The sequence below is a fragment of the Phyllostomus hastatus genome, unplaced genomic scaffold (assembly GCF_019186645.2).
Source record: "Phyllostomus hastatus isolate PE091 unplaced genomic scaffold, TTU_PhHast_1.1 phas_contig_80, whole genome shotgun sequence".
NCBI classification, from domain to species: Eukaryota; Metazoa; Chordata; class Mammalia; order Chiroptera; family Phyllostomidae; genus Phyllostomus; species Phyllostomus hastatus.
In genome coordinates this window covers 38,325,334-38,442,824 of record NW_025333960.1, presented here as the reverse complement: position 1 = coordinate 38,442,824, position 117,491 = coordinate 38,325,334, and the positions used below count along the sequence as shown (strand labels likewise).

Here is a 117,491-nt window from a genome sequence, read left to right as displayed (position 1 = left end):
GATGATTTTACCTAACTCACTAAGGGAGCCAGTGAGATGGCAAAGCTGGTTTAAAGAACATTTTTGAGGAACTGGGTATTTATAGGCATTTTAAGGAAGCAATGTTAAAATAAAATTGCTGGGTTAGATACAAAACTGGTTAAAATTCTACGGGGCAATCAGACCATACTTTTGAAATTTTCTTTTGTGATGGACATAGATACGTTTCTCTACTTTTGGCCATTTACATTTAATTTTAATGAATTAAATTAAATAAAGTTTAAAACTCAGGTCCTCAGTCAGACTAGCCGTATTTCAAGTATTGAAATGTCTCCTGTAGCTAGTGGCTGATACACTGGACAACACAACTACAAAATATCTCTATCATCACAGAGAGTCCTACTGGATAGCTCTAGTCCCCTTATAACCGTTGCTCACGCATAACACTGAAAGGACATGTTGTGTACTCTGTTTTGCCTTATTTGCAAATTTAATATAATTTTTTCTGAAGACTCTCCTTCACATAACCGCTGACGTTCAAACTTTTCTAACCAAGACTCACATTAAGGAATAATTTTTGGTCAACTAATATTTAACAGGGGAGCCAAGAATACTGTCTTTAATGTGTTGTTGGAAAACTGGATATTCACATGCAGAAGAATGAAATTGGACCCCTCTCTTGCATCACTCACAAAAATTAACTTGAAATGGATCAAGGACTTAAATGTAAGACCTGAAACTGAAAAATTCCTAGAAGAAAAACATAGGGAAAAAGCTCAACAGTCTTGACAATGATTTTTTTTAAAATATAGCACCAAAAACAGAAGCAACAAAAGCTAAAAACCAGTAAGTGGAACTACGTCCAATGAAAAAGCTTCTGCACAAAAAAAGAAATGATCAACAAAATGAAAAGACAACTTACAGAATGGAAGAAAATATTTGCAAACCATCTTTCTGATAAAGGGCTAGTATCCAAAATATTTAAGGAATTCCTATGTTTTAAATCCAATTTTAAAATGGGCAGAGGACTTGAATAGACATTTTTCCAGGGAAGACATACGAATGGCCAAGAAGTACATGAAAAACTACTCAGCATCACTAATCATAAAGGAAATGCGAATCAAAACCACGAGATGTCACCTCACACCTGTTGGGATGGCTATTACTGAGAAGACAAGAGAAAACAAGTGTAGATGAGGGAACCCTTGTGTAACTATTGCTAAGCATGAAGATTAGTGCAGCCACCGTGGAATTTTCTTGAAATAAGGTAAAAATAGAACTACCATATCATTCTGCAATTCCACTTCTGGAAATATATCAGAAAGAAGAAAAATCATTGTTTCAAAGAGGAATCTGCACCCGCATTTTCAAAGCTGCTTTATTTGTAATAGCCAAGGCATGGAAACAGCCTGAGAGTACAAATGATTATGGAACTACGTTTTTAAAGTGCTAAAAGAAAAAAATATCGTCAACTTAGAATTCTATATCCAGTGAAAATACTCTTCAGAAATTAAGATGACTTTGAGAGGGTGATGGCTAGGAGTTGGGAGGTCAGAAGGAGGCTATGGAAGTCACCTGAATGAGAAATAATAGGATGGGGACAATGAGGACTGAGACAGGAGACTCTCAGATGAGATCTTTAGGGATCACCTAACCACTGAGTTATTCCTAGAGTTAGTTTTCTAGAAGAGAGATCTTATCACACTACTACCTGCAGAACTCTGTCGTGGCCCAGAGCATCTAAATTCCTTGTCTTCACATGTATGTCCCTCCCAATTTCATCTCACCTGGTCTTAAAATTAGTCTTAATTAAAGCCAACACTTTAAAAAGAAAAACAACAAAAGCAAAAGCATGAGCTTTTCATTTAAGAAAGGAACTCTATTTTTCTCACTGAAATTCTCTGCCAGCAGAATGGGCTAGGGCAGAGTTCCTCAAACCTGGCACTATTGACATTTTAGGCTAGATAATTCTCTGTTGTAGGGAAACTGCATTCTAGGATATTTAGTGGCATCCCTGCCCTCTCCACAAGCTACCAGAACATACCCCAAATTGTGACAACCAAAAATGACTCCAGACATTGCCAAATGCTAAATGTGCCACAAGGAGTAAAACTGTCCCTAGATTAAAAACACTTTTTAATTAAAAAAAAAAAGCCCACCATGCTTATTTAGTTTAACATGCCCTTTGATCTTAAGAGAAACATGTCAAGCCCTGGCTGGTGTTGCTCAGAGGACTGAGTTCAGGCCTGTGAATGGAAAGGTCACTGGGTCAATTTGCAGTCAGAGCACATGCCTGGGTTGCCAGCCAGGTCCCCAGCTGGGGATGTGTGAGAGGCCACGGGTCAATGTATCTCTCATGCATTGATGTTTCTCTCCCTCTCTTTCCCCCTCCCTTCCCCTCTCTGTAAAAGTAAGTAAAATCTTTTTTAAAAAGAGTCCTGGCAGCCCTGGCTGGCGTAGCTCAGTGGATTGAGCATGGGCTGCGAACCAAAGTGTCGCAGGTTCGATTCCCAGCCAGGGCACATGCCTGGGTTGCGGGCCATGACCCCCAGCAACCGCACATTGATGTTTCTCTCTCTCTCTCTTTCTCCCTCCACTCCCTCTCTAAAAATAAATAAATAAATAATCTTAAAAAAAAAAGAGTCCTGGCTGGTGTGGCTCAGTGGTTGTGTGCCAGCCTATGAACCAAGAGGTCGCTGGTTCAATTCCCAGGCAGGTCCCCTGTTGCAGTCCACATCCCCAGCTGGGGGCATGCGAGAGGCAACCGATCAATGTATCTCTCCCACATCAATGTTTGTTTCCCTCTCTTTCTCCCTCCCTCCCCCGGCTAAAGAGAAAGATGTCAAAAGAAAACTAGGACATATACATAAGCATACATGCCCACCCCCAAACCAGATAACATCATCATCATCATCATCATCATCATCATGGAGGCAAAATTCCACTAAACAGGTAAATTTATCTCTACTTCTGGAAGGTATCTCCACCTCCTCTTCCTCTCAAGGCCACTTCAGTTTTGAGATTAGCAGCTCTTCCCAACCAGCCCCTGAGCCTTGGTTTTTCTTTTTCATGCTCTTTAACATGGGTGTGTTTTTCAGCATGTCAGACAAGATTGCAAAGTGGATCTTGCTACCATGGATGTACAGCTGTTCCAGCTGTGCCGCTCCAAGTCTCTGTGGTGGACTGCGACATTTGACATCTGGCAGTTCCTGTTGTCCATTTCAAGAGCTTCCCACCATACACCTGGCTGGTGTTCATCCCACATTCACAAAGTGGCCCCTTTGCCGGTGCTGTGGGGACTCCAGGGACTGAAGGCATGAGGTGAGCAAAGGCAGGCTCGGGGCTTCCAGAATGGATTTTTAAACTGTATCAACTTATTGTTTGCCAAACCATTAATTAAAAAAAAACTCTATTAATTCCTACAGAGAAAGCAAAATGTCCCCTCTAAGAATTTTTATTCACCCTCCTTTCGTAAAACACATTATAATTTCTTATGCTTGAGTTTTAGATCATTGTTTAAATCATTACCAAAGTACTGAAACTGTGTCTGTCGTGGACACTAATGATGCTTCCAAGCTTACCGCTGTTTCTCAAAGCACATTGTTTTCCAAGGTATTGAAAAACAGAGCCCAAACTTGGAGAGAACAAGCTATTCCACTTTTTTTTTCTCTTACAACAAGGATGTTTTAGACAGTGAATTCTAAGTGTTTTTTAGTCATAAACTTTTTGTTTATTGATTACTCTCTTCAAATTATACATTAATCCGTTAGTCCTTATCCCTTTCTCTCTGATAGCTCCTCCCCAAGTAAACTTTCTGGAATGCTGTATTCACAACCTTACGTAAATGTCAACCACCTTCACCCTGACCAGTGTGGTTTAGTGTATTGAGTGCTGGCCTGCCAGTGAAAAGGTCACCGTTTCCATTCCCAGTCAGGGCACATGCCTGGCTTGTGGGCCAGGTCCCCAGCTGGGGGCATTCAAGAGGCACCTGATCGGTGTATCTGCCACACGTTGATGCTTCTCTCCCTGTCTTTCCCCCTCCCTGCCCCTCTCTCTAAAAATAAATAAATAAAACCTTTAAAACAAAATTGTCAACCATCTTTAGCAGAGTTGTTTGAGGCATGCAAGAGTGAGGGGGAGTTTTCGAGAATGACAAGGAATATGCCTGCCTCACTGCAAACCCCGGGGCGGTCAACTATAAGTCATCTCTAAATATGTATTGTAAAACCCCCCTTTTTATGTTCCTAAAAAAATGTATCTTGTCATTCGTTAACAACTGCAAACTCCGTCACTGGAAAAAGTTTAAATCTCAATGGGAAGAGAAAAAGTTTTAATCATACAGACATTCTGTCTTGGTATAAATCTCTCTCTGCCAACAATTGTTGATACGTAAGAATAGTCTTCTTTGGAGTTTATCCAAAAACAAGTGAAATCTGGTTTTTGCCCCATCACTGTTTTCAGTGTCATTTTCTAATTCACCAGAAATTGTATCAAAATGTTTGCCCTGCCTTCCTAACTTCATCTCCCCAACAGTCCTCTTACTGCCCTTCCTTACAGCCACACATAGCTGTTCACAGCCCCTTTAACAGTTGGCCAGGCCAGGACTGGAATCTTGACTGCCCTGTGACTTTAGGAAAGGTATCGGACCTGATTAGGCCTTGTCTCCTCATCTGTAAAATGGAAACAGTGATACATCTCACATTGTTGCATGGGAAAGACTATCTTAGGTTTCCTTGATGAGGGAATTGTTTGCTTTTTTCCGATTCTAGGAGAATGAATAATCAACAAAACAGAAATCTACCCATATTAGTTTTAAAAATGAAGGAAGTGGATTTTATATCCTTCAAAGATAGTTGGTAACTTGTGTCATTCAGCCAAGGAAACATTGAACAGCAAGGTTCAGGCAGGACAGTGCCCGTGCAGCAGCTTCAAGGACCTCTGCAGCTGTCCCTTCACTCAAAAACGGCCTGCCTTTAACATGACTCATCTTCAAACTACCTCAGCCTGCCCATCTCGCAGCACAAATTCTCAAAACACAGACTCTAACTGCTTCCCCCTGGCTAACAGATGTGCTTTCCTCAGCCAGCATTCCAACCAAATCCAATCAATTATGTCTAGGGAGGAGGCTCCCATGACACAAATAGGATTGTGGGGACTCTGAGCAGAGCAAGGCAGACACCACCCCCCCCCAAAAGTATATGGTTCCAGTGCTTAGAGATTCCTGGACGTAAAGAGCACTTAAGTGTGTCTTAGCTATTGTTATTGTTGATAGAGTACTGTGAATTTTCAACCTCCGTATATTTTATTACACCATTTTTTAATCACTGGAATGTTATTCCTTCCTTTTTGTTTTTTTGTGGGGTGTTTTGTTTTGTTTTGTTTTGTTTTAGAGAGAGGGGAAGAGAGGGAGGAAAAGAATAAGAGAAGCATTGATGTGTAAGAGAAACATCCACTGGTAACCAGTTGCCTCTCATTCGCCCCCAACCAGGAGCTGGCCAGCACCCAGGCTTGTGCCCTGGCCGGGGAATGGAACTGGCAACCTTTCGTTTCTCAGGCAGGTGCTCAGTCCACTGAGCCACACCAGCCCTTTTGAACCAAAATGAAATTATTCACTTATTCATTCAGAAAATATTTATTTCATATTTAATGTGAGTCAAACAATGTTCTTGGCAGTGGGGATATAGTAGAGAACAGGTCTTGCTTCCTTGGGACTTATATTCTAGTGAGGGCTGGGGACTGCAGGAGTAACTTTTCATATACCATAAAGTAATATAATTTGGGGCAGTGAGAAATTCCAAAGGAAAGCAATCAGTATGAGGAGATAAGTAATGATGGTATGGGGAAGAAAAAGGGCTAAATGTGGGCAATAAAACAAGGGCCTGTGGACTGTGATAAGGAGTTTGATCTTGATTTTGATTTTTTTAAAGATTTTATTTATTTATTTTTAGAGAGAAGGGAAGGGAGGGAGAAAGAGAGGGAGAGAAACATCAATGTGTGGTTGCCTCTCAAGTGCCCCTGCTGGGGACTTGGTCCACAACCCAGGCATGTGCCCTGACTGGGAATTGAACCAGTGACCCTTTGGTTCACAGGCTGGTGCTCACTCCACTGAGCCATACCAGCCAGGGCTGATTTTTATTTTTAGAATGATGTAGACCCATTGAAAGGTTTTGAGTGGGTGGGTGGTAAGGTCAAATTTATATTTATAAGATATCATTCTGACTGTTCCATAGAGAATAGTTGTAGTGAAACAAGATAGAAAGCAAGAAAATAAAACTAGAGACTACAGTCAGCCAGCACAATGATGGCAGTAGCAATGAAGTAGAGAAGAATGATCGTATTTAGGATGTATTTGGTGTTTTATTATGAAATCTTTCAAACACACAAATATAGAGAATAATAAATTGGTAATGCCAATTTCCAATGTTGTCATAACTCAACATCTTGCCATATTTCATCAGATATTTTTTTGAAGAAAGAAAACTTTATAAATATATAAATATAGTCAGGTCCTCCAGAATAGCCCACAGGTCCCACTTCTTTCTCCTCAGAGGTAGCCCTGTTCTGCTTTTCATATTCATCATTCACAGGTGTTTTTGAACTTCTATCACATACATATATACCCATAAAGATACAGCATTATTTTATAGTTTTGAAAAATTTATACAAAAGGTATATACATTTTTTCAACTTGATTTTTTCATTTAACATTGATTTGGGGATTTGTCCATGTTTTTATACATAGCTCTAGCTTATTTGTTTTTTTCTTATTCTATACATAGCATTTTTTTGCAGGCACATACCACAATGCGTATATTCATTCTCTTCTTGATGGGCAACATAAGTTGTGTTTAAATTTTTACTATTACAAACAATGATATAATAAATATCCCCATACATAACTTGTAGTGCATGTGTACATGAATGAGGGTTTCTCTGGGCTAGTGTTTCTTAACCTTTTTCAGGTCATAACACATGAAGAAAATGATAAAATGTTTGTGGCATGTTAATAAACTGGAGGGGATTTACAAAGTTCTGCAGCTTGGTGGAAAAGCTCACCATAAATTATAAGAAAAAATGGGACACTAAAGTACTAAGATAAATAAAAAATATTAAATCTGTATAAAATTTCCAAATACAACATGTCAAAAGTTTTAGTGAAAAGCTTAAGAGCACTTCTACAGATGTTTGAAACATCTATACTTCTTGATTAAGACATTTTAATGACAATGTCTTCAAATTCTTTAGATACATTTAACAAGAAATTTTATGTTTATGATTGTTCAAAAGTTGAATTTTCTTTTTAAAATCTAATATCCATTCCTTTTCTGTCATTAAAAAATATAATTTTGAAATTAAAAAAGATTTTATGCATTTATTTTAAGAGAGGGGGAGGGAGGGAGAGAGGGAAAGAAACATCGATGTGTGGTGGCCTCTCATGCGCCCCCTACTGGGGACCTGGCCCACAACCCAGGCATGTGCCCTGACTGGGAATCGAACAGGCAACCCTTTGGTTTTCAGGCTGGCACTCAATCCATCAAGCCACACAAGCCAGTGCTAGAAGGGCAGTTCTTAATTCTCCAAAATATGGTGATTTTTTAAAAGTTACTTATTATTGATTTTAAGCTTAATTGTGCACAGAATACAGTTGATACAATTTCAGCCCTTTAAAATTTGTTGAAACTCAACAACAAAACAACAAACAACTGATTAGAAATTGGGTAGAAGATTTGAATAGAGATTTTTCTAAAGAATATATACAAATCCAAATAACCACATGAAAAGATGTTCAGCATCACTAGTCATTAAGGAAATTCAAATCAAAACCATGAGATATCACCTAACAACCAAACAGGACGGCTACAATTAAAACCAGAAAATACTGAGTGTTGATGAGGGTGTGAAGTAATTGAAAGCCTTGTGCACTGCTGGTGGGACTGTGAAACAGTGCAGCCACTTTGGAAAACACTATGGCAGTTCCTCAAAAAATTAAAAATAGAATCATCATATGATCCAACAATTCCATTTCTGGATATATATCCCAAAGAATTAAAAGCAGGGTCTTGAAGAGATATTTGTACACCTGTGTCCATGGTAGCATATTCACAGTAGCTAAAAGTGGGAAGCAACCTGCTATGGACTGACTGTCTGTGCCCCTTCCAGACTTGAACGTTGAAGCCCTAAATATCCAGTGTGATGGCATTTGGAGATGAGGTATTTGGGATGTAATTGTGTTTAGCTGAGGTCATGAGGGTAGAAGCCCTATCATGGCATTAATGTCCTTTTAAGAAGATGAGACGAGAGCTCCCTTTCCCCACCATGTTAAGATACAAGAAAGTGGCCATCTGCAAATGAGGAAGCAGGCCCCCAGCAGATACCAGATCTGCTGGCATCTTGATCTTGGACTTCCCAGCCTCCAGAACTGCAAGAAATAAATATCTGTTGTTTAAGCCACTCAGTCTGTTATTGTAGTAGTCCGAACTAATTAATACATCATTTCAATGTTCAATGACAGATAAATGAATAACAAGTATGCTATGTACATACAATGGAATACTATTCAGCCTTAAAAAGGAAGAGAGTTCTGTCACATTCTACAACATGAATGAACTTTGAAGACATTATGCTAATGGAAATGAACCTTTACTAGGGTAATGAACTATATGAGGTACATAGTCAAATGTATGGTTGCCAGGGCCTGGGAAAGGGAAAGAACAGGGAATTCTTGATTAACGACTAAAATTTCAGTTGTGATGGATGTGCAACAATGTGATTATACTTAATGCCACTGAACTATACAGTTAAAAATAAGTAAGGTGGGCCCTGGCCAGTGTGGCTCAGTTGGTTGGAGCGTCGTCCTGTAAACTGAAAGGCGGTGGGTTCAATTTCCATTCCCAGTCAGGGCAGATGCGTAGGTTGTGGATTTGGTCCCCAGCTGGGGCAGGTGCGAGAGGCAATGGACTCTCAATGTTTCTCTCTCGTGTGATTGTTTTTCTTCCTCTCTCTCTCCTCCTTTTCCCTCTCTCTAAAATCAATAAGCATGTCCTTGGGTGAGAATCAAAAAAATGATTAAGATGGCAAAGATGGTAATGATTAAGATGATTTTGTTATGTGTATTTCATCACAATCTTAAAATTTGTTGAGACTTGTGCTGTTGTCAGTGTATGTTCAATTTTTTGTAAATGTTCCACATGTGCCTGAAATAACACATTTTCTGCACATTATTTACATTCATTGGGTCAAGTTTGTTAATTATGTCGTTCCAAAACTCTGTATGGATCTTTATTTTTGTTTGCCTTTTATATTGATTACTGAGATAAGTGTGGTAAAATGCCCCCCCATATTTGTCAATTTCATTTCTCATTATAGTTCTGCATGGTACATTTAGGTCATGTCATTTGGTGTATACATATTTTAAATTGCTTTATTTTACTGGTAAATTTAACTCAGGAAAGTTCCCAAGTATGGCATCCTCATCAGATATTTATATAGTTCATTTTTATTTCTGTTCCAAAGGCAATTTACTAATCAGAGGTCATTTTTATCTATTATGTTTCCAGGTGAAAAGAGCTAAAAAGTTAACTGGAGTTCAAGTTCTCATGCAGAATGGGGAAGGGTTTTGTTACCCCTTTACCAATGGTACTTTTTATTAGTCTGGAAAATCTCAAACTTTATCTTTTCACATATTACTTCTACCTTATTCTGTTTCTTTCCTGTTTTGTGAAGACTCCCATTAAACATTTGTTACACCTTTTCAACATTATCTTCTATCTCTCAAATGTATGTCTCTAATATTTTCTTATATATTTTCCATCTTTTTGTTTTTCCATGTGTCATTCTAAATAGCCTTCTAACATATGTTCTGGTTATTAATTCTTGCTTAAAAAGTGTGCAATGTGCTATTAAACTTATCAGTTGAGTTCTTAAACTTCTCAATTCTAGAGTTCCTATTAGATTATTTTTTCAAAAAATTTTGGAAATTTTTTAATGTAAGCATGTTTTTAAAAAAATTTTAAGTGTATTTTGTTGATTATACTATTACAGGTGTCCCACTTTTTCCTGCTTTGCCCCCCTCCACCTTGTACTCCCCTTCTGTCCAGCAGTCCTCCCACTTAGTTCATGTCCATGGGCTGTATGTGTAGGTTCTTTGGCTTCTCCATTTCCTAAACCATTCTTAACATCTTTCTGTCTGTTTTATCCCTACCAATTATGCTTCTTAATCCCTGCACCATTTCCCCCATTTTCTCCCTTTCCCCTCCCAGCTGGTAAGCCTCCAAATGATCTCCATACCTATGATTCTGTTCCTGTTCTTGTTTGCTTAGTTTGTGTGTTTTTTAAATTATTTATTTATTTTAATTTTTAAAAATATATTCTATTGATTATGCTATTACAGTTGTCCCATTTCCCCTCTTCATTCCCCTCCACCCTGTACACCCCCTCCCACCCACATTTCCCCCCTTTACTTCATGTCCATGGGTCATACGTATAAGTTCTTTGGCTTCTACATTTCCTATACTATTCTTATCCTCCCCTGTGTATTTTCTACCTACCATTCATGCTACTTATTCTCTGTACCTTTTCCCCCTCTCTCCCCTTCCCACTCCCCTGATGATAACCCTCTGTGTGATCTCCATTTCTGTGATTCTGTTCCTGTTCTGTTTAGTTAGTTTGTTTTTGTTTTAGGTGTGGTTGTTAATAACAGTGAGTTTGCTGTCATTTTACTGTTCATATTTTTAATCTTCTTTTTCTTAGATAAATCTCTTTAATATTTTGTATAATAAGGGCTTGGTGATGATAAACTCCTTTAACTTGACCTTATCTGGAAAGCACTTTATCTGCTCTTCCATTCTAAACAAAAGCTTTGCTGGATAGAGTAATTTTGGATGTAGGTCCTTGCCTTTCATGACTTGGAATGCTTCTTTCTAGCCCCTCCTTGCCTGCAAGGTTGCTTTTGAGGAATCAGCTGACAGTGTTATGAGAATTTCTTTGTAGGTAACTGTCTCCTTTCCTCATGCTGCTTCTAAGATTCTCTCCTTATCTTTAATCTTGGGTAATGTAATTATGATGTGCCTTGGTGCCTGGGTCCAACTTCTTTGGGACCCTCTGAGCTTCCTGGACTTCCTGGAAGTCTCTTTCCTTTTCCAGATTGGGGAAGTTCTTCATTATTTGTTTAAATAAGTTTTCTTTCTTTTTTTATCTGCTTTGCATTTTATCTTTTTTATTCTTTCATTTTTATTTAATTGTTGTTCAAGTACAGTTTTCTGTCTTTTATTCCCATCCCAGCCAACCCCCACAGCCCTCCACATCTCCCTCCCATTTCCATCCCCCCTAGTTTTTGTCCATGTGTCCTTTATACTTGTTCCTGTGAACCCTTCCCTTTTTCCCCTGAAATTCCCTCCCCTCTCCCCTCTGGTCAGCCTGTTTTCTATTTCAGTGTCTTTGGTTATATTTTGCTTGTTTGCTTGTTTTGTTTAAATAAGTTTTCAATTTGTTGCTCTTCCTCTTCTCCTTCTGGTATTCCTATGATTCGGATGTTGGAACGTTTAAAGATGTCCTGGAGGTTCCTAAGCCTCTCCTCATTTTTTTGAGTTCTTGTTTCTTCATTCTTTTCTGGTTGAATGTTTCTTTCTTCCTTCTGGTCCACACCATTGATATGAGTCCCAGTTTCCATCCCATCTCTGTTGGTTCCCTGTACATTTTCCTGTATTTCACTTAGCATAGCCTTCATTTTTCATCTAATTTGAGACCATATTCAATCAATTCTGTGAGCATACTGATTACCAGTGTTTTGAACTGTGCATCTGAAAGGTTGGCTATCTCTTCATCACTTAGTTGTATTTTTCCTGGAGCTTTGATCTGTTCTTTCCTTTGGGTCTTTTTGGTTTCAGTGCACCTGTTATGTAGTAAGGGGCGGAGCCTTAGGTGTTCACAGGGCAGAGCAAACCACTTTGTTGTGACGCTGTATGTGGGAGAGGGGGTTTGAGAGGGAACAGGGTCACTTGCTCCACTCTCTGCCCAATTTCAGTCGCTTTCCACACTACCCACAAGCAAATTGGGCCCTTCTGATGCTGATTCCTGGGTGGGTGGGTTTGTGTACATTCTAGGACCCTGTGGGTCTCTCCAATGAACTCTCCTGTGAGGCTAGGAGTTTCTCCTGCTGCCGCCTCAACCCCCACAGGTGTTTTCAATAGGAGGTTTGAGGCTTTATTTCCTCACGCTGGGACCCTGGGTTGCGCTGTCTGTCTCGCTCTTCAGTTGTTCCTCCTGGTTTATCTGCACACGAATGTGGGATCACCCAGTTCACTAGCCACTGCCTCGCCAGGTTGTCCAGCTGCCGTCTTGACGATAGTCCTTTCCATCTGGCTCCCTGTCTCTGCCCCTCCTACCGGTCTGGATGGATATTTCTTCTTTAACTCCTTGGTTGTTGGACTTCCATACAGTTTGATTTCCTGTCAGTTCTGGTTATCTTTTGTTTTTAAGTTGTTGTTGTCCTTTTGCTTGTGCCAGGAAGCAGAGTGTGTCTACCTATGCCTCCATCTTGGCCAGAAGTCTAGTGTAAGCATGTTTTTTTGCAGTATTTTTCTGATTTCTGACTTCATGCTGGTCGTTTTATTTGGAAAATTATCTGCAGGATAATGTGAGGTTGGGGGTGATGATACCTTCCTCTGGAGAGTTTTTGTTTGACTCTGCCCAGTGCCTATGGAGTGCCCCTCTAGGACCTGTTCACTCAGTATTTAAGGCTTAACGTTTCCTGATTGCTATAAAACCTGATTGCATTTTGTGGAAGTGCTGGTTTACTTCTGGTTTGTCTTTACCCTATGGGGTCTTATATTAAATATGGGGAGTATTTATTAGACTTTCCATCTTCTTTGGCACTAGATTTAGATTTACTTCTCTCTTGCTCATCAATTCTTCAGAAATCATAGCTGAGTTTACAGATTTTACTTTTGTATTGTCAGCTGCCTTCAGGACAGATGTTTGGTTTAACTACCTGGAAGACTGTCTTCTAAGATTTGGCTAGATAAGCCTTTATATTAGGTATTTGCTTCTGTTTTTCTAAATCCAGATATTTTTCGGTTATTCTCAGTGAGTTGGATCAAATTGCTGAGTTGCTTAATATATATGCTAGCATTGCTGGGGTGAGATCTGTTTATAAATTAGAGAGAAAAACTAATTTTTGTCTGGGTTTGACATCAAAGTTATAGTAGCATTTTAAAATAATAAGAGAATGTTCCTTCATTTTTTAATTCTCTGTGTAGTATTAAAAATCAGGTCATTGGTTGTTCTGGTGGGAGGTTTGACTCAGAAGGAGCAGGAGTGAACTTTCTGGAGTATTGGAAGTGTTCTGTATTTTGACAAGCATTTTTCAAAACTAATTGAAGAGTTTACTTAAGATATGAGGATTTCACTATATGTAAATTATACCATAATAAAATTTTATTTAAATATTAAAATTATTGAATCTAATTGGAATGTATACAGATGTTCATTGTGTGTTCAACTTTTCTTTTTTTATTTTAAATGATTTTATTTTTTATTTTTAGAGAGAGGGGGAGGGAGGGAGAAAGAAGGGAGAGAAACATCAGTTGGTTGCCTCTTGTACATGCCACAACCACGGACTGAACCCACAACCCAGGCATGTGCCCTGACCAGGACTTGAACTGACTACCCTTCCCTTTGTGGGAGGGGGCCCAAGCACTGAGCCACACTGCCTGAGGCCACTTTGAACTTTTCTTTAAAACATTGAAAATGTCAGAATAAAAATTTGGGGACATAAACTTAAAAGTTAAATTTATCAGTTTCCTTGATATTAGTTTCATTAAAGGTTAAGCCAAACACTCAGCAAAGTGTAAAGGAGTGAAGAAATATGATTAAAATAAATGTATGTTTGGCAAAAGAGGAAAGATGACTTGAAATTATCTAGGAGGATTGAATTTGGTTACAGGCAAAGAGAAAAATCAGTGGAAAGGAAAAGAGAGATGATGAGTTCAGGGAAGATTGATGGGTTCAGAGGTAGGAAGGGAAAGGATTAATGAGACAGGTGCTTGGAACTAGACTCAATATTCCATGTATGGTCAACTAGGTTGAATACTCTTCTGAAGATATTAGGACATATTCCTAGGGTTATATGAGTGCTTCCTAATACCTTTTATGGTGTGTTCATCAGCTATTTAGATAGAATAAAAAATATTATCTATCACTTTATAAGCTTATAAAGTATACTCATAGACCTTATCTCATTTACCCCTCCAACAACCTGAGATAAGGAATAATCAGTCTTGCTTTATAGATTAGAAAAATTAGGTTGCAACTTTGCTAAAGTTATACAGCTAACAAGTAAGAAAGCCACTCCTGAGACTTTTAACTCCATTGTAATCAGAGGATGCTTTAATTATTGTACTTTTTTTTATTGGAGCAGATTAAGGTGGTGACCCAACCAGATAATTGGCTATAACCTCAATCCATAAAATACATTTTATCATTGAAAATGATATAGAAGAGAAAATAGCACTTAATGGAATTCCCCTGGGGAAACAGTTCTCTGTGTGTGGCTGGAATGATACTTTGGTGTGCGGCCCGTACTGGTGGGGAGATAACTGTTATGCCACATTATCGGGAGAGTAGATCCTTATAAGTGCAGATTTCTTTCTGATGAGCAGGATATGCTACAAACTTAGAACAGGGCTGAACTGTTCAAGACAGTAAAAAAAGAGGCATTCTTTCTATCCTTTACCATCACACATTCCTTTAAAGAAAGAGTGAATCAATATTAAGGAGTATAGTTTAGAGAAGATGCCAAATTAATAATTTGGCCTGGGGAGAAAAGATAGCATCCAGAATTATTTTGGTAGCAAGTCATAGAAAACCCATTTCAAACTATCTAAGAGTAAAGGAAAGGAATTGGTTCAAGAAAACAAAAATAAAATGGGTGTTGAAGTTAATTTTGATTTTTTTGTTGTTGTTGTTGTTATCGATTACTGCCCATGAGATGGGTTGGTCCTCAGGCTGGCCCCTTTATTGCATAACAGCTACATCATTCCACATTCTAGAAAGTCTCCTCAACTCTAATCAGTGAATAAATGCCCCACACATTTATTGGCCTACTTGGGGCAAGGGCCTACATTTGATCTAATTGGCAAAGCCTGGCAGTGCCCTGTAGTTGTTGGATTTAAGAAAGAGTTCCTATCTAATCGCCACGGCAAGGAGGACATTAGTTATTACTGGCACCGGCCAATCTGGGGCAGCCTAGAACTCTTTGCAGTCAAACTTATCCAACTGTACAATGAACCCTAAAAACATGTCTGTGCAGCTTTGCTTCTCTTCATTTTGTATTAGTTAGTGCTGGTTCCTTGCAAGATCCTTGGATGAAAGGCTTATTGTATTCTATTCATCTATTTCCCCAAAGCTCCTAGCCCAGAGTGGCCTTCACTTAATGTCTGTTGAACAATGTTAAATTGTACTGAGGTGTAAACCAAGGCCTAAGGAGAATAAGCTCGGATCAAGTATAAGCCAAGGTAGATCACCAAGTTAATGGTGTAAAGCCAGAATTAGAGTCTACTCTAGATACTGTTCATTCATTGCTTTATTCATCAAACAAATATGAGACCAACCATTTGTCAGCATTTATCAATCATTACAGTCTAGTGGGTTAAACACTTTTTTAAGATAAAAACTTAATCCCTGGCTGGTGTGGCTCAGTGGATTGAGTACTGGCCTGCAAACCTAAAGGTCACTGGTTCAGTTCCCAGTTGGGGCACATGCCTGGTTTGTAGGCCAGGTCCCTGGTTGGGGGCATGCGAGAGGCATTTGACCGATGTTTCTTTGCCTTCCTTCCCCCTTCTTTCCCATCTCCCTAAAAATAACTAAATAAATCTTTTTTTAAAAGATAAAAACTTAAAAAACATTAATTATCTATCTAATAATCACACAGATACCTATATAATTACCATGGAGAAATATTATAAAGGAAAAGTTCAGGTTATGATGGGGGATTTAAGAGCTGGAAAATTTTAGCTTAGATAGTAACTAATAAGGTTAGTAATCTAATCAATGCACGTAAAAAGCTGTTGTTCCAGGAACTGAAGGTATGATACACCTCGACTCCAGGAGACCATAAACAGTTCTACCTTTGTGCCTCAAGTAATCAAGAAGGTATCTGAGCCATGGTACTCCAGATGAAGACCACCTGCCCAGGACACAGATGACAGAGTGCTGCGGTTTTTATTTGATTAACTTTCCCCATGAATTCCAAACCCCTTGCCTACACTTTTCTTCTCCTTATAAAAGGGTCAATTTCAAATGGAATTTAAGATGCTCTGTTAGAATACATAAGCCGCCATCCTCTCAGATGGCGGGCCATCTGAATAAAGCGCCAATAAGGATTCAATCCTTCTCTGCTTACTGCTTGTGGTAGTGACAGGCAGCACGAACCAATGAATGAGTGGGGGCTTTTTGGGCTTCAGTCCCTCGAGCAGAGAGAGGGATTTGAATTGAAGCAGGGCATCTGGGTTTACGGAGGTCTTTCTGAAGAAGTGATACTTAAACTGAGACCTGAAAGATGAGCAGGTGTTTGCGAGGGGAAGAGAAAGAGTGGGAAGTTATTCTCGGCCCAGAAATCAACATTCAGAGGTCTGAAAACCTGGTCGTGGTGGTGGTGGTGGGGGGCACTGGAGGAACTGAAAGCAGTGTATTGTCGGTGGAGTGAGAAGGAGTGGGAAGACGCAGCAGGTAGGAACCATATTAATCAGGGACTCGTGAAATATGTTTAGTGTTTTAAAGTCTTTCATGGGAGAATTCCGTCCACCTCTTCAAGGATATCTGAACCTTGTACTTGTTCCAGCGAATTTTCTGACCAGCTGGAGTCAGCATCTTCTCTCAGCCTTTATCCAGTAAGTCAGGGATGCTCTCAAGCTTCCTTCCATCTTCTCTGCCTTTGTCACTTCACGCTTTCCTGGTTATTAGATTTCCTTGATCCCTTGACTTTTAATCAGCACCCTTCTGAGGGCTTTTATTTCACTTCTCCCCCAGCATCCGTCACCCCTAAGCCTTCTCAACTCCACTGTCCATGACACTCAGTCGCCATTCAAAGTCAGAATCAGCCAGGTTAGTATGGAGGATGCAGGTGGAAAAGGGGTCACATACTAACCCTGACAAGCTGGGGGAGGGGGCCTGGCTTGTGAGCCTTACAATCTCAGAGACTTAAAGCAGCCACATAAAATAGTCTGAAATTAAAACTTAACTGAAAGGGAGTTATGGCAGATAGTCCTGTCCTAGGCCGGTATCTTTCTTTGATAAAGGTCAATTTTTACCTTAACTGACCCTATTTAGTCTTTTTGCATCTACAGTAACATATATTTAGAACGTCAGAGTAATTTCCTTTCTCCAGACCCCTTGAGGACACAATCTCCCATCTTAGCAGGAGACTCAGAAACCCTCATTGTTATTGTTATGTGTTGTTAACTGCTCTTGTACCCTCCTATGTAAAAGAAGTGTGTATTCATTTTACTTTTTATCCAATCCCAGAGATTCCCCTGTTTTGCTTTCTCCTGACTTCCTAATCACTCACCAATGGATTTCATGCTACACCCTTCCGCCCTTCCCCTTCCGTCTTATCCTTTGATTCTAAAGTATAAAAACAAGAAACGGGCATCCTCCGGAGCATTTTCTCAGTCCATTGAGATTTTTTTATTTCCACGGTTGCCATGAGGCTGAAATAAACTCTTAAGAATTCTTACAGGTCTGGACATTTCTTAGGTCGACAAGGATATTAGCAATCCAGAGGTCCCACCAATCCTGCGTCATTAGATGGTAAGAGCAGCTAACCCAACACCTATATTTAGATTGTTCCGACACAACTACTCTGGGGGGATGGTTTTATTTGCGGCTGCTTCCTCCGTCACAGCCACCAAGGGGAGAGGTACCCTAAGAATACCCCCGAAATGTTTCGCTGAGGAGTTCCGGCCAGTTCTTCCAGTCTGCCGCTCCCTAGGGCCAAGCCCGCCTTCTGGCCCACAGGTAACCGTGTAGTAGGGTGGGCGGTAGGGGTCAGGCCCGGCCGTGTGGAAGGGTGAGGCGGGAAGGCACCGCGCAGAGCCGAGGAGAGTGGGGCGACAGATCCTGGGGCTGGAAAGCGTCTGGGTGACGGGCAGGCTAAGGGAGACAGGAGAGCGAAGCCGGAAGACGCGGAGGGAAAGTGGCGGGCCGGGTGGGCGGGGGGCACCAGGTGGGCGGGGCCTTGCGCTGGGGGCGGGGCTTCCATGCGGGTCACGTGACGGGCCTGGTGGCGACGGCGGTGGCGGCCGCGGCGTCTTCAGCGGCGCCCAGTGCAGGATGGTGCTGGCGGCGGCGGCGGTGGCCCTGGTGGCGGCGGCGTCGTTGGCGGCAGCGGGAGGGGGTGCTGTGGCGAAAGCGGCGCCCGCGGGCGGTATAAAATGGCGGATTTCGAGGAGTTGAGGGTAAGCTGGGGCGCGGGAATGGAGAGTGGAGGCCGCGGGGGAGGGGAGGGGAAGGGGAGGTGGGGAAACCGCAACGTCGCCGGGCGCCACCTTCTTGGTACGCGGGGACCGTTTGCGGAGCCCCGAGTCCGGCCGGTCTCCGACCAGGCGCCTGGGTCTTCGGAGGGGAGAGAGGCTGTGGAGGGCCTGGGGCCGGGGGTGAGCGGCTGGGAAGTCCTGCCAGGCTCCGCACACCTGACGCGGGGGCCAGGGCCGTCCTCAGGAGGGGGAGGACACGACTTCTCCGTTATTTTAAGGGCCGAGGTGGAAAGCAGAATTTGCTTTTCCATTTTCGCGCGGGGTGTCAGTGTTGATGGCGATTCAGAAGTCCACATGCTACTCACAGGTGGGAGACTTGTTTTCTGAAACGTGAAGTTGGGTTTAGGAATTCTTTTCTTTCCCCCTTTATGGCTGATGCTCCGGTTTAGTCAGATGTGTCACAAGAAGGGGCCCTTCCACCAGTGCTTTCTCAAAATCTTGGAGAGAAACGTGGTTTTGGGGGAGCCCTGCCTTCAACATTCGGCCTTAACCTTGATGTTTCCTTAATGCCATGGTAAGAAATCCGCAAAGTCCGTGTTGTCATGAGGTTTGTTTGTACACTTGGCTTGCTCTTGAGGAAAAACATATTTCCTCCTAGTCTTAGAACAATATCACAACTTTATTGTTGATGCTTGTGTATAGTAGAGGCTCAAATGGGGTGTGCTGGGGGTAGAATGGAACGGATATTTTTCCCCGGGCTGATAACATAAAAAACTGCAATAAACGAGGCGGATACATTTTTTATGGCTCGCTGAATTGCTGGCGACGTTAACTTGAATACTTAAGGACGGAAACTCCAATTTTAAAAACAAAGTACAGATGGATGTGAACTTGAAATTAAGTTAACTGCCAACCTTTTGCTTAACATAGTCGTATGATGTTAGGGTTACTTGAAATAAGAAGGGAAAGAAATCCGGTAAAAGATCCAGTTATGTATATTTATTATTATTTTGGCGAGGGATCAGGCCGGGAAATGCTGTTGGCTGGTTACTTGGCTGTTAACGGTGGACATCAGCAAAAGAATGTATTGGTGATTCTGATCTAAAGAGAGATTGTTATAGTTTGCACAATGCCTGCCATTTTCTCTCCTGCTGTTTCAAAAAGAATTAATTCCCAGTAAAGAGAAAAGTACATTAATGAATTTATGCCCTGTACTAGTTTATACAGAGAATGAAGATAGTAGGTAAAAGGTGTTAATAATGTTAAAGTATTAGGTGTACTTATACTTACAGCCCCAGGTGTAGCACTTTCCACCTGTGGATATTTTGAGGCACCCAGGCCTTGAGCCTCACTTGTGTGCTTTAGGATGGTTTAGGATGCATTAGGTTTAGGATGGGAAGAAAAGGCTGACGTTGAAGTTAAATTTATTTTTACCTGCAGTATTGCCTTTTTGTGTATAACAGGTACATACAACTTCTAACTTTTTGGTGATGAAAACTTTTCTAAGTCTTAAACTTTTATAAATGTTGGTCAAAGCTCAATAAAAAGAATTTATTCACTGGTATAGAGCAGAAGGGATGGTCAGCGCTTAGGTTGAAGTAAAACTAGAAACTGCAAAGTGGCTGGAAACCAAAGAAGCTTTTCTCCTTCTCTCTCTCTCTTCCCCGCCTCTCATTTCTTTTGTGGGTCAGCTTCATCATCTCTTTCTGTAAATCACTTGTCTTTGCTTCTCCCTGCATTTGATCATAGTAGTGGGTTGAGGGAAAGGAAGAGGCGAATTCTGTGTGAAGGGAAATTGTGGGCTGAACAATCTAAGATGATTATTATAATGTGTCACGTATTAGAAGCTTCTATGGTGCTGGAGAAGAAATTATTCAGTTCATCAGTTGCTTATTTACAGCACTTAAATTGGAAAGAGTTTGTGAATTAACTAGTTGTGAATTAACCTGGAACAGGCTCAAGGATAAGAACTGATGGCCTGGACTTCCGTTTACTGTCATCCTGCTTTCTAGTCTGTAGTAGAGCCAAACACAGAGGTTGGGGAGAGGCAGAATAGTTGGGGTTCTGAAGTCCCTCATCTGTTTTTCAGTCAGAGTGCCTTTTTTACCCTTGTCTTTCTCCTTGAGGTTGCATAATTTTGTGCTGGTGTTGCCCTTCAGCTGTCCTTAAAGAAGGCCCCTGCAGCAGTTTGACCTGGTTAATCCACTCTCCCTACTTCTCTCTACTGAAGTGTAGGGGTACTGGGGGAACTAGTGAAATAAGATTTTTTTGTGAAGAATTTCTCTTCTGTATCCTCATGCCCTTTTGTGCATTGAGAGTTTATTATCTCGGTGTGTGTCAAAAGGAGATTGAATGTGCTAATGAGTTTCTGGATGTATTATTTGGGCTAGTTAGTGGAAGAGCCAGTGATTATAACTTTCTTAATAGATACTGGTAAACCAGACACAGAAAATCTTTTATACTGTGAGGGTTAAGAAATTTTATGACGTATTTTCTGTCCAGAAGGCTTGCAGTATTTAGTTCCTTAAACCTGGCAGAACTGGCCACCTGGTAGCTTCAGGTGCTGTTGGGTTGCAGATGGAGAATGGGAAGTTAAGAGGGATTTGTGGTTAGAGGTTCTTATTCCTCTTACTCCCCCCCCCCCCCACCCAGCAACTGTTGACAAGAAATAGTCTAATAGATATTAATAGATGCAATAGAATATACCATATGATTCAAGGCTAATAGTGGTATTAAAAGATAAACTGAGGCATTAACGTTTTAGGGATTTATTTGAGCAAAAAATCAGTTTGAATTGGGTGGCACCAAACCAGAAGTGGTTAGGAGTATTCAGTTGATAGGAGCTGGGGAAAAACTTAGAAGAGGCAGCAGCAAAGTAAGGAAATTATTGACTGGGTGTAGCTTAAACCCTAGTTGGCTTAGATTTTGGTTTGTTTACATAGGCACCACAGCATTAGAGTCACCTTAGTCTAATGCCCTCATTCGTTTAATTAATTTAACAATTTCTCCCCCTTTAGTCATTATGTCATACACGAGAGTTCAACTAGAAACTTGGTATTAACACTGCTTGGGCACCATCAGAATTAAATTGCTCTGGTCTCATTGTGAAACTCAGATTATGATGTCATACATGGAAGAATTGCTTTAGCTGTTTGTTGTTAATCTTGTTTGTTTCTGGGTAGTGATGAGAGTATGAGATGGTCTTTTTTAACCAGGCTAGAAGACAGTCTTTCTGAGGCGTCAGTTCCAGGATACCTACCATCTGAGTTGTGGAGGGTTTGACCATCTGTAGAAGGTTTGCAGAAAGCTTCCTTTACCTGGTGGAAAGATACTTTGGTATAATGCGTTAAAGCTTTATAGTATTTAGTCATATCAGAATTTAGAGTACAAGAACACATGGTTTTTATCATAAAGGCATAGGTCTTGTTACTATTTCATAAAGTGTTAATTTATGCTTTTGTATAGATAGATATTGGTCTAATTGCTGTCTAAACCAATGGTAGAACTTTTGGCCAGAGCAGTCCAGTGGATTCTGTTAATTTAGTTACCATTTGTCCATTGGACTCCTTAGGTGACTAAGGACAGTAAAGACGATGGTAATACCATTGTATCAGCAATGCTGTATTTAATTTCATAATAGATACTGGTAATCATCCAGTGAAATGAGTTCCTCTGTTACTGGAGATTTCTTTGGGGATACTCCATAAAGGAAATATTTTCTAAAAGTTTCTTAGCCACAGTTGTGACGTCAGCCTTCTGTATGGAAAGGCTTTAATCCATCCTGAGAACATACAGACAATTAGTTACAAGAACATACTGGTAACCCATTGTGGGAGGCAGTTGAATGAAATCCATTCGTAAGTGTTCAAATGGCCTGAGTTCCTACTCAGGATGGACTTCCCACCAGTGGGAATGGCCTTCCCAGGGTTATGGTCTTGAAAAACCAAACATTGGTCTTAAACCAAATTTTCAACCTTGGATCAGTCATCCCACCCATACTTTTTCATACTTTGGGTCATTTTATCAGTGCCATGGTGGGTTGCTGAATGTAGTGCTTTTAGTAATGGCATTTTTAAGGCCACAGGAAGAACCAGGTGCCTGTCTGGGTCCTCAGCGAGTACTCGTTTAATATTAAATTTACACCCTTGTTGGTCTCAACATTGTTACTCTAGCTTGGGTGCCTGATTTTGTGTGTGTGTGTTTTTTATTTATTATGGTTTTTAATCCTTACCCAAGGACATGCTTATTGATTTTAGAGCAAGGGCAAGGGAGGGAGAGAAACATAGATGTGAGAAACATCAACTGGTTGCCTGTCGTACCTGCCCTGACTGGGACCCAGTGTACAACTTAAGCATGTGCCCTGATTGGGAATCGAACCCATGACTTTTGGGTTTATGGGACAATGCTCCAACCAACTGAGCCATACTAGCCAGGGCCTGATTTTGTCTTTTATATAAATTATTATAAATAATTTAGTTAGAGTCAGTCCTGCGGAGTTTATTCAAGTCGCGTATTGGAACAATTTAGTTCTAGCTAGTGTAGCATCTGATTCAGGTTCAGAAAATCAGAACTCAGGTTCTGTTTTTCTAGTATGAGCTTCAGTTTTAATAATTGCAGTTCAGCTAGGCAGTACAATGACAGAGCAGTTCATTTACTTGGGGCCCATTTTTTATTGGGTTTTCACTAGAAGTAAGGAACCCTTTCTGTTTCTTAAACATACCAACGTCATATCTGCTGTCAGTATAAATGTGTACTGATTTTCCATTGGATAGCTAACAAGCTAAAGTTAACAAGCTAAAGTGAGGCCTTGTTCTGCTGGTTGAGTGTTGCTACAGCATGTAGTGCTTGATATTTCCCTTCTGCATTAATAACATAGGACCCAGGGATGAAGAGTATTAAATCTGGGCTTTCCAATGATGTGTTTTGCAAATGAGTGCAAGGGCTTAATAACCGTGACACCATGTCTACACAATTATGGTAAGCAGTGCCATTGTCATGCAAGGGACAGGGTTGAGCAAGTTGCAGTGCCTAAGATGGAGTTTAGAAGGTGAAAGGAGAAGGATCTTCTAAGATGTTAGTCTGCTTGATGTTGAGACTGGAGCTTGATAGACTGAACAGCATGGGGTACTTAAGTATAAGTCATATCCTAAAATCCCAAATTCCACCAATTCAACTGCTGTGACTACTGCTTTCAGTTTGGATATGTTCTGATTACTGAATCTAATTGTTAGTATAATTTGGGAGCCCTAGGGTGGGAGTTTGTTGTAGGGCTAATTTTAGTTGGCTAAAGGTCTGCTCATGGTTTTCTTCCCAGGGTAAGGGGTCTGGAATTGAGTTCCTTGTAAGTTCTATGGAGGAATTGTGATCAGAAAAAAATTTGGAATCTGAGATCCACAATATTCTGCAAATCCAAGGAAACTCGTTAACTGTTGTTTACATGTAGGTCTGGGGAAGTTTTGGTTACTAGTGTTTATTCTTTCAGGTGAGAGGGAAATAGGCCTTCTGCAGACAAATCATGTCCGAAGTTGTGAACCTTGTTTGAGAATTGGAGTTTTTCCTTGGAGGCCTTATGCCTTTACAAACTAATTGCTTTAATAGATGAACTGAATCTCTTTCCAAAGGGTCCCTTGTAGAGGAACATAAAAATAAGTCATGTACATATTGAATGAGTGTAGAGTTTTTAGGGAACTGTAAAGTTGCCAGATCACGATGTAAAACCTGAGAAAAATAGGACGTGGCTTCAGTGTGCCCTGTGGCATTACAGTCTAGGCGTACATGCGGTTAGTTTTTCTAAGTGAAGGTAAATGCATACTGATTCTCCTTGTCAACTGGGATACTAAAGAAAGAGCAGAGCAAAGATCTGCCACTGTGACCATTTTGAGTCTGTAGGTACATTAGATAACAAGGTATTTGGAACTACAGGGAACCTTGGTGTCACAGTTTTATTAATCACATGGAGCAGATCCCCAGCTTCATCCATTTGGGTTTTAATGGTAAGATCAGAGTGTTAAAGGAACTAGTGCATGGAATTGTAAGTCCTTGCTTAATTAAGTCTTCTGCAGTTGGTGAGAGCTGTAGGATAGCTTCTGGTTTTAGTGGATATTGAGGGGAGTTAGGCAGGGGTTTAGAATGATCTTTTTGGATTTTTATGGGTTTGGAACTCTTAATTTTACCCTTGTAAGAAGCCCATAGGCATTTAGGTATTTGAGAGAAGGGGGCCTCCAGACTTTGTCAGTTTCATCAGTTCCTGCTTGCAGAGCTGCAGAGTACTCAGGTTTAGGAGAATTAGGAAATTTGAAGATCATTTCTTCTTCTGAGTTAAATTTTATATGACTCCTGGACTTCCAGCAAGATGGAGGAATAGGTGAACGCACCGTACCTCCTCGCACAACCAAGATTAGAACAACAATAAAATACAGTCAGCATAACACCCAGAACTGACAGGGGATTCATCTGAATGGAAGTCGGACAGCCAAGAAGTTGAAGTAGACCCGTACATCCAGACTGGTAGGAGACAACGGCCCGAGCGGGCGCGGGGCTGGCGCGGGTCGGCAGCGCACGGAGGTCGGGGGAAATTTGGCGCGGAATCGGCGCGACAGCCATCGGGGCACAGGAACGCAGCGGTGGACCCTGAGTACGCAAGCTGCGGCTGCCGGACCCAGTGGGGCAGTGATTGTGGACCAGGGCAGAGCTCGCAGCCCAGGAGCCCAGGGAAAGGTCTGGGCCCAGGAGAATTGAACTGCCGCCATTGATTCCCTCTTGCCCCCGCCCCCACATATAACGTCACAATCTAGCGACTGGGGCGCCCAGCCCCGGTGAACACCTAAGGCTCCGCCCCCACCTTAACAAGAGCGATCAGTCGGGGGGAAGGAGAGACAGGGAAAGACATAAGACATGTGTGCAACAGAGCAGATCAGTCCCCCAGGACTCATCCTTTTGAGTGACCAAGAAATAGCCAATCTATCAGTTGCACAGTTCAAAACGCTGGTGATTAGAAAGCTCATGGAATTGGTTGATTTTGGGCACAATTTAGATGAAAGGATGCAGGTTACCATAAAAGAGATGCAGGAAGATACGCGGAGGAGAGCCAATAGAGAAAGGAAGGAATCTGAGTCTCAAAACAATACAGTGGACCAGAAGGAAGATAGAATCAACCAAGCAGGAAAGCATGATGAAATAAGAATTAAAAAAATCGAGGAGAGCCTTGGGAACATCCAGGACACCTTTAAACGTTCCAACATTCGAATTATAGGGGGTACCAGAAGGGGAGGAGCAACAAGTGGAAAAGTTATTTGAACAAATAATAAAGGAGAACTTCCCCAATCTGGCAAAGGAAACAGTCTTCCAAGAAATCCAAGAAGCTCAGAGATCCCCAAAGAAGTTGGACCCAAGAAGAAACACACCAAGGCACATCATAATTACATTAGCCAAGGTAAAAACAAAGGAGAGAATCCTAGAAGCAGCAAGAGATAAGGGGACAGTAACGTACAAAGGAGTTCCCATCAGACTGTCAGCTGATTTCTCCAAAGAGACCTTACAGGCAAGAAGGGGCTGGAAAGAAATATTCCAAGTCATGAACGACAAGGACCTACATCCCAGATTGCTCTATCCAGCAAAGCTGTCATTTAGAATGGAAGGGAAGATAAAGTGCTTTTCAGATAAGGTCAAATTAAAGGAGTTCATCATCACCAAGCCTTTATTTTATGAAATGCTAAAGGGACTTATCTAAGAAAAGAAGATAAAGAAAAAGACATGTATAGTAAAAGGACAGCAAACTCACAATTATTAACAATTACACCTAAAGCAAAACCAAAAGAAACTAAGTAAACAACTAGAACAGGAACAGAACCACAGAAATGGAGGGCACATGGAGGGCTAGCAACAGGGGGGGGGGTGGGAGGAGGGGAGGGGGGGAAAGGTATAGAGAATAAGTAGCATAGAATGTAGGTTGAAAATAGATAGGGGGAGGGCAAGAATAGTACGGGAAAGGTAGAAGCTAAAGAACTCATAAGAATTGCACATGGAAGTGAAGGGGGAACGTGGGTGGGAGAGGGGGGGTACAGGGTGGAGGGGAGGGAAGGGGGGAAAAGGGACAAATGTAATAGCATAATCAATAAATTAAAAAAAAAATTATATGACTCCTCAGTTTACAAAGCAAATCTTGTTCAGTTTTATTGGAGCAGAGTAATATAGAAGGAAAGTATGTTTCCCCAAAATGGCCCTAGTGTGATCTGAACTGGTTTAGACCCAGGTACCCTTTGTTATTTTTTTAATGGATTATTTCATTACAGTTGTCCCAATTTTTCCTCCTTTGTTCCCCTCTACCCAGCACTCCCCACTCCCTCCGGTGATCCCCCTCCTTTGTTCATGACCATGAGTCATGCATATAAGTTCTTTGGCAACTCCATTTCCTGTACTTGCTCTTGACATCCCTCTGCCTATTCTGTAACTACCAATCTGTACTTCTTAATACCTTCACTTTTTCTCCCATTCTCCCAGACATTCCTCCTCATTGACCAGCATCCCAGTGTTCTTCATAACTATGATTCTGTTTCTGCTCTGCTTGTTTGCTCAGTTTGTTTTTTGTTAGATTCAGTTGATGATAGTTATGTACTTACTGCCATTTTAATGATCATAGTTTAAGTCTCTTCAACATTTCACATAATAATGGTTTGGTGATGATGAACTCCTTTAGCTTTACCTTGTCTGGGAAGCACTTTATATGTGCTTCAATTCTAAATGATAGCTTTGCTGGATGGAGTAATCTAGGTTGTAGGTCCTTGCTTTTCACACTTTGAATACTTTTTGCCAATCCCTTCTAACCTTTGAGACATCAGCTGACAGTCGTATGGGAACTCTTTTATAGGTAACTAACTGCTTTTCTCTTGCTGCTTTAAGATTCTCTCTTAATTTAAAGATGGTCTGTTAGGGTATGAACCCGCCATCTTCTCTGGCCATCTGAATAAAGCGCCCATAAAGATTAAAAACAAATTCTCAGTGTCGCGGATTCAATTCCCAGCCAGGGCACATGCTTGGGTTGCAGGCCACAGCCCCCAGCAACCTCACATTGATGTTTCTCTCTCTCTCTCTCTCTCTCTCTCTCTCTCTCTCTCTCTCTCTCTCTCTCTCTCTCTCCCCTCCCCCCCTCCCCTCTCCCCTCTCCCTCTCCCTCTCCCTCTCCCTCTCCCTCTCTCTCCCTCCCTCTCTCCCTCCCTCCCTTCCCTCTCTAAATAAATAAAATCTTCTAAAAAAATTCTCTCTTAATCTGTAACCTTTAGCATTTTAATTGTTATGTGTCATGGAGTGGGTCTCTTTGCATCTGTGGTGTTTGGGACTCTGTGCTTCCTGGACTTGTATGTGTATTTCCTTCACCAAATTAGGGAAGTTTTCTTTCAAATAGTTTTTCAATTTCTTGCTCTTTCTCTCCTTCTGGCAAATGTTGGAACACTTGAAGTTGTCCCAGAGGCTGCTTATACCATCCTCGTTTCTTGGATTTTTTTTCTTCTTGTTGTTCTGATTGGTTGTTTTTTGCTTCCTTATGTTCCCAGTAATTAGTTTGATTCTTGGCTTCGTCCTGTCTACTGTTATTTCCCTGTAAATTGTTCCTTATTTCAATTGGTGAATCCTTTGTTTCTATCTGGCTCTTTTTTATGCTGTTAAATTCCTCAGTAATTTCCTCAGCATCCTTATAACCAGTGTTTCGAACTCTGTATGTGATGGATTGCGTCTCTTCCTTTTGTTTAGTTCTTTTTCTGGAGTTTTGATCCATTCTTTCATTTGTCTCTGTTTCTTTGTCTCTGCATTTTGGCAGCCTCTCGACACAGGAACCCTTTGAATTTGGTTAGAAACTCCCACTACAGAAATATTACCTTTACTCCTAGAGATTGGCTATTTTATGAAAGTAGATAAAGTAGCTCTGGTATCCATCAGCGTGGTACGGAATTCTTCATTAATTTTTATCTTAGTTTTGCCTTGCTCATTTAGAGGTATCATGGGGAGCAACTTTTCCAAAAGATCCCTCAGAGCCCCATCAATGATTATTATTTTTGTAATAAAATTTCTAAAGACCCTGTGACGTAGGAACAGTCTGGCGAAAGGTGGAAGTCCATTAAATGATGGGTTCAGTAGGGGCATTCCCTTTTCCAGTGCTTTGGTTATTTACAGTAAAGGCAGACATTTCAGGCACAGTATTCCCTCTAGTGGAGGGAATACTAGAGTGGAGGCCCTCTAGTATTGGTTGCAGGTTCGATCCCCAGTCAGGGCATGTGCAAGAATCAACCAATGTATGCATAAATAAATGGAACAACAAATTGATGTTTTCTCTCTCTTTCTTTTCTTTCCCCCTTCTTTTCTCTCTCTAAATTCAATACATAATTAAAAAAAAAAAAAACAGGAAAGAAACACACAGGTCCTGGACCCATAATTTTTATACATACAATTAGCCAGGGGTCCCAGATGGAGGAATCCCAGATTGTGTGGACTCAGAGATACCCTTTTTTTCTTCCCAAGGCATTGCACTGAATCTAGTCCATCTTAAGTTGGATCCTGTCCAACCCTAGACCCAGTCTAGTTTCTTCTAATTCTGCCAACCCAAGACCCAGTCATGAGACAGAAATATAAATTTGAAGAACTCATTTAAATACAAAAACTGTGGAGCTCGGATTTGAGAGGTACTTACCTGTGACTTCCTGATATATCAGGTAACCAGTGGATTCACTAGGCTCAGTGGGTACCTTCCCCAGGTTGCTTGTTGCTTTTGGGAGTTGTTGCGGGGGGTCTCTTCTGGGTCCTGCATCTGATGACACCAGAAGCGTTAAAAGATAAACTAAGGCATATAAACATTTTAGGAATTTGAGCAAACCTTGTTGTGAATTGGGTAGCACCAAACTGGAAGTGGTTAGAAGCTGGGGGGAAAAAACTTTTTATAGAGAAAAGGTGAAAACAAAGTGAGGAAATTATTGCCAGGCTATAGCTTAAACCCTAGTTGGCTGTTTGTGATATTTGTCCTTAGGCTTTGCTTTCAAAGCCGGAGGTAATCAGAGGCTTAGATAAGGCTAATAGTAGTATTAAAAGATAAACTGAGGCATTAACATTTTAGGGATTTATTTGAGCAAAAAATCAGTTTGAATTGGGAGGCACCAAACCAGAAGTCGTTAGGAGCATTCAGTTGATAGGAGCTGGGGAAAAACTTAGAAGAGGCAGCAGCAAAGTAAGGAAATTATTGACTGGTTGTAGCTTAAACCCTAGCTGGCTTAGATTTTGGTTTGTTTACATAGGCACCACAGCATTAGAGTCACCTTATCTGAAAATACTGTTTTCGATCTTTGGTTGGTCGAATCCATAGGATGCGAAACCCATGGATATGAAGGTCCAACTGTATTTTTTGAAATAAATCCATATGTAAGTTGACCTGTACAGTTCAAACCTGCATTATTCAAGGATCAATTGTATTTAAATTAAAATGAAGTAGATAATTCCTAATAGTTAACCAGATGTTCTTACCTACCATAGACACTTCTACATTTGTTTGCTCCTTAGGCTGTACCCTACCTTTGATAAACATGACTATCTTTTCTGTTAATACTAACATTTTTCTAAGTATAACATTCTTCAGATGTTTCTCTTTTCTTAGCATTTTTGTCTTTGTTTTTCTGGATTGGATCTTAGTCTTTTTTAAAAAGTTTTTTTAATTGAGATGTAATTTACATACCATAAAATTCAGCCTTTTAAAGTATTTAGTTCAGTGATTTGGTCTCTCCGCAAAGTTGTGCAACCACCACCACCGTCTGATTCCAGAACATTTTCATTATCCCCAAAGAAACCCTGTAACTGTTAGCAGTGACCCCCTGTACCCTCTTTTCCCCAGCCCTCAGTTTTCACTAATCTACTTTGTCTCTTTGGATTTGCCTGTTCTGCACACTTCATAGAAATAGAATCATACACATGGCCTTTTGTGTCTGGCTTCTTTCATTTAACACTGCCTTTCCAAGGTTCATTTGTGTTGTAGCATGTATCAGTGCTTCATTCCTTTTTATGGCTGAGCAATATTCCACAGCAGTTTATTTATCCATTCATGAATTTATGTGCATTTGGGTTGCTCCTACTTTTTAATACACTAATCAGTATGAATATGCATCTACAAAGGTATAAGTTTTGTGTGGGCATAATATCTTTATCTTCTCCTCACCCATGGACGTTTTTTCGTTGCTGTTAGAGAAGAGGTGGGGGAGAGAGAAACATCTATTCGTCGTCTTCTCATATGTGCCCTGACTGGGAATGGAAGACCTTTTGGTCTGCGGGCTGACTCTCCAACCAACTGAGCTATACTGGTCAGGACTTTATATTTTATTTTTTAATTTTTATTTATTGATTTTAGAGAGAGAGGGGGGAGAAGAGAGAAACAGAGACAGAGACATTGATTTGTTGTTTCACTTATTTATGCATTCCTTAACTGATTCCTTCATGTGCCCTGACTGGGGATGGAACACATAACCTTGGTGTATTGGGATGATACTGTAACCAACTGAGCTGCCTGGCCAGGGCTGGACTCATGTTTTTAATTCTCTTAGGTAGTTATCTAGGAGTGGTATTCTGGGTCATGTGGTAGCTTTATGTGTAAGTTTTTGAGGAACTCCAGTACTGTTTTCTAAAACTGCTGCACCATTTTAAATTTCTACCAGCAGTATATAAAGGCTCTAAGTTTTCCACATCTCTTGGATTGCATGGGTGTGGAGTGGTATCTCATTGTGGTTTTGATTTGCACTTCCCTGATGATTAATGATATTGAGCATCTTTTTTTTATATGCTTATTGGCCATTTGTATATCTTTAGAGAAATGTCTGTTCAAGCCTTTTGCCCATTTTTAAAATTGTTTTTTTAATTAATTTTAAGTTCTTTATTCTAGATGCACATTCTTTATCAGATATATGTTTTGCCCGTATTTTCTTTTTTTGGACTGTCTCTTCACTTTCTTGATAGTGTATTTTGAACACTATTTTGTTTTAAAACAAAAGTTTTAAATTTTGATGAAGTTTATCTACTTTTCCTTTTGTTGCTTTTGATGTCAAATCTAAGAAACCATTGCCTAATCCAGTCATAAAGATTTATGCCTGTTTTCATCTAAGGGGTTATATTTATAGTTTTAGCTTTTACATTTAGGTTATTGATCCATTCTGAGTTAATTTTTGTTTACAGTGTAAGGTAGGGATTAGTTTTCCTAGCACTGCTTTTTTTTAAAGACAATTCTTTTCCCATTGAGTTGTCTTGACAATTTGTGTTTATCGAGGTACTTCAACAGAAGGAATTGGAAAGGTGAATTGAAGTAAAAGTGTTATGTGGAATCAGTTGGTATCATAGACCAAAATATTTTCTATGAATGTTCATTTTGAACTCCTAGCAATGTGGCCTTTTTCTAGACTTTTTTGAAAAATGTTTTTTTGTTTGTTTTGTTTACTCTGCAGAGAAAAATATAAACCTAACAGACATTCAGAGCTCTCCATTTGTTTATCCATATAGGTCAGTAATAGCAAATCTTTATTATGTCACAGAATGTATATATTTTTGGTAATTGCATGAATATTGACTTTATGATATTGAACAAGTTTTAATAACACTTTGTATTCTCTTATTTTTACTTCTCATTTTTTAAGAATTTGAGCAATCCTCGTGTAGTCAGTGCAGAAAAATCCCAAAAGTAAAAGTCCTTCCTCCCCACTAAGTCCCACTCCTAATATAAGTACCTTAAACTACTTTTGTTTTTTTAAAAAATTTTAGGTTAATTCCAAAACTCAAAAATACCAACATATCTTTCTGTATTGTGATTTTTTCTTTCACCTCTAAACAACATCTATTGCTTGACTTTCTAGTAGATATAAAATTTAGGTCATTATGTTTTCCACTTTGTTTCTAATTCTGCTCTTACATTTTTTGTTCTATTCTGGTATTGATTATTCTTAACTCTTTTATAATGGTTAAATTTCTCTTTCTTAGCCTATCAGTTTTAGACAATAACTCTTCAGTTCCGAGCACTTAACACCCATATATTTTTCACATTTTTCTTTGTTTCTCCTACCTCCACACTTCCAGCCTTAATTTTCTATTTCATTGTCAAGATTTATATCATTTATATGACTGTGTGTAACTCTTCTATACTTCTCTGTGCTTCTAAAGGAGATTCTAGAAATCGAGTACTAATAACCAGCCTTTGTAATATGAGTATTAGTCACTGTAGAACTAGGTAGTGTGTGTAGAGGAAATTCTGTTACTAAACCTGTGCTCCTTAAAGGAGAAATACAAGCTCCTGCTTGGGCGAGGAGAGCTCATGGATATTACTTTTAAAATTTGCTATTATGATGTGTTTTTATCTTGTAGCTATTTAGTTTTTCTTGAAGATAGACTTTCTGGAGCTCTCAACTTTTCTAATTTGGGCAGCTTGCTTTCTAGATGTGCTAATACACATCTGGTTGAACTTTTCTTTCTTCCTTCTGGTCCACACCATTGATTTGAGTCCCAGTTTCTTTCCCATCACTGTTGGTTCCCTGTACATTTTCCTTTATTTCCCTTAGCGTAGCCTTCATTTTTCATCTAATTTGCGACCATGTTCAACCAATTCTGTGAGCATACTGATTTCCAGTGTTTTGAACTGTACATCTGAAAGGTTGGCTATCTTGTTGCTTAGTTGTATTTTTTCTGGAGCTTTGATCTGTTCTTTAATTTGGGTCATTTTTTTTTTTTTTTTGTCTGGGCGTGCCTGTTCTGTAGTAAGGTGAGGGGCAACCCATGTCCCTGCATTGTGATGCTGTATGTGGGGGAGGGGTCCGAGAGGGAACAATGGCATTTGCTGTGCTCTCACCTTGCTTTCAGTCACTTCCTCAGCTTCCCACAAGCAAACTGGGCCCTTCTCATGCTGATTCCTGTGTGGGTGGGCTTGTGTATGTTATAGGACCCAGTGGGTCTCTCCAGGGAATTCTCCTGTGAGGCTGGAGTCTCTCCTGCTGTCTCAATGCCCACAGGTGTTTTCAGTCAGAGGCTTGAGGCTTTATTTCCCAATGCTGGGACCCCAGGTTGCGTGGTCCGTCTTGCTCTCTAGTTGTTCCTCCCAGTTTATCTGCACACGAATGTGGGACGACCCAGTCCACTAGCTGCCGCCTCACTGGGTCTGCCAGCCAGCCATCACCTTGCCAAGAGTCTTCTCTGCCTGGCTGCCCCTCCTACCGGTCTGGATGAATGTGTTGTCTTTAACTCCTTGGTTGTCGGACTTCCATACAGTTTGATTTTCTGTCAGTTCTGGTTTTTTGGGGGTTTTTTTGTTTGGTTTTTTTTGTTTGTTTGTTTTTTAATTTTACCGTCCTTCCTTTGGTTGTGCCAGGAGACACAGTATGTCTGCCTTCGCCTCCATCTTGGTGGGAAGTCTTCCATGTCATTTTTTTTAATTCCATTTTTATTTTACTGGAATGTAATCATGAGTATTGTTTTAGGAAGGGTATGCTGGTGATAAACTTTGTAATTTTTTAAATGTTTGAAAATGGCTTGCCTTTGTTTCTGATTAAAAGTTTAGATACAGAATTTTAACTTGGTACTACAATTTTTCCCTCTGAACTTTGAAAGCTCTGCTCCTGCAGTTTAAAGCACCCAGTGTTGCTAATAGAGGTCCATTGCAAATCTGGTGGTTTTCCTTTTGTAGTAACCTCTTTTACAGTCTTTATGGTGATCACTCTTTACCTTTTGGTCTGTTAAATGTGTTTAGTTGTAGGCTTTTTCATTCCTACTTGCCGGTTCTTTTTCAGTTCTAAGACTCTCTAGGTCTAGGAAATTATCTTCTATGATAATTTCTTCCCTCCTTTTCTGTTTTCTCTCAAACTCTTGACAGGTAAATGTTGAACTTCTCAAATTGAAGCTTTATTTGTTTATTACACTCTGGAAGAGTTCCTTGACTTTGTCTTTGAACTTTTCTATAGTGCTTATTTCAGTAATTAAGTTTTTAACTTACAAGTTTTATCCTCCCTCTGTTCCCCCACCCCCATTCCCTACTTTCTTTCTGAGTATCATGCATGTTGTAGTTTATTCATTCCCTTCTGCTAGCAAAATAATAGTTGCAGCTACTCCATGTCCTTTCTTGTCTACTCTTTCAATTTTAGACATTTTGGTGAATATTTAGTAGTTTGTTTTCCCATATTCCCCTGATAAACAATGATATTAAGCCCCTTTTAATATACTTATTGGCCATTTGGATAGCTTTTGTGATGTGACTTGCCAAGTTTTTTGCCCATTTTTATATTGGGCCATCTGTCTTTTTCATACTTATTTGTATGAGTTCATAATATGTCCCAGATACCAGTTCTTACAGGTTGTATTTTGTAAGTAACTTCTCATTTCCCCAGCCCTATAAGCCTATTCAGAGTTCTGCTTGACTTCTCAACCTGTCTATTGCCCTTTTCCCATTGGCAAATATCCCCAGGAGAAAAGAGGCATCCAGTGTTCTAGGCTTCCCTTCTTTCTACAGTTCTTGGCCTCTCGGGCCCTTGCTGCCTTTATAGTACTTTGTACCTTCAAAGAGTTATAGTTTTTATTTTTTCACAGGGAGGATTGGTTCGAAACAGTCTAGCCAGTCATTAGGAGATATTGAAGTAGGCCAAGTCCTCCTGTGTTGTAGTTCTTCAAGGAGCTTCTTACCTGTTAGCTTCTCCATATAATTTTAAAGTCATCTTTTGAAGTTATGTAGATACACACACACACAGCCTATTGGGATTTTGAAGGGAAATGCATTGGAGAAAATTAACTTTTTGGTACTTTTTAAAATTTATTTAGGTCTTTTACAATGTCTCTCAATAAAGTTTTATAATTTTCTTCAATAAACTATTGCAGATACTTCATTAGATTTATTTCTAGGTACCTTATGTTTGTATCAAATCATAAATGGTATTTTTAGATAATTATATTTTCTATCTTATTGGTCTGTAGAAGTAAAATTTGACTTTGTATAACAATCTTGCTATACTCCTAATTATGATAAATTTACTATAGAATTCTTTTGGATTTTCTGTGTTGACAGAATAATGACCTCTTTGTTTCCTCCTTTCTGATTCTTATGCTTTTTCTTTCTTTCTTTTTTTCTTGTCTTAATGTGCTGGCTAGGATCTCCAGTACAATGTTGAATAGAAGCGGTGATGGGGCATCCTGATCTTGTTCCTGATTTTAAAGGAAATGCTTTCAAAGTTTCACAGTTAAGTATGATGCTTGCTGTAGGTTTATTGTAGATAATCTTTTCAGGATAAGGACATTCCTTTCCATTACTTGTTTGCTAATTTAAAAAAATGGATTTTGAATTTTATCAGAAGCCTTTTCTGCATCTTTTGAGAGGATCATGTTTTCACTCTGTAACCTATTAATGTTTTTTTTTCTGTAATCTGTTAATATGGTGAAATACATTGATTGATTGATTTTCTAATATTTAAATCAGCCTTATGTTTCAAGTATAAAGTCAACCCTGATCTTCTTTTTTATTAGACTCAGTTTGAAGATAATTCAGGATTTCTGCCTCTAATAATGTGTGATAATTGACTTACAATTAAAATACCTATACTTTTCCTCTTCTGCAGGAGTTGATGTAAGATTAGAATGATCTGTTTTTAAGTGTTTGGTGTAACTCCCTTGTAAAATTGTTTCTTGTGTTTTCTTTGTGGGACACTCCTTAACCATTGTTTCAATTGCTTTGGTTGTAGGATTATTCGTATTTTCAATTTTCAAAGTGGTTTTAATGGTTATATTTTTATAGAAAGTTGTCTGTTTCATCCGTGTTCTTGAATTTATGGCATTAATTTGTTAATCTCCAAATTTGTAGTAACTGTAGTTAATGTCCCTTTTATCTTTTTTAAAAAAGCCTTCTTTTCCTTGATTAGTGTTGAAAGCTAAAAGCTTGCCAATTTTTAAAGACTTCAAAGAATCACTTTTTTTATCTTACATGCTCTTAAATGTATCCTTCCCCATTTTATTAATTTCTGCTCATGTTTTTCCTTATACTTTCTTTGGGTTTATTTCTATTCTTTATCTGATTCCTTAAGTTGGACACCTTGCTTATTCTCCAAATTTTTTTATATAGGCATTTAAGATCGGGAGTTTCAATGTATTGCTTTTCCTGCATCACACAGTTTTGATGTGCATTATTTTCACTTGTGAATACTTTTCTGTGAATTCTTTTATCATTTATTTAAAAGTTTTATGTTCAAACATAGAGGAGTTTCTTTAGTTTTTGATGTGTTGTGATGAGGCAACATGATTTGTGTATCAGTCCTTTGGAACGTATTTAAACTGTGTTGTCAGTTTTATAATTTTTGTTTGTATTTGAAGAGAACGTATACTTTCTAAGTGTTGATGTGAAAATTTATATATATCCAGTGGTTAGGGTTGTTAAATCTTTTGTCAAGTCATATACATCTTTATGTGTATGAGAGCAGTGTATTAATCTTTTTTTTTTTTTTAGATTTTATTTATTTTTAGGGAGAGGAGAAAGTGTGAAAGAGAGGGAGAGAAACATGATGTGTGAGAGAAACAGCAATCAGTTGCCTCTCTCATGCCCCCAACTGAGGACTTGGCTCCAACCCAGGCATATGCTCTGACTGGGAATTGAACCAGCTACCTTTCAGGCCACAGGCCAGTGCTCAGTCCACACCAGCCAGGGCTGAGAGCAGAGTATGTTAATCTTTTACTAGAGTGTTTTTTTCTGTGTAGTTCTGTCAATTTTTATTTTTTTTCCTTCTTATGTTTTAGAAAGTAAAGTTTTTATTCACTCTCCAAGAAAGGAGAGGGGGGCATGCTATGGAGAGATAATCTAGCCCAATTTTTAAAGTATACTTTAAATCGTTACTAGTACATGAACGTTTAGCTTTATTTTATTTTCCTGTTGAATTGAGAAACTTTTACTCTGTATATCTAGGCATACTTTTTGTATTATATACTACTGTTTGATATTACTGTACTTATACTGGTTTTGGGGGGGTCAGCTAATTTTGCTGATTTTTAAAATTCTCCCTTCCCCTATATTTTTGTGTTTTTATTTTAGTTTTATCTCTTGTGAATATCATGTTATTGAATTTAAGAAAATTAATCTGCCTAATAATCTTTGTAATTTTAAATCAAACTTTATATTAAACTGTCAATTTGTTCACAGTTGTAAGAAATAATGCAGAGACATCCTGTGTACTCTTTACTCAGTTTCCTCAATGGTAACATCTTGCAAAACAGTATAGTATCACAACCGGGATTTGACATTGACACAGTCAAGAAACAGAACATTTCATCAACATAAGGACCCCTCATATACCGTATTTTTTGGACTATAAGATGCACCCCCCCCCCCAATTTGGGAGGAAAATGGAGGTATGTCTTATAGTCCAACTGTAGCTTACCTGGTCTGCTGTGGGGTAGGGGGCGGCAGCCTGTGTTATTTGTGTTATTAAATATTTTACCACAGTTTTTTGCTTCATAATTTCTTTTTCCTATTTTCCTCTAAAACCTAGGTGCATCTTATGGTCTGGTGCATCTTACAGTCCCAAAAATATGGTAGTCCTTTTTATAGCCATACCCACTTTCTTCTCTCCCCTCAGTCTCAGGGACCCACTCATCTGTTCTTTATTTCTGTGATTTTGTCTTTTCAAGAATGTTATATAAATGGAATGATGTAGTATGGCACCTTTTCAGTTAGTTTTTTTTTTCCATTCATAATTTTCTGAAAATTTATTCATGTTATTACCTGTATTAGTAGTTCATCTATGCAGTTTATTGCTATGGATACAAATCCATAGTATGGATTTGTTTAACCATTTACCTGTTGAAGACATCTAGGTTGTTTAGTTTTTGGTGATTACAAATACAAGTGCTATAAAGATTTGTGCATAGGTTTTTTTGTGAACATAAATTTTAATTTCTCTGGGATAAATGCCCGGGAGTGCAGTTACTGGATTGTGTGGTTATTGTATATATAGTTTTCTAAGAACGTGCCCAACTTTCCCAGAGTGGCTGTACCATTTTAAATTCCTACCAGCAATGTATGGAGTGATCCAGTTTCTCTGCATTCTTGTCAGCATTTGGTGTTATCACTGTTTTTTATTTTAGCCATTCTGGCATGTATATCTAGTGAGGTTTTATTTTGCACTTCCCTAATGGCTAATGATACTGAAGATATTTTGATCTTATTTTTCATCTCTAATATCCCACTGATGAACTGTCCCTTCATGTCTTTTGTCCTTTTTCTAATTGGATTTTTTTGTTGTTGTTGAGTTTTGAGAGTTCTAGGTATATTGTCTCTACTAGTCCTTTATTGGATATGTGATTTGTAAGTATTTCCTCCAACCCTGTTACTTGTTCTTTAATCTTTTTAATAGGGTATTGCAGAGCAGAAGTTTTTAATTTTGGTGAAGTCCAATGTAACATTTTTCCATTTTTGGATTTTGTATTGGAGCATCAAGCCTGAGAACTCTTTGCCTGAAGATTTTATTCTATGTGTTTTTTTCCTAAAAGTTTTTTTATAACTTTCTTCTAATATTTAAGTCTGATCCACTTAGAATTCATTTTTGTATGAAATGTGAGGCTGATGTACAGGTTCGTTTTTTTTTTTCCTTGTCTGTGAATGTGCAGTTATTCCAGCACCATTTGTTGAAAGTTTATTTTTCTTCCATTGAGTTACATTGGTACATGTGTCAGACTATTTGGGCCTGTTGATGTAGGTCTATTTCTGGCTTTTTTATTCTGTTCCATTGACCTATGTGTCTTTGCTAATCCCACAAAACCTTTTTTTAAAAAATTTAATTTTATTGGGGTGACACTGGTTAATAAAATTATATAGGTTTCAGGTGTACAGTTTTATAATATGTCATCTGTCTGTTTTGTGTTCACCATGCTAGGTCAAGTCTCCTTCCATCACTATTTATCTCCACAACCCCCCGCCCCCCCCCCCCAACAAAATCTTGATTACTGAGCTAAGGTGTGAAATGAGGTAGATTGATCCTCTATTCATTTTCAAAATTGTTTTAGCTCTTTTGTTTCCATATAAATTTTAGAATAATCTCATCTATACCCATAAAAAGTCTTGATGGGGTTTGGGTAGGAATTGTGTTAAATCTGTGTATGTGTTTAGGGAAGATTGATGTTATTATCTTATTTAGTATTCCAATCTACGAACAATCTGTTTAGGACTTCTTTCATTAGCGTTTTGCAGTTTTCAGAATACAAGTCCTGTGCATGTTTTCTTATGTTTTAAAACATATGTATTTTCATTTTCTTTGGAGTGAATATAAATGGTATTGTGTTTTTAACTTGTTTCTTCATATTCTTTGTTAGTGTCTAGAGATGTGATTGGTATTTGCATGTTGTTCTTCTACCTCTTACTAGTTTTAGTTGTTTTGTAGATTCCTTGGGATCTGCAAATACAGGTAGTTTTATTTTTTCTTTCCAACTGAATGCCTTCTATTTCCTTTTCTTGTCTTTTCCCACCAGCATAGAACTTCTAGCACTATGCTGATGGAGACTGGTGAGAGTAGACATCTTTTTCTCATTTTCAATCTTACAGGGAAGCATTCAGTGTTTCACCATTAATTATCTTAGCTATGGGTTTTTCTTTTTTCTCTTTTTAGGTGATTTCTATCAGGTTGAAGTTCTCTATTCTTATTTTTCAGAGAATTTTTATCTTGAGTGGGTGTCGACTTTGTCAAATGCTTTTTCGGCATTGATATGGTCATGTGATTTTCTTTTTTAGCTACTAATAAGGTGTACTACATTGACTTCAAACATTGTACCAGCTGTGCTTTCTCCCATACTCTTGAAGTTTTCATGCGCTTTCTCTTGAAGTTTTAATACATGTATAAAAGTCTAAAATTACTATCTTTTCCTTTCTCTTCTGTAGCATACTTTAAATTGCTCACCACTCTGTGAACTTGTATGCATGCCATTGTTGCCCAGCATTTTTGTTCTACCTTTTCCTAGCCTCACAAATTTGAGGCTATTGTTTTATTTCTTTATTTTTAAAAATATTTTATTTATTTTTAGCTAAAGGGAGGGAGAAGGAGAGTGAGAGAAACATCAATGTGTGGTTGCCAACTGGAGAACCTGGCATGCAACCCAGGCATATGCCCTGACTGGTCATTAAACTGGTGACCCTTTGGTTCCAGGCCAGCACTCAAGCCAGGGAAGATAGTATTGTTTTATACAGTAAATGTTTCTTTAGGCTAATTATCTCCTTCAGTCAGATTTGTCATTTTATTTGCCCATCATTCTTCCTCTAGGACGCTCTCTGTTCAGCAGTCATTGGCTTTTTACTTTATCTTAATGGGGTAAGGGGACCCCATTATACTGGGGACCTGGCCCTGCAACCCAGGCATGTGCCCTGACTGGGAATCGAACCAGCAGCCCTTTGGTTCAAGGCCCAACCTGTGCACTGAGCTACACCAGCCCGGGGCCTCCTCAGGACTTTTGTACTTGCTCTGTCCTGTGCCTTGGAATGCTTTTCCTCCAATATCCGTTGGATGCTTTCCTATTCATACTTTAGTTACTTAGTTTCCTTCTCAGCAAGACCTTTCCTCTTTTAAATTGCAAATCCTCTCTCCCTGTTTTCATTTCCTCCTCTGTTTTTGTCCATTCTGTTCATCACCACATGCCCATTATATGTTTTATTTAGTAACGTGTTCCTTAATCCTTATTTCTAGTCTTCTTGATATCTGACAGGTGTGAGGTGATACCTTTTTTTTTTTGTCATTGGGTTCTTTATCTCTTTTGGATATTAACTTCTTATCAGATATATGATTTGCAAATATCTTCTCTCATTCACTAGGTTGCCTTTCATTTTGTTGATGGTTTCCTTTGCTCTGCAAAAGCTTTATAGTCTGATTTAGCCTCACTTGGATTTATTTTGCTTTTGTTGCTTTTGGTGTCATTCAAAAAATCATCTCCAAGACCTATATTATGGAGCTTATCACTGCCTGTGTTTTCTTCTAGTAGTTTTATGGTTTCAGGTCTTACATTCAAGCCTTTAATCCATGCTGAGTTAATTTTTGTGTATGGTATAAGATGGTGTTTCAGTTGCACTATTTTGAGTATGGCTCTCCAGTTTTCCCAGCACCATTTATTGAAGAGACCATCCTTTCCCCATGGTATTCTTGCTCCTTTGTTGTAAATTAATTGACCATACATGTGTGGGCTTATTTTGGGGCTGTAGTCTCCTTCACTCATCTGTCTGCTTTTATGTCAATATATTACTGCTTTGCTTACTGTATAAATTTGTAAAATAGTTTGAAATCAGGGAGTATGATGCCTCCAGTTTTGTTCTTCGTTCTCAAGATTGCGTTGACTATTTGGTGTCACCACAGACAATTTAAGGGAAATCCTATATATTGTATAATTTTATCTATAAATATTTCAGCATATGATTACAAAAATAGAGATAATCCTAATCAAGTTATTTATTAAATTTGTTAAACTAGTTTTACTTTACTAGAATAAACTATACTTGGGTACAAGGGCTTTTGTGTCAACAGGAAATGTTGATATGTTACCAAAAAAAAAAAAACTCCTTATGGTTGCTATTAGGAAATGAGAAAGACCAGACCCCCTGTTTCATCAGGATTTGCTTCAAGTTTTGGCTGGATGAGTGGACTCCCTGCTGAAGTCTGAGAAACCAAAATTTGCTTATTTGAAAATACTGTTCTGTGTTCAACAGACTTTTCCATGTTTATCTTCAAACATGTATTGAATATTCTGACTTTTATTCTGTTGAACAGTTTAAGTAACAGAATTCCATCTTTTCCTTCATGGCTTAGTAGAATTTGTTGATGAAGCTGTCTTATCTGGGAAGATTCTTTTGTAAGTGAGGGGGCAAAGATAATATATCTCTCGAATCAGATTGAGTAATTTATATTTTTCTAGGAAATAACTTATCTCTAAGTTACTATAGTTGCTTGTGCTATTTTCTGTTTAAGGAAATTTGCTTAGTATTTGTGGTCTTTATATTCCTTTTCTTATTCTCAAAAGTGTTTTTCCCCCCTTTTGGGGGCCAGACTTTACAGACTTTTGTGTTTTTTGCTTTCTGGTTCATGTTTCATTTTTAATTCTTTGCTCTTTCTGAGGGTGTGTGTTTATTTTGTTGTTATAGTCAGTCTTCTGTATCCGGGGTTCCACATCTGTGAGGAGGGAGGGCTGACTTAAGGGACTTGAGCATCTGTGGACTTGGGTAATATGCAGGGGGGTGGAGGCATCGAGAAACCAATCCTCTGCAGATAACAAGGGACCACCTTACATTTTTTGCTTTTTGAACTCACTAAATTTATTTTCAATCTTGTATAATAATAAAAGCATTTAGGGAGATGCTCTCCCAAGCTTTGGCTTATTTTATAGATTTTGAAATGTAGTATTCTCTCTTGTTTCTCTTACTATTCAATTTTTATTTCTTTAGCTGGGGAGTAATGTTAACCAGTGTCTTGTAAAAAAGAGATCCACATAAAGTCACAAGTAAAGGTGATTCAGTTAAAGGGAATAGGTGGTTTTACCAGAATGCAGGGCCAGGAACTAGGGACTGCTCAGGAGATCGGTAGTAGTTAGATATTGGAGAATGTTCCTAAATTTCACAGTTTCTCTTACGGTATCAGCTTGGTCATTTCTTTTTATTACATGGTGGTTTTTCTTTATCCATCCCTGCTTATAAATGAAAATGTAGCAAGTTTTAATGTTGCTGTTGGGATAGGTGATATTAATAATGTGATTTAGCAGTTCCCTACAGTATTTACTCTCCCTGTTCCACATTATACATGATAGTAGGTGGAGGATCTACAAAGTTTGTGTTGGTCTTTACTGTGATTGCCAAGCTATAGGGCTTCCTCAAATTCTGAGTTATTTTTAACCATTTCCATCTCATATTTAAGAACTGAAGAGCAGTCTCTGGAAAATATTTTTACTCATGATGATCACTTTTAACTGTCATGTTTACTTGTTTGATGAGTTGTTTTCTAAATGTAGCACCTTCAACTTTCCTTCATGCCTATATCTAATATTCCAATTATATAATGTCCCAAGTTTCAAATTTTTTATAATTTTGTGTTAAGTTTGATAAGTAAAGTTGATTTAAAGTCATAGTCTTAATTTACATTGGCTTTTCTTTAGAAATCCAGATTATGTATATTTAAATATCAGATGCCAATATATTTTTCTATAGTTCATAGAGTTTCCTTAAAGGCAAGCAGTTGAGATCATTTCCCTGTGTAGAGCACATAGCAATCGTAACTGGAGATTAGAGGCAGACTTTGGGAGGCAGCAGGATGGATTGGATAAAATGCACTTAAAAAATTGGAGAACAAGAGCTGAAATTAATTCTTGCTGGTATTCCTAGCAGGCTCACTGCAACTGGTGAGGGCTGAGTCAAAAAATTAAAATAAGCATGACTTTAGGAAGAAATGGGTTCCAGTGAGGTTTGCTGAGAAATACATTAGTAGATTTTGACTTAGTAAGCTCCTTAGGGACTATCTTAATAGTAAATTCTAAGTAAAAGACAATTTTTGTTTTTGTTTTTTAAATAGAAATTGATGGCCAAAGGGATGAAGTGACTTTCCCAAGTTGTCCTGAGTCTTGATGCTAGGACTTGATGTACATACAACTACTGACGGCTGCTGTAGAGTTTTCCACGGGACCCCATTGACTCTCAAAACTACCACCTTTGGGAGGGCTGGCAGTGCTTTCTCTTTTGGAGCATTTTGCACACTGTCCCGTCTACTTTTGTTTCCTTTGCCCCTCCCCAAACTAGGGAATTTCTTTTTTGCACAGAATCTTTGGATTCCATATTTATAGTTCTAAGCTTTTATATCTTTCTTCCCTTTTGTTTGTATACTTACAGTAGCTAATAGAGCTATTTGCACTAGCATTCTTTGCCAGATAAATTTATCATTGGAAATAAGAGAAATGAGACCTCCCAGAAATTCCTTTCTGCGAGCCAAGCTTAGAGTGACTTTGTGTTGCTTCTGTCATTTCTGTAAGACAGGTTTTCTCAAAATGAAGAATATCTGAAAATAATTGAAACAAGGGAAGCAAAGTAGTGAATTCCAAGTTAGTTCGATTTCTTTAGAAGAAATCATAGATAACTTGTTTCTGTATGGCTGCCTTTGTTGGTGGTAGTGTTTTCCATGATTTAATGTTGCTTATATGCACTGTAATATGAGCAAACTTCAGTTGAAAAATTTATTAGGATTGGGGACTTTTGAGAGGATGCATTGCATTTCTTGCTTGGGAAGACACTTCTGAAAAGCTGTCGTAGTCCTTGTTGTGTAACCTTGAGTACTATTACAGGTATGTCATGAGATAGGCCAAGAATTTTCTTGTTTTCCCTCTTTTTTTTTAATCTTGTCCATAACATAGGGGTAAGATAAAATCATCTTTAACACATGGAGGAAATGAAATGAGTTAAAGTGTAATGACTATGGCACTATGATATATGTTGCTATGTGAGAGTGATTTAGAGCTGCACCGTCCAGTGTGGTAGCTACTAGCCAAGTGTGGCTCTTAAGCACTTGAAATGTGGTTAGTCCAAAATGAGATGTGCTCTGAGTGGAAAATACACACTGGATATTGCAAAGTTAGTATGGGAAAAAAATCTCATTGACACTTTTTAAAAATCATGATTTTTAAAATTATAAATATTGATTACCTGTTTAAGTAAATTTAAGTAATACTTTTGATATACTGTATTGGGTTAAATAAAGCATCTTATCAGAATTAAATTGTTTTATTTTAATGTGACTACAGTAGAAGACTTAGAATTATGTGTGTGGTTCCTACTTCTGTTAGTCTGTGCTGATCATGTATATAAAGAATGGTTGGTAGGATTACAACTTAATAATTCTTTTACCTGTACAATATGAAATATAGAGACATATGAAGTAGAATTACAAGCTTGCTACAGCTTTTATATGCAGCTATATTTGATATGTTTAAATTTGTTTGCAGTTCAGAAAACTAGCAGCTGTTCCTGACAACTACTTAAAAGTCCAGAAGAGTTTTAAACAATTGCTTCTGGGCCATCAGTGAGACTTAAAAGTACAAACAGGAATTATGTGTTATGAATCAGTGCCAGCACTAGGTATTGCACCTGTGCATACCTGCCAGGTTGAGAAGGAGTCCCAGGTAGCTGTGGAGTGTGCTGCACTGAGAAGAGGTGGGGGGCAGTTTTCCTTAGGGTCAATTTCTAAAAAGGCGTTTGGTCAGCTGCTCTTTCTGGTTATATGGTGCACCTGTCACTTCTGTGTTCAGGATTGACTGAAAATCACTGAGTAGGTGGATTTATGAAGCAGCGAGTGGCTAAAAGTATATACTAAGTTTTGTTGAATAACTAAATAGTAAGATCTGAAGCAGGAACTGCCTCTTACTTCCATTTTGTACTCAAGAACAAGTCAATAGATGGTGATGTGGAAGGAATCTTGTCCTTTGAGATTTGTGATGACTCATTTCTTTGCTCTTCAAAGGTCTTTTCCTCATTGGACACTTAGCTGAGAACTTCATTTCTAGAAGTTTGACTACTAAATAAGGTGTATAGATTTTTAGCTTTAATTTTAACAAATACTATTTTCTTACATTGTCTGTTCCTTCATTTTGAGTTGGTAAAAATTAATTGGATTTTGGATCACAAATTCGTCTTGATTTTTGTAGATTTAATGCTTAGCATCAGAAACTATGCATATAGTGTCAAAATCTAATTGGTCAGTTGATAATAATGTGCATTTGTAGAGCTTATTTTTAAAGGAACATTTTCATTGGTTATAAATTCCATAGTCATAAAGCATCTACGAGTTTTCACTTGAGCATAAAGGAAAACAATAGACTACCAAAATTGAGTATATCAAAACATTATTAATATCATAACTTAAGTGTTATTTGGTGGGGTGGGGCTAGCAGCGTAAACTGGGACAATTCTAACTATGTAGAAATACTAGTTACTAGCACATGCCAATTGATTGAATGCTGAAAAAACAAGATTTTATAGTATATTTTAAATACGGTTTTTATATACTTGGTGACTATTGGTTTACTTTTTTTTTCTCTCCTTTTAGAATATGGTTTCTAGTTTTAGGGTTTCTGAACTACAAGTGTTACTAGGCTTTGCTGGACGGAATAAAAGTGGACGTAAGCATGACCTCCTGATGAGGGCGTTGCATTTACTGAAGAGCGGCTGTAGCCCTGCGGTTCAGATTAAAATCCGAGAATTGTATAGACGCCGATACCCACGGACTCTTGAAGGACTTACTGATTTATCCACAATCAAATCATCGGTTTTCAGTTTGGATGGTAGCTCATCACCTGTAGAACCTGACTTGCCTGTGGCTGGAATCCACACGTTGCCTTCCACTTCAGTTACACCTCATTCACCGTCCTCCCCTGTAGGTTCTGTGTTGCTTCAAGATACTAAACCCACGTTTGAAATGCAGCAGCCATCTCCCCCAATTCCTCCTGTCCATCCTGATGTACAGTTAAAAAACTTGCCCTTTTATGATGTTCTTGATGTTCTCATCAAGCCCACAAGTTTAGGTAAGTGTTAGACAAATCCATTTCTTCCGGACAACGAATAAAGCAAGAGGCCTTCAACTATTAATGATTTGCTGCTCAGAAAATTTAATAAATTTTATCATATTACTTAAAGTTCATACATGTGTCTTTAACACCTTTTTACCTAGGTTGATTGACATCTGTTGTGTAACTGCATAATTTCTTACTGCCAAGTGAAATTATATACACAGGTATTTGGATTTATTGATGAAATAAATTGTTTGAAAAGTGGTATTTCATAGTTAATCTGGCAGATTATTTTCTTCTCCATCCTTTGTGTAGCATTATATTACAGTACATCTTGACTGCACCAGGAGGGAATTTCTAGAGGCAGAGCTGGTTAATGTGGGTCAACATGGCCCGATTGGTTCGCAGGCCAAGGAGGCAATGCCTATTCCAGGCTCTTTTTCCTTGCTTTGTTTTTATTTAACAATACTGAGATAGGCAGGTAGAGCAGTGCATTATATCTCTTCATTACATTCATTCTGAAATAAGAATTCTTTGTTTATTCACATTTTATTATTTTTGTGAAGTCCTGTGAGTAGAATTATTGAATCAAAGAGTAAGAACACTTTACTCTTGATAACATATCAATTGCTAAATTAGTTTCCAGAAGAGCTATACTAGTTTAAATTACACAAAGTGAAAGAATGTTTCTCAGTGCACTTTATGTCCTTCCTCTGTTAAGTGTTATTAAAAACAAATCTTTGTGATTTTGATAGATAAAGAAGACTCACGTCTCTCTTAGATTTTTTATTTCTAAAATTAGTAGGAGCAAACACTGTAAATGTTTATTATTCAGTTGCCTTTTAAAAAATGTATTTTCACCTTTAACCCTTTTTTTATACAGCTTCATTTATCTAAAAATATTTCTATAATTAATTTTATTTTTCCCTTTGTCATGGTTTTTGGTTTTTACCAGTGTACAATATCATGGCTTATACGTGTTTCTTAGCAATTGATTGTAAATTTATTTTTTTTTAAGATTTTCTTTATGTTTAGAATGTGGGACAGGGTAGAGAGAGGGAGAGACACATGAATGTGTGAGAGACATCAGTCAGTTGCCTCTCACACGCCCACCTCTGGGGACCTGGCCCAGAACCAAGGCACGTGCCCTGACAGGGAATTGAACCAGTGACCTTTCAGTTCCCAGCTGGTACTCAGTCCACTGAGCCGCACCAGCCAAGTTGCAAGTTTATTTTGTGTGTATTTTGAGAAAGATTCAGACTAGTGATATGCTTGGCTGATCCTACCTCATGGAACTCCTCTGGAGTATAGTCAGGGTGAGGACTGAGAAGATGAGGGCCTGTGGGGTCGTGGTCACAATGGAAGCTGTTTCAGAAGCAGGGTTGAATGCCTGGAAGAATGACGGGAGACGGAAGATGCAGCAGTGCGTCTTCTCTGCTTACTAGCATCTGTGGTGTACCAAGTGGTAAACTCGGGGCAAGTTTCCTGCCTTTCTCTCCTTACTTTCCTGCTTCGTTCAGAAATAGAAATATTTGCTTTTCTATATTGATTCTTCATAGAGTTTCTCTTTCATTAACTTCAATAAAATTAAAACTAGTAGGTTTTTTATAAGTTTTTAAAATAAAACTTTTGTATCTCATTTGGCTTACATAAAATAATGCCAGATATATATATAATTTCAGGCCTTACAATACCCCTAAGCTAAAAACTGTATTTTCTAGGAGCCCTGCCTTATTATTGTTTTTATAAACATTACAAACTGATTCTTGTTTAAAACAAAGTTTAAACATTTCATTATTCTGTCTTCTACATGAGAGAAAAAATAATTTTCTTCTTTTTTTTTTTTAAAGATTTTATTTATTTATTTTTAGAGAGGGAAGGGAGGGAGATAGAGAGAGAGAGAGAGAGAGAGAGAGAGAGAGAGAGAGAGAAACATCAATGTGCGGTTGCTGGGGGTTATGGCCTGCAACCCAGGAATGTACCCTGGCTGGGAATCGAACCTGGGACACTTTGGTTCCCAGCCCGCGCTCAATCCACTGAGCTACGCCAGCCAGGGCTAAAATAATTTTCTTAATATACTTAGTCTTATTATGTCTGATTGATAAAACAGTGATCTAAGAAGTGGTCTTTTAGACTTTGAGGTAGAAAGTTAAAAAATCAGCATAGGTACCATATAGTCTGCCAAATAAAAGTTGAAAAAATTTAATACTTTCCAGTAAAAACCTTTAGCTGATTTTTTTTTAGTGCCACATGCCTAAGGCAATATAATATGGCATGGTTTTATGATGTTGAAAATACTTATAAAAAAAATTCCTGGAGCTGTGACTGGTGTGTCTCAGTTGGTTTGGGTGTTGTTGCACAGAGTGAAAGGTTGTGGGTTCAATTCCTGGTCACGGCACATGCCTGGGTGGCAGGTTTGGTCTTCTGTTGACATGCATACAAGAGGCAACTAAATTGATGTTTCTTTCACACATTGATGTTTCTCTCCCTCTTTTTCTCCCTCCCTTCCCTTCTCTAAAAATAAATAATATGTCTTTTTAATTCTGGGAAAGTTTATTTATTTGGACACTGCTCTGAAGAAACCTGTTTACATTTGGGAGCTGAGAAATAACAATCTTCAGGAGTCAAAAGAGATATCAAATCCAAATTTCAAAGGATGTATTTTTCACAATTGCAAGCCAGTTTTTTATTTTATATGCAGTTGATTGGATGATTTATAAGCCATCAACATACTATTCAGTAGGAATTGACAAAATGGGAGAGACTGGAAGAGCCATGGTAGAAAAAACAAAGAGGTAAAAAATGTCATTCCTGAATATCTTAGGATATTGAAACCAAAAGCCCTTTAGTATTAAAAGAATTGCTATTACAGCATGACACATGTATTGATGCTGACCCCTCCCTTGGACCCCCCCCCCCCCAAAAGAACAAAAAACCCAACCATGGTGAGTATATTCAGTTTAAGAAGATACATTATTCTACATTTTGCAGTTTGGAATTATTTTTATTCAAAATGATCGAAATAAAAATATTTTAGCATTTAAAATGACAGACCAGCCCTGGCTGGTATGGCTTAGTGGATTGAGTACCTACCTGTGAACCAAAGAGTTGCCAGTTAGATTCACAGTCTGGGCACATGCCTGGGTTTTGTGCCCCAGGCCAGGTCCCCACTGGGGAGTGTGTGAGAGGCAACCACACACTGATGTTTTTCTCCAGCTCTTTCTCTCTCCCTCTAAAAATAAAATATTTTTAAAAATTAAAATGTCAGACTGGCATCTAGAAAACCTGAGTATACGCAACACTAAATGAGGTTCTCTATACCTATGATGATACTCTGAGAAATGGAGAATCCCTAATCTAAAAACAAACTAACCCAAATCTCTGTTCTCTTAGATAGCTGTTTAGGCAGTCTTTCTCTTCTTCTCAGTTATTTTTTTCTAAAATATATTTTATTGATTATGCTATTACAGTTGTCCCATTCCCCCCCCCTTTATTCCCCTCTGCCCTGCACACCCCCTCCCACCCATATTCCCCCCTTTAGTTCATGTTCATTGGTCATACATATAAATTCTTTGGCTTCTACATTTCCTATATTACTCTTAACGCCCCCCCCCATCTATTTTCTACCTACCATTTATGCTACTTATTCTCTGTACCTTCCCCCACCACACTCCCCTGTTGATAACCTTCCATATGATCTCCATTTGTGTGGTCTGTTCCTGTTCTAGTTGTTTGCTTAATTTGTTTTTGTTTTTGTTTTTGTTTTAGGTTCAGTTAATAGCTGTGAGTTTGTTGTCATTTTACTGTTCATATTTTTTATCTTTTTCTTAGATAAGTCCCTTTAAAATTTCATATAATAAGGTATGGGTGATGATGAACTCCTTTAACTTGACCTTAACTAACTCACTGGGTCCTCCAGCTGCTGCCTTGCTCCAAGTACCCTCTGCCCAGCTGCCCGTCTCAGCCCCTCCTGCCCCTCCTACCCCTCCTACCCCTCCTACCCCTCCTACCGGTCTGGATGAATGTGTCTTCTTTAACTCCTTGGTCGTCAGACTTCCATACAGTTTGATTTCCTGTCAGTTCTGGTTGTTTTTTGTTTTTAAATTTGTTATTGTGCTTCTTTTAGTTCAAGGAGGCACAGTATGTCTACCTACACTCCATCTTGGCCTGAAGAAAACCTCATAATGTTTCAAATAAATTTACAATGTTGTGTTGGGCTCCATTCACAGTCATCCTAGGCTGCGTGCGGCCGCAGGTGGGACAACCCTGTGGGACAACCCTGCAGGCGGTTAAGTGTTTTTTGCAAGAGTCCCAGGTGGTTGTTAAGCTCAGGCAAGTTGGGTAGATAATGTTATATCTTTATGGTTTTTTCTCCTGCCTTTTAGTTCCATTACTTTTGCTTTAAAGTTACAAAGTTATGTTTTTAAGGAAATTATAAGAAGAAAAACAGCATATTTTTCCTTTACCACTTATTTACCATTTGTGATGGTTTTCATTCCTGAAAACTTCATTTTGAATTTGGTATAATATTTTAAATTCTGATAATTTCCTTTTACGTTTCTTGTAGTGTATGTCTGTTTTCAACAAATTGTCTTGACTTTTGTTTATATGAAAGTCCTTATTTTCACCCTGTTTTTGAAGGGTATTGAATTTTCAGTTGACAGTTTCTTACACCTTGAAGAGGACCTCTTGCCTACATTGTTTCTGATGAGATGTCAGGCTTTATTTGTATTGTTCCCTTGTAGGAATGGTTTGGTTTTTCTCTGAGTGCTTTCAGGATTTTATTTATAGTCATCATTGGTTTTCAGTCATTTGGTTTTGATGTGATTAGTTAGGTTTTTTTTTTTTTTTTGTATTTATTTTGCTTGGGGTTTGATCTGTAAGGGCTTTGCTCACTCTCCCATCAAAGTTATAGGATAGTCTTCCATTATTCCTCTAAGTTTTTAAAACTTTTACTTACTTTAAATTTTTATGCCCCATTTTCTCCTTTTGGAATTCTGTTTGTACCTGTGTTAGACTGTTTGAGGTTTCTGGCTGGAGAAACTGGGTGCTTCTACCATTAAATAAGATTGAAAATGTAGTATGTTTATATATAATCTCCAAATGTAGTTGATTAAATTTGACAGTTAAGAAGTCATTGGTGATAGAAAGTAGAAAGTGGAATCTGTATTATAAAGAATTGAGGAGTAAACAGGAATTGGAAAAGTAGAAAGACACTACTGCAGTTCTGTGTGTGTGTTTTATGCCCCCTAGTTATGTTTATGACTTAGAGTTTTGTTTCATTTTTAGGCATTCATCACAAACAACCTGCCTCTCTTAGCTCTGTTTTCATATGTCCTAGGAGGGTATAAGGCACTCCGTGACATGATTTCTAGGAGCATAATTGTACAATAAATTACCTATGGTTGTTACAGGTGCTAATATGCTTGGATTTGTTCTTTTAATATTATCTTTTTCCCCCTTTCCAGTTCAAAGCAGTATTCAACGATTTCAAGAGAAGTTTTTTATTTTTGCTCTGACTCCTCAACAAGTTAGAGAGATATGCATATCCAGGTAAGAGGAATGTTTGGAATATATTTCTTCATGAGTATCTGTGTATTGGTCTGCTAAGGCTGCTGTAACAGAGTACCACAAACTGGGTGGCTTAAAGAGCAGCAGTTTATTTTCTCACACTTTTGGAGACTTGAAGACTAAGGCTAAGATGTTGGCAGATTTGCTTTCTCCTAAAGCCTCTCTCACTCTTGGTGGATCAGTTGGTTAGAGTGTCATCCTGATACACCTAGGTTGTAGGTTGGGTCCCATCAGGGCACATACAAGAATCAACCAATGAATACCTAAATAAGTGGAACAACAAATTGATGTTTCTCTCTCCCCTCTCTTCTTCTCTCTCTCTAAACTCAATTTTAAAAAATTGTACAATGGTTAGTCCAAAAAGTCCAGTATTCAAGTAATATGGGGTTCAGAAAAAAAGAGAAAATTGAGAGGAGGAAATGACCAAAGTAGTAAAATGAATGTAGGTTCATGTAGTTTATGTCCATCAGGAACAAGGTATTGAGTGAGTTTTTGTAAATTAGAAGTACTTTCAATCTTGGGAATAATAATAAGCTAGCTAACAACAAGTAAATAGAATAACTTAAATAGTATAATGTATGTCCAAAACTGTATCATTAACCTAAGTTTTGTTATTCAGGGATTGATGCAGACTCCGGCCCGCTGGAGTCTGTGTTGTGAATTTGTGAGGTAAACAAATTCACATGGACTACCGAGTCCTATGGAGAAAAAGGGGTGGCATGGCCACTCTCTCAAAGGGAGAGTGCCTCGACCCTCGACTGGATAGGCTTTTATTGCTTTCCAGTCTAATTACATCAAAGAAGGTTCTCATTATTTCTAGATTTAGTGAAGTGATTACTTCTTAAAGATAACAAAAAAAGAAAAAATGTTGCAAGTGCAAGGAAACGATAAAAATGATTGATTTGGTTACATTTCATCCTTGGGATGTCTTAGCACAGACTTTAGGGAGTTGCTTCAGAGATACACATTAAACATCTGCCGTTTTAACTCAGGATGAGGGAGTTTTAGCAAAAGCAGGTCTCATAGCAGCCCAGGTACAATGCATGGCTGATTCCCCACGGGAAAGCCGATCTGCACGCCTGGCTTCTGTGTGCTGCCTCACGTTCAATCGGCTTTCCAGATCCATGCTGGGCTACATTTGCCATTGCCATGCTGATCGGTTCCCTATAGGGGGTTATCCCTTGCTTGAAGTCAGCATTTATTAAGTGTTTTATTAGGTACAAAGAACTATATTATGTGATATGACCCCTTTCTAAAAGTTGCTTACAGTCTTGTTAGTGAACCAGCTTATGTACATAAAATGATCATTGGCATTGCCAGGTGTATATGAAAAGAACAAATTTAGTACGGACAAATGAGAGCTGATTTACAGGAGATTACTTTTAACTTTGGCGGTCTGGGAAAACTTTATTAGAATTTTGGGTGGGCCTTTGAAGGAAGGAGATTATTGACAGTAAGTAGATTTAAAGATACAGATTTCAAGATACATTTTTAAACCCTTTTTTTTTTGAAGTTTTAACTTCATGGATGTATTAACTAATCAAGAAATGAATGACTAAAATTTAAATAATTAATTTCAGGATGCATTTTTAATCATGTTCTGGAGATGGATGGTATCACCATAATGGGAATGTATTTAATGCTGCAGAACCATACACTTAAAAATGGTTAACATGATAAATTTTTTTAATGTATATTTAACCACCAACATTTTTTAAAGTAATGATAAAAGTAAATAATTCTCCCTCCAAAGAAAACAAAATGAAACACATATACACATGTTTATATAAATCCCAACCTTTTCAGAGTTCTAATAAAATAGTAAAACAACATCTTTCTAAGTGGAAGTAAAAGTTTGATACCCATTACTGTGCTTTCAATAATTACCAACATTTTGGTAGTCTCTGTGTGACCTACTCTCCATATTTTTTCCTGCAATATTTTAAAGCAAATCACAGACATCATATGATTTCACCGAGAAATACCTTAAAATGCATTTCTGATTAATTGTTAACACAATCACACTAAAAATTAATAATTCCTTAATATAAAACCCTGTCTAGCCTATATTCAAATTTTCTGAGTTGTTTCAGTATTTAAACATTTAAATGTGTGTTACTTTGGACTTGCAAGATATTTTTTTGATGAAGGCTATGAAAAGTGGAAAAAAAGGAAACTATACAGGGAACCAACAGTGATGGGAAGGAAACCAGGATTCTACTATGTGGATCAGAAGGAAGAAAGAAATATTCAACCAGAACAGAATGAAGAAACAAGAATTCAAAATAATGAGGAGAGGTTTAGGAACCTTCAGGACAACTTTAAATGTTCCAACATCTGAATCATGGGGGTGCCAGAAAGAGAAGAGGAAGAGCCAGAGACTGAAAACTTATTTGAAAAAAATAATGAAGGAGAACTTCTCCAATCTGGTGAAGAAACTTCCAGGAAGTTCAGAAAGCTCAGAGAGTCCCAAAGAAATTGGACCCAAGGAGGAACACACCAAGGCACATCATAATTACATTACCTAAGATTAAAGATAAGGAGAAAATCTTAAAAGCATCAAGACAAAAGGAGACAGTTACCTACAAAGTAGTTCCCATAAGACTGTCAGCTGATTCTCAAAAGAGACCTTGCAGGCAAGAAGGGGCTGGAAAGAAATATTCCAAGTCATGAAAGGCAAGAACCTACATCCAAGATTACTCTATCCAGCAAAGCTGTCATTTAGAATGGAAGGGCAGATAAAGTGCTTCTCAGATAAGGTCAAGTTAAAGGAGTTCCTCATCACTAAGCCCTTATTATATGAAATATTAAAGGGACTTAATCTAAGAAAAAGAAGATGATCTAAATTATAAATAGTAAAATGACAATAAACTCAAAACTATAAACAAGTGAGCCTTAAAAAAAAACAGCAAATTAAGCTACAACTAGAACAGGAACAGAAATGGAGATCACATGGAGGCTTATCAGTGGGAAGAGGGAGGGGGGAATTGGAGGGAAAGGTACAGGGAATATGTAGCATAAATGGTAGGTGCAAAATAGGGGGAGGTTAAGAATAGTATAAGAAATGTAGAAGCCAAAGAACTTACATGTACAACCCATGGACATGACCTGGGGGTAGTGGCAAATAAAGGGGGGGAAATGGGAGTGGTGTAATAGCATAATCAATAAAATATATTTAAAAAAAAGCAAATCAAAAATTAAAAGGTTCATAAATTTTTAAAAAAGATTTTTTTACTTTAATAGCAGATTTACAGAAAGGTTGTAAAAATTATATATATATTCTTCACCTAGCTTTCCTTAATATTAACATTTTGCATAACCACACTGTAATTATCAAAAACCAAGAAATCAACCTGCGTAAAATACTGTTAACTAAATAACAAACTTCATTCAGATTTTACCAGTTTTTCTGCCATTGAATTTCTGTTCTTGGATTCAATTTGGGGTCCTAAATCACTTTTAATTGGGTCATTTTTAGTTTCTTTCAATCTGTGACAGTTTTTTGGTTTTTCCTTGTCTTCCATAACTGTTGATACTTTCGAAGAATATGACTCAGGTATTTGTACATGTCCCTTAGTTTGGGTTGTCTTCTATGTTGTCATGATTAGGTTGAGATTAGGCATTTTTGGAAGAATACCCCAAGTTACAACCCCTTCTCAGTGTGTCATTGGGCTGCATAATATTGATACATCTTATTTTTGGTAATGTTAACCTTGATTATTTGGATAAGGTATTGGGTAAGATTTTTGCACTGTAAAATTGCTGTTTTTTCCTTTGTTATTAAAAAATGCCTTGGAGATACTTGGAGACTAGGCACATATTGTTTCTTTTTGAGTAGGATTCGCAGCTCTTCACATACTCTCTTTCTTCCTACTCTGCTTTAAGGGCCAGTTCCAGTCTTACCTCTTCTGGAATACCTTTCCCCATTTCCCCAAACACATCCTTTGTCTTTCATTGTACTATGTACTATATTCTGTGAAAACATCGTTGCATTTATTTGACTACTTACATTTATGAACTTCTTAATGAAAACAACATCTCTTAGTCATTTTTATATTTCAGAAGCCTGTCACAGTGCCTGGCATACAGTCAGTGCCTGCTTTATATCTGATAAATGAGGTCAACATATGCAAGTTCCCACAACTGTGAAACTGGCAGAAAATGAATGTCAGAAGATGCTTAGCCATTACTCATAGTGTTTGTGAAGATAATTAGCACTTTGCGTTTCCCAGTTTGATAATTTCTCTTACTGGAACAAAGTATAAATCCTTAGTGAGCTACTAAAAAGCATTTATAACATGCTTCCATCTCTGTTACTGTGTTCATGTTTTTGTCATTTCTCTTTTTTCGAATTCTGTTCCCTAACCTAACAAGATTCTGCTGTGTAGGTCTGGTTGATCCTCAACCTTTCCTTTGGATGAGAATCACTGCACTAGTGAAGCCACTGTGACTGATAAAAGCATGTCTACTTTGAGTAGAAATAAGCAGAACAACTACTGTACAAATCCTGTTTTCCAATTTTTTGGACACTGATTACTGCCTTAAACTTTTGAGACAGAATTAAATTTCTCTTTTTCTGGAGCACTTGCTTTTCATAATTTTCTTTTGTACTTAGCACATTTTACTTTAGTTGTGTATATCTGTTAACTACTGGCATTGTAAGACTTCTGAGAACAAAACCAAAAATGTGTTGCTAGCCTTTGAAGCCCCTGCACCCAGACTGAAATATTTCTTGATTTGAATGAGTGGAATGAATAATGGGTTACTCATAAGAGCTCTGTGTTGTCTAGGATATAGGGATGTTTTGAATAGACATTTTAGGAGGGTGGGGACCACCACTGGCAAGGGAGACAGAGGAGAGTTAGTAATAGTAGTCAGCTGCTTGCACAATCTTATATCTAGGCACTTTACATGGATTATTAACACATTTAACCATCACAGACTTCATGAGGTAGGTGCAGTGATTTTCCATCTTTAACAGATGTAGAGACTAAGGAACAGAAAGGTTAAATATCCCTGACCTTTGTGGTTCAGTTGGTTGGGCATTGCCCACAAAGCAAAAGTTTGCCTGTTTGATTCCCAGTCAGGGCACCTGCCCAGGTCTCAGATTCGGTCCTGGGTCAAAGTGTGTACAAGAGCCACTGCTCAATATTTCTCTCCCTCTCTTCCTCCTTCCCTCCCCCCTCTCTAAAAATAAATAAATATGTATACACACACACACACACACATATATATATATGTATATATATATATATGTGTGTATATGTATATATATACACACACACACACACATATATATTTTTTTTTTTTAAGAGAAAGGCCCTGGCTGGTGTGGCTCAATGGATTGAGCACAGGCCTTCAGGCCAAAGGGTCGTTGGTTTGATTCCCAGTTGGGGCACATGCCTGGGTTGCAGGCCGAGGTCCCCAGTGAGGGGGGTGCATGAGAGGCAACCACACATTGATGTTTCTCTCCCTCTCTTTCTCCCTCCCTTCCCCTCTGTTTAAAAATAAATAAAATCTTTAAAAAGAAAGGTTAAGTAATTTGCCCAAGGTCATATAGTGTGAGGCTGTAGAACTCAAGCTGGTGCCTATTGTGCTTTCCTGCCTCCCAGTGAATGTAGAGAACTGGAAACCGTGAGAATGGCCCAGTCAGAGCAAGATGACTAATCTCTAAAGATACCCTCTCTGAAAAGTCCAAGATTTATGGTAATGGCTGAGGACATTACCACTTAAATTGTTCATAGGTGCCACCTGGGGATCTTGTTGAAATGCAGATTTTAATTTTGTAGATCTGGAGTGGGGCCTGAGATTCTGCATTTCTAGCAAGCTTCCAAAGAGTAACTTGTGGGTTCCATTTTGAATGGCAAGGATTTGGAAGGTGTCACTGCCAAAGATATTTTATAGGGGACTCTGTTAGGTTCTCATGTAGAAATTCTAAGAGGTTCTGTGTCCTTAATTGGATATGTAATTATGAACTTGCCGTGGTATAGAGTAGCACTAGTCAACCCTTTTCATCTCGTGGCACACATAAACTCATTACTAAAATTCTGCAGCACACCGAAAAAATACATTTTTTGCCAATCTTACTAGAAAAAGGTAGGTATAATTTTGATTGATTTACAAAAAAAAAAAGTATGTTACCTACCTTTTTTGCTCCAAAGTGACTTAAAACATCAGGGCCTGTACTTGTATATAGGGGTTTCTGGCACCAAGAATTAACCAATCAGATGCAACCTTATTATACAAATGATCAGTAAGATGCAACTCTGTTGTATGACCTATATATTTATGGTTCAAGACAGGGCATTCACCATGGACGGCTATTGTGGCTGTTGTCATTTTTTAATTTGACAATCTAAGGGAAAAGAGGTCAGTGCCCCTGACTTGAATCGTCAGATATTGACATGAATCGTCAGATATTGCATGTATTAGAAATTCTTGTGGCACCCAGTTGAAAATTGCTGGTGTAGAGATACTGAGACTCCAGGCACCAGTTCTTTATCCTGGTTTCATGTTAGATTCACCTGAGTAGCTGTAGAAACTATTGGTGCTCAGACTGTACTCCAGACCAATAGGGATATCTGCTGAGTGGGCCTTTGTATTAAAAAAAATTAGCAAGTGATTAGAATTCTTAGCCAAGGTTGAGAACCACTATAAGCAAACAAATTAATTTATTAGTCTCTTTTAGAACCTAGGGGGCTCCTCTTCATGTTAACCAATTCTGTTGTGTATTGAGATGCATAATGCATTGTAAAAGTTTCTGTGAAGTGAAAATACCCTAAAGTTACCATAAAGACATGATTAAATGTTAAATAAATGAGGGTTATCATCACCTCAGTGTCTTGATTAAGGCTTGTGCTATTGGTATGCTAGTGTTCATCTTCTAAGAACTAAGAATAAAAATACTAAGGTTGGGTTTTTTTTTGTTGTGAGGTTTTTGTTTGTTTGTGTTTTGCTTGTTTTTTGGCAAGAGCGTTCCTATGAATTCTCATTGTGCTTTCTTAACCCAATTTCTTTCTCTTTTCAACAGGGATTTTTTGCCAGGTGGTAGGAGAGATTATACAGTTCAAGTTCAGCTGAGGTGAGTTTGAATTTTTTGTTGCTTTAATACCACTTGCTAATAACTCTGGTGCATATAATCAGGAATTTGTAAATATATAATCATGTTTGAGTATACTATTTAAGAATATTTGCTTTTTCCTTCTGTAATGCAGACTTTGCTTGGCAGAGACCAGTTGCCCTCAAGAGGATAACTATCCCAATAGTCTGTGTATAAAAGTAAATGGGAAGCTCTTTCCTTTGCCTGTAAGTTGCTTTTTATTCACCAGGAGGTGGGGTCGGGGAGGTAAAGACTGGTTGTGAGTAAATGAATTATTGGTTAGATGATGGGTATATGGGAGCTCATTACACTTTTCTGTCTTTTTGTATATGTTTGAAATTTTTCAATAGTAAAAACTTAAAAGACATCTTTGAGGGAGTTGGGAAACTGGAATATAAACTTATAAATTAGAAAATTTTTAAAAATTAGGGTTAATTTTGTAAAGTTGTGATAGTTTTTAAAGGTCTTAATAAAAAAGCTATAAAGGTATCTCTGAGTCAAATGGCATATCAAGAACTTGCATTTGAATATTCAGGGGCAAAGCCAAAAGTGTGTGAGATATGTATTTGGGTGTGAGCTGATGGTGGGGCCAGAAGTGACCGAAGCACAGTTAGTAGCATGTTAATTATTGAAGCTAGGTGGTGTGAGTACTTACTGTTCTCTCTACTTTTATACATGAAAATTTTTAATAATATAAAGCAAAAATGTAAATCTGTGTTGGTATTAAAGTAGTAGTATTACAAGTAGTATTAAAGTAGTAGTAACTTTTGTCAGAAGTGCAAGTAAGATACTTCTGAATTTTGGGGGTGAGGTTAGGTACTTTTCTGAACTTGTGAAATCTTTGATAACTTTTTTAAAAGGTCATTTTTCTCTTTTGGATTGATGACCTTTGGGTGAGACTCTGTGATTTCCAGTGTAAAATAAAAATAATCAGTGTAACTGAAATTAGACAAGATCCTGTATCTGTTTTGGAGGAAATATTTAATTGTCTACAGAGAATTAAATCTAACTTCTTTCTTACGGTTGTAGGGCTATGCACCACCACCTAAAAATGGGATTGAACAGAAGCGCCCTGGACGCCCTTTGAATATTACGTCTTTAGTCAGGTTATCTTCAGCTGTGCCAAATCAGATTTCCATTTCCTGGGCATCAGAAATCGGAAAGGTAAAGATTCTGTCCTCCGGGCAGCATGAAAGTAATCCCACTAGGAGTTGATTTATTCCTGTTTTTTCTTAGGCTACTAGCTCCAGTTTGTTTTGTTTTCTGACTGTAATTTCTAAAAAGCAGTAATTTCCAGTTCAGGGGTGGAGGTGTGGAGATTCTTAAGGTTAAAAACTTTAAGATTTCCTTAGTATCATCTCTTGACTTTCCTGGGAAATAAGTATAATTACAATATTTCTTAAGGTAGTGCATGATTTAATCTTAATTGTGTTTAAATAGCATGTTAAGAAACTGGAAAGTTGGGATGATGTTACGTATTTATGAATAGGAAAAAAGAAACTGTATTTAGCTTTGGGAAAAATAGCTAAATCATGTTGTGATGAGAAGTAATCTGTTCCGGCATTTATATAAATAGCTGATACCTTAGATAACATGTGGGCATCTCCTGAGAGCATTTACTTAGAATTATATCATTTCCTTTAACTTTTTGGTTGATGAACTGATTTTCTGCTGATTCTTAAAGTGCATTATCTCAGGTATGAGGTACTGATTAGTACAACAAGGCATTTTTAGATTAGAACTTCTGTTCATTTGCTGGGGGTGGGGGGGTATAAGGCGACTAAATAGCAATGGAAAAAATATAATAAAGATTATATAAAAAAACAAAGAACCAAAAAAATTTTTTAAAAACTACTTGTTTATATAACTGAAATAATAGAATGACAAAAATTTCAGTTAATTTCTGAACATAAACTTTAGTGTTGCTATTTTATAAGAGAAAAAATACTATTTTCCATTTCATGGATAGAGAAGTTGAGTCAATACATTTGTAGCAAGAATTTTTTTGCTTTATAACCAATGTAATTATAGAACTTAGACATAAAGAACAGTATTTTTGTATTAATTTTTGGACTATAAAGATATTATTCTCTTTAGTGATTGTTCTTTTGAGCTCTCATTTTAGAATTTTTACTATAACTTACTGTCCTAGGGCACTGATTTCTAATATTTTCCATTTGCATGAACCGAATGTGCAGTGGTAAATCATTGCAGTGGTAAAGGATTCAGAAAATCTTGGTTTAGTGCCAAGTTGGTCATTGTTTGATTTTGGCGAAGTTGCTTATATCCATGAGGCCTACTTAGTATAAAGAACGAGTAAAATCTTGACAATGGGTTTTGTGTACAAATGTGAGGGACATTAAATGAGTAGGGATTAATGCTTTAAAGCTTAGTGAGAGGAGTTTGAACAGAACAGTATATATTTTTGAAATAATTATTAAGTTTCTGATTTTTGAGTAATTGTAGACATTGAAAACCTGGTAGCTTTTTTTCTCTTGGCCACAAATGGGAATAGTATTTTTCCTTGTAATTAAAATAATTAATTGACTTAAATCCACACACTAATTTGCATATTCAGATTTAAAAAAACTTTCAGGACATTTAAAATAATTGGTTTGGCAACTACTTAAAAGTATTTTATTGTAGAGTTAAACATTTTTGTTTTAATTTATTGATTTTAGAGAGAGGGTGGAAGGGATGGGGAGGGAGGGAGAGAGACATCAATTTGTTATTCCACTTTTTTATACATTCATTGGTTGATTCTTGTATGTGCCCTGACCGGGGATTGAACCTGCTACCTTGATGTATGCGAATGATGCTCTAACCAACCGAGCTACCTGGCCAGGGCCTGCTTATTATAGAATTGATTGAATTTGTATATTTAATGAAATGGTAAGATGTTAGCATTTTGGTATAAAATTATATGTCACCCCTTTATAGCTCTATAAATAGCTAATGAAGGTTCCTTTGTGCCAGATCGAAGAGGTTTGGGACTGTATGCTTGTGTTCCAGCCTTGTCGTTTTGGTTGTTTTTTATCATTTCTTCATGTGTCTTACATACTGCAGTAGGTACCCCTTCCCTAGTAAAATGTCCATTTCAAAACAGGAGTTAATTTGTCAGTTTCTTTCAAAAGAAAGTTGATTTGGGGTTTATTTAAGTGATTGCTCAAGGTCATAAAATAAGTGATCTCTTATGCCAGAATCAGAACTCTGGATTTGAAGTGTTAATTCAGACCACTGATGTTGAATGTTCTGTAGTGGAACCCATTTTTCAATGAAAATACTGTGAAAAGCTCATTATGTAAAAACAACAGTTTAATCAGAAGTTGGCATGGAAGGGTAGGTACATTCTCATTCATACCACGATGGTCCCTAGGATAGCAGTTTTGCCAAATTAGAAAACAGTTTGAAAGCTACTGATCTAAGCTATGTTATCTTTCACATGGATGTTTTAAAGTAGTGAGTGAGAAATACCTTTAATGTGATTGAGCTATCTTTCCTAAAGGAACTGAGTTGATTTTGTTCCCTTAGCAGTCATTGACCTTCCTGTGGAACTTATTTTGAATGTTATGTTTAGAAACCAGAGGTTTTTAGACAAGTATTTTATGTAAATGGACTATTATCTCTCGTCTTTAATACAGATTGTCTTTCTTTGTAGAATTACTCCATGTCTGTATATCTTGTACGACAGCTCACATCAGCCATGTTATTACAGAGATTAAAAATGAAAGGTATTAGAAACCCTGATCATTCCAGAGCACTAAGTAAGTAATGTTTGTAAGACTGAGCATATGAGATGCTTTAATGAAAAAAAGCCTCACATATACATATATATCAATATAGGAGTAATTTAAGGATAATTATTAGAAACCTAAAATGAATATTGAATTAAAAATTCTCTTAAGAACATAGCCGTATATATTGGGAAAACCCTTCTCTTAGAAACTACTCTGAAGAGGATCAATTTCAAGTCCCAACCAGTCTCATTTGGGGCCTTCTTATGAGAACTCACTTAAATAAACATCAGGTTTATGGTAGTTTTGAGTATTGATATATACATTGGCTTGAGAATAGGAATGCAAGTTTTCAAAATGTCCAGTGTTTAATAAGATGTACATTTTAAAAAATTCTTTTTTTTAAAAGATTTTATTTATTTATTTTTTTGGAGAGGGGAAGGGGGGGGAGAGAGAGAGAGAGAGAGAGAGAGAGAGAGAGAGAGAGAGAGAGATCAATGTGCAGTTGCTGGGGGCGGTGGCCTGCAACCTAGGCATGTGCCCTGACTGGGAATCGAACCTGTGATGCTTTGGTTCACAGCCCGCGCTCAATCCACTGAGCTATGCCAGCCAGGGCTAAAAAAAATTCTAAACAATAAAAAGCTCTTTCTTTTTGCTAAAGTTAAGCTGATGTCCACCAATAATATTTGCCTTCTGAGATGTTTTATTTTGTTCTTTTATAATGTACAGTAATAGGTAGAGAAAAATGCCTAACTCAAACTGTAAATACTTCAGTAGCTAAATTTAATTAAACAGGACATTTTTCTGAAAAAGAAAATGTTCTTCCCCCGATTACCTCCCATACCACTGAATGAACCAGAAAGGAGGAAAGGTTGAAAGGGGAGCCAAGTAGGGCTTTTGAAATGGTATTTTGTTTTTTCTAACTCAGACCATTTCTAATCTCCTCAGACAGCACATTGTTGATCTTCTTGCCTAGACCTGGAAGCTCTTGAAGTTAAGAAAGTGCTTTCCTACTTTTTCTCGCCCCATTCCACTGTGTCCAGTTCCAGTCCCGTTCTCCCTATAATGGTTTTGAGAATTAGGCATCCAAAGGCAATGCATATATTTATTAGCTTCCATATGTAGTTATCTGGTGAATGAAATCACAGGCACATTACCACATCCATATTATTTTTTAGTTGTCAAAGGAAGTATAAGACTATTTTATCTTTCTGTTTACAAACTTAGAAATTGTTGCAACCAACCAGTACTTCCTAATAAAAACTGTCGTTGATGTGTGTTAAAATAGCATTGAAGTTTAGAGTAACTGCTGTTTTCCAAGTTCTTTTCCTAATTGTTTTGTTTTTAAATCTTAAATAGTTTTCTGTTTAGAAACTCTTCTTACCTGCAACTTTAGTTTAAAATTTCAATTAAACATGTGATACAGAGTTTGTAAGTTTGGAATTCTTTAACCTAATACTGGAAGTATGATTGTGTTTTCAATACATTAATACTTGAACGTTTTGTTTTTTTGTTTTTTTGTTTTTGTAGTTTGTTGATCTGTTCAAACTGAGGAACTTTAAATAAGATGATATATATTTCTATAACTCTGTTCACATGTCACAATTAATTTTAAAAATGTTTATTATTATTTTTTCTTTTTTTAAAGTTAAAGAAAAACTTACTGCAGATCCTGATAGTGAAATTGCTACAACTAGCCTTCGGGTATCCTTGATGTGCCCCGTAAGTAAAGCAACAAAACGTTCTGGGATGTTTTACTTTTTATAACTTAATACTTTTCCTAGAAAAGAAAGTGTGATAATGACTTTGATAGAATTCTTAAATTTCGTCATTTTTCCACTTGAGGAATCTTCATGATTAAGCATTATAATTCCAAAGAAAGGCAGTGGCCAAAGAATAGTCCTGAAAGGATATTACTGGGTTGGTCAAAAACTTGGTTGGTTTTTTTCCCCATAAGATGGCTCTAGTAGCGCTTACTTGTCTTTGACGTCATTTGAGACAACTTCGTTAGGTTGTATTGTGACAGCTGTCAAATCAGCGTTCATTTTTTAAAACTTAATCAAAATTGGTGAATTTTTTGTGTAGCCATTTTAATATTGAAAATAGAAGAAAATATGCAACTTCTTAGCATATTATGCTTTATGTTTTCAACAAAGGTAAAAAACACCACTGAAACATGAAGATAGATTTGTTTAGTGTATGGAAGAGTCCTGTGACTGATTGAATGTGTCAAAACTGGTTTGTGAAGTTGCACACTGGAGATTTCTCACGGACAATGCTTTATGGCGGGTAGACCAGTTGAAGTTGATAGCAATCAAATCAAGACAGTGAGAACAATCAACATTATACCATGTGAGAGATAGCTGACATACTCCAGATATCCAGATCAATAAAGTTATTAGTGAACATGAAAAATGTGTCTTCTATGGAAAAAAAACTGAACAGACTTCTTGGCCAACCCAGTAATATTGAAGAGGGAAGAGAACTTTAGGTTCAGAATAATCTGTTACAGTTAATGCTGTAAATAAACTACAGCTAATAATAAGGATATAGAGAAAGTTGCTCCTTTTATCAAAATAAAATTGCTAGGACATAATAAAATGCTAATTGATGGTTCTGCTTTAATTGAGGTAGAATGTGTGAGTGTATGAAATGTCTTTTTTTTTTTTTAAGATTGTATTAATTTATTTTTAGAGAACAAAGAAGGGAGGGAGAAAGAGAGGGAGAGAAACATTGATGTGTGAAAGAAACATTGATTGGTTGCCTGAGGACCTGGCCCACCATCCGGGCACGTGTCCTGACCAGGAATTGAATCAGCAGCGACCTTTTGGTTTTTGGGGTGACATCTAACCCATTGAGCCACACCAGTCAGAGCAAGAGATGCCTTAATTCATTTGTAATGTACTTCTAAATTGCACAGTAGTTTTTATTTTATATCTCTTAATATAGAGACTATGGGGAGAATTGGTCAGCAAGCTAGGTCCTCGTGTGTGCTTGGTACTGAGCTAATTGTCAGAGAAAATACTGGAGACTTGATGAAAAGTTTTTAGAAAGTTACTCATCTAGTTTGAGAGAGAAAACAAACTCACATGAAAAAGCAGAAGACTGGACTTACCACATATAGTTGTGCTATTGAAGTACAAGAGGAGAGATGGGAAAGGGCAGGAATAGTGGGTGAAGGCTTCTTTAAAATCAGTACTGTTGGAGGGGACCTGCCTGTATGAAAGGGACTTTATTTGGAATCAGGAATTTGTAATGTAGTGTAGGGGACATTTGGTGACCAGTCACCGTTGTGAGAAATAAGCAGAGTGGAGCAAAAGTAGGTTTATACTTGTTTGTGAGGATGCAAAACACAGTTTATTCTTGTATTATTAATGTATCATTTTCCATACAAACAACTGTAAACCTACTTTTGCCCCCCCTGTATTTTTTTTTTTTAATGGAGAAAGAATTATTTTCGAGAAAGGAATAATCTGTCAAGTTCCTGTTAGGCGCTCCTTGTTTAACTGCCTTAGCAAAATGTGTGTGGGAATTGTTTTCAGTTTGCAGAATGAGGAACAGAGACTGAACGATTGGGTAACCCAGGTCACACAGTAATAACTAGGAGAACAAGGACAAACATTTTGGTCTTCTGGCATCATTCTGGTTCTCTTAACACTATACTGTATTGTCCCTTTGGGCTAACATAAAAGGTCCCTGATTACATGTCCGCCGTTCTACCACCCTGGAAAGCAGTGTTTGTGTATATCTTTCTTCTGAAGCTTTCTTTTTTAATCATTAACTGAAATAACTTTATTGAAAAGGGAGAGAATTACATGAAATTGGGATTGCTTAGAAATTACAAACCTATAGTTATAAAACCCAGAGAGAATAAGGTCTGTAGCTCCAGCAATGGAGGATATTACTGCCCTGAGTGGGGGGTGGGGAGCGAGGCAGAGGCCTTATGGGCATGTGTTTGGACCCAGGACCTTCTCTACTCTAGCTTTATGCAAACCTTCAAGCTCACATTCTGATCCATCATGTCATATCCTTCTGATCAGTTATGGTATCTTCATGTGGTGGTAGCTTTTATTATACTGATATATGTGGAACAAATGCCAAGTTATATTATGTGACAGAAGGTTCAAATTTGTGTGTGTTTTATGCTGCCATTTGTGTGAAAATGATTTTTAGAACACACACTTGATTATGCATAGAACATCTATGAGAGGATATGGAAGAGATGGGTCACAGTTGTTCTCTTTTCTAAATAGGGGAACAGGTGAGAAAGAGACATGTTTTCATTGTATATGGATCTCTTCCTACCTGTGAATTTACATGTTACCTATTTTCAAAAAATGAAATGATCTTTTAAAAATTATAGGGCAACCAGTGAATGCTAATAAAACATACAACAATCTTGATGGAAATAAATTCTGGTTTGAATTTTTTTTCCATTTTGATCTTCTTGTATGATTTCTTCAGACTTTATTGACTGACTTCCCTCTGAGGTTTTGTTGTCCTTTCTGAAATGGTCTTGCTTGCGCTTTTTCCTGCTCGTAGTTAGGGAAAATGAGGCTGACAATCCCGTGCCGAGCAGTGACTTGTACACATCTGCAGTGTTTCGATGCTGCTCTTTATCTGCAAATGAATGAGAAGAAGCCCACCTGGATTTGTCCTGTATGTGACAAGAAAGCTGCCTATGAAAGTCTAATTTTAGATGGGTAAGTATGTGCCAACATAAATATTAGCTTTGTCTCCATTCATTACAGCCTCATATAAAATGTCCTGTAGCATAAAGTCCAGATGTTTGTGTTTTCTGCTTTATACTTAATTATACTCAGCCTTATTTTTAAACTGTGGGTAGTGGAAGTTTTATCTTTATGATTTCTGTTGGGGGCAAGAGGGAGAGTAGTTTCCTTTTCTTTTTGCTTCCCAAAGTCTTATTTCACAGCTTGTACAAAAGGGGGGATGGTCTACTTTGTGACGTTATTTTGCTAGAACTTTGTGAAGAGCAACTAGGGTTTCTGCAAAAATGCAGACAGAGCAGGCGATAGGGTAGATAGAATTATGTCACGTAGCTGGTAAGTTCAGAACTGGGATGCACACCCAGGTTTTTCTGACTCCGGAGTCCGAACACTTAAGCATTATCTTTCATATCATACTACATGTCTGAGAATTAAGGAAAATGATATAAGTAATTATTAATAAATGAGATACCCTTTTTAAAATATACTTTATAAAAATTGCATGATATATATGTACTAGAAGTATAATTATGTTTTAAAAGAGTATTACAGTTAGACGAATGAAGCAATGAAGAGTGAATGAGTCTTTCACTTTTCTCAATATAAACTTTAACTTTACTGGATTTTTACTTTTTAAATCTTTTTAACTTATTTTGAAATGATTGTGAACTTACAGAGAAGTTGCACAAAGAGTGTCCTGTGTAACTTTGACTGAGGTGGTCAGTTGTTAAGATTCTCCCATATTTGTTTTATCACATTTCTTCTTAATATATGAACTCTGTCCAGAAGGTGTCCAGCCATATAATATAAAAAATAGAGACATTTATTGATGAAGATAAGATACAAGAAACACTGTATATAACTTGTATGCTGAGTTATTTTAAATTTATTGAGACATACCTCTGTTTCTTCTTTTATTCCACACCCCTATGAACCTTTTTCCTTGATAATAAGCTTATAGAATTTTCATAACATTTTGTTTGCTTATGTATATTTTATGTGTTGTGTTCAAGGTTGCCCTTTACTGCCAATCTCTGTTGGGAGGCTCCTGGTGTCTATTTCTGTTTAGCCATTATTTTTTAGATGATCCAGTAAGTCAGTTCACATTTTTATTGCCCATTGAAGATCTAAAATCTAGGAGGAAGGGGGTATACTACTTGTCCTAAAGTCTGGAGTATTTAAATGCCAAAAGAAACAAAACTCAAGTTAGATATCATCACTTTTGTCTCCAAGGTAGTATTTCTTTGTTACAGTTTCCCCTTTGAACAAAGCCACTAATGACATTTATGTGCTTGATTGCTTTATAGGCTTTTTATGGAAATTCTCAATGACTGTTCTGATGTGGATGAGATCAAATTCCAAGAAGATGGCTCTTGGTGTCCAATGAGACCGAAGAGAGAAGCTATGAAAGTATCCAGCCAGCCGTGCACAAAAATAGAAAGTATGTGCAGAATGGCGCCAGAGAGCAAAGCAGTAAAACTCGCACAGCATTGTCTTTACTGTTAACGTTGGCCGCTAGACCTACGTGTGGAGCTCAGTTTGCTAGCTTTATCTTTTGATCATCTGTTACATATGTAATTCGCCCAACTGATTTTTATTCTTTCCTTAAGAAATGTGCCAAAGTTTACACCATCTTATAATCAATCAGTCTTTTTAAAAAATATGTTTTATTGATTATGCTATTACAGTTGTCCCATTTCCCCCCTTCACTCCCCTGCCTCCTCTCCCACCCATATTCCCCCCCTTTAGTTGATATCCATGGGTCATGCATATGTTCTTTGGTAGAACATTTCCCATACTGTTCTTACCCTTCCTCTATTTTCTACCTACCATCTATGCTACGTATTCTCTGTACCTTTTCCCCCTCTCTGCTCCTCCCACTCCCCTGTTGATAACCCTCCATGTGATCTCCATTTCTGTGGTTCTGTTCCTATTCTAGTTGTTTGCCTAGTTTGTTTTTATTTTAGGTGTGGTTGTTAATTATTGTGAGTTTGCTGTCATTTTACTGTACATGTTTTTTATCTTTTTCCTAAATAAGTCCCTTTAACATTTCATATAATAAGGGCTTGGTGATGATGAACTCCTGTAACTTGACCTTATCTGAGAAGCACTTTATCTGCCCTTCCATTCTAAAGGAAAGCTTTGCTGGATAGAGCAATTTTGGATGTAGGTCCTTGCCTTTCATGACTTGAAATACTTCTTTCCAGCCCCTTCTTGTCTGCAAGGTCTCTTTTGAGAAATCAGCTGACAGTCTTATGGGAACTCCTTTGTAGGTAACTGTCTCCTTTTGTCTTGCTGCTTCTAGGATTCTCTCCTTCATTTTAATCTTGGCTAAGGTAATTATGATGTGCCTTGGTGTGTTTTTCTTTGGATCCAACTTCTTTGGGACTCTCTGGACTTCCTGGAAGTCTGTTTCCTTAGCCAAAATGGGGAAGTTCTCCTTTATTATTTTTTCAAATAACTTTTCCACTTGTTGCTCTTCCTCTTCTCCTTCTGGTGCCCCTATAATTCGGGTGTTGGAACATTTAAAGATGTCCTGGAGGTTCCAAAGTCTCTCCTCACTTTTTTGAATCTGTTTCTTCTTTTCTTCTCTGATTGGATGTTTCTTTCTTCCTTCTGGTCCACTCCATTGATTTGAGTCCCAGTTTCCTTCCCATCACTATTGGTTCCCTGTACATTTTCCTTTATTTTACTTAGTGTAGCCTTCATTTTTCATCTAATTTGTGACCAAATTTAACCAATTCTGTGAACATCCTGATAACCAGTGTTTTGAACTGTGCATCTGGTAGGTTGGTGCTGTGTTCGTCACTTAGTCGTATTTCTTCTGGAGCTTTGATCTCTTCTTTTGTTTGGGCCGTTTTTGGTTTGTTTGTATTTTTTTGTCTTGATGCACCTGTTACATAGTAGGGCCAGAGCCTGAACGTTTTCACCCGGGCGGGGTAACCCAGTTGCTGGGTTATGACGCTATTTGTAGGGGAGGGGTCCGAGAGGGAACAGTGGCGCTTGCTCCACTCTCTGCCATATTTCAGTCACTTCCCCTGCTTCCCCAAGCAAACTGGGCCCTTCTGGTACTAATTCCTGGGTGGGTGGGCTTGTGTACGTTCTAGGACTCTGTGGGTTTCCCCAACGAACTCTCTGTGAGGCTGGGAGTTTCTCCCGGCACCTCAACCCCCACAGGTGTTTTCAATTGGTGTTTTGAGGCTTTATTTCCCCACACTGGGACCCTGGGTTGCACGGTCCGTCTTGTTCCCCAGTTTCACCTAGTTGATATGCGAGCGAATGTGGGACCACTGGACCTGCCAGCCGCCTTGCATGCCGTGCCCATCCACAATCCACTGCCTCGCTGGGTTTGCCCACTGCCACCCCACGCCCTGGGTCTGCCAGCTGCCCTGCCATGAGCCTTCTCCGTCCTGGCTCCCTGACTCTGTTTTTTCTGCCTGTCTGGATGAATGTGTCTACTTTAACTCCTTGGTTGTGAGACTTCCATACAGTTCAGTTTTCTGTCAGCACTGGTGGTTTTTTTGTTTTCAAATTGTTGTTGCCCTTCTTTTGGTTGTGCAAGGAGGCAGAGTACGTCTCCTTGGCTGGAAGTCATAATCAGCCTTTTCATAAGTATTTTTCATATAAAAGTAAATGAAATAATCGTCTAAATTGTTTTAATATATGGTGTTTGTAACAAAATAAAGTTATAAATGACATGTGTATAAACTGTTTTTCAGAATTGTTTTTAGAGTACCTGTTGAGGGAACCCCAGGTAGAAGTGTGGTTAGGGAGGCTACTTCATCCATTAATGGACCGTAGAGGGCGATGGTCACAGGTGGGTGGCTAACAAAAGCGCGAAGGCATTTTACCATTGCCTTGGTTACTTAGGATGTATATTCAGCCTTCAATTCCTGCACCTGTCCACAGTGAGTAGGGAAACTAAGGGCAGTTTGAGTGTTTGAAACCTATATGCTAACCTAAAAGTTTCTTTTTATCTGACATAGTCTACTCACTGCATTTGAGGTCTGTGCTGACTGTATTTGATGTTGTAACAGTGTAATGCATAACCATTGTTCAGAGTAAGAAGAGAGGAAAAGTAAAGGATTAATGTCAATATTTATCATTTTCCTGTGATTATTACGGAACCTGTGGATGGACTGATCAAGGTTTCCCTCATCTTTGAGGAAAAATAGTGATTTAGTCAATTAGTTGCTGCTGCTTTTCTATTATTGACTAGCATTTATTTGCTACTAAATAGATGGCAGGGCATAATATGCATTCCATGAAATGAGTTAACATACAGTATATGAGACCATCAGAGTGTGCAGAAAGGAGAACCTAGGTGATTAGTAGATAATTGATAAGAAAAGTTTTAAATATCTGAATAACAGATGAGAAGTTTGGGGGGGTTTTTTCAAGGTGAAAATTTTTATCAAGTTCTGGCTCATGGTGAAGAAGAGCCCATCCATTCTTTGGCATGAGCGCCATTGCTTTGCTAGAATGGAAGTTTCTGATTCTGACTGAACACTGCCCACCATGTGCCTGAATTCACAGTCAGTGAACAATGTATTCTTCATGGCTGGAGATCAGCCCTCTAATTCTAGACATCTGTCTATAAAGTGACTGCTTGCTTGCAGAGACAGAGTGAGCAGCAGGACATGTGCAAATCCATGGGTAGTACCAGAGCGATAACTAAGAACATGTGTGAAGGATGCTCTTGGCTCTCTGTCAAGGCACAGAGCTCATCCTATCTCCTCAGGTGAGTAGTCGTTTTACAGACAGATGTCTGGAGTTAGGGAGTTGGTCTCTTTCCATAGGACAGGGTATATGGCTTTATTACTGTGTGTTCTCCCAGACATGCTGCACAGTTAACACCCCTATGGCTAGAGTCTGTCACACCTTTGAGTTTTTTCCTTTTTTTTTTCTCTGTTCCCTATACACGCAGGTCCAAGTGTCCTCAGTAAGCCTTGTTCAGTGACTGTCGCCAATGAGGCAAGCAAGAAGAAAGTGGACGTTATTGACCTAACAATAGAAAGCTCTTCCGATGAAGAGGAAGACCCTCCTGCCAAAAGGAAGTGCATCTTTATGTCAGAAACACAAAGCAGCCCAACCAAAGGGTTTGTTAATTTATAGTTCACTATTTATTACACTTAAAACTGTTATTGGGATAGATTTATAAATGTCTCTTTGAGAGTTGCATAATCATAGAAGGCTATTTTAATTTGTCTTCAGTTCAGTTGAGAGATTTCCCATATTTTGATAAAGAAAATATTCCCATCTCTGGAAAGTGGGAGTTGAAATCTCCTCATGTGTAAGTATTTCATTTAAGTAGCAAATTTGGCATCACAGACCAGCAGGAAGAAATCTAGTGTAATGGAGTGTGGAATTAGGAATCCTACAGATGTGGTTTCCAATTTTGAGACTGTTGCTTAATCTTCCTGTGATGTTAGATGAAATACTCAAGTTGCCTGAGCTTCCCTTTTTTTGTTCTGTGAAATGGGATTAAAAAATGCCTACCTCATGAGATTATTTTCAGGTTTCAATATCATAATGAAAGAGCTCAGCCCCAGTGTTAGTCACATGGCAGTTTCTCAGTAAAGGTTGCCTTTCCTTCTTACCCTCTCCAGGGCAAAATTGGGGCAAGTTAAATGCCTTCTAGTATGTATTCTTTATGATTCATCTGGCAGGAGCCATTACAGACCTGTAAGTGACAGGTTTGAGTATTTAGCAGTAGGTGTTTCTTAAAGATTTTGAAACCTGAAAGAAAGTGGCAGAGAGTTCTCTTGACATCCCATGACACATTCTTCAGTGTGGTCTTTTTGGCCTCCCAGTGCACGAATTTTTTCCTAATGGCTTTATCGGGGTATACTTTATTTACCCCGAAGGAACAAAATCCTTCCATCTTCAGTGTGCGGTTGCACAGTTAGTAACTTCATAGAGTTGTGCTGTCGTCACCACGGTTAAATTGCAGACTGTGCACAACACCCAGTCAACTTCTCTCCCGTGCATTTGCAGTTAGTCCCCATTTACACCCCAGATCTAGACTAGCCACTGTCTTCTTTTCATCTTTGTAAGTTTGCCTGTTCTTGACTTTTTAATAGAGCTGGAATTGTATTCTCAGTGTGTTTTCGCAGCATTCTTGACTTATATTTACTTTTGTAACCAGGAGAGTTAAGCCTTTTGTGCTGCCTTCACTATTAAAAGGCTTCTGTTTATAGATATGATTTACACGTTGCAGTAAGGGTGCATATTTTTTACCCATTTAATCAGAAGGCTGTTTGTTTGTTAGTTTGCTTTTAGTGGAACAGAAAGTAAGAAGATTTCAAGTGAGGTTTTTCTAGAATACTGATCATTTATTTCTCCTTTTTCAGGCACTTCCATAATTTAAATGTTAAATAAAAAATAAATAAAATTCTGAAGTTTATTCGAGTAGAGAATCATAGGGATATGAATACTTATATGTAGTATTTTCATAGTTGACTTTCCAGTGATATCCTTTAGAATATGCTGAACAAACACAGGTTTCACGGTACTATGTGAGATGGGCTCACACCAGATGGAAGTGTTGTACCCAGTGATGCCGACTCGTGAATTGATGTGGTTTTGGAGGTTGTCTCTGGTGGCATGCCGTATAAGGGTCTTCTGTTTGTTGGTCCTTTAGCACATTTTTACCAGTGTTTGGTAAGGACGTGAAACTGGAGGAATGGAATACACATTGGGTGACTATTTGAAACGGCTTCAGAGGAATAAGGATGGTTCACTCCCATGCTTAGCTACCGTGGAAATAGGTAGATGTAAGACTCCTCGTGTAGGTTAAAAGGAAACAAAAGCTAACCTTGTAAATATAAGGTGGAAATTTGTGACTAAACCAGCAACACACAAAAATTGCAACTGCCCGTCTCATTCCATTAAGTCAGTATAACTCATAGTAGCCAAACTAGATTCACACATTCACAGCCATACAGAAAAACTTATGAGACAGCTCACATTTAGGGAGATCAGTGGAAATTTTGAACTCAATCTTTGGAAATCATTTAATTATATATATGAGTGACATCCATTACCACTAAGTAAGGTTTATCCAGGAATGCTTATTATTAGGAAGTATATTGATAAAATGGATTTTGTCTTAAGAATGAGTATATTTATATTTTTATTTTTTACTTTTTTAAATTGAGTTTATTTAAATGACATTGGTTAATAAGGTCATACAGGTTTCAGGGACATGGTTCTGTAATACAGCATCTCCATATTGTGTTGTCTGTTTACCACCCCAAGTCGAGTTTCCTTCGATCACCATTTGTCCCTCCGCACGCTTTTACCTCACCTCACCCCTTCTCCTCTGGTGCCTGCACAGTCATTTTCACAGATGGCAGAAGGGCGTTCAGTACGTTACAGCCATTCTTCATAGAAACTTTTTGAAATGTCAGAATTCACTTAATGGTTTGAGTGGCTTCACCGCTCAAGCAGATTGGTCCTTAGGCTGCATTAATAAAAGAAGTATAGTGTCCAGGATACACATACATGCCAGTTTTGTTGAATTTGGGGTTAGGTGACTTTCATTTAGACCATTTGGGTCAGTGCCAGTCATCAGGGAGGGTATTAACAAATTCGAGTGGTCAGAGTTGGGGAACAGGGTGGTGAAAGTGGGGCCGCAGCGTGACGGATGGCGGGTCTAAGGACTGAACCGGTCAAACCAGGAGAAGAGACTGTGTGAGAGCTATCACATAGTTGTTAAAAGGGAGACGTTGACTGGACCAATTTTGTTCTTTATCATAATATTTGACCAAAGGCCAGTGGAGGAAAGAGGCATGGGAAAGCTGGAGTTTTCTGAACGCTAAGATAGTCGGCATTTTGTGCTAAAATTACTGTTTCGTGTTACGCTGGCGTGGGTGCCAGCTGCCCCGGTGTCTCAGGGGAGACTCATGCTGTGGTTGTACCACCTCGAATCCCTTTCACCTCTTACTGCTTTTGTTCCTGATCATCATTTGTCCCTCCGTACTCTCTTTTACCTCACCTCACCCCCCTTTTCCTCTGGTGACTGCGTAGTCACTTTAACAGATGGTGGAAAGGCATTCACTAAGTCACTGACATCATTTTGTCACTCCCTGTCTTTTGGCTCAGCACCTAGGAGTTTTATGGTTTTCCTTTGCTGAATTTCCTAGTCAGTGATAGCAAGCAAATCAGAAAGAACAGGAGATGAAAACCCAGGAACACTTATTTTAAGTTACAGTCTAGAAATTTTGTGAGCAGTTATTTTTAAGAGGTATTGTTTTAATAAAAGTTACAATTTTACAGAGCACCAAAAATTAAAAAAAAACACTCTGCCTAGAGATAACCACTGTTAACATTTTGATGGTAATCTTTCTAACCTCTCCCTTGCATACCTACCATAGTCCTTAAATGCAGTTGTGCAATACCTCAGAAGAAACTGGCACCTTAATTTAAGAGATTTTAGAAAACCTCTGATATTTTTCTACAGCAAGAGATAATTTTAAGGATTATACCCCTCCCTCATTTCCTGGAAATGGAATGTTGCTTTGTCATTAAAAGGAGTTATTCTAAAGGTAGGAAACAAAGAATAGAGATAAATATGTATTTGTCTGGATTAAGGATCATTAGGAATTGGTTGCAAAATTTAACATACATGTATATATAATTTTTTAATCCTCACCTGAGGATATGTTTATTGATTTGAGAGAGAGAAACATCAATCTATTGCCTCCCCTACATGCCCTGACCAAGGATCAAACCTGCGACCTTGGTGTGTGCCTGACTGGGAAACGAACCCACAACCTTTTGGTACAGGTGTCTAAACTTTTAGCATTTCTAAGCCACACTGGAAGAAGAGCAGTTGCCTTGGGCCACACATTAAATACACAAACACTAAAGAAAACTGAGGAGCAAAACAACTATTTTAAGTAAATTGACAGTTTTATGTTGGGCTGCATTCATAGCCATCCTGGACCACATGCTACCTGTGCAGTTGGACACCCTTGGTACAGGATGATGCTCCAACCAACTGAGCCACCTGGTCAGGGCTCTTTTTAAATTTGTTATGGTCATAAAAGTGGGAGGGAGCACATGGTGAATTTCAGGCTTATGGATAACAGTTCCACAAGTTTTTGAATTGTTAATCCATTTTTAGGTGTTTTAGCCTGGGCCAAATATGATTAACTCGGTGATCCAGTACACAGTCTTGAATACTAACACTGGCTGTCTGGCAGCATTCCAGCTGTTTTACCTTTGTGCTGTGATATGTGCATAAAGCCATAAAATACATAAGTACACATTGATGATGTAGATGTACATATGCCTGTGTATTTGCCAATTCTATGAGGAGGCAGTAACAAATGGTAAAAGCTTTTTACAACTTTTCATTATTTTATTGCATCATACTTCTGCACTCCCAGTTCCATAAGGCATAGCTGTTGACACTTCTCCAGGTTCTCTGTTATTCCGTATCTATAACCCCGGGGGAGGTGGGGGGGTTTGCATTGACATTAGAATCATTCACCTTTCTGAAAGTGGTCCTTACAAGAATTTGACTAAAACAAAAATGTTTAGTACACAATTTGACAATACTAACAAATGACCAGTTTTACCCAGTCTATACAAAGATGAATTTGTGTTAATGGTTGCGCAGTTCAGGTAATTGGAATTATTTATAGTGAAGTTTAGTTTTTCAGAGATTTGCTGATGTTTTAGATGTTGATTTAATAATTTCTACCCTTGCTGGATTTTGACATTTTCACGTGGTTTTAACAGTTGACATTTTGTATTGTAGAAACAAGGGATGTTAGTGTCATTCAGAGCAAAGTTTCATGCTACGAGAACATATGCACTAATTGTATGTGGCTGTGGTGACAGTGTGTTGCTCTGACCCCTCTGATACAAGTGAAGGGTTGGGGGAGGAAAGTGAATTTGTTGTTGTTTCCGGTAAATGTGATCCAAGTTGAACAGTCAATTCAGGATCAAGACAAAAGGAAGTCTTCACTGTGATCTATGAAAAGAAGAAAAGGGGCAGCAGGAGGAAAGGCGGGCAGGATTTTTTTTCTTATAAACCTGAGCATTTTCTTAATTAGTTTCTTTTTGTGTCAGAACTAAAGTAATAGATTAAAATGTACTTTTAAGTAGGAACTTTTTTTTTAAAGAATTTATTTATTTATTTTTAGAGAGCAGGGAGGGAGAAAGAGAGGAGAGAAACATCAGTGTGTGGTTGCCTCTCACACATCCCCTACTGGGGACCTGGCCTGCAACCCAGGCATGTGCCCTGACTGGGAATCTAACCAGGAACCCTTTGGTTCACAGGGCGGCCCTCAGTCCACTGAGCCACACCAGCCAGGGCAAGTAGGAACTTTTTAAAATAAATGAAATCTTGTACGTGTGTATGTATTGTGTGTTTGTATATATACAGGGTGGATCAAAAGCAGGCTTACAGTTGTGAATACATGAAACAGTTTATTATTATATTATTACTTATTAATTATTGTATTATTTTCCATTCAAACTGTAAACCTACTTTTGCCCTCCCCTGTATCTATATGTCTTCAAAAACTTGCCTCTTAAATATTTAAAAAATACAATTAAAATATTAATACTGTGAGGCAGCCAGAATAGTTAAAGCCACTTTTTAAACTTCTCAGCACTAACATACCCATTTCTCTTCTGGTCTTAATGCCCCCTCCCTCAATTTCTGATAGGCACTCCTGTGTGGGAAATAGGATCATGTGTAATTTGAAACGACTTTTGGCAATTTCCTGTTCTTTTACTTTCATTCCTATAGAGGATGACTTTTTTTTTTCAAACCTCCAGAAAATATGTACTTTAATACAATATAATTTATTTGGTCTAATCCCAAGTTCTCTCTTTCCCCCTCCATAGCCTGCCTTTTCCAACATTTTTACCTCCTGCTTGTGATGTTAGGTCTGCAGATACCATTGGAGGCCAAGAAACCTTCTGATTCTAAGCTTAAGGAGATGCTCTTTGGAAGATCACTTCCTTCTGTCTTCACCTCCCTCTGGAAAATGCTTTTGAAATGCCAAGCTTATTGTCTCAAACATAGTATATTTCCTGTGTCTCCTAAATGGATCTGTTTTTAAGATTTATGAACTCTGACCTATGCTGTTTATTCACTTTTTGAGACTGACTCAATTGCCACCGCAATCGTATATGTACTCTCAGGAAGGTTTCACTTTGCACCTTTTCTGGTGACATCCATATTTTTTATATACTGCAGAATAATAGCTAGACATTATCCTCCTGTCAGAATGCAAATTAGTTTTAGAACGATTCCAGTGTCTAAATAGATTGTGATTATTTAAGTGGTTTGAGATTTACATTGAACTTACGAAAAAGTTGTTAGTTGTTTGTAGGGTATGATGAGTGCCATGCAGCTGTGTCATTGCTTATTGTTACTTAGTATTTAATAATCTGAGCAATAACAGGAAGTGTTTCGACCAAGAGAAAGGACACCTGGAGGTCCGTGTTGTTGTCTCAGTCTAGCTTTGTGACTGTGGTCCTACTTTAAGTTTCTGTTGGTTTTACTTTCTTCACCTTTGTTGTGGTCCCTCCCAGCTACAGAATTCTAAGCCTCTCACAAAGCTTGCAGTTTCTGGCAGCACTGTGGGATGCCAGCCTAATGTTCCCATGTCCCCAGACTCACCCACTTATTTAATAAAGTTTTATTTTTCAAAATGTATAGTTGGTGAGATCTGTTTATGAATCTTTACTGCAGCTGGGGCATCCCCAGCTTTGGTACTTCAGGTGTAAATCACTTGAACTTTGTGCTTCGAACCCGGTTTACTAGGTCCTGTACTGAGGAGCTCCTGAAGGGCTGCCCTGGCCAAGGGACTGGGCCTGCATGTCTCAGAGATAACAGCCGGAGTGCTAAGTTTATGGAGTGTGTCGTATTTGGCTTTATCACACAAGACTAGGTTATTGTGCTTGCCCCAAACTTTGCCTTTGGAACCAGTTCTTTTAGCCTTGCCCCCAGATTGTTCACGGGGTCTTCGTCTTTCTCGGCTAATGGCACCTTTCTTCTTGTCATCCTTGGGTGGCGTTATGAAACTCAGCAGCTAATTGTTTACCCTGAGCAAAGACAAAATGAAGGTTAAATAGGAAGAAGGCAAAATTGTCTCTTTTTATTTCTGAACTTTAAAAATGCTTAATTATACTGCTTCTTGAAATTATAAAGTTATAATTATTTAAAGTATTATATATAATGTCATTTGTAAAGTGTTTCTTAATATGCGTTTAATTTTAAAGTCATAAACTCTCTTAGAAGAGTAGGTAGTATTATGGTAGCCAACATTTTCTTTCTGGATATTACATCTTAAATCCTGAGTAGTCATTTTAATTTCTATTTACTGCTTATTTTCATCAAGTTGGCAGGCTTTACAAATGGCTTTCTTTGCTTAGGTGATTTCTAGGTAAGAGTGCTAATAATTAACACAGTTCAAGTTAGATAGATGAAATTCTGGTTGAACTAGAGGATGTAGCTTCACTCATGAAATTGCCCTGATTTAAATCAAATCTTAGGATTCCTCTATTTTATTTCTAAAGGTTTTTATAAATAAAACAACTAATATCCACATATGTTATACACATTAATAAGAACATATTCAAAGAATATTTCTATTTGCGGATGAACATTTTGTCTGTCACTCCAGCACTGTACATTGTATTTTATTGCTGACTCGCTCTTACCTCACAGCTGCTACTGAGAGCCCACGTGAGTTCATTTTAAAATGAAGCCCGTTAACAAAAGTGCTGTGTAGGAGTAGCTGCCACATAGTTGTGCTGAAACTTAGTGCTGATGTACCCCCGAGAAGGCGCAGTAGTGCAGCCCTTCTCTCTCGTGAACTGACAGCCGGATAGTCTGTAACTCCCCGTGCCGTTTGGAACAGGGTGCTCATGTACCAGCCGTCTTCGGTAAGGGTGCCCAGTGTGACTTCGGTCGACCCCGCCGCTATGCCGCCCTCATTGACAGACTACTCAGTGCCGTTCCACCACACGCCGATATCGAGCATGTCATCGGATTTGCCAGGTATGTGGAGAGCGTTTTTTTTTTCTATCAAGTTTCATCATTTTTAGTCTTAATCTTTGGAGCAAATAGTTTAAAAATTTTAGATAGAAATGCTAAGGAAGTTTGAAAGCTTCATGTAAAGGTAGTATCTGTTTTAATATATCATAGTCAGTTCCGGTCATTTTAACTAAAGAGCAGTCTGTAGATTCCTGATGATAGAAATATAGTAGGATAATAGGAAATACATAAAATTTATTTCCGCTCATCGAGAATTGGTACTCAGAGACTTTTCCTTGGTTTATTATGCAAGCTTCACAGATTAGGGAGAGAATATTTTTTCATACTGTTCTTAGTAGCCCATCACAACTTTTGTGGAGTGAGTATTGCCTACGGCTTTCCCCTGTGGATTTTTTCCCCTGTGAAAATGGTATCTACCAGCTGTTTCCCTAGAGCACTGCTTAATATTTGGGGATGTCTTTTACATGTATAGTAACTCAACGTTTAAAATATTCAAGGCTGCCTGGACTACCTTAATACCATGACTTGTGCAACCCAGGCCACATTATAAATTTAAACCCTCCCCACCAAAACTCTTCTTTCCTCTCTGTATAGTTGTTGTTTTTGCTGACACTTTTTGTGTGTCAGATGTGAGCAAGTTAAAACCGGTGCCTCTTCATACTCATGACTTCGCTTCTCTCTGAAGGGCACTTTTAGTGTGATGCAGTGCCCTCCCTAGGTGGTTAATTCTCTTGTCTAGATTTCTGAAGTTAATTTTGACCTATCATTTATTCTTATTCCTCTTAGATCTTTATTTTAAGAACCATATATATTCTGTTGGGCAAAATTCATGTTGTTTGAAATAGTTGATAGTTGTGTTACCTGGCCCAATTCAGATAAAATTTAATGGAAAAGAATAGACTACAAATAGTATCCGTGAAAAAATTTTAAATGCGTTTTGCCTGACATATGTTTAGTCTATATGTACTTTCGGAATTGGTATTTTTAAAAACTTTATTGTAAGCCCACCTATCACCAATTAAAAAGTATTTGTTGTATACAAAACTTGATGCTAAAGTAATAGACAGTTGAGGTTTTATGGTTGATATGAGAGACAGAAACTTGGAGATTCTTAATTCTTAACTGCCATATTTTGCTTTAATCTTGGTTGATTTTAAGTGAAGTTGAAGAGTGTCCACACATCATCTTAGTATATGTTATTAACAAACATTTCAGAAGGATTTGTTTCCTAAAGACTTTGAATTAAAAATTGATCCTGAAAAAAAGATGATAAATGTTCCATTTACTAAAGTGACCCTGACCATCCAACAGTATAGCAGACACCATTTACAAATCATCTGCTCTGTTAGTTTTCAAATATGTGATTCTGGATGAATTGTTAAAACTTTAGAAAATTTACAGTTTTTCAAAATTCAGGCATAAATTGAGACTATAAAATGTGCATATTTGAGAAAGATATGGTAAAATATGTTAATTGTATTTTTTGTAGTATTCATTTCAAGCCCGATATTAAGGAACTGAGGCTAATATTCAGGGTAGATGTTTAGCCAATATAAACCAATATATTGATACTGGTTATTAAAATGTTGAAATGCTTTCTACCAGTTGATAAACTGAATAGAATAGAATCTATTGTACTTTATAAGAATTACCAGTTTATTGTCATCTGTGAATCATGTGGCAGTTACTAAATCTAAATAGCTTAGTTTTTTTTCCTTTGGTATTATTGTTAATGTGCTCTTTTGTAATTAGTAATTTATTTTTGTGCATAATTTTATGTAATTAGTCATACTGTACAGAGCTGATAACTATAAATTTAATCATTTATAATAATATATTAAATAAAACACCAAGAATGGAGAGATGACAGAGTTTTAATACATTTCTTAACATTCCTTTTAAACATCATAAACATGAATCTTCTGAATCTGCAGGGGAACAAAGAAGAAATGATATTAATAATGAACCGCAGCTTGGAACGTCTTCTGATACTGTGCAAGAGTGAATTCAAAATAAAACATAATTTGTATTTGTGGAGTGGAAAACAGCTTGATTATTTCAAGAAAAAATATGACTGCCTTATGACTAGTGACATATTGTCAGGGGTGAATGGTGCTCAAGAGTTGTGTCATTAAAACTTGAAAGTGCTAAACATTTACCTATTTAATTATGTAGCAATCATGTTTTGTAAGTTCCCGGCTAAAGTAAGGAAAATGTGTTGTTATTAATAAGACATGTAGAGTCAGTTTCACTTAAAGACATTTAAAATCTAAAAGCTACAGTTTTATCAATGTTAATAGAACAGATGTTTAGAATGTACCATCAGAATTTTTAACACGGCCTGCTTTTTAGTTAAAGATAATTGAGTGCATTTTCAACCATGAAATAGTTAGGAGGGCATAAATAGATACCAGTATAAACTAGTTGAATTTGAAACTTAGGTTGAAATAGAAAAAAACACATTTTTTCTAAACTCACAAGACAAGGAAGTAACAGTAATTAATATTCATGAAACTTCAACTATATGAGCTTTAATAGTCTACTTAAAAGGTAAAATGCAGGACTTTGATAACAAAGTTTATTAGAAGGAATAACATCTGACATAGTATATCAAATTTTAGTGATGGTGTTTGAGGAAAAAATAGTTTTAGTGAGAAATATTTACATTAGAACATTTTTTAATTTTGTATAGCCAGTATCTGTGTAATGCTGGGGAGATAACCTAGAATTTCAACCCGAATTTTAGAACTCTGTCTAGGTGTTTTACTATGCATCATGTGAGTCACCATTTTCAGTGATCCCTGGATGAGGTGTCAAAGGAGACAGATGAAGTGAACCTGTTAAATCAATAGGCTGTGTGTGTGTGTACGTAATATATGTATATAATCCAAATGTTATATATGTATTGACACACACACACACAAAGGCACACATGAAATAAAGAATTACAGTAGGTCTGAAGAGCTGGGAATTGAGAAAATGAAAATAAGTCTTGGCACCTCAATGGGTGGCCTTCAGTGCTAGAGCTGCAAAAACAGTTTGAAAAATTACATCAAGCCTGTGTTTTGATATAAATTGAAGTTTTGAAGTGGGAATAGTTAAACATTTAGAAAATAAGTATTTTTGAATGAACTTGGCCTCAGTACAGATATTCCAACAGAGAAAACAGTACTTTTAGCTTTATAAAATAAGTTTGTTATTCAAGTGAACTGAGTGATTCAACAAACATTCAAAGTAATTGAACGTATAAAATTAAATAAACTGTAAAAGCAGAAGTTATTACAAAAAGAAAAATGTTACACCATTAGAAGCAAAATAAAAGTAATAAAATTGAGCCAATTAGTTCAATGACATGCCAGTAAAGTATCTTTGTGACTTAGTCAATAATGGAGATGTTGAATACATAAAACTTTTTGGAGTTATAAGTGTTAGACAGATTTTGAATTAGTGTTCAGCAGAAGCAGAGAAAGGATTTACTGAACAAGATCATTAATGTGCGAAGAAACCCTGCTCATGGAGGTAATGCCACCTCAAATGGCCAATTTAATGGGGACGAGGTTGGAACAGTCCGTTGTGGTCCCTTTTGTCCATTGTTGGCACAAACCCTACTGTACTATATAGTGACAGGCACACAAAATAAAAAATCACATCAACCTTATTTTACATGTTTTAGAAACAGAATGATTTTTTTTCTTCAATGATTGGTGCTACCTATCCAGTTTCCTATCACTGGATATTTTTAATCACACCTTACTTAGGGATTTATAAGGGGCTACCTATAATTAAAATGTTGAGTTATAAATTATTCATTTTGGTTATTCAGTGTTTTAAATAACATTCCTACTAATATTTCCTATTTTGAGTAATAGTCCAGTATCAGACTTGTACTCTGTATGATTATTTAAGATGACATTGAGTGCCAACAAATAAAAATTTATAGAATTGAATAACAACTGACCTGTCTTAGTGACTTATACTTAGTATGTTTTTTATTTGTTTTGTTTTATTTTATATTTTGAAATTTAGTCAAACTGACATCTAGGGGAACTTTCTTGAAAGTTTATTCTTCAGACATGAAGTTTTTTAATTATTTATTATTATAACTATAATGCTTCACAATGGTATTTTACTGGGCAGCCTTTTCCACGTTCCTGTATCTAAAGCTTAATTGGAGACTCTTCCATCTTTAGTTTAGAAAATAGCATTGGCTTTTAACCCAGTAAGCCTGGATAAGATTAGCTTGTTAGTGAGCGGAAACGAACAGGTGCTTGCTTCGCGCAGAGCTGTGTGCTGCTCCCGTGGGGATGAGGACCAGAGAGGTTCCGTGAAACCGACCTCTGTGTGAGGAGCAGTGTTTCAGGTGAAGCGCACTGTGGTATATTTCTAAAAAAATAAATGTGAAGTATCTCAAGAGCCTAAGTATTTATTTATTTTTTATGGTTCATGTTCACATTACTACCTCCTCGTTTTTATTGCTTTTCATTCTGTTAAGTGATGAAGCAAAGAAATGTTTGTTTTAACTAGTCCTACTCCGGAAATTTTTGGACTCCTCCCTCTAAGTCTCTGGAAGGTGATTTTTCCGGATGTTTTGTCGGGAAACACCATATTTTGCCATGTATAATGCAGACCCACATTTTTGGCCCAAACTTTAAGGAAAAATTTTGTTTTAAGTTTTTAATTCAATATTTTATTCATATATATTTAGATACTTGTGTTTTGTGTTTTAAAGGAATTTTAGCATTTATTTTTGAACATAGTATGGTACAAGAAATTTCATGTAACAGATAACTACAAAACACAAGAACAGATACAAGGTATTTCAGGTACTACCCATGTAAATGCACATCCTTACTTTCCCTCAAACATTTGGGCACAAAAGGGTGCATTATACACAGCATAATACAGTATGTTCATTTTGGGGGTTTTTACACATTGAATATCACTCCTTCTGGTATAGAACCTTCTTATTGCAGAATGGTAAGCACTTGCCCCAAATGTTTTATGATTTATGATAAATATAAAATGATTTTGGGAAATAATTCTTGTCTCCAAAATATGAGACAACTATTAACAAAGCATTTTTGTTTTAGGTTTGGATTTTCTTTCCCTTATTCCCGTTGATCCCCAGGTATGTATCCTGAATTTAAGCAACTAATTTGTATTTGATTGTTGCTTATATCATACTAACTAAAAATGACCAGTTGCATAAAATCAGGACAGTCAACTTTCAGTTATTTACATTGATGGAAAGAAAGTACTATATAAATATTTCAGAGTTTTATTTGGATAAATAAAACTGCTTTTTTTCAATTTATGATGTTTTGGCCTTAATACCTGAATTTTTAATTATATTTTATTCTGTTTAATAACCAGTTGGCAATAATTATAAGCATTTGAGTGGTTCAAATGAGGGAAAGCACTGCCAGATGATAAGAAGCTAAAACTTCACAGAAATTTAAACACTTGTTCTATACAGAGAAAATAGCTAAAGCTGATTAAACTGACTTGAATCATTATCTTTATTCTTCCTTGTCTATAAAGGCAATCAGATTCAGACTTTGGGGACGCCCCAACCTAAAGTTGCTGCAAACCAATTATCCCTGCTTTCTCCGTCAGAGATAACGAATCCCGGTGTCCCTGAGTCCCAACTCAAAGACCTGCAGTGAGCACACCCTCCACTGACAGGCTTATAGCAGGTCAGGACAGAGGAGGCAGAGGCCTGGGGAAGCCAGAGGGGAAAGTGAGACAGAGGACGGGGCTTTGAAAGATGTGATGAAAGTAGGAAAGGAACAGAGGAAGGACACGGAGCACTGTTTCCTAGGCTGCTCAGAATCAACTAACTGCAGGTCTTGTATGACCTCCTGTTTGACGGCTATGTATCTGATCACAAAACCGGAATTTTTTAAAAGATTTTTATTTATTTATTTTTAGAGCAAGGGGAAAGGAGGGAGAGAGAGAGGGAGAGAAACATCAATGTGTGAGAGAAACAAAGATTGGCTGCCTCTTGCACACCCCTGACTGGGGACCTGGACTGCAACCCAGGCATGTGCCCTGACTGTACATGTACCCAGGCTGACACTCAGTCCACTGAGCCACACCAGCCAGGGCCAAAACCGGAAATCTGGGTCCCAGTTAATGTGTGTAGAATGAAGAATTTCTTTTCACCCTGAGTTGACTTTGTGACATCAGTAGATTCTATCTATGGCAAAAAGTACCTCTGTATTCTAGGAAAAGAATTCTTCAGGCTTAAAATGTTACTGAGTTTTCTTTTTTTTTTTATATGAACCACCCTTAAAAAATTATCTTGGAACATAGAGGGTGCTCATTCATAGTGTTACTTGACATGCTTAGTGTTAGGCTAAATTGATTGTAAGCCAATAGAAGGGTGAGGTTGTGCCTTTAGTTTTTCTTAGAATCTTTAGATTTGTTATAGTTCACCTCCATATTGCCCCCTTTTGCCCCTGCGCAGCTGTGTCGATCACACACGAGGGTTTGGAGTTAGAGGAAAAGGGCTGCAACCCGATGATCACAGAAATGCAGGGCACAGAGCCTGCAGCAGCAAGGCAGTACCATGGTGTCTAGCACTCATTTTTATAGATGGAGTAGAGGACCTTTTTACTAAGGGGCAGTCATATTTGCCTGAGAAGTAGAGGAAATAAAATGGAAGTGTTTGGCTTTTTTCCCAGCTGCTTTCTGCAATTATAGTGGAAAGTAGGAAATCAATTTGCTTTTAGAACAGTTTACTACCTAAGAGTTAAGCTTTTTTTTAGAACTCTTTAAGAACTATTCATTTTTCCCCTTAACCAATATCCCCTTGGCATTCATTTTATTGATGAACCAAAACTGTTATTTATCTTAAACATTAAATTACTTTTTTGAAAGGCAGCCTGAATTTTAGTTTTTCTTCCACTGACTACCAGCTTAAACCTGGGGCTGCCATTCCCATATTTTTTTGAAGAGCATGTAATCTGAACAGCCCCAGTTTTAAATTCCTGTTCTGTAGCTTTGTATCTCTAGTTACAGCTGAATATAGAATTGATAACATTGATTAGATTTCCTTACTGATCTCTCATACTATCTGAAGATAAACTTAGGATATCTCTTGTATATACTGGACCTCACTTATTTTACTAAACTCAGTGCAATTTCTTCCACAAAATATTCTGCGATTGTATAAAATAAAGCTTTGAGCTCTCGTCTGTCTCTCTCCCTCTTGGTCAGCACTGGAGTATTAAACTGAGGTTTGAATCTGTTTAGGAATCGGCAAACAAGCTGGTAAGGAAACAAATACAAACTCTTACAGAGTGGTGTCAAGATTAGATTAGATCTACTTTAAGATTTATTCTGAAATTTTGTGATTACGTGAGATAATGCTCTGTTCTGAGCATCACGTGGTAGTTAGCTACCCTGCGTCTACTTTAGGATGAATGATGCCTCGGAGTTATACAGGTATTGTTACATGTATGTACAAAGGAGTCAAATGCCACTATTTAGCTGATCAGTCTGAACATTATTCCTAAATGATCTGATTGACACTAAATTTTGAAAGAATTCTTGAATTTTGCATTGGCATTTTTGCTCAATACCATTAAAACTAAGTATTTACTAGCCTTGTGCAGTGTGATTTAAACCTGGTGTAAATACATTCAGTGAGCAAAATCTTTTTGAGATTAATTACGAATCATGATTATAGAGCCTGTATTTATTATTAAATGCTGTTGACATTTTTGTAATTGTTCCTATATTTTTGGTCAACAAATTCTACAAATTCTGAGAGAGTCAAGAATATGCTACATTCACTAAGTAATGTGAAATAGCTAAATTCATGCCACCTTCCATCCAAAGATGGGAAGTTTTGAGAAAATTTTAAATCCCATTGGGATTTAAATAATGTGGCTCTCACTTGTGCATATTAACAATTTCTAGTTTCTTTATTTAAAATCAATGTAGCCTCTTCCTCATCGGCATCATTGTTTGTTTCAAGCAGTACTGTCCTCCTATGTTTTTGGATAGTCTCACCTCACCCTTAACAGCAAGCAGTACGTCTGTCACCACCACCAGCCCCCATGAGAGCAGTGCTCATGTTAGTTCATCCAGCAACAGGAGTGAGACAGGGGTCATAACCAGCAGTGGAGGTAACATTCCTGACATCATCTCATTGGACTAAAGGAGGACTCACTCAGTTCTAGGAATCATTCATCAAAACTGCTCTTTCTTGGATCTCGGGTCCATGGAAGCTATTTTTTTTATAACAATTACTTTGATATTTATTAAAACGTCAAATGGATTCTTTTGCTTTCTGAGAGATGAACACAGATGACTGCAGCAAGAACCAAATGACACACAAGACTTTCTTATTCATGCTGTGTTCTCAGCATCAGATGCGTTCAGCCATAACTGTACCTTCCTGGGAGATGGATTTCAGTTTCATGTTACTGGATGGATTCTGCAAATCAGTTAAACATATTTTGGGTTGTAATAAACAGCAATAAAATCATGTAAATGTTCAAGTAAACTTTTTTCTAATTAAAAAAAAAGATGTAATCAATGATTCTGAAATGACAGCAAAGTTTGTTTAACCTGATGTGAAGGAAAAATATATGGAAAGAAATTAAGCTTGCCAAATGAGTCCCTAACGTGGAGATTTGGTCTCTTCCGTTGAACTGATGAAGTCTTGATAAGTGGCCAAAGCTTGGGTTCCACTTTTCTTCTGCAGTTCCAGTTTTCTTCCTGATTCCATCAAAGAAAATGGCCTTTGTGTTAACACATTTTTTTCCCTGGTTGTCGTTTACACTTTGATATTGTTTGCTACTGAATACAGAGAGAAGTTCTAGGATTCGGCTGCTCTGTATTAGCGAGTATGTTGAAGAACACTACACAGATTCTGCCCTGACACCGTGTGTGTGTGGTTTTTGGTAATTGAACATTTCATTGTAGGGATTTCTATAAATTTTGGGCTTGCCTTTTCAAAAAGAATTCTATGCGGCCATTGAAGGAAATGTTTTTGGAGTAAGGTGGCTGGAGTGTGTGTTAGAACTGTGTTCGTACCATCCAAAAGTATTGAGAACTTGGAGGCAGTGGAAGAACAGATTTGGGGGAAGTGGAAATAACAAAGTTTAACTTGTTTCTAAGAACTTCTTTTGCCCATGTACTTTATAGAATAATATTCAAGTTTTTTTGAAACTTTTCACATTTTCATAACACTGACCAAAATATATGTTTTAGATCTCTGATTATATTGAAAGAAAAAGCAAATAGCAAGAGATAGGGATGGCATCAGATTTCCTTTTTCTTTTTTAAAGGGAAATCCTTCCTGAAATCACTAAAGACAAAACAGAATTAGGAAAGTCTGAATTTAAATAAAGAAGTGTGGGTAGGAGGATGAGCCTGAACCCCACTTTGAAAACCACTGTCTGATAGTGTGCATTTTATTTTAAATCCCTCAAGAAACTGAATTCTACCCTTAGAGAAACATTTTCATTTAACTTCCGTATTTTCTTTTGCTTCGTTTGGCTTCCTAAATAGTTTTCGAGTTCTCAAGGTGTTAATACTTTCCCAGTGCTTAGCTTTCTCTCCCCAATCTGTCTCTATTTTAAAGATAAAGCCCTTTTTGTAAAACGACTAACCTAACTGATTCTCAGGCTCAAGTGCCCAGATGAAGAGTATCAGTTTCAGTTGGAATCTCAGAGACCCTTGACTTCAGGGTTGGTGCAACTCCAGGGAGCTGACATGTCGAGTGCTCGGGTGTTACCCCTCCTTGAGTTGCCACGGCCTGTGTGTACCTTTTGTACTGACTGACGTCCGTGTGATTTCCTGTAACATCCCTTTGACTCCAGCGTCCCCTCACCTGATAAACCCGCAGTAGTTGTGCCACAGTTGCCAGTTCTAGCTTGTCACTAGATTTCCAGTCCATGTTCTAGTCTTTTGGTCCAGACACAGAATTTCTTCATGGTAAAATTTTATGTTGCTGCTTTAAATACAGATGTAATTTCTGTTAACTCTGTATTCAGATAGAAAAAGTAACCTGATTTGTGTGATATAATTTGTTAATAAAGAAATGAAGTATATTTGTTATCATTTTGTTACCCTTCAGATTCTCAGAGACTCCCCTCCCCAATTTAACCAACAGAGTTTTTATAAGGTAAATGAAAATATTAATAGAAATTAGTTTATTTTCTTGGTTCTTGTAATGGATACCTCTGCTTTTGTAGTTGTGATTTGTTTCCTTTTTGATGTTTCATGTGAACAGCTTTAGTGTTCGTTTTGGTGCTTCCCACTTAAATTACATACACATTTTTAATTTATCTCATGCAGGTGACTTAACATTTTTTAAAAATCATTTAAGTTTATAATCTTAAAATTGGGGTTTTGCCCATGTATCTTGGAAGATGAGCACTTTTCTTTATGCCTTTGGCCTTATGATAACGGCATGGTTATTAAGCCATTATCCCTTTCTCAGTGTGGTCACTAAGTATTTTCACCAGGACCCTCAGTTTTTAGCAGTTGGTTTTGCTAGCCCAGACTTTCTGTTTAACCAAGTATAAGGCAGTTTCAGAGGAGGTCGTCTTAACTGTTGCTTAGATGTCAGCCGACCGGTGATTATGTAGAGTATTCTGTTTAAGAAAAGGATCTGCAGTCACCAGTCTCTTAAAGACACCTGCCACCCCTTGTTGTTATCTTTACTCCCATAGAAATGTTAAGGGCTTTTCTTGCTTTGGCAACTCCTGACAGTGTACTTGGTGCTGCGTATAGCTTCATGCCTAAGGTCTGCTTACATCCACTAACTTTCTGACCCTTAGGTGAGCCTCTTTAGGATTTTACTTCCATTTCTGCTCAGAAGGTGTAAATACCCGGCATTTGGTCCCAGGACAGTTATAAAGGCCTAATGGAGCAGTAGAGGTAAATTTAGGTTCTACGGCGCTTATCTAATGTGTTTCAGGAAAGCTAGAATGCAAATACCATGATTAGAAATTCCGAATATGAATAAATTGATTTGTAACTCTTGGTATAAAACAAGTTTCCCTTAGGGTAGAATCTTCAGGAGTTTGAAGAAAAGTAAGATGTTGCGTTTTAGGTGAAGTGTTCCCCAGAGACTGTTCCGACTTTGAGATTCAGACCTTGCAGACGTTCTGCCTTCAGACCAGTCCTGGACACTTAGGATTTAGTGACTGGTTGTCTGTCTTCCTTCTGCCAATAAAGTCTTTACTAGTTACATTTCGTCTTTTTAAAGTTGATTTTTACAAAGCATTAGTTTAAGTCTCAGATATGCCATTCATTTGTAGCCCCCAGTTGGTCAAAAAGCATTTGACGGTTTCATTTTATTCTTTTTTAAGTAAACACCTTTATTTTCCTCATTCTCTTTTCATCTGGGAAAATGTAGAGCAGTGTGCCATTTAAACTTGGGTTTAACATTGTATGTAGTGGCCCTGGATCCATGTGACGCGGGAGCTCACAGTCGTGGAGATGGGTGATTAACAGCTCAATCTGATTGACCAGCTTTTTGCTACAGTTTTATAGTAATATGGTGAAACTTGTGGAAAAGACTTAAGAATTCCTCTGCTTTTTTAAGAGTCTGATGCTACTGTCAAATAAATGATTGGTTTATAAACATTTTTTGTTGTTGTTGCTAGGAACCACACCAGTTCCTAGCAGAAACAAATAAAGCTATATAGAAATGTTCATTCTTCTTTAATGCTTGTCTGATTCAATGATGTTTTTGTTTCATTTAACACAGTTATGCATTCTCATTATGGAAAATTTGGACAACACAGAAAAGTATAAGGAAAAATAATTGCCTGTAATTCTGTCACCTGGGGTGGGGAGAAAGCACTTGAGTATTTTTGCATATTTCTTGCTAGCTTCTCTGCTACTTTGCTTGTTTTTACATAATTTTACTGATTCTTGGTATGATTTGTGTCTTGGTTTGATTCTCAATCTGAAGACACAATTCCATGTCATTAAAAGCTGTCAGCCTTGATTAGTTGCATGATATTCCATGGAGTGTGCCATGGTTCACAGTGCTTTCCCTGTTGGACAGTTTAGATTGCATCTCATGTTACAGTTGAGTGTCTTTGTGTATAACTCTTTAGGAAAAATTCCTAGAGGTGAATCTCTGGGTCGAGGTTATGAACATTTTGTAGTTCTTGCTTCATGTTGCCTTTGCAAGTGGATATACTAATTTATACTCCAAACATGTGGTATGAGAAGAGCTGTCTGGCTGTGTATTCTGGGAACATGCATAGCTTAACCTCTCTGTAGGTGTCTGAACTAAGCCCTCTGCCCTCTGACCCTGCTGGGCTGGGCTAACTGACTTGGAGGTGGTCAGCTGCGGTTTTCCTGGGCTTTCTCACTTTCACATGTATCTGACGTGTTCCACAAACACCCATGTGTAGATGTCCCAGTGATTTTTTTTGTAGTTTTATTTGCACTGTGAAGTAGCCCCTTGCCAGACTACATTTTCCAGTCTTAGTTAGAAAATACTGACACAAAAATCGTTCGTGCCTATGGCCAGCCGTTAGTAGCCAGCTCTCTCTTTTGCTCTTCCCGTAGGCTCCATTTGGCCTTTCTGAGCTCCCCAAAGCCGGTAGGACCCTCTGAGCCAAAGGCAGTCCAACCCAAACCTGAAATGTGGTGAGGATGGAACAATATAGCTGGGCCGAGCTTGGTTTAGTTCACTTCGTGTTCTTGGATGTGCCCAGTCAGGCCTTGGTGTTCGTTCTGAGGGCAGCTGTGGGGAAAGAAGAACAGATCGCTGTCTTCAGGTGTTCGTTCATTTCTTGGTTAGCATACCACATGGATTATTTCCCAACTGCTTTTTATTTCTGAGTGGCTTTTAAAGCTTACTTTGAATTCTCAAAGCATACCTTTTTTAAATGAAGGTTAGTGAAGTATGGTGTTATAAAATAGAATATCCTCTTGTTTCGGCCTTCATCAAACCACTCAACAAATATTTATTCAGTATGTTTTGTAAGTGTATGTGGGATTCCGTAGTATAAATGATCTGGTCCCAGACTTCAAAGGGTTTATAATCAAGTTATCAAAAATCAAGGTCCTTATCTAACACAAAATGTGCTAAGAACTTTACAAAAATGCCTTGGTCCTTACAGTAGCACTTCAAAGGAGAGTGGTGGTGTGCCCATTTTACAAATGAAGAAACATGTAGGTGAGTGTCGCAGTGGACTTGGGGGTCTAAAAAGCCCTCTAACTAAACCGGAGTGGCATTAATTAGGTGTGCCACTTAGGAGACAGATAAGAGAACCTAGACATAAATTATGAGAACTCACTTCAGACGTGGGCACTGGAAAAAGGAAGGGAGTGGGTACTGGGGTCAAAGGAATGCTCGAGATTCAGTGGCTGTGTGGATGTAGGTGTAAAAGCTGAGTCCATTTCTCAAGCCTGAACAACCGGGATAATGGTGCCATTTGCAGAGGCAGGAGGCAGCTGAAATGGCCATTAGTCTTGTGGGGGGACAATGGTAAGTTTGATAAGAAACTCATCTTTTTGCTGCAGTCTAAAGAAGTGCAAATTTTCCACGTCTTCCATTTTTACCTTTACTCGTCTTCATTCTGCACGTATTCTGGTCATGCCCAGTTGACTATGCTCTCCTCCCTAAACCATGCTTGGCTGCATCTCAACCTTTTCATGACAAATTTGGTTGTCGCCTGAAGTGCGACCACGTCTTGCTCTCCAGGTGTGGTCTATGCTCATATTCCACGTATCTTGAGGTGGTGGTTGCTGCCCTTTCTATCATAATTTCTAAACTTCTCCCAAGGCCTCTGACAAAAATCTGCCCCTTTGCAGCCCATGCCAAGAGGTTCTATCAGCTGCTGTTACCAAGCCACCCTATCACTCCATTTGACTTGTTGAAGGTTTCACTTCCTGAGTGATGGTGGTATTCTCAGTGTCCTCATTCTTATGGATGGTCCACCCCGCAGCATGGCTTGTGAGACGGTTGGTTATCTCACCTACAACATTATCTTCCAAGAAACTCCCTATGGCCATTTCACCTCTTGTTTTCTCTACTAGTTCAGCTTTGCTCCATCATCACAGCCTTGAACATATCCTTGCACCCCTCCCTCTCAGTCAGTTACCCCTTAACTTGGCTCTGCATGGTTCTTTAGCCCCTTCTCACCAATTATTATATATCACCTCCATCAGAAGACCCAGTGCCAGTACCTCAGCATGAGTGCTCCACCCTTGCTTGCTTGTTCCAGTTACAGATGATGTAGGCCTTTGACCCTTTCCTTCCTGTCCTCTTCAGGACCTTTCTCCATCAGGCTTTCCCTCTTTATGCCTTTCATCTGCACAGCTTTTGCCTTACAAAAGTCATTCGTCAAGTGCTTGACATCTGTACGTGGCAGGCATTGTATCAGGCACTTGGAACCCGAGATGGCTAGGTCCCTGCCACCACCAAAGTTGTACTCCAGTAGAATATGCAAAATAGTGAAATACAGAGATTAAAATGCAACTCTGGAGGGTGCTACAGCAGCACGTAGGTGAGACAACTAACTGGTTTTATAGGGGTAACATCCAAGGAGCAAGGGAGTCAATTGGAAGTGTGTTGAGTTTGTTGTGATTGTCTTCATGTCACAGACGTGGAAACAGATTCTGTGGGTAAGTTACTTGCCTAAGGTCATGCAGCTTGTAAGTGGGGAGCCACATTTCAAACCCATCTTTTAACCACAAGAGAAGCCTTTCCTGATTGTTCTTTCTAAGAAGGACGTGTTTCCTAACTATCTTTATCACATCATTCGGGTTATATCTTATGTGGCACTTATTACAGCCTGTATCTATTTTATGTATTAGTTCATCATGTACTGTCAATTTCCCTGACTAGATTGTAAGCTCCACGAGGGCAGGGGTGATACCTTATTTCACTCGCATCCCAGAGCCTGACATGGTGTGGTGCATAGTAGGTGCTCAATAAATATTTGTGAATGAAAAACTGGTGGGTAACCGTGTTTGACTTATGCTGTCCGTGGAAATCACTTAACACCTGTGTAGCAGGTGTTCACCCAGAGAGGAAAGCAAGGAAGTGCGTGACTGGGGCAGATGATAGTGGTGAAAGGTGCTGGGGAGTTGGGAGGAAGTCAGTGCACAAACCTAGAGTCCAGGATCTGGGGCAAGGGCTGGGAGTGGAGGAGTGGTAGGGCACACACGCAGTGGGGTAATGTGTGAGTAGGCCTTATATTAAACCTGAAAGCCCCCTTTTAGATCCAGCCTGTATATGTATAAGGCTGGGGAAATTCATGTCATCTACATCATATACCGAGGACCACTCGTCTAGCTCAGGTACATTACACCGAGTTACACCATACAGTTGTGCATGTAAACATTCTGATTTATCATCAGTCTCAAGGCTAACAACCTGACCCAAGTCATTACTGGACTCAGTACTTTGGAACTGTGTGACCTGAAGTCTCTGGGAGTCATGGCCACATGCCATTAGATGAGGTGTAGGCTTGTCCTACAGCACACAGGTGGTCCCCAAACCATGAAAGCGCAGCAGTCCATCCAGAGAAGCCAGTGAGAAAACAAGCTGGAAAATGAACACAACGAAGATAGCAGGAGCAGTCGAGATAGAGGGGTTGGTATCAGAGCAAAAGAGTCAAGTATTTCAGGGAGAGTGAAGTTAAAAGGCTTTTGATATAAAAGTTTTAAAAAGATTTCAGAAGCACCATTTGATTGAATCTACCTGATTATTAAGTCCTTATATAAACAAACTAGGACCCACGTTTTGGTGTGTATGCACCATCCCCCGAAGTACTGTGGTACCAGGTCATTGCACAGAGTGGGCAGAGCACGCTCTTCCATCTCACTGCTCCAGAAATGCACCTAATAAATTGTCCTCACGTAGAGGACATATCAGATACTAAAGTTGATACGAACAGGTAACTACACTTGATCTTTGCCAAATGGCCGAGAAGCAATGACCCATTGCATTCAGTCCCATTGATTGTAAAGATGTAGCCCATTGATTGTTAAGATGTAGGAGAGGAGTGAATCTGTGTCTTAGAACTTAAGAATTGGTCCTGGCTGGTGTGGCCCAGTGGATTGAGCGCTGGTCTATGAGCCACAGGATCGATCACCACTTCGATTCCCAGTTGGGGCACGTGCCTGGGTTGGAGCCAGGTCCCCTGTGGGGAGCACGCAAGAGGCAACTACACATTCATGTTTCTCTCCTTTCTCCTTCCTTTCCCTTCTCTCTAAAAACAAATGAATAGAATTTACTTTAAAATTTAAAAAAAAAAAAGAATTGTGGTCATCGAGATCTTCCTTTGGCTCCCCCACCCAGGCCATAGCCAGTACTTCCCTCCAGGACGGTTTCAGTGGAGTGACGGAGGTTGCCTCCAGGCTGCAGTGGGATGAGGACAGCAAAGTGATGGAGTGGGCAGACACGAACGACTCCAGAACTGGCTGTGATGGAGGGCGAGGCTGCAGCGAGGGAACTGCCTGACAAGTTTTAAGGATGGGAACATCTTGAGCCTCATGTTCAAATGCTAATTGGGTGGTGGGATGGAATCAGTGGGAGAGGTGAAAACGCAGGGTGTGTGGGCGGGGTTGGCCAAGATCATCGGTACACTTATGTTCCTAAGCGGGAGGGAGCAGCTCAGGTCCGTGTCGGAGGCAGATGAAGCGATGGGTGTGGACACAGGCATGTGTGTTGTCTGGGTGGCGAGGGGAAAGTTCTCGTCTAATGGTTTAGTTCCGTGTCGGAGAATGAAGTGACGTGAACTGAGTGATGTGGCCCGTTCCAGAAGTGGGGCGCTGTGAGGAGGGAGGTGCAGAGACAGCAGGGTTAGTGGGAAATAGTGGTCCTAGAGGATCCGGAGGAAGGTGGACAAGACAAGGACAGCAGTGAGTTGGACACCATAGCCTTCCCGTGGCATCCATGTATCTGGGGGACTTTCCTTCAGCACTGCTCGATGTTAAAGCCTTTTATTCAGGGTTGGGGCTTTGTCAGGCGGGCGAGCAGAAGAATGACAGGAATAACATCTTGGGGATGCTGGCAAGTAGTTGACATGACGGAATCACACTCCTTAAAGTGTTCTGGCTGGAGTGAAAAGGCACATGTAATTGTCGAGTTCCATGGATTTGACTTTTACTAACTTGGAAATCTGCATTAGTTACTCTCTCTTCCATTTCTTGGTTTTTCTGATGCTTTTTTCCCTGACTTGTCAGGAGCTCCTTTTCTCTTATTTCTCCCTGGAAATGTAAACGTAGATGTCACCTTGCTTGGCTCGCTGCCTTCCCCCAGCCTCTTGACCCAGGGTCCGTGGCACACACAGCCCGTGCTCCCAAACACCCAGGAAGGCCAGGGGTTTCTGTTGACCAAACTATGGCAAACGTCTAGAAGAGTTTTTATGTTCAACCTGTCGTCATATTTGAAGTGAGTTCCTTGTAGGCAGTACATAGTTTTGTTTTGGGTTTTGGTAGCACCTTTATTGAGGTACACGTTATGTATTGTTTTAGTTTGCTAGGGCCGCTGTAAAATGTTCCACAGATTGGGCGTGTTCGCAGAAATGTTTCTCCTGTTTGGAAGCTGCAGGTCTGAAATCAAGAGCGGTTCCTTCTAAGGGATCCGAGGGAAGGGCCTGTTCCAGGTCTCTCTTTTTGGCTGATAGATGGTCATCTTCGCCCTGCGTCCCCTCATGCCGTCTTGTCCGTATCCACATCTCGGTGTTCAGACTTCCCCTTCCTGTAGGGACATTAGTCGGGCTAGATTAGGGCCCACCTCACCGTTAGTTGCACACACATTCAGGGCTGTTATGTCTTCTTGGAGAATTGACCCCTTAATCAGGCTTCTCCTTATCCCTGATAATTTTTCTAGCTTTGTCTGAAATGCATATGGTGATTCCAACTTTCTTCAATTAGTGTTAGCATCTTTCTCCATCCTTTTCGTCATCTGTGACTGTATTTAAAGTGGGGTTCTTCCAGACAACGTATGGTTTGGTCCTGTTGTGTTTGATCCAATCCGACAAGTTGCTGTCATTTAATTGGTATATTTATACCATTGACATTTAAAGTGATGATTGACACAGGTGGGTTAATTAGTACATGCCATATTTTTTCCTGTTTTCTATTTGTTTCCCATGTTCTGTTTTTCTTCTACTTTTTTTCTTTCCTTCTCTAGTTTTTTTTTTAAAAGATTTTATTTATTTTTTTAGAGAGAGCAGAAGGGAGGGAGAAAAAGAAGGAGAGAAACATCAATGTGTGGTTGCCTCTCACGGCCCTCCAACTGGGGACCTGGCCTGCAACCCCGGCATGTGCCCTGACTGGGAATCAAACTGGCAACGTTTTGGTTCACAGGCCAGTACACGATCCACTGAGCCACACCAGCCAGGGGCCCCCTTTTGATGGAGGATTTTATGTTATTTAATATTTTATTCTCAGCATATCAATTATGCTTTTTAAAAAGCGTTTTTAGTGGTTGCTCTTGAGTTTACAGTCCTTGTCTTCTTTCAAATAACATTGTTGTATCTTAGAATATTCCCAAGTCCTCCTTTCTTCTCCCATGGTATTGCAGTTGTTTAACTTGTCCATAGCTGTAATCACTGAACATTTTGTTGCTGCTATGATTTTGAAGAAACTGTTCAAATAAGAACAAAGTACTTTACGAGTACTTGCACGGATTCCTTCTCTAATGCCCTTCCTTTCTTTGTGCAGACCCACATCTCTGACCTGTACAGCATTTTCCCTTTATTCTGAAGAATTTCTTCTATTTCTTGCTGGGCAGGTCTGTGTTGAATGAATTCCCCTTAACTTTCTATGTTGAGAAAGTTTTTGCTTCTTACTCACTTTTGAAGGATAACTTTGCTAGATACGTAATTGTAGTTGGTGGTTGGGGTTTTTTTTTTTTATAGCACTTGCACTCCACTCTGTTTTTGCTTTACATAGTTTCTGAAGAAAAGTGCAGTGTAATTCTTACCTTGCTTCCTTTATAGATAAGGTGTTTTCTATCTTTGGTTTCTTTCAAGATTTTCTAAATTTGAATACGATTTGCCTAGGTGTGCATATTTTTACTATTTCTCCTGTTTGGTGTTCTCAGAGCTTCCCAAGTATGTGATTTGGTCATTAATTTTGGGAAATTCTCTGTGATTATTGTTTCAAATATTTCTTTTATGTCTTCCCTTTTTCTGAACCCTCTCTCTGGCGTTCCCATTATGAGTATGTAACCTTTTGTACCTGTCCCACAGTTTTTGGATTTTCTGTCTTGTGGTTTTGTTTTGTTTTGTTTTTGTTTTTTCATTCTCTTTCTCTTTACATTTTAGTTTTGGAGATTTTTTGTTGAACATTTCTTCAAGCTCACTGATTCTGTCTTCAACCACGTCTAGTCTATTGATGAGCCCATAAAAGGCATTGCTCACTTTGTGACAGTGTTTTTGATTTCCAGCATTTCTTTCTGATTCTTAGAGTTTTTATATTTCTGTTTATATTGCCCACCTGTTCTTGCAGATTGTCCACTTTTTCCCATTAGAGCCCTTATGTAACTGATCGTAGTTGTTTGAAGTCTCGGTCTGAAAATTTCACCATCCCTGCTGTATGTGAGTCTGGTTCTGATGCTTGCCCATCTCCTCAAACTGTGTTTTGTGTTTTAGCATGGCTTCTAATTTTTTGTTGAAAGCCAGACAGCATGCACTAGGCAGAAGGAACCCAGCACTAGTTCCTTCGAAGGTTTCTGCCTGTTCACCTCTCCAGTACTGGTTGCAGTGCTTTGCACTGTGTTATCATTTATCTGCTGGACCTAAGAAGAGTTGTTGGTTTTTCATTTTGTCTAGTGTTTATAATTAGAGTGGAATGACAGCTTCCCAGCTCCTTTCATGCTGGACTGGACTTTCCCCAACTCTTATTTTAAAAGATTTTATTTATTTTTAGAGAGAAGGCAAGGGGAGAGGGAGAGAAATATCAATGTGTGGTTGCCTCTCACGTGCCCTCTACTGGCGACCTGGACTGCAACCCAGGCATGTGCCCTCTCTGGGAATTGAACCAGCGACCCTTTGGTTTGCAGTCTGGTGCTCAGTCCACTGAGCCACACAAGCCAGAGCTTTCTACAACTCTTGAAGGAGACTGTTGACCTCCTCCCATGTCCCCACTCCTTGTCCTGTGGCCTGAAAATCTCTTGAGGAGGAAAGATGGGTCAAATCATTTGGCTCATCTGCTTGTTTCATTTCTTGGCATCGCTTTCCTTCACTGTCAAATGTCCCGTGTCTCGGGAACTGTTATTTCATATTGCCTTTGGTTGTTCATTGTTTCAAGTAAAAGATCAAATCTGACTCCTGTTATTCCACCTTAGTCTGAAGCAGAAGCAGCAGATTTTATTTTCAATAATATTTAATGCCAGTTTTCCTCCCAAACACTATTTCTAGCTGTATTTCTTGGACATGTTGAGTATTTTAAGTGCATAAGATCAGAAGAAAAGAAAACACCACTTTCCCTCCCCAGCGGAGCTGTGTATGGGCCAAGTTTGGCTACGGTTATCTTTGGTTATCCCAGCCTCCCCAGTCTAAACTCTCTCCTCACTGTTCTGCCCGCTCCTGCCCAGGCTGCGAGAGCCCACACACCTTTCCTCCCATCTGCCCTTAACTGAGAGTCAATCCCTTTATGTCATCAAAGGAGGGCTCAACGCAGAAGCCTCGCACCTATGTCTCAAAGCCCTCACAGCATGATCAGTGCCTTAAAGGCATTTTATTTTGGTGGGGGGACAGATGGCAATGTCTGCATTCCAGTTGTACTTCATTCAGACCACTGTCGTAAAAACATCCACATCGCCAACGGTGTTAGGCAGTATGACAGTGATAACTTTCCAAGTCTTCTTTTTGACTTGAAAAGTGCTGCCTTCAATAATATTCTTTCTGAAAGACAAGCTCATCATAGCTGAACCCGTCAGAGAATTGACATGTTCACCAACAGTGGGATCGTATTTCCATGCACTTGGCTTGACTGACCGCAAACTGTATTGATAGAATATTCAAACATACAGCCATAACCTGCCTGTTAGTAAATTGACCTCCATATGCCAGAAAATTCAAAGAATGCCATTCGACAAAGGATTTATATATTTATCACATGCTCTTCACTGTTCTGTAACGTTCTCTGCAGAGAGCAGGAAGCCAGCTCAGTGTTTTAGAGGTGATCAGAATCTGGTGCTGCTGACGGCCGGGAAGCGTTGAGCACGCAGCTTCACCGACGGATGTTCCCACTGTCCATGGGCCGCTGCAGGTTCGTGCTGGAGAAGCACAGGGATTCTGACACATTGTGTTTTTCACAATCCTGATTTCAAAAAATCACGGTGCACTTATACTCGCCTGTGTTGCATTACCTGCTAACTGTACAAATACACATGACCAGGTGAACAGGGGCCCCGGAGCTTCAGCTTCTTCGACTTCACGGTAAAGCCCCCTCTGAGCTAAAGAGTTACTGCCATCCTACCCTGGACTCAGCACGGTGCTGAGTTTTCACGGAGACATCTGAGGAGGAACTGCACTGACCCCTGCTTATCAGGTTACACGGCCCTATTAGGGAGAAGAAAATACGAAATGGCACAAATAAGGAGCACAGACGCAACCTCACAACTGACATTCAGGACCTGAGAGAACGTTGAAGGTGGCTCAGTCGGTTCGGGCCAATAGGACAAAGGACCACACCTGGGCGGCTGGAACAGCAGAAACGCATTGCTCACTGCCCTGGAGGCTGGAGGGCTGAGATCAGGGTGTGGCGTGGTCGGGCTGCGCGGGGGCACCGCTCTTGGGCTGCATACTGCAGACTTCTCATCGGTCCTCCTGGTGAAAACGGGGGGTGTTGGCCCCATTAATGGGGCTCCTCCCTTGACCTAATCACGCCCCAAAGGCCCCACCTCCCAGTGCCATTACATTGGGGATTCAGGTTTCAACATGAATTCTTTTTGGTGGGGGACAAAAATTCAGTCCATAGTGGCAGGTCTCTCCTTAAGACCCCCACCGCACCCCTGGGGCCCAGTCTTCAGAGTTAGCTATGACCCTGGCTCACTTAGGATCAGAGGGAAAATTGGGGGGCAGCTGATAAAGTGACAAATGAGGAAACTCACTACTATGAATGAATTTTATAAAATTTAAATTCCTATTTCATTTAGCATATATAGGGATTTTTTAAATCAAAATTATTAAGATTGAAAGTTACAAAATTCATTGTATAATTGGGCTAATTTATTTGTATTTAATGGGTAAAAAGTATGACTACTAAAGTATTATGATAAAGCTAAAATAAACTGATATGTGAACTAATTAATAAAAATATTAAGTGCTTATGTTTTCAAATAAACCAGGTTTAAACTAATAAAAAGTTAGTGTAGAAAATTTCAAACTAGTACAAAGCTGTCTACAAAAAGATGTTTTTGAAAGGTGACTCACAAGACCATGTAAACAGCTAAGCAGCGTGTTTAGCATTAAGATTTGCCATGGGATCGATGGCAGTTTGCGAGCTGCCTCCCCGCGCCTGCCTGGGAGAGAAGGCTGTGGAGCGGGGCACAGGGAAGGCACCAGCTTCAGGCCCAGGCTGGCAGCGGGGTGCTTCTCTGCTCATGCAGCCTGCTCACCTCAGGACACTCAGGAGAGACCAGTGGCTTAGGTACTCTGCAGCAGCAGAGCTGTTCGATAAAAACCTGGAGGAGGTAGGCCAGTCCAAAATTGGCATTTGCCACCGAAGGTCTCACCTGCTCCCCAGCGCAATCGTGAGCATCCCCAGAGACAGAGACCGCATTCACCCTGCTGTCACCACCCTGAAGGTTCTGACGATACCAACAGGTAATATTTAGGCACCATCCTAGCTTAAAAGTACTCTCATATGCTTTTATTTACTCACCGATCATCAGAGGCTGGTTTACCAGAGTTTATGGAAGGAAAGAGACCATTTAAAGTGGCCATTCTCACCCTTAGCTGCACACTGGACACAACAGGGGAGTTTTAAAAATCGTGGTACTCCAGCCACTCCCCAGGCCAATCAGAATTCGGGGGCCAGGAGCCAGGCACAGCAACACAGAGGCTTCATGAAGCGGGAACTCAGCCTGCTGTCCAGCTGCCCCAAATTATCTGAATTCAGAAAGGAACACACAATTATACTGAGTTTGCTATGTTTTATTTTGGTGCAAGCAGACCCAAAATCATGGATAGAAGGAGAGACAGTGGAGTCCCCATTCAGAGCCTACCTCCTTCAAGAATTCAGGCGATTTCTCGTTTGTCTCCCTCTTAAGGAGCATTTTAGAATTCAGAATGGCTGTTTTTCTTTCATGTTCTAAGCCACCTTCACTGATTGCCAAATTTCTGTACATGTTTTGGTCTGTTTCTGTACTTTCCATTAGTAATTTCTCCATTCAAGTGTCACTGCCATACTGTTTTAATGATTGGGACTTTACAATGTGTTTTACTCTCTGGTCAAGCTATTTCCCTCTTACTGTGCTGCTTTTTCAGAGTTGGAGAGAGAGGTTTAATCAGTCACAAGTTTATCTAACCTAGACTTAATTTGTCAAGTCCAGGGTTTGCAAATTCTTCCCCGCCTTGCCCCCGGCCCTATTCTCTTTTCTTCATCTTCGGTGAAACTTCTTTCAAATTGAACCCGAGAAGTCAATGAAGAGGAGTGGTACAGGGGAAATGTGCTGGGCGCTGGGGCCTGTGAAACCCGTGGTTGTAAAGAGGGTCTGAAAATCACTGACTCACACACCTGTTATCATACTGTGTGACAATTTGCCAGAAATGGCAAGCAGTTCTTCTCAATATGTGCAATTAATACTATTTTTATATTGACAGCTAACATTAACACTTTTTCTCTGTAAACACTCTTAATTAGTGACTGTTGATAGTATTCTGTTGCCTTATGTCTCCCTTGTTTCTTCTCCCCGCCACGCACATCCTCCCTCCCTCTTTTTCTCTCCTCTCTCTCCGCCTCTCCCCCCATCTCCCCCCACCCCATCTCTCAGGGCACAGAGCCAGACCTTGTTCCACACTCTCACAGGACCAGTGGTAGGCATGGCATGATTTCAGACCAAGAGCCCCTTCAAGACCATCTTCATTCACTTAGCGATGCCTCTCATTTCTTTGTTACAAGAGAAAAATTACATGACATGAAAGAAACTGGCAAGCATTATTAGTGCGGCTAAGCTTTACTCCAAGCATACATGAATGCTTTCTTCTTTGGACAGCCACCAAGGAAAAAGATAAGGAAACCATGGCGGCCACTGAGGGGGTCGCGTCACAGGAAAAGGAGGGGAGGTGTGCAGCAGGCACGGGGATGCCATGGGGATGCCACAGGGTTGGAGCAGTGTCCCAAGCGCACCGTCTTCTCCCTGAGCATGCACAGAGGGAACTGCGGGCTGGTGTGTGCCGGGGCCAGAGAGACGTGGTGTAGTCTCCAGGATGGAAGCTTCATTTTTATCTGAGCGTACCCTGGCCTGTTCAGCTATTGCTTTACTGAGCATCTACTGTGTGCAGAGGTGCTGTGGGGAGGACAAAGGTTTTTACAAAAGGATGCTCTCCTTGAGATTTTTACGATTTCTTGGAGAAATAGCACAAACTTACAAGGATCAGAATGAATGATAAGGTCACTAGAAGATAACATTGGTAAAAATCTGAAAGACCTTGGATATAATGATGACTTTTAACATAAAACACCACAGGTATAATCCATGAAAGAGGTAACTGATCAACTGGACTTCATTAAAATTAAAAACCTCTGCTCTGTGAAAGCCACTGCCAAGAAAATGAGAAGACACAAACTGGGAGAAAATCCTTTATTTGCTGAAAGAAATAGCGGATAAAGGATAGTTATTCTAAATCACAAGGAACTCTTAAAAACTCTACAATAAGAAAACAACTAATTTAAAAAATGGGCAAAAGGCCTAAACAGTCATCTCACCAAGAACATACAGAGATGTCAAATAAGCATATGAGAAGATTTTCCATGTCAGATGTCATTATGGAGTTGCGAAGCAACCTGGTCAAATGGCCACTGTTGTATATGGTGCCTGTGGCACAAGGAGCGAGCCCCACTGGGGACAGCAGGGTTTGGGTGGTCACGGTGGGTCAGCGTGGGATCACTGGGTGTGATGTGTGGGTCACCCTGGTGGGGCATGTTGATGGTGGGGGACAGTTTGTGTGTTGTGTGTTGGGGGGGGGGCAGAGGGTGTGTAGGAAGCTTCTGTGCTTTCTGCTCAATTTTGCTGTGACCCTGAATCTGTTTGGAAAAATAGTATTTTTTGAAAGGCAGTGTACGTAAGCAAATAGTTTATACTCATTAGCTTAAAAAATTGCACGGAAATATGGCAACTATCAATAGTTGCCTCTAAAGAACAGAATATTGGATGAGAGAAATCACAGACCTAAATGTAATACCCAAAACTATAAAATAGAATAAAATGGGAAATTTTTTATGATCTGTGTTAAGCAAAGATTTCTTAGCTCAACACCACTGACATTCATTAAGAAAAAAGATACACTGAGTTTCACTAATATAAAGTTCTGTTTTTAAAACACACTGTTGAAAAAATGAGAAGATGAGTTACAGACTGAGAAAAAATATTTTCAAAAGACGTAACACAGATCCAGAAAAAATATCAGTGTATGTATGTGTGTATATAACCAAGAATAAGAAAACAAACCACTCAGTTATTAAGTGGGCAAAATAATTTGAATAGAAATGTCACCAAAGAATCTATAGATGGCAAATGACCACATGAAAAGATGCACAACATCATTAGTCATTAACAAGGCAAGCTAATGCTACAGTGAGACATTATACATGCATTCGAGCAGCCAGGAAAAGGAGCGAAAACACCGCACTGTCAGGCCCAGTGCTCGTCCACGGCCGGGATAATGCAAAACTGGGACGGCCACTTGGGAGAGCAGTGTGGAAGTTTCTTGTAAGATTAACCATACACTTAAGATATGATCAAGCAATCCCACTCCTAGGTATATAAGGGAAATGAACATTTGTGTTCCCACTAAAACCTATGCTCAAAGTCACAGCATTTTTATTTGTAACTGTCCTAAACTTGAAACAATAGAAATGACTCTGCACTGGGGAACGGATGAACTGTGGTGCATCTGTACAATGGAGTGAATGCTTAGCAATAAAAAGGGCATACTGCTGATACTCACATACTATGGATGAATCCCAAATGCATTGTCAAGTGAAAGAAACTGGACTCAAAAGGTTGTATAATGTATGATTCCATTTATGTGACACTCTGTAAAGGGTACAACTACAAGGGAAGAAAACAGGCCAGTAATGGCCAGGCGACGGGGGAGGCAGAAAGGATGGATGACGGAGGGTCGTTTGGACATTGGAGAACTTGATTGAAATTTTCATGGTGGCTACACAGCTCCAGTTTTGTTAAGTCTCATAGAACCTACATCTAAAAGGGTAAATTGTACAGTATGTAAATGTGATGGTTAGTTTTATGTGTCACCTTGACTGGTCTAAGGGGTGTGTGTGTGGGTGGGTGGGTGGGTGTCTGTTGGGGGAGAGGGAGAGAATTTAAGGTACTGGCTCTGGCAAGTTCAAGATCTGCAGGTAGGCTGGCAGGCTGGAGACCCAGGCAAGAGTTCACTTTGCAGCTCCAGGATAAAGGCATTCCGGGGGCAGGATTTCCTTTCCCTCCGGGATGCGGGGGGGTTGGGGGGGGCGGGGAATCTTTTTTCTCTTAGTGCCTTCAACTGATTGGATGAGGCCCACCCATGTTATGAAGAGTAATCTGCTTTATTCAGAGTCTACTGATGTAAATGTCAATCTCATCCTTAAAAAAGCCCTTCACTGAAACATCTGGAATAGCGTTTGACTAAATATCTGCATACTATGGCTTGACCAAATTGACACATGAAATTAACCACCACACTCAGCAAATGTTAGCTGACCGTAACGTCCCTGATACAGCAATGAAAGGGAGAGAGGTTCCTGTTCTCAGCTACCTCACGGTTGGGTCAGGTACAGCAACTTGCACACACAGGAGGAGGCAGAGTTCACACGCAGGTGGGCATCGGGGAGTGGGGAGGGGGGCGTGGTGCGGCTTCTCAGGGCAGGTGGCAATTGAACTGAGTGTGGAAGGCTTATTGCTGCATTCTGAGCTCCTAGAACCTCGCTTGGCACGTAGCAGGTGCTCCATAAATCTCTGAATGAAGTTGGGAGCTATGGACAGAGAGGTGGAGGAAGACCTTGCTAAGGAGTTAAATGCCATGGAGAGTGATCGATTTTAAACCGTGCATGGGATTAGCATTGGGAAGTCTGTCGGCAGTGTGCAGACTGTGGGGGCTGACAGGAGGCTGGAAGAACAGCCTGCGTCTACTACATCTGGCCAGGTGTGACATAAACAGGCAGCTCACTAAGCCATTGGCAAGCCTGATCAGCGAGGGATGGAGAGGAGAGAGATTTAGGAGGCAGGACTGAATGTGGAAGAGGCTCCAGGCACAGACCTACACCAGAAGGGCCCTCACACACCCTTGTTTTAGGGATGAGGGCCCAGACCCAGAGGAGGAAAGCAGCTTGCCCCCGACAGCACACATGGGACCGGAACCCAGGTCCTACCTCTGGTCAGGTGCTCTTCCAAGGCCAGATGGCCTGTGTTCCCTCTCTCGCTCTCTAGCCAGCCTTGCCCTGGGGCAAGTTCCCAAAGCCCTTCCAGCCTCCACTGTGGGAGGCGAGCCCCCAGGCCTGGGCACTCAGCGCCACCTTTGGCTGCAGAAGGAAAGGCAGCGGTGCCGCTGATGGGCTGCAGCCTGTGGGGACGGCGGTGGGGCAGGGGTCACCTGCGGCTTCTGGGCACAGCCCTCATTGTGGAGCAAGCCTGCTCTGCGTGGCGGCCGTGACGCTGACCCAGAGTGGTGCTTGTTATTTTAAGCAATTCACGCTGGAGGGAGGAAGTGACTGAGGAAAATGTGAAAATGAGTAGTTCTTGCAAGACGTATGTGATAAAGGAAACGGAACATAAAGACTGAAGAAGAGGCACATCTGTTATTTGTGCTCCTTTTTATAGCAACCTCTAAGTCAGACTTTTCACCCGCAGTAGGAACCCCTTAGCTCCTGAGTGATCTCCTAGCCCAAGCCCCGCCCAGCCCCATGGGAGTGCAGGAAAGTGGGCACTGGGGGTGGGGGTGGGGGTGGGGGCGGCCAGAACCAGTGTGATCACTCCAAGCGGCGCCCCCACCACCCAGCCTTGTGCAGGGGACAGGGGGTGGGCTCTGAATGCTGACCCTTCTCTCGCTTCCTCTCCGTTTATTGAAGAATGGGGTGGCCTACCCCAGTCACCCCCAATCCCAGGCACATCCACACCCAGATTGTTCCTCACAAGCAACCAGGAAGGCAAAGCGGACATTTTCATAAGAATATGGGCACCTCAGCGTGGAGAAATACTGGCATTCTCTCCCCATTTTTCCTCTTTTTGGAGGCGGACGGTGTGCCCAGCGACCACGTGCCAGTGGGCGCTGAGCCTGGGGACTGGCGGAAGTGTCGCAGGGAGGTGGGGCTGACGGAGCCAAATGATTCTGGGCCTGTTGCAGGGGAACCGGTCCCCAGTCCGAGGCCCATCTGCTGCAGTGAGGAAGGGCGGAAGGGCTGCCGGGGTCCACGGTCCCTGAAACAGTCCCCAGGCAGCCCCTCGGGCCTCCTCCGGAGGGGCCGACTTCCCCGTAGGAGCCTCCTCTGGAGTGAGCCGTTGGAGGCTCTGGCTGAAAACCAACCATCAGCGAGAGTGTCTAGACTGAGCTGTTCGCTACTAGCGCCGTGGCTCTCAACCGTTCATTTCTGTTGATGGGTGCTCAGCTCCGTGCGAGGATTTGTTGGGGACTCGGGGGGAAGAGGCGGCCTGCTCTTGCCAGGGCAGCGTCACCCCGGGTTGGAGCTGGCACAGCTTCAGAGGAGTGACAGAGGAGTGTGATGACAGGTGAAAGGGAGGACGGAGGCAAGACCTGCTGGGAACAAGGGTGGGAGGAGTGCGTCAGGAGAGTGACTGACGGAACACTTGGAATAATTGCCACGAGGCGTTGCAAGAGAGAGGAAAAGGGCCTGTGCAGGAGTGTGGGGGCGCCTGGGCTGGAAGCCATGTGTCTGCAGGGCTGCCTGTCAGCGGGGTTGTGTCTTTCTCCAGCAGTGGGGACAGCCTGGAAGTAGAAGTGGATGGTGAAATCACCCATAGCTGTGGATGGGCCAGGCGGGTACAGCGGTAGAACATCCTACCCTCTTTTCCCTTTTATTTGGGGCATAAGCAGGGGAAATAAGTGGGGACTAGGTGTGGCTATATGGAGTGTGATTGATGATTAGATGGAAAGGCTCTAGTGTGGGGGTAAACTGGTGGGGCTCTCCCTTTCGTTATTCCCTCCTCTTCCTTTCTCCATCGTGCTGTCTGGAAGGTAGACAGCATGGCTGGTGCTCCGGCAGCTATCTTGAGCTATGAGACAATGTGCTAAAAATGAATAAGCAGCAAGAGAAGAGAAGAGGAGATGGGTCCCTGATGCACTGACAGTCACCGTCCCACTTTTTTTTTATGAGTGAGAGAAATAAACCTAACGATTTTAAGGACTGCTCTTTGGGTTTTCTATGTTATGCCACTGAACCTAATCCTCACAGAGACAGACCAAGTATGGGGAAATTGTGGGTAAGTATAAGAATTTCAGTAAAGTGATCGACCAGGGAATCTTAGCAAAATAAGAAAGGAGGAGAAGCCAGGAGGCGACCGATCCACTGGAGAATGGGGGTGCACCCTCGGGGCACGAACAGCAGGGCAGCCTGGGCAGGCGCAGAAGGTCTCTAAGAATGGACGGCGACGTAGTGGTTAGAAAGTGAAAGTTCTGATTTTACGTCTCACAGTCCACTTGACCAGATGCGGTCGCAGAAAGTGCTCCCATTTCCCGCGTGCTTCCTGCGCAGCCGCTCCCTTTGATGTAATAGGCGCGCCTGACCGCACTCCTCACCCAAACTTTGGAAGGTAGCTTCTTTTATTAGCCTATTTCATAAATAAAGAAATTGAGGCTCAGAGAGGTCAAGAAACTTAACTGAGGAGACAAAACTGGTAACTGGCTGGGTTGGCATCAGAGCCCAGGCACGTGACTCCAGGGCCCAAGCTCTTAGCCACGCCCACTCTTCTGCCTGGCACAGCGCCAGAACCCCTGCAAGCAAGCAGGCACGCAGAGGTGAAGGCCTGTGATGTGGCTGGTGGCCGCACCTTCCGCATGGACGTTCAAACCCCACAGCGTCACGGCCCGACATGAGCTGTGGGGAAGGCCGTGAGCCACAGTACCAGACATTGAGTTTACAGACCAGGGTAAGGAGCGGGTGGGACAGTGGCCACGGGACCCCGAAGAAGGGGTGAAGGAGCTGAGATCCGGCCGCCCTGTAGCACACCCACCCTGCCCCTGGAGTTCAGAGGCTTGCACGACAGCACAGGAGTCTAGGGAACCAGCACCCCATAGCGTGAGTTAAATTGCTGCCAATGCAGGAGAAGGGTGGGCTCTAGAGCCAGATGCCCTGGGTTCGGATCCCATCTCCACAACCTTTTGTGCCTGTGTCCCCGTGTGTATGGGCATAGCAATAGCTCCTTCCTCACAAGGCCGGGAAGATGAGACGAGGGAACACTTTTCGCAGTGCCCAGCGCGTGGTGAGCACTCAGTCCTGTCGATGCTGCTGTGTCAGAGCTCCGTGGAGAAGGTAAGGACCTGTGTCAGGGTGGAGCAGGACGAGGAGGGCTTCCAGAAAGGTCAAGGAGAAACCGCAGGGCTGGGCCAAACCGCCTCCCAGGGAAGGTTGTCACCCTGACGCCCCTCCCCCCATCACTCTGGACACGCCCCTAGGCCTCCTCTCCTCAGGTTGCTAGCTTGTCACTGTTACATTTCTAATACAAGAAAAGACCCAACCCTTTCTAAATGAATGTCTGAGCATCTTGGGAAGGGGAGTTTTCCTCTGAGCTCCCAAACTGTACATGCCCATCTATCACCCAGAACCTGTACCCAGGTCGCTGTCTAATGGTGTTTGTTGGATGATGGCACAAACTGCCCCAGCTGTGCCAGCGTGGCCAGGTTGGGGCTTGACTGTGTTTACTGTCCTCCTCGTCCCGCCCGGCGCCCTGTTCTCAGCTCCGGGCCCTGTCCCTGCCCTGGTGCTGCCGCCTTGGCTGTGACTGCTCCGCATTCTGTCTGCTCCTGGAGGTCCCACCCACTGTGCGCGTGGCCAGCTATTTACTCCTCGGGTCTGCAGTTATTATTAGACACCATCGGAACCCAATCCTGCTGAGGGAGTTGTTTTTATTTGCAAGTGTCATAAGGTTGGCATCTGTGTGTCTGTTTAGGAAAACCTCTGCTGAGGCTGAGACAAGTATTAGTGAGGATGACAGGGAAGCTGTTACAGAACCAGGTGCCCTTGGGCCAAACAAACGTCTGAGTGGCCACAGGACTGTGGGCAGGCCCCGGTGCCCTCCCCGGTCTCAGCACCTCTGGGTCAGGAGATGCAGCCCCAGGTCCTGCACTGGCCCAGCCTCGGAGCCCAGGGTCTAGTTCTGTGGTCTGCTGCCGACATGCTCTGTGATGCTGGGCGAGTCATTTCGTCTCCATGGGCATCATGGCGTCAGTCTGTGATGTGGAAAGAATGAGCGTTGCCTCCCAGGGCTTTAAAGAGGCCCAAGCAGAAGAATTAAATTGAAAATGCAGTGACATATGGGCCACCATGCATGGAGTGCCCAGCATGCTGCGGATTCTTGGGGGGAAGTGCAAGAACCAGCAGATTTAACCTTTGGGACAGTGCCTGGGTCACGGTCAGAGAGGCTATGTCTCTTGCCCAGGTTCACAAAGCTGGTGAGCAGAAGAGCTGAGATCTAGATCTTGGTAAGTCTAGCTCCAAAGGTCACATACTATTTTCTCTGAGCCAGAAGGCAGAACAGCCTGAAGACATGACCACCTCCCAGCCCCCACCCCAGGGTGTCTGGGAGGCCTGGGTAGCAAGGTGAGCAGGAGAGAAGGTGGAGCTCGGGCAGAGCTGGGGAGGAAAGTGGAGAGAAGGAGGGGAAGTAGAGGGCGCATGGGCTTGGAATGAGCAGCAGGCAGGCTCCGGGGGCTGGTGGTTTCTTTTCTCTCGGCAACATGGGTGTCTTCACTTTGTGATAATTCACGGAGCTGCACACCGTGACTTGCGTACTTTTCTGTGCATATGTTAGACTTTTTAAAAAGGTTAAAAAGAAACTTTGTAGCCTACAGTTCTGGAGTCCAAATGTATTTTTAAAGTTCATACTCATACTATTGCATATGCAGCTCTCATCTGCATCTATGCAAATGACATTAAAAGTTATCTTTAAAAATCTGAAGATATCCAGGTGAAATTCTCGAGTCTGGGTCAACGTACAGATCCCGGAACAGAAATTCTGAGAACTGCTGACCAGCCCCTGACATGGAACCCACCTTGGCCATGGGCCCTCCTCCTCCTGCCCAGCTACACGACTATTCCCTTCAGCTCCCCCTTGAATCTAGAGCAACTGCATGACTCAGGTTAGCCAGGGAGATGTGAGCAGGAGAGTTAGGTGAGACTACGGGGAATGTCCTTGAAGGGAGAAAGACCCACCTTCCTTTATCTCTTCCTCCATCTTGTTCACTGGACCTTAGATGTGATGGCTGGAGCTCTGGTTTCTGCCTTGGACTGTGAGGACAAGAGCTACATCCTTGGGACAGTAGAGTGGTGAGCTGGAAGGAGCCCAGACTATCAAAGACTTTTTCAAATGGAGCCACTCCCCTAGCCTTGGATTGCTTCCCTTAGATTACCTACTACATGACAGAGAAAAAATGTGTATCTTTATTAAATCTTGTCATCTTGTCATTTGGGGGATTTTGTCCCTCAGAGCTGAACCCGATTATAATTCATACTCCCCGAACTAAGGTGTGGGAATGATGGTGAGGGGGCACAGGGCAGAGGGGAGTAAAGGAGAGAAAAAAATGGGACAACTGTAATAGCATAATCAATAAAATATATTAAAAAATAATTCATACTCCCCCCATGAAAGACACAGCGGCCTTCCCTTGTCCTTGGGTCTAATGGCTAACCCAGGATCTGATGGGAACCCACCTTTCAACAGGCTCCAAGTCCCAAAGACAAGAGGTCTTTCACCTCCGTGGAAAGTGCCGTTGACCACTCCCTGACACGAAGGCCCCACGTGGAAGCTGAGAGGATCACCCAAGTGGAACGATCTTATGGGCGCCAGGGCGTTTCCCAGCTACCTCTCTCACATACATGGTGCCTGAAACTCCATCTTCAAAAGGTTGTATAGTTATAAGAATTCCTCATCACATACAAATGCTTCTGGGGAGCAGTGCCTCCTATTGGCATGAAGTCGTCATCTCAGAAGTAGAGGCTGAGTCGGAGAATTCTGAAGATGAACGGGACCTGGGGGGTCGTCTGGTCCAGTGGTTTCCAAGCCCTCATGGTCCGAGATGGCGCCTGGAGGGCCGCCATTTGGGGCAACAAGGGGCACGATGGGAGGACAGAGGACACAGGGCCCCCTTTGGGTTTGAAGCCAACTTTCTGTGCTGGGGAAAGTTGTAAAAAGCACGTCTCTCTTTTATTTTGTGGGCTAAAAGCAAGTCCGAGGTTGCCAGTAGGTTAATCGAGCTTGAACTCCGATGGCCAGCGAGGGGCAGAGCCAGACCTGGGGTACAGGTTTCCGACTCTCAGGACTGTGCTGTCCCCACTGTCCCTCCATGCTTCCTTCAGTCGCCGTCACACTACCAGGTCACCTGCAGACGGTTAACCCTTCCAGAAGGCTGGCCTCAGACGCGTATGAAGGAGATGAGTGAGACTGAAGGCACGCAGTTTCGGTGGGAGGACGGGGAAGGCGCAGACCCCGGTCTGGGCTTCTGTGGGGGTGCTGGGGAGCCTTGGCCGGCAGACAGTGCTGGCTGGGCACGCGCAGGAGTCCACCGAGTGCTGCCGGGGGCAGAGGGGAGCCACAGAGGGTGCCCGAGCCTCGTCACGCACTTGTCGAGACTCACCCTTCATGAAATCACTCCCTCTGTCCCAGGCCACAGTAAACGTGTTCACCTTAGACACAGATAACCTTATGGCTCACAAGGTGCTCTTCCATTTTCACATTTAACTGTCACGAACTCCTACTTTGGGAGGCTGGCATTATATTTTCCAGTGTACATGTGAGGACGTCAGGGAGTAAGCGAGGGCCTTTCCAGGGCTCCCAGAGCCGAGTCCTGAAGCATGTCTCCTCTTGGCTCCTGGTCTGAGATCTTTGCTGCCATTCTGTAGCGCCACCCCCACACCAGGCACTGTTGGCCACTCTCTCCAGCCTGTGAGAGGCCTTTGCAGCCAACCACCGAGGCTTTCAGACAGCAAACATAATCTGTTTCCACACTTGTAACTTGGCTGACCTATTGCCTGGCTTCTTAAGAGGTTGGTGTGTGTGTGTGTGTGTATGTTTGTGGGGTGGACAGGAGTGACCTTGGTGACCTGGTACACGGTTCTGAAATGTTTCTGGGATGTCGACGGGCACATCTCTCCACTGTCTCATTTCTCTCTCATTGGCACTACCCGATCACAGCATCCATGATCCATTAAAAGAAGGACAGGGAAACATAAGTGAAAAAAGTGCTCGTCTTGATGATGGCGGACATGGGGGTTGACTCTCCAACATCCCTTCCGTCCCCAACTGTGTAGCAGCAATGTGGTTCCTGAAAATGACCCAGCTCCTGGGACAGGGTCCTAGCTGACTAAGCCAACAATGATAATCCCATCATTCTCTTGTCAGTGATTGGTGCAGGGGTTCCAGGTGTAAGCCAATCAGTGCCTGGCATCCCTCTCCTGATTATTATTGGTGCCAGGTTGGGAGAGAGTCAGTCTCTCTCTTTCTCTCTCCCCCTGTACTGTCCCCCTTCCCACCTCCTGCTATTGCCCCAGTTGCTGTGGGCATTCATCACGTGACCATGAGGACACCCACTCTTTGAAGCCCACATTTTAACTCAGGACCCTCAGATTATGAGGCTGAGTCTCTGCCCACGGTGCCAGGAGGACCGTTGGAAGCCTATACTTTAGATGGCAGAGCAGAGGATGGGAACAGCCTGGGTTCTAGAAATACTGAGTAGCTAATTGTGGAGCCCACCCCACCTCTAGTTTTTCTGATATGCGGGGAAAATAAATTTCTCAATGGTTCCTGTCACTTTGGTCAAAAGGTTTTAATTGACGCACTGATCTTCAGGACACAAGAAATCTGGACACAAGGAACACAGCCCATATGTGTGCTCAGCAGTCCCCGGTGATGGGGGGGCAAGTATTTGTGAGACAGCTGGTCAAACACGGAGGGCACTTTATGCACGGAAATGTCATCCTGCGATCTCCAGGCTGCGCCTCCAAGATAAACGAATCTATGCCAACTCGTCGCTGGTGGGAAATGGATTAGCATGTGATAACTTATCGGGCCTTTGTAAATATAAGGCCTGGCCCCAGGGGAATAACTTTTACCGTGAGTGTTCAGGCCAGTGGGGTGGGACTTTTGGCACGGAGCTCTGCACGTCACATGGTGTGGACCAGGGATAGCAAAGTGCAGCCTGTGGGCCCCCTCAGCTCATGCCCACGCACCTCTGTATTATTTACACTTTCACACTGTGACAGCGGAGTCGTGTGCGACAGAAACCGCATGGCTCCCGAAGCCTGCAGAATTCATGCCCTGGCCCTTTCCCAAGAGGGGCGCCGGCCCCTGCGGTCCAGCACTGTCTCCTCGGCCTGTTGGTTTTGATAATGTGGGCAATCCTGCCGCACAGCAAGCCAGGCGGGCACCCTGGTCACTGCACTTGTGGCCGGTGATCTGTTTTTAGGGTGTTCGGGCAGAATACGCCCCTTACTTTTCATATATAAGTGTTGACAATGTTGGATGACAGGAAATTTTCTTTAAAATAATCTTTTCCCCCTGGCTGGTGTAGCTCAGCGGATTGAGCGCGGGCTGCGAACCAAAGCATCACAGGTTCAATTCCCAGTCAGGGCACATGCCTGGGTTGCAGGCCACAGCCCCTAGCAACCGCACATTGATGTTTCTCTCTCTCTCTTTCTCCCTTCCTTCCCTCTCTAAAAATAAATAAATAAAATCTTTTTAAAAATTGTGTTTTTAATAATAATAATAATAATAATAATCTTTTCCCCACTAATTCCCATGATAACATCAGGTACATGTCCCTCCAGAAAACCGCTCCCCATTAGGTTGCATTGAAAAGGCGTGAGGATGTGGCTCAGGTGACGGTCCCCTGAAGGTGTCTCTACAGTGCTCTGAGGGCCGTTCTAACAGGACATGACCTTTCTTGCAGGCACAGATGATACTTCTGGTTAAATTTCCACCAGAAACACTAGAATATACGTGAAAGCTAT

The 117,491-nt window shown here is 39.9% G+C and overlaps 1 protein-coding gene and 1 non-coding gene across 10 annotated transcripts; one reads left to right on the top strand and one right to left on the bottom strand.

Moving 5' to 3' along the window:
* Window positions 1-17,682: 17,682 nt before the first annotated feature.
* Window positions 17,683-103,342, top strand: PIAS2 (protein inhibitor of activated STAT 2). Of its 9 annotated transcripts, XM_045850468.1 has the most exons (15): window positions 18,251-18,431; window positions 18,899-19,023; window positions 46,523-46,997; window positions 52,451-52,535; window positions 59,584-59,634; window positions 59,768-59,858; window positions 60,682-60,816; window positions 63,311-63,416; window positions 65,035-65,108; window positions 67,929-68,089; window positions 69,421-69,554; window positions 73,041-73,212; window positions 81,004-81,143; window positions 86,231-86,268; window positions 89,125-89,688. In XM_045850468.1, the coding sequence occupies exons 2-15, from the start codon at window positions 19,021-19,023 to the stop codon at window positions 89,305-89,307; spliced, it is 1,848 nt and encodes a 615-aa protein (XP_045706424.1). In that variant the 5' UTR covers window positions 18,251-18,431; window positions 18,899-19,020; the 3' UTR covers window positions 89,308-89,688. The 9 variants fall into 9 exon arrangements, with proteins under 9 accessions (XP_045706425.1, XP_045706424.1, XP_045706431.1 ...); XM_045850469.1 differs by lacking the exons at window positions 18,251-18,431; window positions 18,899-19,023 and adding an exon at window positions 17,683-17,784; XM_045850475.1 differs by lacking the exons at window positions 18,899-19,023; window positions 89,125-89,688 and adding an exon at window positions 102,240-103,342.
* LOC123826486 lies at window positions 96,881-97,070 on the bottom strand. Its single transcript, XR_006787063.1, has one exon. It is a non-coding gene; the product is annotated as a U2 spliceosomal RNA (small nuclear RNA).
* Window positions 103,343-117,491: the final 14,149 nt, after the last annotated feature.

Coding starts and splice junctions, on each gene's coding strand:
- PIAS2 (XM_045850466.1), top strand. CDS start 18,408: ATGGCGGATTTCGAGGAGTTGAGG. Junction 59,635..59,767: donor ACAGTTCAAGTTCAGCTGAG/GTGAGTTTGAAT, acceptor TCTGTAATGCAG/ACTTTGCTTGGCAGAGACCA. Junction 69,555..73,040: donor GCCGTGCACAAAAATAGAAA/GTATGTGCAGAA, acceptor CTATACACGCAG/GTCCAAGTGTCCTCAGTAAG.